The 125126-nt window shown below is 42.8% G+C and overlaps 4 protein-coding genes and 1 long non-coding RNA gene across 5 annotated transcripts in view; 4 read left to right on the top strand and 1 right to left on the bottom strand.

The window, feature by feature from the left end:
• LOC306664087 (HMG domain-containing protein 3-like) overlaps positions 1 to 4365 on the top strand; it is a 6694-nt gene extending 2329 nt beyond the window's left edge. Inside the window, exons 3-4 of the mRNA XM_079144796.1 lie at positions 1880 to 2377; positions 3709 to 4365. Of these exons, the coding sequence (XP_079000922.1) occupies positions 2033 to 2377; positions 3709 to 3837 (474 nt within the window). The 5' untranslated portion in view covers positions 1880 to 2032 and the 3' untranslated portion in view covers positions 3838 to 4365. The remainder of the gene's footprint in view (positions 1 to 1879; positions 2378 to 3708) is intronic.
• Positions 4366 to 5936: 1571 nt separating this feature from the next.
• Positions 5937 to 12374, top strand: LOC306663988 (sulfate transporter-like). Its single transcript, XM_079144678.1, is given in 5 exon segments — positions 5937 to 6717; positions 6720 to 7150; positions 9097 to 10510; positions 10513 to 10584; positions 10587 to 12374. Coding segments are annotated over 5 exon segments (2202 nt in total). The 5' UTR covers positions 5937 to 6461; the 3' UTR covers positions 10616 to 12374.
• A 16290-nt stretch (positions 12375 to 28664) lies between these two features.
• Positions 28665 to 96496, top strand: HMGXB3 (HMG-box containing 3). The gene is made up of 20 exons (XM_079144748.1): positions 28665 to 29160; positions 32119 to 32257; positions 33125 to 33299; positions 36355 to 36852; positions 38187 to 38285; positions 50530 to 50661; positions 56174 to 56592; positions 71171 to 71346; positions 71479 to 71576; positions 74280 to 74381; positions 75955 to 76104; positions 79876 to 80177; positions 80589 to 80716; positions 84711 to 84842; positions 85762 to 85946; positions 89640 to 89859; positions 91088 to 91221; positions 92104 to 92220; positions 93749 to 93958; positions 95082 to 96496. Exons 2-20 carry the CDS (start codon positions 32121 to 32123, stop codon positions 95547 to 95549), a joined length of 3882 nt encoding a protein of 1293 aa, XP_079000874.1. The 5' UTR covers positions 28665 to 29160; positions 32119 to 32120; the 3' UTR covers positions 95550 to 96496.
• Positions 61705 to 67619, top strand: LOC306664101. Its single transcript, XR_013764644.1, has 2 exons — positions 61705 to 61851; positions 67445 to 67619. It is a non-coding gene; the product is annotated as an uncharacterized lncRNA (long non-coding RNA).
• Positions 96497 to 96644: 148 nt separating the features above from the next.
• CSF1R (colony stimulating factor 1 receptor) lies at positions 96645 to 124846 on the bottom strand. Its single transcript, XM_079144756.1, has 21 exons — positions 124561 to 124846; positions 120240 to 120497; positions 119551 to 119835; positions 118312 to 118448; positions 117496 to 117655; positions 114940 to 115126; positions 112367 to 112482; positions 112092 to 112212; positions 111773 to 111963; positions 109966 to 110081; positions 104437 to 104563; positions 104204 to 104308; positions 103695 to 103805; positions 102624 to 102786; positions 100525 to 100613; positions 100334 to 100431; positions 99244 to 99366; positions 99052 to 99163; positions 98312 to 98411; positions 97648 to 97753; positions 96645 to 97552 (listed from the first exon to the last, which is right to left on the bottom strand). The coding sequence occupies exons 1-21, from the start codon at positions 124607 to 124609 to the stop codon at positions 97391 to 97393; spliced, it is 2916 nt and encodes a 971-aa protein (XP_079000882.1). The 5' UTR covers positions 124610 to 124846; the 3' UTR covers positions 96645 to 97390.
• Between the last annotated feature and the right edge of the window lie 280 nt (positions 124847 to 125126).

The raw sequence follows: 125126 nt of genomic DNA, 5'->3' as shown, positions 1-125126 counted from the left end.
ACACTGATGATGTAGATTCTTATCAAGACGGTAAAAATTTTAAGTCAGTCATCTGCAGTGATTCTTCCTTATCCATATGCTCATTTAAATTTAACCCATCTCCACCACTACCAAGATCATGAGTAGCTTAGCTCTGACACTGACTTGCTGAGTGATCCTGGAAGAATCATTTAACTTTTGTTTTGAGTCTTGGCTTAATCTGCAAAATGAAATTAGTACCTACTCATAATGTTTAAAAAAAAATGAAATCACCTATCTGAGTCTTTGGCACATTCTGACGTTTTCAGTAATTGTTACTCTTGAGTCAATTAAATGTCCAATAACCAGAAGAGTGAGGGTGATGTTTATTGAATATCTAAAATGTGCCAAGGCTGGGTGAAGCTTTATGTACTGTTTGTCCTCTCAGATTGCCTTGTGTGAGGCTGAGAGCCTCCTGCCTGCATGTCTTAGTAGCCTCTCAGAGCCTTTGGTGGCAAGGCTGCATCCTCATTAGCCCGTTAGGTCTCCTGCCAAGGGTCCAGTGTTCCAGTGTTATTCCTTCCAGTCTGTAAAACTAATGTCATCCAGATAATTCTGTTTTCTCTGTGCTTGGATTTAAGTCTAAATCATCCTGTGTATTTGTTACCATTTAGTCTTGTTCCCTTAATCTGCCAGCTTCAAAGGTTGACTAGAGAATGTTTCCTCATCACCTTTCCACTAAAGGCGCCATAAAGGAATCAGTCTGTCTGCTTTCATGTTTCATCTGAATGTGTCTTTTAACTTTTATTTCTGAGTACTTTCTTTGCTTTAAGTAGTCTTATCGACTTCTTGCTTTTAAGGATTCTTGTAATTGGTTTTAGCATCCCTTCTAAACTATGCTTCTGAAATTATTTTTTTGCTGCATTTAATTTCAGTTCTCACTGTTTACTTTGAATTTCTGTTTCCTTATTAAATGACTTTCACTTTTAAGTTGAAAAAATGAAACAAAATACCCTTTTCTTGGTGCCAGTTAACTATGCAGGGTTGTTTTTAGTCCTAGGTCGTCTTGTTCTTGATCTTAAGAGCTTGCTTAGAGTTCAGTTCTTTATTACTTAATAAATTTGTGTTTTGGAAGCTTAACCCCTTCATCCTGAGTTTCCTCATGTGTTAAATGGGAGTAATAATAGTGTCACCTAACTGGATAGTGTTTTTGAGGTAAAATTAGAGAATGGGTTTGAAAGCATTTTCTAAACCTTAAGGTACTAGGTCAGTGTTATTTTTTTTCCCCCTTATTATTTTCAGGACCTTATCATGGAGCCCCTGCTAGACATACTCTCATGATACTTTCTCAGTTGTTTGACCTGTTAATCCTCTTTTTTGTAAGTTTCGGAGAACCAGTAAGGTCAGAATCCTGACTTCTTGTGTTGAGTTCCAGCTTGGCCTGTTGGATTGTATTTTATGCTTTTAGGTTTTTTATTGAACACTATATATTCTGGTAAAGCTTATATACTACTTTGGAATCCTAAAGTGTCAAAGCTCAAAAAGAACTCATATAATGCCAGATTCTACTCCCTTATGTTATAGATGGGGAAACTGAGGCCTCAAGAGAAGAAAGTATTTGCTCAAGACCATGCCAGGCCTGGAGTTCCAGCTTATAGTTTTATATGCCAAGAATAGTGCTCTGTCCAGAGTTCAGTCTATGTTATGTGTTTCCTATGTCATTGACCAAGAAGTTACATTGATTCAAGTGAAGATGACATTACTGTCGACAGAGGCTGGCCCTATCTAATTTTATTTAAGGGAATGTAGACTTTCTAGTCCTTTTGCAGAAAAAAAGTGAACTAATAAATATGTATCTGTATGTTCTTATCTTTATCATTGTATTTGCTTGTCCCCTTCTCCCTGGCTTCCTCATCCTCAGAATTCTAAGCTGTCTGCACTGACTGCTGTGGTTCCGGACATCCCAGGTTTCCGCAAGATCCTCCCCCGCTCAGATTATATCATCATCCCCAAGAGCAGCCTGCAGGAGGACCGGAGCTGCCCTCAGCTAGAGCTATGTGTGGCTCAGAACCAGATGTCCCCAAAAGGACCTCCTCTTGTGTCTAGCACTGCCCCGGAGACAATGCCCAGCCATGCTGGCATGGCAGAGCAATGCCTGGCTATGGAGGCCCTGACTGAGGAGGTGGGAACCCTTGCTCATCCAGGTGCTGTACAAGAGATTGCCACCTCAGAAATGCTCAGCCAGGATGTACTTTTGGAGGAGGCTTCCTTAGAAGTAGGGGAGAACCACCAGCCTTACCAGACAAGCCTGGTAATTGAAGAGACCTTAGTGAATGGTTCATCAGACCTCCCCACTGGAAGCCTGGCTGTGCCCCACTCGCAGGTGGGGGAGAGTGTTTCAGTGGTGACAGTCATGAGGGTAAGTGACTTTGGTACTGATGTCTTTGGTTTATCTGGGAGTTACTAAAAAGGCACCCAGCACCATGCAGTGCAATTTTGGAGCAGTGGTTATGATAAAGTGCTTATATGGAACTTCTGGTGGGATTATTGTTCTCTTCAACATGTTTGACCTCTGTGCTTGCTCCATAGTTCTCTTCAGTTTCTCAGGCACTCCTATTAATACTTCTTTGCCCAGCTTAACCAGAATTTTCTTCACGTAATATGGTACATGAGGTTCATTAGCAGGAGAGCTGGACATGGTATTCATGAGTCAAAACCAAGACCTGTCAGGCTATTAATACCAGTCAAGATTTTGTATTCCTAAAGTACATTTCAACAAACATGGCACCTGGAACTGTATGTGAGAATTATTAAAAGGTCTTGGGTACAGATGGGTTAGGAAGAAAGATATTTTCTTCAAGGCCAGGTTGATGGGGGACTAGTAGCTGGAAAAGAAGAGGTAAGTCTCTCTGCTAGCCTGAGTGCTCATTTGAAGGGAAAAGCAGCAGTTTTACTGATTCTACAACTCGTCTCTGAAAGTCAGGAAATGGCTACCATGCTCCAGTGTATAGCTTGCCCTCTTTTGCCCTGGTTAGGATAGTGTCCTTAGACAGGTGGGAGTCCTACTAAATCTAAGAAGGCCAACTTGTTGTAGCCCTTCCATCCTGGTTAGAGGAAGGGGACCCTGCAAAGAAATCTGTGCAGGGTCTAATAATTCTTTTTATTATTTGTTGCATCAGTGCAGACCATGGACTTGGTTAAGGCAGATGAGTGGGGTGCTTTAAAGGGTGTGGTAATGCTTGACTATAATTCCAGCTACCTGGGAGGTTGAGGTGAAGCAGCATTGCAAATTCAAATCCCACCTGAGTAGTCTAGTGAGACCCTGTCTTAAAATCAAGTTTAAAAGAAAGGACTGGGGATGTAGTTTAGTGGTAGAATGCTTACCTAGCTTGTACAAGACCCTTGGTTCAATCCACAGTACTGTTAAAAAATAATTTAATATTTGATAAGATTAGAAAAATTGGATTCTATCAATGCTTATATGATGTTAAGAGTCCCAAGACTCTTGGAACTTCGCTTTTTCATAAGTAAAATGAGGATAGCAAATTTTCTGTGGTATAGTTTTTTTTTTTTCTTTGCTCCTAATTAAATGTTTAATTTGGGGGTAATGATAGATTTGTTTCTTCATGTGCATGTTGAATAAGTGCACTACTTATGAGTATTGAACTTATAGTCTTCAAGTGGTATGGGTGGCCTTGGGTGTTCTGTACCATATTTCAATGAAGCTGTCCTTCTCTCCATTGTCTGCAGGACTCCAGTGAGAGTAGCTCCTCTGCACCAGCCACACAGTACATCATGTTGCCTCTGCCTGCCTACTCAGTTATGGAGAATCCCACCTCTATCAAACTGGTCAGTATGTGGGGAGTTGATGGCATTTAGGGCTCTTCTAAAGTTTTCTAAAACATCTTTGACCTTTAGACTGGGAAATGAAATTGGCTGAATTATATTGTGTGCATGTACAAATACATAATGGTGAATCTTACTTTTGCATATAATATTATAATTATAGCATCAGAGAGAGAGAGAGAGAGAAACTTAGACTGCTAGACAACTGGAATTGGCAGAGGTCTCAGGGATTTTCTGGGCCATGTGTTCTTCAGTTGGGGGTTTTATAGAGCTTCACAGGATCCATGAATTCCCTCAAGTTTTATACAGACTGCTGGAGAGCATTTTCCTGGAACAGATTCCAGGGCTTTTATCAAGTTTTCAGAATCATGCGTGATTTCAAAAAATCAAGGAGCCACTGATGTAATTAAATATTCTTATCGTTAGATTAGGAACCAGAGAAGAAAAAGGCCACTTGATTACAAACAAGCCAGAATCAGGATTCTGGTTTCTTGATTCTTAGTTGATATTTTTTCTATCACACACTGTAGCATCTGGGCTGAGATTTGTCCCTAAGTATTTTCATGTTTTTTGATGCTTCGTAGTGATATTAAAAAAACTTTATCAATATTTGATTGTTTCCTGCTGGTATTTAGTAATACAATCGATTTTTTTTTTTAATATGGAGCTGTGTATTACAACTTAAAACTTGTTTAGTTTTGATAGCTTTTTTTGTAGATTTGATTGGATTTTCTACAGAGAAAATCATGTTGTCTATTAGTGAAGTTTTTTATCTTGCTTTCTGATCTGAATTCCTTATTTCTTTTTCTTGCTTTATTACCTTGTCTAGGTCCTCTAGTACAATGTTAAATAAAAGTGCTAAGAGCGGATAAGATCTTGGGGGAAATATTCAGTCTTTCCCCATTAAGTATGATGTTAGCTATAGGTTTTTTGTAGATGCCATTTATTAAGTTTAGGATGTTTCCTTCTATTTCTGATTTGCTAGGAGGTTTTTGTTGTTGTTGGGTTTGTTGATTGGTAGGTTGGTTGTTTGGGTTACTGGGATTGAACCTAAGGGCTTCTACCCCTGAACTACATCACCACCCTTTTTATTTTGAGATTTTTTTCTTGCAAAATTGCTGAGTCTGGTCTCAAAACTTGCAGTTATTCTGCCTCATTCTCCCAAATTGATGAGATTATAGGTGTAGGCCACTTCATCCAGCTTTCTAGATGTTTTCATTAAAATGAATGTTGGATTTTGTCAAATGCTTTTTCTGTGTCTATTGAGATGATTGTATGGATTTTCTTTCTAGTTGGTTAATGTGGTTAACTTCATTGTTTTCCAATGTTAAACCAACCCAGCATTCCTGGGATGAACCCTAGTTGGCAGTGATCTATTAGTCCTTTTATATATTGTCAGATTTGATCAGCTAAAATTTTGTTCAGAATTTTTGTATCTGTTCATGAGGGATGTTGGTCTTTAATGTTCTTGTGTAGTCTGGTTTTTGTGTGCTTACTTCATAAAATGAGTTGGGAACTATTTCTCCCCTTCTATTTTCTTAAAGAGTTCATGTTGTATTCACATTATTTCTTACAGTGTTTGATAGAATTACCAGTGAAGTCATGTGGGCCTGGAGTTTTCTTTCTGAGAAGGTTTTTAACTTCAAGTCCAACATTTTAAAATATACATGGTTTTTTTTTTTTTTTTTTTTTTTTTTTTTTTTTTTTTTTTTTTTTTGGTGGTGGGATGTTGGGAGACAGAGTCTTGCTTTTCCTTCTGGCTGGCCTTGAACTCATGATCCTCCTGCCTAAGCCTGTGGAGTAGCTGGGACTACAGTTGCACATTACCATGCCCAGCTACATAGGACTATTTAGATTACCTACTTTTGAGTGAGCTCTTTGTATATTGTCTTTCATGTTTATTTCATTTAGGTTGTCAATTATATTGACACAAAGTTCCTAATAAACATTCCCTTATTACCCTTTAAGAAAATTGTGGTAAGTACACATAATATAAAATTGACCATTTTAACCTTTTCTTCTTCAATACTGTCTATCCTATCTAAACAAAGGAGTGCTGTTCAAAGATCCAGATGCATTCTGCTCTAGTTTCTTTTTATTGCCAAAAACATTTCTTTACTCTTTTCACATACTTTTTCTTCTGTTCTCAACAATTGTTTTTACACATAAAAAGGGACATGTACATACACAGAGGGCCATCTTTTTTCAGGGACTGGTAGAGAGGAGTGAAAATTTGAGACTAGATTCTGTTTTGTAGTATACCTGGGAAGTGAAAAACCTAGGAAGCAGACCATTATTTGCATAGAGAGAGGAGGGTGCCCTAATAACTTTTCTAAAGAAGAAACTGCAGGGATAGCTAGGCAAATATGGAAAAGAATCCTTAGTGATTTATTCTTTTGGGATGTCCTGTATCACCCAATTATTTGCTTTGACTTAGCTGTTTATGATCTGGTGCTGGTCTTCTTTTTTCCTCTGTCTAAGATAAACAAGGCTTGATAAGGAAAAGAAGGCATAAGATACGTATCCCCAACTGAAGTCCTCTTAACTCCCATGTGTGACGAGTGGAACTGTTAATGTACCTGAATACTGAGAATTACTTTATTGATTAAAACTGGTATTTTCTCTGGGGTAGGAAGCTGAATCATCTATCTCCAGAAATGTCTTTGGAAAGTAAAGAGCAACATGACCTTTCACCCAGGGACTCAGCTGAAGGAAATGACAGTCTTCCATCTGGTGTCCTTCTGAAGCCTCAAAAGGAATCAAGTACTGACTTGAAGCAATTTGAGACCAATGGTCAACACAGACCTTATCCTAGGATCCACGTGGAGCCTCAGGAGAAATCACATACTAACATCAAGCAGTTTGTCATCAAAAAGCTACAGAAGAATTGCCAGTGTAGCCCAACCAAAGTTAAAAAAATGATTTTGATTTTCTTCCTGTTTTGCAGTGGCTCCCAAAATATGATCTAAAGAAAAACATTTTAGGAGATGTGATGTCTGGCTTGATTGTGGGCATTTTATTGGTGCCCCAGTCCATTGCTTATTCCCTTTTGGCTGGCCAAGAACCTATTTATGGACTGTACACATCTTTTTTTGCCAGCATCATTTATTTCATATTTGGTACCTCTCATCACATCTCTGTGGGCATTTTTGGAGTACTGTGCCTTATGATTGGTGAGGTAGTTGACCGAGAACTACACAAAGCTGGCTCTGATTTTGCTCCTTCTTTAGAAATGATTTTAAATAGGAGCACATTAGTAAACCACACATTAGACCGGACATGTGACAAAAGTTGCTATGCAATTAAAGTTGGCAGCACTGTAACCTTTATGGCTGGAGTTTATCAGGTAAGAAACAGTGGAAAAATTGGTCATTTCTGGCAAAAGTAATCACTCTACATGAAATCTCAGAACTGTAAGGGATCTTGGTGATCATAATATAATAAAGCTATTGTTTTACTAAGTGCTCAAGATATTTGAATTATAGAGCCAAAATTCAAACCCTAGATGCCACAGGTAAGATAGATCTGGTTTTCTTTCCTAGTCTCAGACTACCTCTTAACCTATGAATTTAAAAAAAAATTTTTTTTAATTTTTTGGTTCTGGAAATTGAACCCAGGGCTACTTAACCACTGAGTCAAATCCCCACCCCTTTTTTTTTATTTTAAGTCTTTAGTTTGAGGGTCTTGCTGAGTTGCTTAGGGCCTCAGTAAGTTGCTGAGGCTGGCTTAGAATTTGCAATCTTTCTGCCTCAGCCTCCCCAGTCACTAGGATTATAGGCATGTGCCACTATGCCCAGATAAACCTAAGAATTTTAGACAGCCAGATTTAATTATTTGGTTATAAAATTTACACTAGAAAGGGTTCTTAGATTACCCAGTATAGCTCCTTAATTTTCTGTCAGGAGACAACTGTTTGCTAGAGATTATATGTGGTTGGTTACTGGCAAGGTTGACATGAGCAATCAGGCAAGATGGTAACAAAATGGGGTAGGGGGAGGTACAGTACAGGATATTTTCAAATTGTAGGTTCTCCTACTTTAGAGTTGCTGCTCTGGTGAGTGGACTCTTACTAAAAACACTTGACTGGGTGTGGTGGTGCATGCTTATAATACCAATAATCCTAAGTGAGGGTGAGGCAGGAAGATTCTAAGTTTGAGACCAGCCTCAGCAATTGACCAAAACCCTCAGCAACTTAGCAAGATCTTGTCTCAAAAAATTAAAAGGGCTGGGGATATAGCTTAGTGGTAAAGTACCCCCTGGGTTCAATCCCCAGTGCCAAAGTGTGTATGTGTATATATATATATATATATATATATATATATATATATATATAATTAAAAATATAGTAGTTCTCTTGGATTATTGGGGAGGGAGAATAAATTGAGGGCCACTATTTCATAAAGCAGCCAGGAGAAAGGATTAGAAATGAAATTACTCTTGGGTCTCCTATAGAAGTCCCTAATTTGCTGTTATTATCATGCTCTGCCTGTTAGCAACCAGGAGTCAGTGCCAGGATTAAACCTGTTCTCTAGTGCAGGCATTTGGAACCAGCAGGTGAATGGGAAGATTGGCTCACTTTATTTGGTGTGTGTTTGAGATGAGGGAAAGAAAGTGATGTGCAGATGTGTAGTACTCCTTAAGAGTCCATTTTTTCTTTTTTGTTAGTATGCCTCACCAAGAATTAGAAAGGTGTGATAGAATTCTGAGGCGTTGGGAAGAGGAAGAAATAAAAAGGTGTTAATTGTGAAAATACAGGATTATTATTAATATGGGAGGCTGTGTGGAATAAGTATATACACACTGAATGTAGAACAATTTTTCAATGAGGTTAGAGTAAAGAGTTCTGTGGTAACTTTTAAGGTGTGATTCTATTTTGATGTGAGCCTTATTTTTTTCACCAGTTATAACTCTATTTTTACAGTAATGATTTATGACTTAATGAAAAATACAAAATTAGAGGAATTTTTCCAATTTTAGTTTTTATGTTTTCTTGTGGATCCTTGAGAAAGTTCTTTTGAAAAGAAGTCTGAACCTTATTCAAGTTTAAGAAACATTGTATGAGAAGGTAGATATCCTAAGTTCCTCCTTCATCTGGACTAACGAGTAACAGTGTGACCTTGGGCAAGTTCTCTCTTTGTAAAATGACAAGATTGATGTATGATTGCCTTTATTCTAGCTCTGACCTTCTGTGATGCTCTGATGGTTTGTTTCCATGCAAGAAATGCCAATGTAATAGAAAATGTAGAGGCACTTTTCCATTTCCAGTTAACACATGTATGTCCTCCCTTCCAGGTTGCAATGGGCTTTTTTCAAGTGGGCTTCGTTTCTGTCTACCTCTCAGATGCCTTGCTGAGTGGATTTGTCACTGGTGCCTCCTTCACTATTCTTACATCTCAGGCCAAATATCTTCTTGGGCTCAGCCTTCCTCGGAGTAATGGTGTGGGCTCATTTATCACTACCTGGATGCATATCTTCAGAAACATCCATAAGACCAATCTCTGTGATCTCATCACCAGCCTTTTGTGCCTTTTGGTCCTTTTGCCAACCAAAGAACTCAATGAGCGCTTCAAGTCCAAACTCAAGGCACCAATTCCTACTGAACTAATTGTTGTCGTGGCAGCCACATTAGCCTCTCATTTTGGAAAACTAAATGAGAATTACAATTCTAGTATAGCTGAACATATTCCCACTGGGTTTATGCCACCCCAAGCACCAGATTGGAACCTGATTCCTAGTGTGGCTGTAGATGCAATAGCTATTTCTATTATTGGTTTTGCTATAACTGTATCACTTTCTGAGATGTTTGCCAAGAAACATGGTTACACAGTCAAAGCGAATCAGGAAATGTATGCCATTGGCTTTTGCAATATCATCCCTTCTTTCTTCCACTGCATTACTACTAGCGCTGCTCTTGCAAAGACATTGGTTAAAGAATCAACAGGCTGCCAAACTCAGCTTTCTGCTGTGGTGACAGCCCTGGTTCTTTTGTTGGTTCTACTGATAATTGCACCTTTATTCTATTCCCTTCAGAAATGTGTCCTTGGTGTGATTACTATTGTAAATCTCCGGGGAGCCCTTTGTAAATTTAGAGATGTGCCCAAGATGTGGAGGGTTAGCAGAATGGATACAGTTATATGGTTTGTTACTATGCTGTCCTCTGCATTGATAAGCACTGAAATAGGTCTGCTTGTTGGAGTTTGTTTTTCTATGTTTTGTGTCATCCTCCGCACCCAGAAGCCGAAGATTTCATTGCTTGGCTTGGTGGAAGAGACTGAAATTTTTGAATCTATGTCTGCTTACAAGAACCTTCAGACTAAGCCAGGGATCAAGATTTTCCGCTTTGTAGCTCCACTGTACTACATAAACAAAGAATGCTTCAGATCTGCTTTATACAAAAAAACTTTAAACCCAATCTTGGTAAAGGCAGCTCAGAAGAAGGCAGCAAAGAGAAAGCTCAAAGAGGAAATGGTGACTCTCAGTGGAATCCAGGATGAAGTTTCAATGCAACTTTCCCATGATCCCTTGGAGCTGCATACTGTAGTGATTGACTGCAGTGCAATACAATTTTTAGATACAGCAGGGATCCATACACTGAAAGAAGTTCGCAGAGATTATGAAGCCATTGGTATCCAAGTTCTGCTGGCTCAATGCAATCCCTCTGTGAGGGATTCTTTGGCCAGAGGAGAATATTCCAAAAAGGAAGAAGAAAACTTCTTTTCTATAGTGTGTATGAAGCAGTGGCTTTTGCAATAGAATCTCAAAAGCAGAAAGGAATATGTGTCTTAATGGTCTGAATCTGTCCAGTGATTGAGAAAGTAGATGAAAGGAAGAATGTCTAGCCAATAAGTTAAAATTTTAAGTATGTAACATTTTCCAATAATGTCAAGTTGCACACTTGAAATTATTCTTCCTTTGAAGTTTATGGCCTTTGTATATTCTCAAATGCAGCAGAGCTTATAGTTGGGCAAAGTCGAAAAGAAAAAATGTTGCAGTTTCAAGCTTTCATGCAGATATGAAGTATTTGGGGAATGTAATAAATATCTACTGAATTAAACAGTAAAGTAGTCCCCAGACTATGACCACCTTGTTTTAGGGAGCTATACATTTGAACTTTTTCTCCAGATGATAAAGGAGTGAAGTTGGGGTTTGCATTAGAAATATAGATGCCTTTGCATGACTCTGTAGAGTGGGAGGGAAAGAAGTTGGAGAGTGTTGAGCCTGCCCTTGTACCAGCAGGGAGTGGGGCTTGTGACACATGAGGTCCTAACTAGACAAGTTTTGTTTTTGTGCTTCTCTATTCCCAGTCTTTGTTCCCCAGATAGCAGTAGGATCTCCGGATTTCTGTAGGGAAGAACCAATCCTATCCTTAAGGCAGGGAACTATAGGCACAGTTTCCTTAGGAGTCTGATGGCCAGCAGGTTTGTGACATCCTCACATTATACAGAATACTCTTTGTGATATATTTGATGTTTTAGTCATAGCTTTTTATTTAGGGTAAATAGTTCAGCAAAGAGTTCTTCAAAATCAGAAAAAGCATTGGGAATTCTTTCTGTGGTCTCTATCTGACCTCTTATCTACCATAAAACTGTTTTAGCATTAAGTTATCCTAGTGTGTTTTCCCATGGGATCTGTCCTAAACTGGCATTTCTGAGTATCATTTACAGTCATGCCAGATAAGCAAAGCTGATTCTGCATTTTCTTAAGTATTTTATTTTGTTACTAGGGATTGAACCTAGGAGTTCTTAATGATTGAGCCACATCCCCAGCTCTTTTTTTTTTGAGACAGGGTCTCTGTTGCGGAGGCTGGCCTTGAACTTGTGATCTTCCTGCCTCAGCCTCCTGAGTTACTGGAATTATAGGCATGTGCCACCATGCCTGGCCTTACAGTATTCTAAATGAATTTTAGGCAAACTGTCAGGACAGATGGCAAAAAGAAATGGCTGGCAGTTTCCCTTAAGAACTAGTTTACTTGCAGTAAATTGTATCCCCTCCCCTATATCATTTAGCAAGGGTCTGCTGGGACTAGACAGTCTTTCTTAAGTATAAGCTGCTGTTCATGGAAAAGAATGCGCATGAGGTAGAAAAGAGTACTTCCAAAAGGACATCAATAATTAATTTTGTAGATGTTTTAGTGAAAACAACGCTGGTGCTTACTGCCATAGATGGCTGTTGATACAGCTTTTCACTCTTCAAATTGCCTAAAACTATTACACAAAATAATTTACAAGCACATTTGTAAAAACCCAAATGTGGGAGTATTGTTTATGGTCACTGGCCGCAAGTTGCCAATTGAGGAATACTTTCTTTGGAAAAGTAAGAATATCTTACATTGAAAGCTTATAGTTCTATATTTGGACCTTCACAGGCAAGAAAAAGCAGGGGTTGTCCAAAGTTAGGAATAGAAGACTAATTTATGTGAGGATTTGAACATGTAACCAAGTCTTTTAAACAAAATAATACCAAAGTACAAATAATTTTTTAGCTGCTTTCTATATTCTAAACAATTTTAAATATAAGAACACAAGCCTTGTATGTAGGGCTTCTATTGAGGTGGGTTGGATGCTTTTAAATGTTTTATGCTCATATGAGACATATATGTGTATATATACATTTTTTTTCTTTTTAGCTTTTCTGTTTGCTCCATAAACGGTCAGTGTTGCTTTTCTATTGTAGAACTCTCCCATTTGTTTATATGGAAAAATACCTTTCCCATTATCCTGACAGAGCAGTTTCTGAGTACAAAATCTATATTTCTGTTTTCTAGGTGATTGATGTTATGATTAGATGTAACATCCTAAATTCTGATATCCTATTAGAATTTTTCCCCCTGATGCCCTTTCTGTCCAATCTTATGAATACTAATTGTCAAATCACAGTATCTTGGTCAATTTTTTTTTTTTTTTTTTATCCCCTCTTGTCCCTTCCCCAAGTCAGGTTTGAATTGAGATCATTATAGATTTCAAATACTCTGACAGAGTAATGAGTACATGTTTACAACTCTATAAATCCAGTACCAGCATAGCCAAAGAATTTCATTTAGCTCAGAATTTGGAAAATCCCTTAGGATGGATGACAGGGTTTGCCCTTTGCCTAAACTTTTAGTTCACATGTGGATATGAACAGTTTTGGAGCTTTAAAAAGCAGTGAGCAAATTCTCGAGTAATGTTCTGGTATGCACCTCTCCTACCAAGATAAGAGTAAACAAGAGATTCTGCTTTTTAGTAACCATTATATTTTAAGATTTCACTAGAGTTTGTTTCATCTTTTACTTGGGCTTGAGGTCTGCATATACTTGCAAATTGTTAACATTCTTGATTGCTGATATATAAAAGAATCAGATGTGGAATCAAAGGCTAATTTGCCATTGCCGCTACCACCCAAAACTAATGTGTGTGTTTATATATATACATATATTTGTGTATTTTTTTTTTTTTTTTCTCTTTGTACTGGGGATTGAACCCAGGGGAGCTCTATCACTGACCTACATCCCCAGCCCTTTTTATTGGCTATTTTTTTGATAGTTTGAAAACTGTTTCTGATACAAAATTATTTTGCTTATTCTAAATGTGAGAGTCTAAATGAAGCATTTTCTCATTACTTACTAACAGTATACAAAATCTGTATCTTAAAATGGTTATTTAATTGAACTATAGTCTATACATAATTTGATAGTTAAAGCTCTTATAACCTGATTTTTAAAATTTGTTACACCCAGAGCAGTGGAGTCTGGCAAGCACAAATAGACATACTATGCAAGGAAAACAGTGATGGGAGTAGATCACGGAAAAGACTGACCAACAAAGGGTGAAAAGGAAGGGACCCAACTGAACAGAATCCAATTCCCGGTAAACCCCACACAGTAGTAGCACACCTCTGAGAGCAGGTCAGACCTGGGTTCTGTTTTTAGAAGGGAAGAGTCAGATTCACCACAGCTGAAAGAGCCGAGAGACGCATTGTCAAGTTGTGGCAAAAGCCTAGTCTGACCTATTCTGGAGCACTGTAAACTATGTGACTCCAGTACTGTATGTGATTCTGATACAGTAATGAAATTGATATCTAATTGGTCTTTTTAAAGTAGATCCAAAAGAAAACAAGGTTTTTTGTTTTGGTACTGGCGATTGAACCTAGGAGTGCTTAACCACTGAGCCACATCCCCATCCCTTTTTTTTGTTTTGAGACAGGGTTTCTCTAAGTTGCTTAGGGCCTCGCTAAGTTGCTGAGGCTGGCTTTGAACTTGCAATCCTCCTACTTCAGGCTGCTGACTTGCTGGGATTACAGGTATGTGCCCACCAAGCCTGGTAAAGTTTTTTGATTTAGACAGTTGGCTTAGTTTTTAAGCAATAGAGATATTATCAAAATTTATTGTTAGATGTACAATATGGTAAACAGTGAACTTTAAACATGTATGGAATTGTTAGATGCATTCATTAGACTTAAATATTAATGACTACATTTTAACAAGAACAGTAATTTTCTACAGTGGTATTCTTTTAGTAATTTGTCTTGAAGAAGACATTGTCAGCTGAGTGGTGTGGCACACACTAGTAATCCCAAGTTAGGACACTGTAGCGGGAGGATCTCAAGTTTAAGGCCAGCCTTGGAAACTTAGACCCTGTCTCAAAATAAAAAGGACTGGAATATGGCTCAGTGATAAAACACACCTGGATTCAATCCCTTGTACCTAACAAAACAACCACATTGTCAGGGTTAGCCCTGATCTTAAGAAAGGGATAAAGTGCATTTCTTGGGAACTTAAATTGAGTTCTCCAAGTTACAGTGATAAACTCAAGTCCTGTGACCCTTCTTAATGAATTGTTTTCCATGTGTTGTCAGAGATGGACTGTAGGTTCTCTTTACATTAATGTAGACATTACCTCATATTTTTGAGGACCTACCTAGGAGTCAGGGACCCTTGGGCCAGTTGCTTACTATGGTACTCAATTCACTCTGGACCCTTAGGAATGTGCTTTATAGAAAGTGTTAAGTTGAGGCTTGACAGGGCTGAGCAGGAGCCAGTGATAACCTCTGGTCTATACAGAAAGATTCCACAGGAAAATGGTAAAAAATCCAGTTGATAGGACTTATATTTTGCTTAATTTTTTCTGTTCTTTAGTGGCCCCAGTGTTTTCTTACTTTAGTGATGCCTTATTTAAAACTGGGCTTCAAAACTGCAAAAAGGATGAAATGAGAACTGGAATACTTAAGCTTTGAACTAATATGCCTCCATCACTTTTAGGGGGGGTACCAGGGATTGAACCCAGGAGCACTTACAGTGAGCCATGTCCTCATCCCCTTTTTTTTATGTTTGAAACAAGCCCTTGCTAAGTTGCTTAGGGCCTCACTAAGTTGCTGAGCTGGCTGTGAACTTGGGATCTTCCTGCCTTAGCCTCCCCAGCTGTTGGGATTACAGGCATGTGCCACCATGCCCCTCCCCCACTTATGCATAAAGATTTTAGATGACTGAATTACAAAAATAAAAGTTAAATGGAATAGGACAAAATAATAAACCAGCTGGTTTGTTGTTGTTATAGCCTATATTAAAATACTATTGAAATGTTAAAAGTAAATTTTTAAGTTTTTTTTTTTTATTGTGGTACTAGGGATTGAATACAGCCCCTTGAGCATTTCAGACAGCACTCTACCACTGGAAACATCCCCAGCCCAATGTTCAAGGTTTAAAAAAAGGAAAAAAGTAACTTAGGAATGGAGAATTTAGAGTAGGAGTGAGAAAGATTTATTTTTATAAAGTAATTTTATCCTAATAATTTTTTTCTTTAAATTGGCAACTCAGTTTTAAAGGAAATATGTTAAGTACTGTTAAGAAAGTAAACATTACACTAAACATATTATTTGGTGTGTATTTTATGTTTTTGTTTTAATCTTGGTGTAAAATAGAAGAATGTATTGAATTCTGAAGACTGAATCATGAAGAAAACACCAAATGTCTTTTTAAAATTAGAGATGCTGTTTGTAAGTCTGCAAGTAAGCAGACCGGAGCCTGAATAGATTTTTAATCTGAAGCTTTAATGAACTTAATTTGTTGTGGGGGTACCTCTCTTTGCTATCCAGTACCCCATCTCTAAAATGAGATACCTGGAATCAAATAGCTCTTGCCGTTTCAATGCAAATCAGTTGGGAAATTTGAGTCCTGATATTTCCATGGCTTCTGTTTCTCAGAAATGTGCATGTGAAGATACCAAAACAGGCTACCTTTCCTTCAACTTTATATACAAATCAAGACAATATCAGTTTAACAGGTGAACGAATTCCATCTTACCTATTTACCAAAAAAGTATACTGTCTTTTTTCAAGACTGATGACTTAGGAACATGTTTGTACTACATATTTTTTAATTAAAGTGGGTGCCTTCATGTTATTCCTTGTAAGTCATTTTTTGACCACCTTATGAGACAAGGATTGGTCAATGATGTATTATAGCCTTTGGAAATGAGGGGAGTTGGTTAATAGCAGGTCCTTTCTGCTGGAAGGATATGTTTGCCCTGTTTTTTTTTTTTTTTTTTTAAATGTAAGATTATGTGTGTTGAGGTCCAGAGGTGTCATTTCTTTTGTATGCTAATAAATTGTTACTTTAATAAATATCACTCTCATTACATTTGTGTGGGATTGGGGATCTGCTAAGAACCATTTTGGCACCAGTGGATTTTAAAGTACAGTCTCTTTACATTTGAAGAATGGTTTACTAAGTAATTTTTCCCAACTATAACAATAGTATCTGTCATTATAGAAGGACATAAACCGTAAAGAAACCTAATTCTTTACCTTTGGGGACTCAATTTTTCCATCAGTGAAGGGGGAAGGACTAGGTTGCTTGAGGACCCTTTTGGGTTCTCACATTTGATGACTCCTGTACCGTGCTAGAATCAGAAAACCCATATGTGGACTCATGTTTTATTACTGTCCTTACAGAATTTGAGCAAGTGATCTTTGGGCCACATTTTTCCCTATCAGCAAACTGAAGCTAACGCATGACTTAAGCGAGAGAACCGAGAGTGGCACTCCTAACTGGAGCAGGCCGTTGTAAAGGAAGAATCTGTACCAACCACCTCTCTCTAGTACCTGCCATGAAGCCTTTCCTGGGAGATGCTCACTTTTTTTTCTTTTTTTTTTTTAATTGTAAACAAATGGGATACATGTTGTTTCTCTGTTTGTACATGGAGTAAAAGGCATACCATTTGTGTAATCATAAATTTACATAGGGTAATGTTTGATTCATTCTGTTATTTTTTCCTCCCCCCCACCCCACCCACCCCTCTTTTCCCTCTATACAGTGAGATGCTCACTTTTTAAAAAATATTTTTCTAGTTGTCGATGGATTTTTAATTTAGTTACCTGTGGTGCTGAGAATCGAACCCAGTGCTTCAGACATGCTAGCCAAGTGCTCTACCACTAAGCCACAACCCCAGCCTTCACCTCCCCCCACCCCTAAGAAATAAGATTGTGGGCACAAGGCTAAGGACAGTTTTTAGTCCTCCTTTTACAGGAGGCATACTCACCTTGACCTTATTCCTGTCTCAAAGAGTGAAGGAATTGGACTCAATAGTCTCCCCATTGTGTGTACTCTGTCTCCAGACAGCATGGGCATTCTGAGTCCTGTCAAATGCACTCGATTCTCTAGCATCTTCTTTGGCTACTCTGGAGGGCTTTGCTTCCCCATCTGTCCTTTCAATGCTTGTATCTATGGCCTCTTCATATAGAACCATTACTTAAATTTTTTCTTTTCAGATCCACTTGAGACTGATGAAAGCGTGACTTTTCTTGGAGAAATATTCACATGTGCAGGTATGCATACACAATTATAAAAAGGTTGGCTTATAGAGCTCCACATCTGTGGCTCCACTTACTTTCTGGGCTAATGGCAGCTAAAAAAAGATTTCTAGCCTGACCTTTCTAGAACCCCAACTAGCTTATCTATATATAAATCTTATTGGACAGCTCAGCTGGGATACCCAGAGATATCTCACATGCAACATGTCTTCCAAACAAACTTGTCTTCCCTTCTGTTAATCTACCTTTTTTTTCCCTCTGGTGCTGGGACCCAAACCCAGGGCCTTACACATGCTAGGTAAGTGCTCTACCACTGAGCTGCACCTGTTAACCTACCCTATCATGGCGTGACCCAGCCACTTAAGCTAGAAATCTGGGACTTTCCCTAGTACGTCTCTTCAACTCCCACCCAAATCCATCTATCTACCTTGTGTCTATGAAATCTACATCTTGTTCTCGCTCCTCAATTTTCATTATTTCTCTTCAGGATGGTATCACAGCCTAAATAACTCTCTGCTCCTCTGCCATCCACAATCTCTGTATTAAAAACAAACACCTGACCCTTGCTATTTGTCAGTGGTTCAAATTCCAGTGTTTCAGGATAAATAAAAAAGTATAGTCCTAGCTAACAAGACTTAAAAACTGCCCTTAGTTACACCTCTACCCTCTTGTCCTATCACATTCTTTGCTTAACATACCAACCACTGATCTTATGTTTCCCAAACAGGCCATTTACTGAACAACAGGCCTTTTATGCTGTTCTGCCAGGAGATGCTTCCTGGCTTCATCTGCCTACCTCCCTATACCTCCTTCTAGATACTTAACAAATATTCTTTGCTCTTGGCAACATTTCCTACAGAACTTCTATCCTCTCGTTTAGGGACTCCTTTGGACTCCCCCTCTGTATTTCTATTTAGTCTATGCTTATTCACTCAAATGCTATTTACCACTCATCTAGCTTTTGTTGTTGTTGTTTTGTAGTATCAGGGCTTAAAACCAAGGTCTCACACATGCAATGCAAGTACTCTACTGCTGAGCTACATCCTCAGGCCTTTTCCTTTTGAGACAGGGTCCTCCTAAGTTGCCAAGACCATTCTTGAAATTGAGATTTTCCTGTCTCAGCCTGCCATGTGGCTGGGATCATAGGCAAGTGCCACTGTGCACCACCTAACTGATAGTCTTGAGGGTAGGATCATGTATCCTTAGAGCGCCTATGGCCAGTGATAGCTACATTATAAGGCCCAATAAATTATTTCAAATGGATATGTTTGGTGGATAATTATTTCTCTAACACTGACTCATTTCTAGAGCACATCTAGCTGTTCAGAGAGAGTCAACATTGTCTTCATATCATAGGCTGGAAAAAGTCTCTAGTGAAGAGGTGTAATGAGGTAGATTTTTTTGGTCCCAAGCATTTTGTTCTTGGTTAGATGTTTGAACAAGTCCCACATCCTATGTCTCTTTCTCCTTTTTCTTGTCTTCCCTCTCAATCTCACATCTAAGTGGCTGGCCGTTCTTAAGGTTTCTTGTAAACTAAACTGTGTCTGTTATGTAGCCCACCTGTGCCCTCTGGTGGCCGAAACACGCTACCACATTCCAAGAAATAAGGCCTCAGCATGACAGCTTAACAGGTCTGTAACCTTGGAATTGAATTATCTGAGGCCTAGTTTATGCTTTTGTATTATGTTATTAGAAAGATGAAATAAGTGAAACAGTGCATAAATATGATAAGCAATCAATCTTAAGTTTCCTTCCTTTTGAATGAAGAGTTCTTCTTGAGTAACAAAGAAAACTCTTGGGAGTTATCATCTGCAACACTGAATCCCAAGATCTGCTAATGGAAGAATTGATAAAAAACCAGTCCCTGATTCTATGTGGTGGTTAAGTTCCAAATAGGGATAGATAGTAATGACCATAGATAGCATTCAAAGAGCAGTCTGTTCCAGACACATCTTTTAATCCTCATGACAACACAGTTGAGGTAGATACAGAATCCTTGTATTCTGGCCTATGGAGAGGGTTAATCAACCAGGGCAGAAATGGAGTTGGTGTGACCAGAGATGCAGGAAGAAGCCGCAGAGGGGCTAATGAGAACAGGCCAAAAAGGGATAATATCAACCACTTTTAATTTAAAAAACAAAGTACCAAGCCAAAAACGCTAATGCCCACTAGAATTAAAGCCTTAGCCAATGTAAACTAGACTGCAAAAGACTATGGAGTATGATTTTCATCTCTGAGATAGATATCATGATGGTTAATTAAATCAGAATGATAGATTTATTTTTTAGGAAAAAAAAGTTTAAGCACAATATGTACCAAACAACTACTCTAAGGCATGTCGATAAGGCCTTTCTAACTGAAGTTCTCCGTGTACAAATAGAGGGAAAAAAAGAAAATACTGCAGTGATTCTTTGGTGGAAGGACACAGGTTTAACTCGGTATATTAGACTTCTTCATTATCAAAGAACAGATTATACCTTGGATTGGAATCGTATTTGAGGTGATGATATTCACAGAAAAATCGTGCAAACCGTTTCATATAGACTACACTCCCTTTCACCAAGCCATTTTCTAATATAATCAATGCTGCTTAAAAAAACAGGTGGCTTTGACACATTACAAGTGTGTATCATTTATACTTCATTGTTTATTGACATGCCTAAGATGTACCCAGCACAGTGTTAGGCACAATTAGGTTACAAAAGTGAACTGGTCCCTGCTTTCATGGAACTTAGTCTAATTAAAGAGTCACAGAACATTAAAAAACATTTAAGTGTTTAACTGAGTGGTAAGAGACAATAAATCTGTACCAAGGGATGAGGGCAAAGAATGAGTAGCTGCTGGAGTCTTCCAGAAAAGAGAATTCCAGTTTATTTATTTTCCCCTGTGGCACAGCAGATTGAACCCAGGATGCTACAATCCCTAGAGCCCTTTTCAATTTTGAGACAGTCTTTGTGGTGGGCAGTTTTGGGAATTGAACTCACAGGTACTTTACCACTGAACCCACATTCCCAGCTGTTTTTATTTTTTATTTTGATATAGGGTCTCGCTAAATTGCTGAGGCTGGCTTCAAACTTGTGATACTGCCTCACGCTTCCTGGAGTCACTGAGATTACAGGCATGGACCACAATGCCTGGCTTGACCCAGGGTCTTGCTAAGTTGCTTGAGGTTGGCCTTGCACTTGGAATCCTCATTGACTCAGCTTTCTGAGTAGCTGGAACTATATCCTGCACCCACCATGTTGGGCTCAAGTTAGTTCTTGGAGAATGTGTATGGCCCTAACTTGACAGAGAGCGGGGCAAGGCATTTGGCAAAGAAACAGAAGCAGAAATGTGTATGGAATGGATGACAATGGGAGCATCACACTCACTGAATTGTGTCAGAATTGCAGTCAACTACACAGGGTACAAAACTCAGCTGAAAAATCTGGTCTTTTATTGCTGTAGGCATTTGAGAGCCAGCAAACACACTTAGGCAAAGGACATTGTTTGATGCCAACAGACCTAACAAAATGTACAGGAGGACTGCAGGAGAAAGGTGAGGGAAAGGATTACAAAATGTGTCTGTAATCATGATACAAGAAGATGATGAGGGCAATTAAAGAGCTAAGGATGAGATACAACCATAGGATTTGGCTAGAAGACATTGTTTTCCTTTTCCAAATGTTAATTTAAATATGTATAATACTTCTAAATTCTCATACTAATTTGTTGAAAGGAAAAATATCCAAATAAGCTTTTTAAAAATCTATGTAAGCATCTATTTTTTCATGTTTGTTATTTTGTTCAATGTGAAGCAATAATTTCTATGATTAATCTGCTTTATATGTTTCAATTAACTGCAGAAAGAAAAATGAATTCTTGTGTGTTTCTGAAATATCTACAAAATTTACCCAGGGTGGGGGCAGGTTGAAAAATAAAACCACTACCACATTAACAGGTACTGGATGTACCCTCTAAAAATGAAATGGTATTTATCTGATTTCTCAGGAATAGATACTAGAGTTATAAAAAATATTAAGAATGTCTTTTCTAGGGCTGGGGATGTAGCTTAGTGGTAGAGCACTTGTCTGACATGGGTGAGGCCCTAGGTTTGACCCTTTGTATTGCAAAGAAGAAAAAAAGAATGCCTTCTCCATAGGGAAAAAAACTTTGATATAAATTTGATTATAATTCATATAATCTTAAATAACTTAGAATTAACTTTGACTTCTCTGAAGAACAAGTGCAATTGGAAAAAAGGTGATTATGGAACAATCTTAGTAGAGGGAAAATGTATGTCTTCATTTTGACTATATGGTACAGATTAGATTATCTACAGGGATTGAGAAGAACAGTGAGACAAAATCAAATCAGGGTGTGATCCAAACACCCTTACAGGAGTCATTTAACAAACTTTCCTTTCACCCTGTCTGGAAAGTGAGAGCAGGCTGGGCTGTATGGTCTCCCCCGTGATGCTGATTAACAGGATTCTCTTTATTATACTTTCTGTCCTAGAGCATATCCATGTCTCTCTTATGCTTTTTACTTCCCTGTACTCCAGCTCCCTAATAATTATGTTTAAAGCACTACAAGATATTTTAGTGGGCTAGATGGCTCTTGTTAATTCCTTGGGCACAAACACATGTACATCTATTGAAAACCTGGATAATTTGGGGGGCATTCAAGAGGATAGCTAAAAAAGTTCTAGAGTTAACAAATCAGCAGAAAGGAGAAAGGAGTTAAATAGCCCTGAAGTAAGAACAGCTGATTTTTTTTTTTTAATACAGCAACAGAGAGCACTTAGAAGGCCATCTGAAGAGGGGGTACTAGAATCCAGCTATGTCAGTGGCTCTCTAAGTATGGACCCTGGACCATCAGATGAGGACTTACTAGAAACGCAAGTTCTTGGGATCCCCCGAGACCTACTGAATCCAAAATTCTGAAGGTAGAACTCAGAATTCTTGGGCTTTAACAAGTCTTCCAAATGATTCTGATGTGAGTTAAACTCTGGAAACCACTGATCTAGACTTGTTGGGAAGTAGTTGGCTCTATGTCCATAAAGTACTTGATTTTCCTGTGGTTACTTCAGAAGTTTCCAAACTTGCTGCACACTAGAATCACCTGGGGAGATTCAAAACTACTAAATGCCTATGACACATCAACAGAGACTGTGATTTAACTGATCTGGGATATGGCTTGGGCTTTGGGATTATTAGAAGATTCTCAAGTGCTCCTAATGTACAGACAGATTTGAAAACTACTGGATTAATCAAAAGGGAGCACACACATTAGCCAAATTTCATTCCCAAATTCCATTCAAGTTTCCCTGATTCTGAGTACTGGAATGTTGTCATAATAATATTGCTTTACTTAAATTAGTTCAATATCATATCTAAAGAAATCTTTATTCCTGAAAAATATTTTCTAAAGTAAAAGAGGCAGTTAATTCCTACATTACATTGCTTGGAGGAAATCTGTAATTTGGGAATCAGTAAGACTAAGTGTCACTCTTTTCATTAAATATTCATCTATTCCATTTAGCTGTCCAAAAATGGCATCAGGAACCCCTGTACAAGTGGAAAGGAACTGTCTAAGTTTCTGTACACTTGAGATGGCTTCTGTGATGGTGATTTTTGGCTGCTCTGGTAAACAAACCTCTTCCTCCTCATCTTCACTTCCAGCATCACCAATATTTTTACCAGTCACTATGTCCTGGATGATCTCTGTATCCACCAGCTCCTGGGAGATGATGAGATCATCATCTGCAGTGACAAAGTCCTGGAAATTTACTTCATTTGGGACACATGTGGCACTAGCCACTGAGTGCCACAACTTTTCAATAGCAATGTCTGGTTCTTTGGCTACTACTTCTGCACCAGAATCTGTAAATTCCATAGGGATGATGCCTGCCTTCTGCCAACATTTCACCACTGTGGACTGCTTGACTGACCACCATGCTGCAGCAATCATGTCAATGGCCTGCTTGATGTCCACTTTTTCTTGATCTTTATTACCAGTGTGCTTGAGGAGGATCTGTTTTAGAAGGTAACTCCTATATAGCATTTTCATGGTGTGAATTATTCCAAGATTCAGTGGCTGCAGGACAGCAGTACAGTTTGAGGGCAGATATCCCACCTGAATCCTTTCTAAGCGTGGAAGCATGTTGTGAGCTGAACAGTTGTCAATGAGCAGGAGGATCCGGCGTTCTGCCCTCTTCATCCTGGCATCTACTTGCATTAGCCACTCATTAAACAGGTCCTGCGTCATCCATGCCCATTGGTTGGCTCGGTAATCACAAGGCAGGGAATGGACATTCTTGAAGCAGCGTGGGCTAGGTGACCTACCAACAATCAATGGTCTCATTTTTTCAGTCCCTGAAGCATTGCAACAAAAGAGTGCTGTCAACCGCTGCTTTGCTTTCTTGCCCCCTCTACAATGGTCCCCTTTAGCAGCAAGTGTGTGCTGGGGAAGCAACTGGAAAAACACTCCTGCCTCATCAGCATTGAAGATATCATCTGGGCTGTAGTCAGCAATTAGTTTTATAATTTCCCCTGCATGCCACTCATTAACCTGATCTATTTCTAGACCATTCATTAACCTGTCACCATCCTCTCTACAGACAGCTTTCAAAGCAATTCCGTGGCGATCTCTAAATCTGTTCAACCAACCCACACTTGCTTGAAAATTGTCATAGCCAAGCATGTTGGCCAAGTTTAGTGCTTTCTTCCGAATCACAGAACCAGTCACAAGAATGTTTTTGGCATGGATTTCTTGAAACCAAGCAAAAACAGCCTTATCGATGTCGTCATAGAAAGCATTCCTCATCCTTTTCCGCTGGGGTCCAACTGATGACTTTCGCACTTTTTCTTCAAATTTGGCTCGATCCTTAAGAATGTAGATAATGTAGAAGGAGTGATACCAAATTCTTTTGCCACATCACCTTTTCTCTTGCCTGAGTCGACAGCTTCTACAACTTTCATTTTCTCCTCCAGGGAGAACTGCCGACGCTTCTTGTTCCCCTTGTTTGCCATTTCCAAGGGATGAGTGCTGGGCCACAACTAACAGGACTATCAGTGTTCCTTCTTGAAGCTTATTTTGCCACAAGTTGTGGAAAACTGAAAAAGACATAATGGGAGTATATATCAGAACCTAAAGATAACGAACTTCCCCTTTAAAGGTGGGTTCAGATTTTAAAAATCCTATGAGGAAATTATAATGTCAAAGTAAAGAGAAGATAGGATTCATGCTACTGACTTTTTGTCAGTAGTAGAATACTTCCACAGACTCATAGAATATTTGAAGCAGAAGGGATTTTACAGATAATTTGGTTTACTTAAACTTTCCAGACTCAGTAAAAATGGGAATAACAATGTCTATTTCACCTGCTATAAACAGATTAAAATAGGTGATGAAAGATCTTTGCAAATAACAATGCAGTGTAAAAATTCAAGGAATTATTTATCCAGGTTGTTTTATGGATAGAGAAACTAAGCCCTGGAGAAGGGGCTGACTCAGATTCTTGCAGCTTAGATTTCCTGACTCAGATTAGTGCTGCATCTGCCACTCCACAGTCCCGCTTAAAATTCCACCAAAATGAGCTCTTCAAAGCTCTTTCACCATTTGACTTGGAAAAATTCATTTAATGAATGTTTACAGGTGCCAAGCAGCAAGGATAAAGTGATGAACAGAGTCAAGGTCTCTGCCCCTAGGAAATAAAAAACATGATGGGAGACAAACAATAAAGTAAACAGATAAATAAAAAAAAAATAGATTGTGGTTAAGTGCTATGAAGGAAACAAACTGTGGCAGGGAATAAAGGGGGAAGATATATAAAGGGTGGTTAGGGGTGGCCTCACTGAGAAGATGGCATTTAAGCTGAGATCTCCATGAAAAATAAGGGAAAGGGGAATCCAGCAAAGAACACAGCATCATTAAAATCTCAAAATCAGGAAAGAGCTTGAGGTATTCAGGGAAATCAACAATTTGTATGATTCTAAGTCTAGACAAAGGTGGAGAACCAGACCATCCAAATATGCTATATTAAGGAGTTGATATTTTATTCAGAGTGCAATAGAAATTCACTGTATAGGGAGGAAAGGTCATGATCTGTTTTGCATTTAAAAAGGACCACTCTACTCTTTATGTAGAAAATGGATCAATGGGGCAAAGAGACCAATTAAGATACTGAGTTGCTACTACTGACAATTTGGGCAAGAGATGATAGCAGAAGTTATAATTTAGAGATGATAGCAGGTTATAATTTAAAGCCTCTCTGGGCCTCTTTTTCCATTTTAAAAATGAAGAGGTTGGACTCAATCAGGTAGGGCATATCAGAATCTGATATTCAGGCCTGACCCAGGACCTACTGAATGAGAATTTCTATGAGGAAATACAAAATTTTGAAATGCTTTAATTCTTATATGTCCCATATTTGTAAGCCATGGGACCAGATGATCCCTAAAGTTCCTTCCAAATTGAAGTACTGAACCCTAGATAGGTGCTCCAAGAAAAATGCCTTCAGAAACCAGGATGGTGACATAAGTGAGTAGAACTGGGATAGATATTTGGAGAGTTTTGTGGACTGTGTGCCCTGTCCAGAGCTCTTAACAATTTAAAACAAACACTTTCTCTGCCAAGGTTGGTCAAATAAAATATTATTCAGCAATAGCAATTTTGGTAATTGCCTGCTTAATTTTATCATGAGTCCTCAAAGGACAGGAGGGGATGCTGTGAGATTATGTAGTGACTGTCCCTTCCCAAAGACAGATTTTTACACCATCTCCACACATCTATCTTTCCAATCATGGTATCCTGTGTCAATGCCAGCCATATAGAGAGGAAGCATAGTGCTCAAAAGGAGAAGCAGGGGAAACAGGGAAGACAAGCCCCGAGTGTGAGAAATATTATAATAGAGGTTATAGAGTACTATGGGAACCCAGAAGTAGAAATAATCAACTGGGATGGTGGCATGGATGGGTAGTGCACTTCAAAGAGGAAAAAATGTGCTAGGCCTTAAGAAATAAACTGGAATTATGAGAAGGAAATATGTGTTAAGGCAATGAATTACTATAGAAAATAAAATGTTATGGTCAGGAAGGGAAAAGCAAACCAAATCACAAAGGCCTAGTTAGGATTCTAGCTTGATCCTGGGGGCAGTAAGAAGCCTTTGGATAGCTGGGCACGGTGATACACACCTGTATTTCCAGCAACTCAGGAGGCTGAGGCCACAGGATCCCAAGTTGAGGGCAGCCTCACAATTTAGTGAGACCCTGTATCAAAAATAAAAAATAAAAAGGTCTGGGGATGTAGCTCAGTAATAGAGCACTGCTTGGTTAAATCCCCAGTACCACAGACACACATATTCACACAAATAAAATAAATAAATAAATAAAGCAGCCTTCGAAGGATTTTATAAATGACACAATCGGATTTGCACTTTAGAAAGAATCTTTTTGTAGGGTGGAGAACTAATAGGTAAGGTCCATTTTCCTAAGAAGTAGTCCTAAATCTGAAGATAAAAGCAGGATAGTCTAGTGGACTGTATGCAGTTTGGATATTATTTGAGTGCAACAGGAAACTACCGTAGGATATAAAAAAAGAAAAAGTTGATTGCTGTGTGAAGAATGGAATTAAAAGGTGTTGGAGAAAAAGCAGGCATGTAGTTCAATGACAGAGTGCATAAGCAAGGCCCTGGGATCGCCCTCCAACAGAATAACGAAATTAAATTATAAAATTAAAAAAAGGAGTCCAGACAACAGATGGTGTGGTTTGGATTCAAATAGTAAGATAGGAATGGTGAGAAGTAATCAGCTGAGGGCTGGTTTTATAGGCCTTGTAAGTGGAGAGGATGTAAGGTGAAAGAGGAGTCAATGATAACTCTTAGCTTTCTGGTTTGAGCCTGAATAATCCAGGGGATTGTGATGCCATTTACTGAGATGGGAACCAAATATTGAGCATCTACTGCTTAAACAATTTGTGAAGAACTTTACATACTTAATACTGCTTACTTGTGACAGGGCTAGGATTCAAATACAGGGAGGCTCAAACAAAGTTAATGCTCTGAACACAACATAACGTTATATCGCTTGTTCTGAAAATTACTGATATTAAAATGAGGCATGGAAAGAGAATGAAGTTAGGAGTCAAACCAAAGTCTTGGTCAACCTTAGAAGTTTGGTTAATTTTTCTTCTTGGGGGATCCTCCTCCATGCTAGGCAATGGTCTAGACCACTAAGTCATACTCCCAGATCCCGAAGTTTGAATTTTACTCTAAGTGAAAGGCAAGATATTGGCGAATGTTAAGCAGCGAGCTACCTGATAAGACTTTAAGTGCAAAAAGATCAATTTGGCTGCTGTGTGTACGGACTATATAGAGACGATTGGAAGTGGAGCAGACTGTAGAGACAAGAGGGGAAGTTCAGGCAGGAGATGATGGTGGCTGGGAGGTTGATGACGGAAGAAAGCAGGTCGGAATTACATTTGAAAAACAGTGAGGGTTGTGCAGGAACATGTTCAAATATGGCACAATATGCGACATGGGCGACAATCCAGTCCAATCCCTGATTCCCGGAGCCTCTCTACACTTCAGGAACTTGGTTTGATTCACTCGAGGAACTCATTATCCTTACTGTCCATAAGACAGTGGAGATGGGCTGTGGGCAGATCACCTAAGTGAGGAGTGGGGTTTGATGTGGCACTACGTATCAACCCTCTTCTGAATGAAGAGGGGCCGACTGAGGAGAGCTGGGGTGAGTGAGGCCTTGGGCGCTGCTCCGGAGAGGGTGGTGCGGTAGGCTCCCCAGTGCCCCACGTGGCTCTGAGACGTAAGGCGGGGCTCTATTCCTTACGTGCAGCACAGCCCCGCCCCTGTTGTTACCTGAACGCCCCACAGCAGTGCCCCGGGGCTGAACGGCCGGGAAGTCCACAGCCGGCAGCCACAGCTTCCTCCTCCGCCCGGAACCTTTGGCCGGAAGCAGTCCGTCAGTCTTAACAGCCCGACTCCAAGCCTCTAAACGTTTCATTTGGGTCCGCTCCCCAGCTAGGGCTGGACTGTTGCGCTTGCGCGAGTGATTGCACGCAGTCACGCGCCGCTAGCCACTTCCGGTGCGCCGCGAGGGCCGCCGGGACGGATCTCCCTGGCGATCCGTGTGCTGTTGCTGCTGTCTCTGCTGCTGCTGCCACCTCCGGACTATTGCCACGGCGATACTTGTGTCCTTGCTCTCTTTCTCGGGCTCCCCGGGGCTTGACCCCCGGGGTTCTCGGCAGGCGTCGGTGAGAAGCCTGCAAAGTGAACTTGAGCTTCTGCACTCGCCCTTCCCGACCCCATATCGCGACTTCGAGGAGGGGAGTTAGAGGGGTGGTCGCGACTCCGCGCCGTGTGTCACCGGGCGGGGCCGCGGGGCCGGGGCTCCTCCAGTACCCGGGATGCGCGCGCGAGCCCTCGTCTCCACTTCCTTGTTGCCGCTGTCACGACTGGAGCCGCCTCTCTCCGACAGCGGGGAGCGCGAGTGCGCGGGCAAGCCTCCTCGTCTAGCCCTTGGGCCAGGCGCCTCCGGGAATGTGAGCCGCGCGGCTAGCACGCTCCTCGGGGTAAGTCTGATCCACGAGGGTTACGCTGCCCTGTCTTGGCGACCTCGAACTGGGTGCCGTCGCTCTCTTAGCTTCGGTTGTCTCTTTCACAAAGTAGGACCAGTGAGCTTTAGTTTCCTCTTCCCTCAGCCCGTACCTTTGAGACATCTGAGACCCAGGGAGGGAGCTAAAGAAGGCCAGAGTCAAACCTGGCCCATGGTTGAGCCGTCAGAAGGCCATCTTAATGATTGATTCCGAGGATCTGATGGGACAGTGAAAGTGTCTCTGTTTCAAGTGCTGCCCCTCTGTGTTTTGCAAATAAGAAAACTAAGGTTTGGAGAGGGCATATAGATCTTAAGATCTATGCCCAAGGAATCTGTGCTTGTGCTTTTAAACAATGGAAACAACATTAGTACCCAGCTCTTCTGTCCTCTAGAACTCTTGGCTTTAACCTTCATTTTATCCTGTCTCTTTTTGCACCCATGCACTGAGGCCTAGCTGTTGAAAACACACTTGGACCCAGGCTTAGAATAGGACAGTAAAACAAAAGCCCAGGGTAGTCTCTTCCTGCTCCAAAGGTGGTTGTAATGACTTTGGTTCTTAACTTGTTTTGCCCTTGTTGCTAAAATCTTACATGCCATCCTTTGTATATGTTCTCTTGGAGATACCGATCCTCTTCGCAAAGGTTTTAAGGTCAATTTTAAGGACAAAAAAAAGCACTGCCCCCACATGTCCTTGCTTTGAACTCCAACTTCCCTAACAGCCTTTTGCCTTTTGTTTACCCAGTCAAGTTGTGGACTGTATTCTCTTCCCTGATTGCATTGTAACAGATTGCAAGTTTTTGTTTTCTTGGTTTAGACCTTTTGGGGGAAAGGGGCCTAAGAGGAATCATTTAGTGATAACTATAAAAGACCTTAGGAATAATATGTTCATAATCTGGGATAAATATCTTTATTTTTTAAAATTGTAGGTGAAATACTGTATTTCTGCATTTTCTAGGGAGGGAGTTTAGCTTTCACATTTGTCAAAAGAATTCTTGACTCCCAAAAGGTTAGGAGCTACTAAGTTCATCCTCTTCAGGAGAAACTGAAATTTGGGTGTGGAATGCCCTTGTCTGAGGTCATTAGGTAAGAATTTAGAGTTGGATTCAGGTCTGCTGGCTCCATGTGTAGACCTCTTTTGCTCATTATACTTGTCAGATGCCTTATCATTTGTGGAGGGAGGTCTAAATTAGATGCAGATGGGCTTTGTACTACCCATAGTCCTGTGTTTCCTACCACAAGTCTGTTTTTCCCAGAAATCCAAATTTCCTTCTGATAGATTTTCATGAGCAACGATTATTCCTCTCAGGAAATTCAAGTGGTTTCTGGGAACCTTGCTTGTTCAAGGATTTAATTGTTAAATTTCAGCCTAGAACTTGACCACAAATAAATGAACTCTTCTGGACCTGAGTATTCAAGTTTTTTTTTTTTTTTAACCCAGAGGGACTTTACCACTGAGCCACATCCCACGTCTTTTTTTTTTTTTTTTTTTGGTACTGGGAATTGAATCCAGGGCACTTTACCACTGACCTGAGCTAGCCCTTTTTATGTTTTATTTTGAGTCAGGGTCTCATTATTTCTTAGGACTTTGCTAAGTTGCTGAGGCTGGTTTTGAACTTGTGATCCTCCTGCCTCAGCCTCCCAGGTCGCTGGCATTATATTTGTGTGCCACCATATCTGGTGTTGTTTATTTTTTATTTCTAGACAGGGTCTCACTAAGATGCTTAGGGCCTCACTAAGTTGGTGGGGCTAGTCTTGAATTTAGGATCCTCCTGTCTCAGCTTCCTGAGTTACTGGGATTACAGGTGTGCACCACTGCACCTGGCTAGGCATTCAGTTTTTTATGCCTGTTTTTTCCTAGATATAAAAGCTGTTAGTAGATTGTGCTTTGGGGCCAGCTCCAGAGAGCTAATGTTGGTCTACCAGGTAACCATTTAGATCTGTACTGTATAGTATTTTATCACTGTACTATACTGGCCATGTATGGCTACTTAAATTAATTACAGTTCAGTAAAGCAAAATTAGCCTGGTTCCTCATCTAAATAGCCATATTTCAGGTGTTTAATAGTTATATGTGACTAGTGTATACTATACTGGACAGCATAGAGTAGATCATTTCCATTGGGGTTTATTGGACAGTTCTGGTAGAGAGGGTTACCAGTAGCAATGTAGCATTATGTCAAAAGGATCAGGGAGTTGAATTTTTTAATAAAAAAATTAAAAAGGTTTGGCGGCATTGGGCAAGTTGTTAAGTATCTCAGTTACAGATAATTGTCTTTAATAATGAATGCTTTTATTTGTATTACAATTGAATGTTTTCAAATAGTGTGTGTCTGTTAGATCTTTTGAGTCTTATCACTGTAAATCTATGGGGAGGTAAGTGAGATATCTCTTTTTATATATGAGAGAAATGAACCTAAAGCAGTTAAAAGATCTGCCCCCAAATGACACAGGCTGGCAGGGTGTAAAGAAATCTTTGACATATAGGGCCTTATTGCATGTTTGAATTATTTAATGAACCACTAAAGCTGTTTGTTTAACTTGATGAAGCATAGTGAGGGAGAGGGTGAGAAGTTCTGACTCCTGGCCAGGTAGTCTTTTTACCTGTTTCTATATGGAATTCTTATAATGTGGGATTAATAAATCTTTGAGTTGAAGAATTACAGTATCCCATGAGTGAATATGAGTATCTGGTCAGAGGAATCATCTAAGATATTTGTTAAGGATACAGGTTTCCATACCTTCTAGATTCTGATTCAGAAGAAGTGGAACCTTGAAATCTGTATGTTTAACATGTACCCCATGTGCTTATCTGCTGAGTTTGGGAAATGGTTAAACCTTTAGACCCTGATAGAGTAAGGGATTATTGGATCTGCAGACTGTTGCTCCTTTTAGGGTAGATTTAAAAAACTTTGTGCTTGACTTTCCTTGCTTGTAGCCATGGATGCATCATATGATGGTACTGAGGTAACTGTCGTGATGGAGGAAATTGAGGAAGCCTACTGTTATACCTCTCCTGGGCCACCTAAGAAGAAGAAAAAGTATAAAATACATGGAGAAAAGGCCAAGAAACCCAGGTTAGCCAACATGTTTAGGTTGCTGCTGGAATTTATACACCTACTGCCTGGAGAGTTGTGTTGAAGAAGACTTTAAAATTCTTTTAAGAGTGCAACTGTTGAAGTCTTTGAATGGGCATTGGGATGTGGGGGGAGGTAACTGGAAAGGGGAAAATGGCTGGATATATGCCAACATTTGCTGTTTCTGGCCAGACTTTGCTTATGTTTTCAGGCTGTCACAAAAAAATTGCACCAGATGGTAGATGCTATGTACAAAAGAGCTACGTTATTTTCTTTTACTATGCCATTGTTTAAATATTTAAAATAAGGCATTAATAAAATCAGAATTATAAATAGTACCAGTGTCATCTGTAGAGTTTACCTAGATTGTAGCTCTAATTTCCCTCTTAAGTGTGAACATTGCATGCTTCTTGCTGAGGCTTTCTCAGCCTTCAGGAGGTAAAATGACTAGAGACCACGTAGAGGAGTAAAGAATGAGTGATAACCAGCCTGGGCAGTGAGCCCCCTGGTAACCTTGCCCTGAGTGGTATGATAGGATACCTGTATCTTTCTTTGGCTAGCTTTGATTTTAAAGCCAATCATTCCTGGAAAAAAAAAAAGGTCCCTGGAAAAGTACATCAAACGAAGCCTTGCTTCCAGGTTTCTGAAGGGAGAAAAACAACTTGTTGTCTTTACTATTCATTTTGCCCACCTCAAATACCATCTGGGTGTGTTATAAATGTTTCTTTTCTTGGTTTTCAGTTTTTATTAAATGCATTGAATTGAGATCCTGAGTTTTTATGTAAACCTCTTTACTATGAAACCTCTAATGTTATAGTACATAGTGGTTGAATAAGGGATGGTCTGAAGAAGTGGTTGCTTCCTCAGGTCTGCTTACCTTCTATACTACTATGACATCTACCTGAAAGTGCAGCAGGAGCTCCCTCACCTCCCCCAGTCTGAGATCAATAAGAAGATTAGTGAGAGTTGGAGACTTCTCAGCGTGGCTGAGAGGAGTTACTACTTGGAGAAAGCCAAACTAGAGAAAGAAGGTTTGGATCCTGTAAGTAATCTTTTTTTTCCAGATAATTTCTCCATTGGTTCAAAGGTTGGGGGGAGCCTTGGGGAGACCAACCACCTTTTTTTCTTGTTTTGTCCTCTTTGCTTGGGAAAATTTTTATCATTTTATCTTTCTTGACTCTCATATTGTCTGTTTCCATTTGATGATTCTCTGTACTCTCTTTTCCTCTTTGGTTACAAAAGCTTACATTTTCTAGGGTTTTTGCAGTGAGCCTTAGGTTCCTTTTCTGAATTTTAGTAGGACTTGGAGCCCTGTATCCTCATGGGTAGTTAGTGGTATTTTCTTTTAATATGATAGCTTACAAAGACATTCCTCTGATATGTTTTCATATTGAAAATTGAGTATGGTATAATTAGTTTGTGTTGTACTAACTACTATCAACTATAATCAAGAATTAGGTGTGCATGGTTAGAGGTAAGATACTGTTGCTTTGAGTAGGATGGGGTTCTTTTGTTACTGCTGGTGGTTATGAACTATAGGAGAAGCAAAACTGCAAGGTTAAAGCCAAAGATGATGGAGGAGACTGAGGCTTTGAATGCTTGGGTTAAAGAACTATCATGAAAGCATTTAGGTTTATGTCTGTCAGCCACTTTTTTATTTCTTGTTCACAGTGACAAAAAACATTGACAACTATTTAAACAGCTTCTTTTTTTTTTTTTTTAATTGAAGTTCCTGCAGGAAAAAAATAACCTTTCTCTTGTAAGCTGAAACCTTTAAATCTGAGCTCCTGTTAGAAACAATTGTCTCTAACTTCTTTTTTAATAATACAGAGCAGAGGTTTCTTTTGAAGTCAACAAGTATATAAAAGAACAGGCCAGGTTAAGTCCATCTGCCACAATCATTTTACTTACACTCTTGAAGATGCCACTCTACCTCTTTTAGATGATTTGTTTGTAAGCAGTGAGTCTGGGAAATAATCCCTGTGGGGCGGGGGTGGGGAGGTAGAGTCTAAGAAAAGAAAACCTATTCCCTTTGGCTTCCCTATTATAAAATTGGCAATCTTTGGAGTTGGGAGTGTAGCTCAGTGGCAAACAACATGCTCAGTATATGTGAAACCAAGGGTTCAGGCACCAGCATCCCCCCAACCAATGTAATATTTTTGACTGATGAAAATTTCATCTAATCCTGGAATGATTTGGTTTTGAAAACTAGACACTGATGATGTAGATTCTTATCAAGACGGTAAAAATTTTAAGTCAGTCATCTGCAGTGATTCTTCCTTATCCATATGCTCATTTAAATTTAACCCATCTCCACCACTACCACCAAGATCATGAGTAGCTTAGCTCTGACACTGACTTGCTGAGTGATCCTGGAAGAATCATTTAACTTTTGTTTTGAGTCTTGGCTTAATCTGCAAAATGAAATTAGTACCTACTCATAATGTTTAAAAAGAAAATGAAATCACCTATCTGAGTCTTTGGCACATTCTGACGTTTTCAGTAATTGTTACTCTTGAGTCAATTAAATGTCCAATAACCAGAAGAGTGAGGGTGATGTTTATTGAATATCTAAAATGTGCCAAGGCTGGGTGAAGCTTTATGTACTGTTTGTCCTCTCAGATTGCCTTGTGTGAGGCTGAGAGCCTCCTGCCTGCATGTCTTAGTAGCCTCTCAGAGCCTTTGGTGGCAAGGCTGCATCCTCATTAGCCCGTTAGGTCTCCTGCCAAGGGTCCAGTGTTCCAGTGTTATTCCTTCCAGTCTGTAAAACTAATGTCATCCAGATAATTCTGTTTTCTCTGTGCTTGGATTTAAGTCTAAATCATCCTGTGTATTTGTTACCATTTAGTCTTGTTCCCTTAATCTGCCAGCTTCAAAGGTTGACTAGAGAATGTTTCCTCATCACCTTTCCACTAAAGGCGCCATAAAGGAATCAGTCTGTCTGCTTTCATGTTTCATCTGAATGTGTCTTTTAACTTTTATTTCTGAGTACTTTCTTTGCTTTAAGTAGTCTTATCGACTTCTTGCTTTTAAGGATTCTTGTAATTGGTTTTAGCATCCCTTCTAAACTATGCTCCTGAAATTATTTTTTTGCTGCATTTAATTTCAGTTCTCACTGTTTACTTTGAATTTCTGTTTTCCTTATTAAATGACTTTCACTTTTAAGTTGAAAAAATGAAACAAAATACCCTTTTCTTGATGCCAGTTAACTATGCAGGGTTGTTTTTTAGTCCTAGGTCGTCTTGTTCTTGATCTTAAGAGCTTGCTTAGAGTTCAGTTCTTTATTACTTAATAAATTTGTGTTTTGGAAGCTTAACCCCTTCATCCTGAGTTTCCTCATGTGTTAAATGGGAGTAATAATAGTGTCACCTAACTGGATAGTGTTTTTGAGGTAAAATTAGAGAATGGGTTTGAAAGCATTTTCTAAACCTTAAGTTACTAGGTCAGTGTTATTTTTTTTCCCCCTTATTATTTTCAGGACCTTATCATGGAGCCCCTGCTAGACATACTCTCATGATACTTTCTCAGTTGTTTGACCTGTTAATCCTCTTTTTTGTAAGTTTCGGAGAACCAGTAAGGTCAGAATCCTGACTTCTTGTGTTGAGTTCCAGCTTGGCCTGTTGGATTGTATTTTATGCTTTTAGGTTTTTTATTGAACACTATATATTCTGGTAAAGCTTATATACTACTTTGGAATCCTAAAGTGTCAAAGCTCAAAAAGAACTCATATAATGCCAGATTCTACTCCCTTATGTTATAGATGGGGAAACTGAGGCCTCAAGAGAAGAAAGTATTTGCTCAAGACCATGCCAGGCCTGGAGTTCCAGCTTATAGTTTTATATGCCAAGAATAGTGCTCTGTCCAGAGTTCAGTCTATGTTATGTGTTTCCTATGTCATTGACCAAGAAGTTACATTGATTCAAGTGAAGATGACATTACTGTCGACAGAGGCTGGCCCTATCTAATTTTATTTAAGGGAATGTAGACTTTCTAGTCCTTTTGCAGAAAAAAAGTGAACTAATAAATATGTATCTGTATGTTCTTATCTTTATCATTGTATTTGCTTGTCCCCTTCTCCCTGGCTTCCTCATCCTCAGAATTCTAAGCTGTCTGCACTGACTGCTGTGGTTCCGGACATCCCAGGTTTCCGCAAGATCCTCCCCCGCTCAGATTATATCATCATCCCCAAGAGCAGCCTGCAGGAGGACCGGAGCTGCCCTCAGCTAGAGCTATGTGTGGCTCAGAACCAGATGTCCCCAAAAGGACCTCCTCTTGTGTCTAGCACTGCCCCGGAGACAATGCCCAGCCATGCTGGCATGGCAGAGCAATGCCTGGCTATGGAGGCCCTGACTGAGGAGGTGGGAACCCTTGCTCATCCAGGTGCTGTACAAGAGATTGCCACCTCAGAAATGCTCAGCCAGGATGTACTTTTGGAGGAGGCTTCCTTAGAAGTAGGGGAGAACCACCAGCCTTACCAGACAAGCCTGGTAATTGAAGAGACCTTAGTGAATGGTTCATCAGACCTCCCCACTGGAAGCCTGGCTGTGCCCCACTCGCAGGTGGGGGAGAGTGTTTCAGTGGTGACAGTCATGAGGGTAAGTGACTTTGGTACTGATGTCTTTGGTTTATCTGGGAGTTACTAAAAAGGCACCCAGCACCATGCAGTGCAATTTTGGAGCAGTGGTTATGATAAGAGTGCTTATATGGAACTTCTGGTGGGATTATTGTTCTCTTCAACATGTTTGACCTCTGTGCTTGCTCCATAGTTCTCTTCAGTTTCTCAGGCACTCCTATTAATACTTCTTTGCCCAGCTTAACCAGAATTTTCTTCACGTAATATGGTACATGAGGTTCATTAGCAGGAGAGCTGGACATGGTATTCATGAGTCAAAACCAAGACCTGTCAGGCTATTAATACCAGTCAAGATTTTGTATTCCTAAAGTACATTTCAACAAACATGGCACCTGGAACTGTATGTGAGAATTATTAAAAGGTCTTGGGTACAGATGGGTTAGGAAGAAAGATATTTTCTTCAAGGCCAGGTTGATGGGGGACTAGTAGCTGGAAAAGAAGAGGTAAGTCTCTCTGCTAGCCTGAGTGCTCATTTGAAGGGAAAAGCAGCAGTTTTACTGATTCTACAACTCGTCTCTGAAAGTCAGGAAATGGCTACCATGCTCCAGTGTATAGCTTGCCCTCTTTTGCCCTGGTTAGGATAGTGTCCTTAGACAGGTGGGAGTCCTACTAAATCTAAGAAGGCCAACTTGTTGTAGCCCTTCCATCCTGGTTAGAGGAAGGGGACCCTGCAAAGAAATCTGTGCAGGGTCTAATAATTCTTTTTATTATTTGTTGCATCAGTGCAGACCATGGACTTGGTTAAGGCAGATGAGTGGGGTGCTTTAAGCAGGGTGTGGTAATGCTTGACTATAATTCCAGCTACCTGGGAGGTTGAGGTGAAGCAGCATTGCAAATTCAAATCCCACCTGAGTAGTCTAGTGAGACCCTGTCTTAAAATCAAGTTTAAAAGAAAGGACTGGGGATGTAGTTTAGTGGTAGAATGCTTACCTAGCTTGTACAAGACCCTTGGTTCAATCCACAGTACTGTTAAAAAATAATTTAATATTTGATAAGATTAGAAAAATTGGATTCTATCAATGCTTATATGATGTTAAGAGTCCCAAGACTCTTGGAACTTCGCTTTTTCATAAGTAAAATGAGGATAGCAAATTTTCTGTGGTATAGTTTTTTTTTTTTCTTTGCTCCTAATTAAATGTTTAATTTGGGGGTAATGATAGATTTGTTTCTTCATGTGCATGTTGAATAAGTGCACTACTTATGAGTATTGAACTTATAGTCTTCAAGTGGTATGGGTGGCCTTGGGTGTTCTGTACCATATTTCAATGAAGCTGTCCTTCTCTCCATTGTCTGCAGGACTCCAGTGAGAGTAGCTCCTCTGCACCAGCCACACAGTACATCATGTTGCCTCTGCCTGCCTACTCAGTTATGGAGAATCCCACCTCTATCAAACTGGTCAGTATGTGGGGAGTTGATGGCATTTAGGGCTCTTCTAAAGTTTTCTAAAACATCTTTGACCTTTAGACTGGGAAATGAAATTGGCTGAATTATATTGTGTGCATGTACAAATACATAATGGTGAATCTTACTTTTGCATATAATATTATAATTATAGCATCAGAGAGAGAGAGAGAGAGAGAGAAACTTAGACTGCTAGACAACTGGAATTGGCAGAGGTCTCAGGGATTTTCTGGGCCATGTGTTCTTCAGTTGGGGGTTTTATAGAGCTTCACAGGATCCATGAATTCCCTCAAGTTTTATACAGACTGCTGGAGAGCATTTTCCTGGAACAGATTCCAGGGCTTTTATCAAGTTTTCAGAATCATGCGTGATTTCAAAAAATCAAGGAGCCACTGATGTAATTAAATATTCTTATCGTTAGATTAGGAACCAGAGAAGAAAAAGGCCACTTGATTACAAACAAGCCAGAATCAGGATTCTGGTTTCTTGATTCTTAGTTGATATTTTTTCTATCACACACTGTAGCATCTGGGCTGAGATTTGTCCCTAAGTATTTTCATGTTTTTTGATGCTTCATAGTGATATTAAAAAATACTTTATCAATATTTGATTGTTTCCTGCTGGTATTTAGTAATACAATCGATTTTTTTTTTAATATGGAGCTGTGTATTACAACTTAAAACTTGTTTAGTTTTGATAGCTTTTTTTGTAGATTTGATTGGATTTTCTACAGAGAAAATCATGTTGTCTATTAGTGAAGTTTTTTATATCTTGCTTTCTGATCTGAATTCCTTATTTCTTTTTCTTGCTTTATTACCTTGTCTAGGTCCTCTAGTACAATGTTAAATAAAAGTGCTAAGAGCGGATAAGATCTTGGGGGAAATATTCAGTCTTTCCCCATTAAGTATGATGTTAGCTATAGGTTTTTTGTAGATGCCATTTATTAAGTTTAGGATGTTTCCTTCTATTTCTGATTTGCTAGGAGGTTTTTGTTGTTGTTGGGTTTGTTGATTGGTAGGTTGGTTGTTTGGGTTACTGGGATTGAACCTAAGGGGCTTCTACCCCTGAACTACATCACCACCCTTTTTATTTTGAGATTTTTTTCTTGCAAAATTGCTGAGTCTGGTCTCAAAACTTGCAGTTATTCTGCCTCATTCTCCCAAATTGATGAGATTATAGGTGTAGGCCACTTCATCCAGCTTTCTAGATGTTTTCATTAGGAATGAATGTTGGATTTTTGTCAAATGCTTTTTCTGTGTCTATTGAGATGATTGTATGGATTTTCTTTTCTAGTTGGTTAATGTGGTTAACTTCATTGTTTTCCAATGTTAAACCAACCCAGCATTCCTGGGATGAACCCTAGTTGGCAGTGATCTATTAGTCCTTTTATATATTGTCAGATTTGATCAGCTAAAATTTTGTTCAGAATTTTTGTATCTGTTCATGAGGGATGTTGGTCTTTAATGTTCTTGTGTAGTCTGGTTTTTGTGTGCTTACTTCATAAAATGAGTTGGGAACTATTTCTCCCCTTCTATTTTCTTAAAGAGTTCATGTTGTATTCACATTATTTCTTACAGTGTTTGATAGAATTACCAGTGAAGTCATGTGGGCCTGGAGTTTTCTTTCTGAGAAGGTTTTTAACTTCAAGTCCAACATTTTAAAATATACATGGTTTTTTTTTTTTTTTTTTTTTTTTTTTTTTTTTTTTTTTTTTTTTTTTGGTGGTGGAGATGTTGGGAGACAGAGTCTTGCTTTTCCTTCTGGCTGGCCTTGAACTCATGATCCTCCTGCCTAAGACTGTGGAGTAGCTGGGACTACAGTTGCACATTACCATGCCCAGCTACATAGGACTATTTAGATTACCTACTTTTGAGTGAGCTCTTTGTATATTGTCTTTCATGTTTATTTCATTTAGGTTGTCAATTATATTGACACAAAGTTCCTAATAAACATTCCCTTATTACCCTTTAAGAAAATTGTGGTAAGTACACATAATATAAAATTGACCATTTTAACCTTTTCTTCTTTCAATACTGGGGATTGAACCCAGGGGTGTTCTGCCATCACCTGACGTTCTCATCTCTTTCTGTTATTTAAATATTGAGACGGGATCTTGCTAAGTTGCCAGTGCTGGCCTTGAGCTTGTGCTCCTCCTTCCTCAGTATCCTAAGTAGCTAGGATTACAGTTGTGCGCCACTGTACCAGGCCATTTTAACCATTTTTAAGTGTACAGTGCAGTGTCATTTAGTATATTCACAGTATTGCAGTCGTTACCAATATCCATTTCTAGTACTTTTTCCCCAATAGAAACTCTATATTCATTAAATAGTATTTTTCCATTCCTACCAATCCATTGTAACCTCTCTTCTACCTTTTGTCTAAGAATTTACATATTCTAGCTGCTTGTGGTAGGTGAAATTATACAAATATTATATAATACTTTTGCATGTGGCTTTTTCCACTTAATATGGTGTTTTCAGGGTTCATTTGTCTCAGACCATATATCAGAATTTTATGTCTAAATATTCCACTGTATGTATATACTGCATTTTGTGTATCCATTCATTTAAATTTTATTTTTTAATTTTACTTTTTTAGTTTTATTTTATTCATTTATTATCCATTCATCTTTCCATGGACATTTGGATTGTTTCTGGCTTTTGGCTATTTGTGAAAAGTGCTGCTATGAACTTTGGTGTACAAGTGTTAGTTTGAGTCCCTGTTTCCTGTTCTTTTGGATATATAGCCATAAGTGAAATTACTGGATCATGTGGTAATTCTTTATCCTTTGAATATCTGTAGAATCTGTAGTGATTTAATGTCTCTCATTTCTGTTTCTGATAATTTGGGTCTTCCTTTTTTTTCCCCTGATAAGCCTAGCTATAAGTTTATCAATTTTATTGATCTCCAAGAACCAGCTTTTGGTATGATTGATTTTCTCTATTTTTGTTTTCTATTTCACTGATTGATTGCTCTTCTTTTTCTAGTTTCTTAGGGTGGAAGTTGATGTCATTGATTTGAGACCTTTCTTTTCTGATGTAGTTGCTTAGTGCTGTAAAATTTCCTTTTAAGCACTACTTTAGTGGCATCCAACAAACTCTGATAGTATGTTTTTATTTTTAATTGGTTCAAAATACTTTCTGGATTTGTTCTTTGAGTTACATAGAGGTGTGTTACCTTTTTTCCAAATATTTAGTGATTTTGCATATATTTTTCTGTTACTGATTTGTAATTTAATTTTGTTATCATCAGAACTTTATGGTTTATAAAACCTGAGTCCTTTTAAATTTATTTGGTTTCATTTTATGGCTCAGTATATGGTCTATCTTAAATGTCCTGTGTGCATTTTAAGAGAATGTGTATTCTACTGTTGAGTGGAGTGTTGTATACATGTCAAATTAGGTCAGATTGATTGTGTTGTTCAAGGCTTTTCTATCCTTTCCTACTTGTTCTATCAGTTATTTAGAGAAAAAAATTGCAGATTTGTCTTTTCTTATAGTTCTATTTTTCTTTCATATATTTGGACTCAGCTTGTTAAGTACATAAACATAACATGTTATGTTCTTTTGATAAATTGACTCCATTATTATGGAAAGATCTTTATCTCTAGTATATTAGCTTTGTAATTGACTTTGTCTGATGTCAACCTCTTTTCTTTTTATCGTTATATTAAGGTGTATCTTTTTCTGTCTTTTCACTTTTAACCAGTTATATCTTGGTATTTAAAGTGTTTTAAAAATTTTTTTTAAGTTTTATTCTAATTAATTGCACTACAGTGGAGTGCATCCATACACCCCAATAGATCATACATAAATAGAGTGTACTATCCCATTTCTCTGATTATACACATTACAGGATCACATCGGTCATGTAGTCATATATGTACATGAGGTAGTATTGTCTGTTTCACTCTACTATCATTCCTTCCTCCATACCCCTTCCCCTTCCTTCACTCCCCTCTACCTAATATAAAGTAACTCTACTCTTTCCTATCCCCACTCCCCCCCACCCCCTTATTGTGAATTAGCTTCCGCCTATCAGAGAAAGCACTTGGCCTTTGGTTTTTTGGGTTTGGTTTATTTCACTTAGCATGGTATTCTTAACTCCATCCATATACCAGCAAGTGCCATTCTTCTTTAAAGCTGAGTAATATTCCATTGTGTGTGTGTGTGTGTGTGTGTGTGTGTGTGTGTGTGTGTGTGTGTGTATGTATGTGTCACATTTTCTTTATCCATTTATCTGTTGAAGGGCATCTGGGTTGGTTTCATAGTTTAGCTATTGTGAATTGAGCTGCTCTAAACATTGCTATGGCTGTGTCACTGTAGTATGTTGATTTTAAATCCTTTGGGTATAAACTGAGTAGTGGGATTACTGGGTCAAATGGTGGTTCCATTCCAAGTTTTCTTAGGAATCTCCATACTGCTTTCCATAATGGTTGCACCAATTTGCATTCCCACCAGCAATGTATGAGTGTACCTTTTCCCCCACATCCTCACCAACATTTATTGTTGCTTGTATTCTTGATAATTACCATTCTGATTACAGTGAGATGAAATCTAGTGTAATTTTGATTTGCATTTCCCTAATTGCTGGAGGTGTATATTTATTTTATCAATTGTATATCTTCTGTGAAGTATCTGTTCAGTTCCTTAGCCCATTTGTTGATTGGGTTATTTGTGTTAAGTTTTTTGAGTTCTTTATATATCCTAGAGATTAATGCTTTATCTGAGGTGCATGTGGTGTAAAGATTTTTTTCCCAATCTGTAGACTCTCTCTTCTTCTTCTTCTTCTTCTTATTATTATTTTGCTGAGAAGAAGCTTTTTGGTTTGAGTCCATCCCATTTTTTATTTAACTTTTTGCACTTTAGGGATCTTGTTAAGGAAATCAGGTCCTAGGATGACATGGTGAAGATTTGGGCCTACTTTTTCTTCTGGTAGTTGCAGCATCTCTGTTCTAGTACCTAAGTCTTTGATCTTCAGTGAGTTGAGTTTTGGTCAGGATGAGAGGTGAGGGTTTAATTTCATTTTATTACATGTGACTTTCCAGTTTTCCCAGCTTCATTTGTTGAATAAGCTCTCTTTTCTCCAGTGAAAATTTTTGTCACCTTTGTCTAGTATTGAGGTATCCTTTATGTGGGTTTGTCTCTGTGTCTTCTATTCTGTACTATTGGTCTACATGTCTGTTTTTATTACTATAGCTCTGTAGTATAGTTTGAGGTCTTGTATTGTGGTGCCTCCTGCTTCACTTTTCTTGCTGAGGATTGGTTTGGCTATTCTGGGTCTCAGTTCATTTTTCCTATTGAATTTCGTGATTGCCTTTTCTAGTTCTATGAAGAACATCATTGGGATTTTACTAGAAATTACAATAAATGTGTATAATAACGCTTTTGGTAGTACGGCCATTTTGACAATATGAATTCTGCCTATCCAGAAGCATGGGAGTTCTTTCCATCTTCTAAGATCTTCTTCAATTTTTTTTTTTTTTGTGTTCTGTAGTTTTCACTGTAGAAGTCTTTCACTTTTGTTAGATTGATTCCCAGGTTTTGTTTTACTTTTATTTATTTATTTATTTATTTGAGGCCATTGTGAATGGGGTAGTGTTCTTTATTTCTTTCAGTGGATTCATTACTGATGTATAGGAATGCATTTGATTTATGGGTATTGATTTTATATCCTGCTACTTTGCTGAATTCATTTATTAGTTCTGGAAGATTTTTGGTGGAATTTTTTGGATGATCCAAATATAGAATCTTATCATCAGCAAATCGTGATGGTTTGAATTATTCTTTACCTATATGTATACCTTTAATTTCTTTCTTTTAATTTTTCTGACTAGAGTTTCTTTTTTTCATCCCACTTTTTGTGGTGTTTGGAATTGAACCCACTGCCTCCTGCATGATAGGCAAATGCTGTATCATGGAGCTACGACCCCATCCCACAATCTATCATTTTTTTTTTTTTTTCTTTTCTTTTTTTGGGTACCAGGGATTGAACTCAGGGACACTCAACCACTGAGCCACATCCTCAATCCTATTTTGTATTTTATTTAGAGACATGATCTCACTGCGTTGCTTAGTGCCTTACCATTGCTGAGACTGGCTTTGAACTCAAGGTCCTCCTGTCTCAGCTTCCCAAGGCGCTAGAATTACAGGTGTGTGCCACCATACCCAGCCACAATCTATCTTAATTGGTGAGCTTAAGGTCTTTTTATTTAATGTAATTATTATCTTACTATTATTTTATCTTACCATTTGTCCCATTCAGTTTTTCTGCTTTCTTTTGATTTAATTTTTATGAATCCATTTTTTCCATTTTAATGACTTATTAGCTATTAACTTTATTTTGGTTATGTTAGTAAGTTTCTTTAGGGTTTATATATTATCTTCAACTCCTGTTGCAGATAAGCAGTATATTCTTTGAGTTTTCATCATTGTTGTTTTGAGGCCTGAGCCTCCTAAGTGACTAGGACTCTAGGCATGTGCCACCATCCCCAACTAAGCACTATATTCTTGGATGAAAAAGTTGTAGGGTCTTAAAACAGGAACAGCTGCTGCAACTTGAAGAAACTCCTTATTTCTTCTTAGTCCTGTGTTCTTGGAAATGACTATAATGTTCTAAAAAGTGTCTGCCAAACTCTTCTAGAATAGTATTTTTTGGCAATACTTGGAACTGAAACATCAGCCTTGAACACTAGCGTCTTTTCTTTTTTTTGCAGTACCTGAGATTGAATCCAGGTGTACTGTACCACAGAGCTATATCCCCAGCCCCCAACTCCTTTTTTTTTTTTTTTTTTTTTTTAAATTTTGGGACAGGGTCTTGCTAAGTTCCTGAGGCTGACATAGAACTTGGATCCTCCTGCCTCAGTCTCCTAAGATGTGATCTGTAATCACAAATCTCTGAAGTCATTTCCATAGACTACTGTTTAGGAGTATTCCGGAGATCATGTAATTCTTTTTTATTACTTTCATAACTTTATTGAGGTAAAATTGAAGTACAATAAAATGCAGTATTTGACGTATGCAATTGGATTAGTTTTGACATGCTTTGACATGTATGTATTCAATACAATCAGTATAAAAAGCATTTCCATTACTTTTTTAAAATTTGAAATCATGCAGACTGTTTCCTGAATGATTTATTACATTAGAAATCAATTACCTAATAATATGTGGAACCCCACCCCCACATCTCACCTACTTCAAAATTAAATGGCACACTTATAAATATCTCACAGGTCAAAGAAGAAAGCACAAGAAAAGTAAATAAAAAGTGCTTTGAACTAATTGATAATAAAAGCTTAAAACACCCAAATCTCTGGGATGAAACAGTACTTAGATGAACACTTATAACTTAAAGTACTTTTTTTTTTTTTTTTTTTTTTTTTTTTTTTTTGCGGTGCTGGGGATTGAACACAGGGCATTGTGCTTGCAAGGCATTGTAAGGCAAGCACTCTACCAAATGAGCTATCTCCCCTGCCCAACTTAAAGTACTTATATCAGAAAAAAACTAAATTAACAATCAAATTATTTTAAAATTAGGTAATAGGAAGGAAAAAATAAGAGTAGGAGCAAAAATATGTGAAATAGAAAAGAAATATACAATTAAAAGTTGATAAAAATCTAAAGTCTAATCAAGAAAAAAGCAAGAACACAAAAATTTCGATGGAAAGGGAGCTATCAAAACAACTCTGTAGATGCTAAAAGTATATTAAGGTACTATTACAATTGTATGCCAACATATGTGATAGCTTACATAACATGGTCTGTGTTAGAGAAGGATCTGTGTGCTGCTGAGAAGAAAGTGTACTGTCATTGATGGATGAAATATTCCATATATGTCTGTTAAGTCTAAATTATCAATTGTATTTTTTAGTTCTATAGCTTCTTTATTTAGTTTTTGTTTGGAGGATCTATCCTGTGGTGACAGAGGCATGTTAAAAGTTACCCAGTATTATTGTATTGTGATCTGTTTGATTTTTAAAATTGAAAAGGATTTGTTTGATGTCCTTAGATGCTCCATTGTTTGGCGCATAAATATTTATGATTGTTACATCTTGTTGATATATATGTAGTTCCCTTAAGCAAGATGAAATGGCCTTCTTGTCCCTTCTGATTAAATTTGGCTTAAAGTCCACTTTATCTGATATGAAGATAGAGACCCTTGTTTACATGATCCATGTGAGTGATGTTTTTTCCCATTTTTACCTTTAGTCTCTGTATGTCTTTGCCTATGAGCTGAGTCTCTTAAAGACAGCATATTGTTGGGTCTTGCTTTTTAATCCAATCTGCTAGTCTTTATCTTTTGATTGAATTTAGGCCATTAATATTCAGTGTTGTTATTGAGAAATGATTTTTATTCCCTGTCATTTTGGTTTATTTCTAGTTTTTAATTTGAATTAGTTTTTCCTTTGATTGACTATTCTTCTAATGTAGTTCCTCCCTTTACTGGTTTTTACTTTTATTTTTCATTTCATCTTCATGAAATATTTTATTGATAATGTTTTGTAGTGCAGGCTTTCTACTTGTGAATTCTTTTAACATTTATTTATCATCAATTCTGAGGTTTTTATTTTATCGTCAATTCTGAAGCTTAATTTTGCTGGGTGTAGTATTCTTATCTGGCATCCTTTTTCTTTCAGAGCTTGGTTTGTATTATTCCAAGACTTCCTAGCCTTGAGGGTCTGAGTTGAGATATCAACTATGATACAGATTGGTTTCCCTATAAATGTAACCTGTTTTTTCCTCTGGCAGCCTTTAAAATTGTATCCTCATTCTGTATGTTAGGTATTTTCATAAAAATGTGCATTGGTGTGGGTCTGTTGTAATTTTGTATATTTGGGATCCTGTAAATTTCCTGTATCTGATTTTTCTATTTCATTCTTTGGTTTGGAAAATTACCTGTTATTATTTCATTGAAAAGATTGTGCATTCCATCAGTTTATATCTTCAAGCCTTCATCTATCCCGATAAATCTTAAATTTGGTCTTTTCGGGTTATTCCATATTTCTTACATATTCTGTTCATGGTCTCTTAACATCTTTTCTCCGTGGTTAGCTTTATTTTCAAGATTATATAGTTTGTCTTCATTGCCAGAAACTCTGTCTTCCAACTGGTGTAGTCTGTTGGTGATGCTTTCAGTTGAATTTTTAATTTGATTTATTGATTCCTTCATTTTGATGATTTCTGCTTGATTTTTTTTTCAGAATCTCTTTCTTGAAGTGACCTTTTACTTCCTGTTTTTTCTCTCTAATTTCACTTCTTACATCATCCTTTAGCTCGCAGATCAGTTCAACTATATGTACCTTCTAAGCTCCTCCTCTGACATTTCTTCCACAGTGGTGTTATTGGGTTCTGTTCTTGAAGTGTCTTGTTTTGTTTGGGACTGATTTGTTCCCTTGCTTTTTCATATTATTTGTGTGTCTACCATCTAGCATTATGAATCCAAGGTAGTAGAGTTTCTACCCTGTATACTCGTAGTGTCCCTGAAGGTTTCTACTACCTCACCGTTTTGGGGGAGACAGATAATAACCAATGCAAACAATATACAGCATTAAACCAAATAGTTTATGCTATGATATCTACAATGCTAATTGTCACAATAAACAAATGATATGATCAGTTATTGCCCACAGTAAAAACAGTTAAGTTTGAAAAAGGGTTTACAATTTCAAATGGTGAAATGGTAGAGAACAGAAGTGATCTTACGATGTGATGATTATGAGGGAAGAAGTAAAAAGTAAAAAGTGTGAAAGAGAAAACAATAGAGATTGGCTATTAGCATAAGAAGAGAGAGAAGGCAAACTGATAAAAGAGAGAAAAAAATATATATGGCAAAAATTTTTAAAAAAATAAAAGAATACGAAACAAAACAAATATACTAATCAAATACCCTAACCCTGAAATATTGAAGCATGAGAAATAACTGGCTTCAAAAATGCTAGAAATGAGAAAAAAAATATGAATATGTATAAATGTCCATGAACCATTGAGGTCACAATTACAATAGAAAAAAAAGAAACCTTGATGAAAAGTTAAAGAATTGTGTCCGTTGGAGTTCAGAAGATTCTGTTTCCCTTCTCAACAGTGCTGGGTTGGGATTGCTGGGTTGAGAGTTAATCCCACAGGCCAAACTCCTAGAAGCAGGGTTTAGGCTTAGGTGGGCTCCAGGCTCTTTGTTGAATGCTAGTCTGTCTGGAGACTTTAAATCAGTGCATCTCCAGGGTCTAGCAGTTGCCATTACACACGGAAAGACTATACCCCGGGATCTCCCCTGGATTACACTCGTGTGGTGGAGGAGCCGATTCTTGGTCCACTGCATCTCCTGCAGTCCTCTCACTTCCTATTCTTGAGTTTAGTCATCAAACTCAATCTCTCCCACCCATGCCCTTCCAGGTTCCCAGCCAGGCGCCTCTCTCCCAGTTGGGTTGGAGGGGCTCGTGGACAGCTGGGTGGGTTTCCACAATCATTTGTCCCCTATGTAAACTTCTCTCCATGTTTGAATTTCTCATGGTCATTAGGCATACTCTGTGTTGTGTACTGTGAGTTTGCCATGCTGTATTTCAGGCCAAACTCAGGTTTGCCAGAAAATGGCTCCTCAACTGCTGGTCCCCTGCACTGAGGCTGCAAAATTGTTCCTTTCTCTGTCCTCTGCACACAGCCTGGAGAGATAGTGGCTTCTTTCCCGCACAAGGATATTATTCAGCATACCTTTCTGTTTTGTTGGGCACTGTCTTTGATCTCTAAACTCTCCATACCCAGACATGCCTTAGGTCTCATAAAAATGTAGGTTCCTTTAATTCCCTCATGCCTCCACTTTGCTGGCAAAGGGACTGCTCTGGTTGGTGACTCTGGCTGTGGCAGTAGCTGTGGTGCTGGGAATTTCTTCCTTATTTCCAACCTCCTGAATTCGTGATCTGCTTTGAATTAAATTCCAGTAAAGTTCCCCTCATCATCCCCGCCCCCTTTTTTTTCTTTTTTGTTCATCCACCTTACTGAGAAACTGCCTGTCTGCTTTCTTGGTTTCATGCCATGGAGCAGCCAGAAAAGTGACCTTCTCTATTTTGTCATCTTGAAATTCCCATGGTAATTCACTTATAGAACGAACTTACTTAAATTTTTATTCTGTTTCCTGGGACTATTCACTATGAAGATTATGTATCCGGTCATAGTCTGAAAAAAATCAGAGATGTTCTACATCTTGGTAATTTAATCTCTCACAAACCTATAGTATCTTGCTATTTACTAAGTGAATGTTTCCTCATTCTCTGCTTCATTTCCTCCTCAAGATACCAGTGAAATAGGAAGAGCAGGTGATTTTTACAGAGGAGAAAACCCAAGGCCCAAGAGGTATAGTGACTTACTCCTAGGCCATCCAGTTTGTTAATGGCAAAGTTGGAACCCAGAGCTTGGTCTCTTACCTGGATGCCATGCCACTTTGCACTCATCCTTTACTTCATACTGCTTCGATAATCATCTTTTCTTTAGGCTCCCTGGCGGAGGTAGCTAGTTGCAGTTTGGTATTTCCCAAGGAAGGTTTTTGCTTTTTGGCCAGGCTAAGGAAGCTGGAATTAATAGTTGAGGAAACATAAGTGACAAAACAAATCTGATAGGGAAATTTTTTTTTTCGATTTTAATCTAGAAATGAAACATTTCCATTTGTAGCTGAAATGTAATAACCATTGTAATACATTTTGCTCAAAGGTAGATTAGTAGAGATGCTGAAAGCCAATGGATGATTATATTCATATGCAAACAACTAAATTCCAATGAATGTCAAAGGACTTGATTTCTGTTCCTGCCTCTTATATTATTATTTTTTTCGTGATCAGGGTTCTATTTTTATATCTGAATTCTAGGTCCTAGTTTCTCTGATTTTTGACTAGTAACAATGAAGATGAAGCAAATTTTTTGAAGTATTAAGTCATCTAGGTGCATAAAAGGAATCTTGAACCAAGAATCAGAAACATCTAAGTTCTAGGTCCAGCTCTGCTCTTGAGTCACTGTGATTTGAGACTAAGCATTTAACTATTCTGAACCAAAGTAGTAATAATATTTACCTACTCAGTAGCATTGCTGAGTTATTAAATGAGATATTGGTAAAGCATTTAGCACTGTGTGCTACCTTGCTCGATCAATAGCAGTTACCATTGTCTGATAATTGTTATAATGGTCAGCAGAGTCTGAGAGGGGTTGGAGTTTGATCTTGAGTCTCATACTTTATTATTATTATTTTTAAACAGACCACTACATACACTCGCCGAGGCCATGGGACATGCACCAGCCCAGGTTGCTCCTTTACATACGTCACTAGGCACAAACCACCTAAGTGCCCCACTTGTGGTAACTTCCTAGGAGGAAAGTGGATCCCAAAGGTAAGGTTCATTGGCCATTGCTGCTTTGGAAATCCAACTAGAGTAAGCTTCCTGTTGCCCTTGAGAGCTATGATTTTTTAAAAATTAATACTTTTAATTTTGACTATCATTTTTATTGTAAACATAAACATTTTTATTGTAAACATTTATAAAATTGATAACAGCAAAGCAAAACTTTATGCATAATTTTTTGTGTGTGATGCTAGGGATTGAGCCCAGGGCCTCATGCATATGAAGCAAGTGTTTATCACTGAGCCACACTCTCAGCCTTTATCTGCAGTCTTTTATCATCCAAAGAAAAGCCATTATTAATTATTATTTAACATTTTGGTATGCTTTCTTTTTTCTGTTAATATGTTGTATATAGTTTTTTCATTTAACTTAACATCCATTAAATATTCTTTAACAATATTATCTTTAATTGCTTCTTAATTTCCCATGAATGACTATGCCATAGTAATTTACTCACTTCCATTAAGGCTAACTTTTTAACAATCCATCTGCCATACTCCTTGGTTATTATTCCACTGCATAGCTCATGTTTTCATTGCTTAGCTTAAAATCCTTTACTTCTTGTATAGCTCCTATTAAAAGTGGGAGTCCTGAACTTAACCTGCTATTCAAGTCTTCCGTAGTCTAACTCTAATGTATCCCCTCCTCCTTCCCACCATTTCTTCTTTTCTCTTTTTGAGTCTTTTCTCCAGTAGCCAAACAAGTTGGTTATTTTTTCTGACATAAATGTGTAATGATAGGTTATGACTCATTGTAAACCTAGGTTTCCTTAGGGAATGACTTTCTTTGTATGTAAGTAAACCTTTAACACTTTAAAGTAGCAGTTACTACCATATAACAGTGTTTCTGTTTGTGTCATTTCGTAAACTTCTTTTTGACCTTTGCATCCCCCACAGCTTTTACCCCTAGAAGATGCTCATACAAAATTTTAGTTCAGCATGTTTTGTTAACTTGTTGTACACTTGGCATGAACTGGATAAAACATACATACTTGTCATGTTTTTTATATGATACTGAATTTTTAGGGTCAGAATGAATGGAATAGTCAGGCATGGTGGCACAGTCCTATAATCCCAGAGACGGGGGAGACTGAGATAGGAGCATTACACGTACAAGGCCAGCCTTAGCAACTTAGCAGGGCCTTAAGTAACTTAGTGAAACCCTGTCTCAAAAAAAAAAAAGTTGAGGTGTGGCTTAGTGATAAAATGCCCCTGGGTTCATTCCCCAGTACCAAAAAAAAAAAAAAAAAAATTCAATTCTGAGAGGAGAGATGCTTACCAGGACTGGAATAGACAGGGAGGTTTTATAAAAGATGATGTCGAAGGATCAGTAGCACTTGCATAAGTAGAAAAGGAAAGAGAGAGGCACTTGCTTAGGCTATGATTGTAATTGTCATTTATTTAACTCAGCATGGTCCACTGAGATAATCAGCTTATAAACAGAAAAACTTTATTTTGGCCTACAGGTTTGGAGCTTTCAGCCCATGGTCCATTAACTCCATTGTTTTTGGGCCCGTAGCAAGTTGGTGGGACATCTTGGTAGGAGTGTTTGGTGGCAGAAAAATGCTTACCTCATGGCCAGAAAGTAAGCAGTAGAGAAAAGAGACAAAGAGACCATGATCTCACAGTCTCCTTCAAGGGCACTCTCCCAGTGATCTAAAACCTCTTCCTAGGTCCCACCTTCTAAAGGCCATCTCCCAGTATGCTCCAATAGTGCCATCCTGGGGAGCAAGCCTTTACCACATGGATATTTGGGGGATACCTAAGATCCAAACAATAGCAATCATTAATATAATTTTGGATTTAGCTTCCTTAGATCAAACTACCGCTTTTTGAGTTTTTAGCCATGAAACCTTAGGCAAGTTGTCATATCTGTATTCCTTGGTTAAGGTTTTTTCTCATCTGCAAATGGAGGTTAAGAATAGTAGCTACCAGTTCTAAAGTTGTGTTTTTCTTTCCAAGAAAGTGTCTGAAATTCACATGGTTTTCTCATCCACTCTTGTCACCTATCAAAATGGCGTCAGACCCTTCTGCTAAGGGAAGATCATTTTGGATGATCTACTCATAAATAATATGAGTTAGTTGAATGTGGAATTTTATGATCTCTCTTGGGTAGTTTTAGATGTGTCACATATTTCTAAGTTCATTTTCCTTTTATAGAAAAAAAAAATGAAACTGAGAAGACCTGTGTTGTAATGTTCTGGGGAGGATCTCATTGCATAAGTGTTAGAAAAACACTCTTAAGTACATGAAGTATCTTCGGTAAATATTTACTAGTTCAGTTGTTCAGCATGTAGTCCTCTTTTTCTTTAGAAGACCACCCTGATTTATGTTTCAATGTCCATCTTTTCTTCAAGTAGCTCCTTGTGCTTCTAGGGAAACTGAACCTACTGAGGGCTTCAGGCTGAAGCATGCAGCTGAAATATAATTAGCGAATCTCAAATCCCCAGTCACAGCAATAGTTCAGGGATGGAGGGATGGATGAGTGGGAATGGTCATTGATCTGGGTTGAATGAATTGAACTGAAGCCCAAGGCTTTGTACCAAACAAAAAAGGGAAAGAATTGATTTGTCATGTTGTAGGTAATTGAGGAAGCCTTTAGCTTGAGACTGAGTGGCAGACAAGGGGAAACTGCTGAAAATAGAACTCTTGTCAAAGAAGCAGGAGCAAAAAATAGACAAGAAAAAGTTGATTTGGTCCCATCCTTTAAGCTATCAGTTCAAGCCTCACCTGAAGACAGCTGTGCGTCTGCCTCCTCTTGATCTCTCTTTCTTACAACAAAGTGTTCACTTTTTAAGATTTTTTAAAGTTATGAGTTTTATTCTTGACTTTGTAAAGATAATTGTAAATGAGGAAAAATTGTAACAACTTGAAACCATGTTAATTTTGACAGAAATAAAATTGTCTCTAAGGCTCTTAGCTCTGATCTTTCTAGGTACAAGAAACATTAAATTTCTATTATCATTTTAAGGAAAAAAAGAATAGTAGCTTCCTTAAAAGGGTCACTGGAAGACCTAAATGAGATCATCCATAAGTGAATGGCACAGTTCTTCATATGTATTAAACCTCAGTAAATGTTCCCTGTTGTCAAGATTGACATTTATATAACTATTATCTATTATTGCTATGCATGTTATCACTTCTGAAGTTTTGTTGAGTTTCTTTGTGTTCATTTTCTCTGGTGTACCTCTGTGAAGCCATTAATTTATTATTACATTGTTCCCCAAGAATGCATTTCACCAGCTGCATTAGGGATGTTGAGTTGGATTGCAGTTGGAATCCTCCTTGGCCCTCCTACAACAGTGCAAAAGCAAGTCTGTGAAATGACCTTACTTTTTGTGCTTGTTCACAAAAGGTGTAAGTGATCATGGTGGACTTTTCTCTCTTTCAGGCTCTGTTTTTACTTTTTCATTTCGAGTGTGTATGTTTGTTCCCTTTGATTAAAATAACTTGAGCTGTGGTTCTTAATAAGATCAAGCTCATGGCATGAAAAGAAGTTTTTCTTAGCTACTTGCCCTCCCCCCATTTTGATTTGCTAAGTCAGAATTTTTTTTTCCCCGGCATTAGAGTGAGTTTGAAAAGAGAAAAAAGGTAACACTTCAGCATCAATGCACTTTAGAATTTTAGAGATAAACAGTGACTGGTTATCAAGTAGTTCAACTCTTTTAAGTTTTTAGCTGAGAGAAAAATTGATTAAGAAGTGACTTGCTAAGTTCTACAGTTAATTATGCCAGCACCTTTTCCACTATACACTTCTTGGACATTACTGTGTCATTTAGCTGCAGCATCTAAGATTTCTTGAGTTCTGGTGTTTGAGGCAGCAAATATAAATTGTTCCTGTAGGCTCCATATGTTTTTGTACCAGTCAGGAAATGACTCATCTTTTCTTGTTTTGTTCTAGAGTTTATACTGGCTACAGTTAGCCCAAGGAATAGGTGGTATAGTTCCTAATTAATTGGATGGGACAAAAGATAAGGGGCTGTTTAGCTCAAGGCTTCATTCATATGGGCTCTCATAGTGGTAATTGAGTTCTCTCTGAATGGACCACTGTTTGTATTTAACTTTCATCTTGAAAGAAAGCAACATCTAAAAGGGGTCAATTAAGTTAAGGAAATGTGGGGTCACCAGATAGAATTTTTGTTGAGATTGCTTATATTATCATTCCTGAAAATGATTTTTGTCTGAAATAGCCTACTTAATAAGCAGTATTTTCTTCAACAAGCACATTCAAGAAATGGGTATAGTCTGCTGTTTTTCTGCTTTCCCACTGTGTGCTAAATAAATTCTGCAGTTTACTTGGAACTTACATGTTTATTCATTCTTGGGCTAGTGTATGTTAGGATTTGAGAATACTTTACTGGAGAGCTCTAAATGTCTTTGGTTATTGGTCTGTAACCAGAAAGAGTACACCACCCAGCTGACTTTGGAAATGTGAGGGGGTTTTGGTAGTCAGTAGGTGAATTTAATAACAGCTGCAGAGGCTAAACTTCCTGAAACATGCAGTGGGGGGGGGGGGGGGGGATCCTGCACAATAAACTAGCTACCCAAAATCCTGTCTTGTTCCTGTTGACAAATACTGAGAGCCCAACCCTGTGTTACTTCATAATGGGGAAATGAGGATTCAGATGAAGCTTGCCTTAGACCATGTACCTAATTAGGAATGGAGCAGAACCTAGCTTTTATGTTTTCAGTGTGCTAGTTTCTAGTACCTTTCGTGATACACATGAAAGGAAAGACTTCCTTCTGAAACCTATCCCAGAGACAACTACTGTTTTTAAAAAATGTTTTTAAGTGTATGTATTTGTGTGTGTTTCTGTGTGTGTGTGTGTGTGTGTGTGTGTGTGTGTGTGTGTGTGTGTGTGTATAAATGCTATTGTTTTCATAGAGGTGCTTGGATAAAAGCTAAGGGACCAAGGATTTTAAAAAAGTAGATCTGAGATAGCAGCTGCAGTTTTTAATGAGTTTGAATATTTTCTAGCACAAAATTAATATGTATGAGGTAATTTGACCCAGTATGAAATAAATGGCATATGTGCAAGTCATTCTAAAGACTTGTCTGAAAGAATCTGGGACTGAAGGAAAGGTTTTCTGCCAGGAAGTGGAAACATGATGTGAAACTGACTGCAATGGTACCACTAAGGTAAATAGCTTTGGACTTAGAGGCCCAATATGACAGTCTGTGAACCTCTTCCAGAGAGGGGGCTTTGAAAATCAAAAGTCAGACTGCAAAATCGCTAACATTTTTATAAAAAGAAGTATGCCAAAAAGAAATTTGTTAGAAGGAGAATAGATTTATTCTAACTAAGGTATTTAATACTGTAGTGAAGGGACCCTAGAATCAGAAGACTTAGATTCAGGCTGTTTTGTACTTGGGACCTTAAGTTAACCCCTTCTCTGTGGACTTCAATTTTTAATACTTTATTTTTAAGAGGATCAAAGAGAGAATCTTCATGTGTGTTGTTATCACTTGTAAAATGCATACAATATATTCTTTTTCCTAGGAAAAGCCAGCCAAAGTCAAAGTAGAATTGGCTTCAGGTGTCTCTTCCAGAAGTTCTTTGGTTAAAAGAAATCAGCATCCTGTCATCACTGAGCAAAATTCCTCTAAGGAAAATGCCTCCAAACTGACTCTGGAGAACTCAGAGGCTGTAAGCCAGCTCTTAAATGTAGCTCCTCCAAGAGAAGTGAGTGAGGAGAATGAGTGGGAGGAAGTGATCATCTCCGATGCCCATTTTTTGGTCAAGGAAACTCCTGCTAGTTGTGGTACAGCTGTCACTAAGATGCCGGTTGTCAAGAGTGGTGTGCAACCTGAGGTCCTTCTGGGGACAACTGAGTGTGACATTCCTGGATCAGACATACCACTATCAGCTGAGGGGACCAGCACCTCCAGTCTGCTCCCTGCTCCTAAGAAATCTGCAGGGTAAGTCAATGTGGTTATAATTGGGACTGTATCTATAGAAGCTTTGGAAATGTCTTACATTTACTTGTCTTTACAGATTTCCGTGAGACATAGTAGAGCCATGCTAATGGTTCCTCTTTTAGAGATACAAAAACCAAGGCCTAGAGACATGTAGTGATTTGCATGTCCCCCTATGCGTGATATCCATGCTCTGATGTCAGATTTCTTGTGCACCTTTCTTATCAATTTCCTATAGCATTTGTGAGAATCTCTCTGGTACAAGCTATGGGGCAGTATTATTAACTATGAGTTATCAATCCTGGGAATCATATCTGGAAAGAAGCCTTATACCCTGTATCAAGAGTCTTAGTGCTGGCCGTATAGTCCGTCTCGTAGAGTGCCTGACTCTCATGCTGGAGGCCCGGGTTCGAGTCCGCAGCACTCTAGGATTGTGGAAATAACAAACAAACAAACCAAGAGTCTTTAACTGCTATTCAGAAAACTCATTTCTAGTGATGATCTTCCCTAGCTTATATTTGACCTTGGGCATAGTCACTTCCTCTTGCGTTCAGTTTTCTTTTCTGAAAAATCTTGAGTTGGATATTAAAAAAATCTCTTCCTCGAACTGAGGTTGTAGCTCAGTGGTGGAGGCACTGGGTTTGATCCTCAGCACCACATAAAAATAAATAAGTAGGGATCCAAGGTGGCAGACTAGAGGGTGACTGCATCTCCCGTCGCTCCAGAACCCAGGATTCAAGAAGGGGAGGCAATGAGAGACTTGGACTAACATAGAGCCACGGGGTGAGTCTCTCCCACCGGGTGAAGCTCAGCACGGGTGGCAGGCCCATACAGGGGCATCTTCTCGGAGCAGGGCAGGGCAGCTCAGCTAGAGTCTTCCCCAAGCAGCCCTGCTCCCTCCGATGGCAGGCTCCTTCCACAGCCAGCTTCTCAGAGCAGGCCACCTAGGGAGAGCCTTTCCACACAGAGCCAGCTCCAAGCCCCGGACCCAGCAGCGGGCCCCGGCCCTCAGGTGGCTTCTGGGACCAGGGCAGGACAGCCAGAGACTTCCCCAAGCAGCCCTGCTCCCTCTGACGGCAGGCTCGTTCCACAGCCAGCTTCTTGGAACAGGCCACCCAGTGAGAGCCTTTCCGCACAGAGCCAGCCCCCAGTCCTGGAACCAGTAGCGAGCTAGGGGCAGCTTTCTTTGGAAGCACTGCATTATCAAGTTCCTTCAAGACTTCAGGCTACTGAAAGCTGGGAGGTGATATACTGGAAATCTACAGGGATACTATAAGCCAAAGAGGAAATCTGCAATATCTCAAAGTCCTACTGATATCTGACCAATATGAGAAAACAAGGGAAGAAATGTCCCAAAGAAACCTAGATACTATATCAATAAAACCCAATGGCAGCACAGCAGAAGAAATGTCAGAAAGGGAATTCAGAATGTACATAATTAAAACAATCAGGGAAGCGAACGAGATGAAAGAGCAAATGCAGGCATTAAATGATTGCACCAATCAACAGTTAAAAGACCTAATACGGGAAGCAAGAGATCATTTCAATAAAGAATTAGAGATACTGAAAAAAAACCAAACAGAAATCCTTGAAATGAAGGAAATAATAAACCAAGTTAAAAACTCCATAGAAAGCATAACCAATAGGATAGAACACCTGGAAGACAGAACCTCAGACATTGAAGATAAAATATTTAATCTTGAAAACAAAGTTGACCAAAGGAGAAGATGGTAAGAAATCATGAAGAGAATCTACAAGAATTATGGGATATCATGAAAAGGCCAAATTTAAGAATTATTGGGATTGAGAAAGGCTTAGAGAAACAAACCAAAGGAATGAACAATCTATTCAATGAAATAATATCAGAAAATTTCCCAAATCTGAAGAATGAAACGGAAAACCAGATACAAGAGGCTTATAGGACTCCAAATACACAAAATTACAACAGACCCACACCAAGGCACATTATAATGAAAATACCTTACATACAAAATAAAGACAGAATTTTGAAGGCCGCGAGAGAAAAGAATCAAATTACATTCAGGGGAAACCAATGCAGATATCAGCAGATTTTTCAATCCAGACCCTAAAAGCTAGAAGGGCCTGGAACAACATTTACCAAGCCCTGAAAGAAAACGGATGCCAACCAAGAATCTTATACCCAGCAAAACTTACTTTCAAATTTGACAATGAAATAAAATCCTTCCATGATAAACAAAAGCTAAAAGAATTTACGAAAAGAAAGCCAGCATTACAGAACATTCTCAGCAAAATATTCCATGAGGAAGAGATGAAAAACGATGTAAATCAGCAACAGGAGGAACTAGCCTAAAGGAATAGCCAAATAAAGGAGAAACCAGATCATGTCAAAAAACAAAAATGAGTCAAATGTCTGGGAATACAAATCATATCACAATAAGAACCCTGAATGTTAATGACTTGAACTCATCAATCAAAAGACATAGACTGGCAGATTGGATTAAAAAGAAAGATCCAACAATATGCTACCTGCAAGAGACTCATCTCATAGAAAGAGATACCCATAGACTAAAGGTGAAAGGGTGGCAAAAAACATACCATGCACATGGACACAGCAAAAAAGCTGGAGTATCTATCCTCATATCAGATAATGTGGACTTCAAGCCAAAACTAGTCAGAAGGGATAAAGAAGGACATTTCATACTGCTTAAGGGAAGCATAAGTCAGCAAGACATAACAACCATAAATATCTATGCCCTGAACATTGGCTCATCCATGTACATCAAACAAATCCTTCTCAATTCCAGAAATCAAATAGACCACAACACAATAATACTAGGCGATTTTAACACATCTCTCTCACCACTGGATAGATCTTCCAAACAAAAATTGAATAAAGAAACCATAGATCTCAATAACACAATCAACAATTTGGACTTAACAGACATATATAGAATATACCATCCAACAAAGAACGAATACACTTTCTTCTCGTCAGCACATGGATCCTTCTCTAAAATAGACCATATTTTATGCCACAAAGCTACTGTTAGCAAATACAAGAAGATAGAGATACTACCTTGTATTCTATCAGATCATAATGGATTGAAATTAAAAATAAATGACAGAGTAAAAAACAGAAACTTCTCCAATACCCAGAGATTAAATAATATGCTATTATATGATGAATGGTTAACAGAAGGCATCAGGAGAGAAATAAAAAAATTCTTAGAAGTAAATGAGAACAAAGACACATCATATCAAATCTCTGGGACACTATGAAAGCAGTACTTAGAGGAAGATTTATTTCATGGGGCGCATTCAAAAAAAGAAGTAAAAATCAACAAATAAACGAGTTAACACTACAGCTCAAAGCCCTAGAAAAAGAAGAGCAGACCAACACCAAAAGTAGTAGAAGACAGGAAATAGTTAAAATCAGAGCCGAAATCAATGACATTGAAACAAAAGAAACAATTGGAAAAATTAACAAAATAAATAGTTGGTTCTTTGAAAAAATAAACAAAATTGATAAACCCTTAGCCACACTAACAAAGAGAAAGAGGGAGAAAACTCAAATTACTAAAATTCGGAATTGAACCAGGAAATATCACAACAGACATGAGTGAAATACAAAATATAATTAGAAGCTATTTTGAAAATCTATATTCCAACAAAACAGAAAACCTCAAAGAATCCACAAGTTTCTAAAGACATATGAATTACCTAAACTGAAGGAGGAGGACATACACAACTTAAAAGAATCAATTTCAAGCAGTGAAATAGAAGAGGTCATCAAAAGCCTACCAACAAAGAAAAGTCCGGGACCAGATGGGTTCTCAGCCGAGTTCTACAATACCTTTAAAGAAGAGCTCATTCCAATACTTCTCAAAGTATTCCATGAAATAGAAGAGGGAGGGAACCCTCCCAAACTCATTCTATGATGCCAATGTCACCGTGATACCTAAACCAGAGACACATCGAGGAAAGAAAATTTCAGACCAATATCCTTAATGAACATTGACGCAAAAATTCTCAACAAAATTTTAGCAATTCACATCCAAAAATATATTAAAAAGATAGTGCACCATGATCAAGTGGGTTTTATCCCAGGGATGCAAGGTTGGTTCAACATCCAGAAATTAATAAATTTAATTCACCATATCAACAGACTTAAGAATCACACGATTATTTCGATAGATGCAAAAAAAGCATTCGATAAAATACAGCATCCCTTCATTCTCAAAACACTAGAAAAAATAGGGATAGTGGGAACATTCCTTAACATTGTAAAGGCCATCTTTGCTAAGCCCATGGCCAATATCATTCTAAATGGTGAAAAACTGAAAGCATTCCCCCTAAAAACTGGAACAAGGCAGGCCCTCTTTCACCACTTCTATTCAATGTCATCCTTGAAACTCCAGCCAGAGCAATTAGACAAACCAAAGAAATTAAAGGGATATGAATAGGAAAAGAAGAACTCAAACTATCCCTGTTTGCTGATGACATGATTATATATTTAGAGGAACCTGGAAATTCCACCAGGAAACTTTTAGAACTCACAAGTGAATTCAGTAAAGTAGCGGGTTACAAAATCAATGCTCATAAATCCAATGCATTTTTATACATAAGTGATGAATATTCAGAAAGAGAAGTTAGGAAAACTACCCCATTCACAACAGCCTCGAAAAAAATAAAATACTTGGTGTAAGGTATAAAGCCACCTTTCTCTCCCGTTACAGGAATTTCCCACCTCCCAACCACCTGTCAATCTGTGTTCGCCCGCCTCTCCGGTTACAGGAATTTCTAGCCTCCCTATCACCTGTCAGTCTGCCTCTCACGTTACAGGAATTTCCGGCTTACGCTGCCGTAATCTTCCTGCCTCCCACCTTACGTTCTAATATGTCATTGGTCCATCAGTCAGTCTGTAAGAATTCTCCTCTGCGATTGGTTCCTCTCAGCTCGCGAAATTATTGTGTCTGAGAGAAACCTTGCGCCATGCTCTCTCTTTCTTTCTTCCCTTTTCCCTGAGTGGACGTGAATCGTCTGCATAAAATAAAAGTTCCTTTGTGAGACCTGTATCTGTGGAGCATTTTCTGGGAGCTACTGATGAACCATAACTGCACCTAACATCTAACATCTGGTGCCGAAGACTCGGGGATGGGTTTTTCCACTAACTAAGCAAAAGGAATCCCATCCGATAGCCCCGGCACCCTTGGATACAGGCTCACCTTCCATTTACCTGGATGCCCAGTTTTCTGCATACAACACCGGACTCCAGAATTGGTGAGTTCCCCTTAGGCAGGTCCTAACCACTTAAACACATCTCGGCCGCCCGCGGCTCCCCCCCCCCCCCCAATCTCAGAAGCGGCCATTCCTGCAGTTCCCCCCGCTCGCAGCTTTTGCTACCCGCCCCGCGGCTTCCACGGCTCCCTCCTGCTGCCCTGCGGCTTCCCGCCTGCAGCTCCCGCTGCCCGGCTGCCAAGGTGTCGGGGTATCTCCTTACTCCCCATAGTTGGTCCTAGTTGCTGGGTGGACTCCTGATTTTATGGTGCTGAGATTCTTTCTCAGGGTTTGAAGTTCTTTTATTTCCCGCTGCGTCTTGCTCGAAATCCTGGCCAGGTCTTCAAACTCTCTCGGCTAATGCCTGGTTAAACATTGGTTTTTTTGGTGACGACCAAACCTCTGTTCTAACCTCTCGTTGCCTGGCACCGTGGTTCTTGGGACACAAAATCACTAGCCAGGTGGGTCTCAGCTTACCACGGGATTCAGGACATCCAGCTCAGCAAACTCGCCCCTGAGATGCTTATTAAATCATCTCAAACCCCTTCACCTATTCCCTGAATCAGAGCTAAATTGTCTTTTAGATAGTAAGTCAGAATGGTCTATTTATGACACCCTAAATTCTAGCTTTGTACTAGGTATAATTATATGCCTTATTGTACTAGTTATAATTAAGTACATATGTGGGCAACCTGGTGAATGGAAAGGAATTTTTCCCTTTCATGTTTTTCCTCTCTTTCAGGCTAAACCTAATCTCTGCTCTCCTCAAAAACCTGAACCCGTTCTTTTGGCTTCTCCCCCACCTTTTAACCCTTCTTTCCCTTCCGAGTTCGTTCCAGCTGATGAGTCATCTCCTTACAGGCCTCCTCCTGAAGAAGCCCCTGTCTATTCCTCTTCTTTGCCTCATTCTGTTTCTCTTTCCGCTCCTCCATTCAGCCCACCAAGTCCCCCCACCACGCGGTCCCGTGCACATGTCTTAGCCCCTTTACGGGAGGTGGCTGGCGAGGAGGGAGTAATCAGAGTTCATGTCCCCTTTTCACTGTCGGATCTGTCTCAAATAGAGAAGCGGCTAGGTTCCTTCACCTCCAGCCCTGCAACCTTCATTAAGGAATTTCAGTACCTTACCCACTCTTATAATCTTACCTGGCATGACATTTACATAATCATTCCAACACCCTAACCCCTGAGGAACGCAGAAGAGTCTGGGAACAGGCGCGCAATTATGCAGTGCAGATGAGATTCATCAGTCAACCCCAACCCATCCCATTGGGGCTGAAGCGGTACCAAATAGGGAGCCCCTATGGAACTATAATGCTGAGGCTGGGTGTCTACAGTGAGATAGGTTTCAAACTTGCATCCTTGCAGGTCTATGAAAGGCTACTATTAAACCCATTAACTATGATAAACTTCAGGAAGTAATACAGGACAGAGATGAAAACCCGTTGGCATTTCTGAGTTGCCTTACAGAGGCCATGCTCAGGTACACTAACCAGGATCCTGAAACCCCAGAGGGATGGCAGCTACTTATGACTTATTACTTTTCCCAAAGTTACCCTGACATAAAGGTCAAATTGAGGCAGTTGGATAGGGGGCCCCTTACCCCACAGCCAGAGGTTCTAGCAGTGGCATTCAAGGTTTATAACGGAAGGGAAGGAAAAAAACAAAAGTTAAAATACCAAATGCTGGCCAAAGGCTTTTAGCCAGCTAGACCTGCCCAACTGTCCACCGCTAGGGGTGCCCAAGCTCCCAGAAGACCTCCAAGCTCATGCCTCAAGTGCAGGCAAGAGGGCCACTGGGCACGAGCCTACCCCAACCCCTGGCATCCCCCAAGTCCTTGTCCAAGATGCCACCAACTGGGACACTGGGCATGGATTGCCCTGGTGCTCAGAGAAGTGCCAGGTCATCCTTGGCCCCTCCTTCCAGCGACTTGCTGGGATTGGCAGTGGATGAATGAAGGGGCCCGGGACTTCTGCACCCGACAACTATCACAACTCAGGAGCTCCGAGTAATCCTTACGGTGACAGGCAGGCAAATCCCTTTCCTTATAGACACTGGAGCCACCTTCTCAGTGCTGCGGGCATTTTGGGGACCCACTTCCCCTGCCAAATCCTCTGTTGTCGGGGTAGAGGGAAAACCATATAACCCCTTACAAACCCCTCCAATAAGCTGTCATATAGGACAAATTGGCTTTACTCGTTACTTTTTAATAATTCCTTCATGTCCCATTCCCCTTCCGGGAAGGGACATCCTAACCAAATTGGGTGCCTCTATTTCCTTCTCTCCCACCATGCACCTTAGCCAAGACTCCTCTGCTGTTCCTCTCCTTATGACTCTACAGGAATATACAGCTCAAACAGAGTCCTCATATCCCTTTCCTCCCTCCCTGGTTGACCCCAAGGTCTGGGACACTCATACAACCTCTGTTGCTAAATGCTCACCTATACTCATTCATCTAAAGGACCCAACATCCTACCCAGCCCAGGCCCAATATCCTCTTCCCCAAAGGAGCCTAATAGGACTTCAACCAGGATTTAAGGCAGAAAGGCTTCCTGCGCCCTGCCAATTCACCTTATAACACTCCTATCCTGGCTGTTAGGAAACCTAATGGATCTTACCGTCTATTGCAAGACCTCCGCATCATTAATTCAGCAGTGGTCCCCATCTTTCCCATTGTATCCAATCCTTACACCCTGCTTTCTTCTATCCCTTCTTCCACCACATACTTTTCAGTGCTAGATTTGAAGGATGCATTTTTTACTGTCCCACTTCACCCTGATTCACAGGATCTCTTTGCTTTTACTTGTACTGACCCTTTCACTCGAGTTTCTTCTCAGCTGAACTGGACAGTTCTCCCACAGGGTTTCCGAGACAGTCCCCATCTCTTTGGCCAAACATTATCTCAGGATCTTGCCTCTCTCATTCATTTACTCCTTTCTCTTACAGTATGTTGATGATCTTCTTCTATGTAGTCCCTCTCTTGAGGACTCCCAAAGGGACACAATTAAGCTTTTAAACTTTCTGGCTGACAAGGGTTATAGGGTTTCTCCAGCAAAAGTGCAACTTTCCCAGCCTCAGGTTGTTTACTTAGGTGTCAGCCTCTCACTTGGATTTAAAGCCATCACTGTAGAGAGAAAAGCATTAATACAGGACATGCCCACTCCATCCACCAAGGAAGAAATCCTTTCCTTTTTGGGATTAGCAGGATATTTACGATCCTGGATCCCCAATTTTTCCATCCTGGCAGCTCCCCTATCTGAGGCTTCAAAGGGTACTCCCACTGAACCTCTCCTCGACACAGTGAAAGCTCCTTTCCAGATCTTAAGGAAAGCCCTTCTTCAAGCCCCAGCCCTACACCTCCCTGACTTAACCAAACTATTCTACCTGTTTGTCTCTGAGAAAAGTGGGTTCGCCCTGGGGGTCTTAGGACACATGTTTGGTCTCACTTTTGGACCAATAGCATACCTGTCAAAGGGGTTAGACCCCACTATAAGGGGCTGGGCACCATGTCTTAGAGTATTAGCAGCAGCATTTGTCTTAATTCAGAAATCAAAAAAACTCTCTTTTGGGGCTCCCACTAAAGTGCTCTCACCTCATCATCTGTCTAAGCTTCTTACTTATAAAGGTCTACAAATTCTACCACCCTGTCGGGTGTTAGCCTTACAAACTGCTCTTATCGAGGACTCTTCCATTTCCTTTAAAACATGCTCTCCTTTAAATCCAGCCACTCTCTTACCCCTACCTTCCAATATACATGCTTCTGCAACCCACAGCTGCCTTGAGACCCTGGAGGAGTTACTTCCCTACCCCTCTAACATCCAGGAAGGAGCTCTACGCAACCCTACTTTCATATGGTTTACTGATGGAAGCTCATTTCTCCATAAAGGGATCCGTCGAGCTGGATATGCCATTGTCTCTCTTAAAAAGGTAATAGAGTCCGGACCACTACCCAACAACACCACCAATCAACAAGCAGAACTAATTGCCCTTATCCGCGCATTCACCCTCACAAAGGGACAATCCCTCACAGTCTACACCGACTCCAAATATGCTTTTCACATTATCCTCTCTCATGCTGCTATCTGGAAAGAGAGAGGCCTTCTTACTACTAAAGGAAACTCCATCACCAACTCTAGTTACATTCTAAAACTCCTTGAGGCTGTTCACCTCCCAGCAACTATAGGCCTTGTACATTGCAGAGCCCATCAAACACATCAATCATTCATCTCTTCAGGTAATAACAAGGCAGATGAGGAGGCTAAAAGGGGCTGCCCTCTCGTCCAGGCCAGCCCCTATTATGGCTCTCCATGATCCTTTGCCTCCACCACCCCCCAACAGAGAAATACTTTCCTATCTCCATCGTCTGTTTCACCCCAACCTTTCTTCACTCTTACAGTTTGCTAAAACTCATCTGCAACTGTCCTCCTCTGATATCTCATTTCTGAAGGAACTCTCCTCCTCATGTGAAGTCTGCTGCGAACAAATCCTACAGCTGTCAGGCCCCCCATTTTTCCGACTCACCAAGCCCGTGGCACCATTCCAGGGATAGAATGGCAACTTGATTTCACCCACATGCCCACAGTAAGAAAATCTAAATACCTGTTGGTTATGATAGATACCTTCTCGGGATGGATTGAAGCCATCCCCACCTCCAACAAAAGGGCAATAACTGTCTCTACCTTCATCCTTCATGATTCCTCGCTTTGGAGTACCTACTTCCTTCCAGACAGATAATGGACCTGAATTCATTTCCCAAGTCACCCAACAACTTGCCAAGGCTCTCAGGGTCCCTTGGCATTTCCACATTCCTTTTCACCCAAAGTCATCAGGCAAAGTAGAAAGAGCAAACTGAACTCTTAAAAATGTTTTAACTAAACTCTCTTTAGAACTTCACCTCAACTGGGTTAACCTCCTGCCCCTTGCTCTTTTTGCGTCTTCCCTCACTCCCAGAGAAACCAACTAATATTTCCCCTTTTGAGTCAATGTACGGTCGTCCCATCCTGCCCCCTGGGATAGTGCCCCTTTCTTTCCTTCTTCCTTCTCAAATATCCATTCCTCTCCTAAATCACATTCGAGCATTTCTATGGGTTATGCTGACTCCACCCTACCCAAACCTTTATCTGGCCTCCTACCCAACCTCTTCAAATAGGAGACCAAGTTCTTATTTCTCCTCCTCAAGAAGCTACAATCCCTCTATCTCCCAAGTGGCAGGGACCCCATACAGTGATCCTGACCATGCCAACAGCTGTCAAAGTACAAAATCTACCAGGATGGCTGCACGTTTCTTGGGTTAAGCTCTATTCTCGGTCCACTAACCCATCTCCAGCTCTTAATCCACAGGCTTCTTCCAACCGATATTCAGCCACTCTTGTGGGACCCCTTCGTCTCAGACTGAAGATCATGAAGCCCTCCACCCTTCCTCCCATTTCAGAAATTGGGAGTCAGACGATTGAAATACCAGACAACCATGCCCAGCCAGGAGGACCGGATTCCTGTTTGTAATTTTCCTAACCACTGAATTTTTTCCAATAGAATGCCAGCCGAAAAGGGGAGCCCCCTGTCTTTTACTTCCATGTCAACTAATCAACTTGTAGTGCAGAAATATCAGGATCTCACAAAAAATCGGAGCCTGGCTACAGATGTGCCTCCAGAGAAACTATCAAGTCTCCAGCTCTTCCTGCCACAATGATACCAGCTCTACATCCACACCCAGCAGGAAGTAATTACAGAAGACTGACCTTCATCCATGTACCCAAAAAAAATATATATTTTTTTTTTATAAAAGAGGAAATGGGGGAATGTAAGGTATAAAGCCACCTTTCTCTCCCGTTACAGGAATTTCCCACCTCCCAACCACCTGTCAATCTGTGTTCGCCCGCCTCTGCAGTTACAGGAATTTCCGGCCTCCCCATCACCTGTCAGTCTGCCTCTCACGTTACAGGAATTTCCGGCTTACGCTGCCGTAATCTTCCTGCCTCCCACATTACGTTCTAATATGTCATTGGTCCATCAGTCAGTCTGTAAGAATTCTCCTCCGCGATTGGTTCCTCTCAGCCCGTGAAATTCCTATGTCTGAGAGAAACCTTGCGCCATGCTCTCTCTTTCTTTCTTCCCTTTTCCCCAAGCGGACGTGAATCATCTGCATAAAATAAAAGTTCCTTGTGTGAGACCTGTATCTGTGGAGCGTTTTCTGGGAGTGAGCGACGAACCATAACCGCACCTAACATCTAACACTTGGGAATCAATCTCACAAAAGAGGTGAAAGACCTCTACAATGAGAGCTACAGAACACTAAAGAAAGAAATTAAAGAAAACCTTAGAAGATGGAAAGATCTCCCATGTTCTTGGATAGGCAGAATTAATATTGTCAAAATGGCCATACTACCTAAAGTGCTATACAGATTCAATGCAATTCCAATTAAAATCCCAATGACGTACCTTACAGAAATAGAGCAAGCAATCATGAAATTCGTCTGGAAGAATAAGAAACCCAGAATAGCTAAAGAAATCCTCAGCAGAAAGAGCGAAGCAGGGGGTATCGCAATACCAGATCTTCTCTACTACAAAAGCAATAGTAACAAAAATGGCATGGTATTGGTACCAAAATAGAAAGGTAGATCAATGGTACAGAATAGAGGACATGGACATAAGCCCAAATAAATACAATTTTCTCATACTAGACAAAGGGGCCAAAAATATGCAATGGAGAAAAGATAGCCTCTTCAACAAATGATGCTGGGAAAATTGGGAAGCCATATGCAACAGAATGAAATTAAACCCCTATCTCTCACCCTGCACAAAAACTCAACTCAAAATGGATCAAGGACCTCGGAATCAGACCAGAGACCCTGCATCTTATAGAAGAAAAAGTAGGTCCAAATCTTCAACATGTCAGCTTAGGATCAGACTTCCTTAACAGGACTCCCATAGCCCAAGAAATAAAAGTAAGAATCAACAACTGGGATAGATTCAAACTAAAAAGCTTTCTCTCAGCAAAGGAAACTATCAGCAATGTGAAGAGAGAGCCTACAGAGTGAGAGAATATCTTTGCCACTCATACTTCAGATAGAGCGCTTATTTCCAGAATATGTGAAGAACTCAAAAAACTCTACACCAAGAATGCAAATAATCCAATCAACAAATGGGCTAAGGAAATGAACAGACACTTCACAGAAGATGTACAAGCAGTCAACAGATATATGAAAAAATGTTCAACATCTCTAGTAATAAGAGAAATGCAAATCAAAACTACCCTAAGATTTCATCTCACCCCAATTAGAATGGCGATTATCAAGAACACAAGCAACAGTAGGTGTTGGCGAGGATGTGGGGAAAAAGGTACACTCATACATTAGTGCAGCCACTCTGGAAAGCAGTATGGAGATTCCTCAGAAAGCTTGGAATGGAACCACCATTTGACCCAGCTATCCCACTCCTTGGCCTATACCCAAAGGACTTAAAATCAGCATACTACAGAGATACAGCCACATCAATGTTCATTGCTGCTCAATTCACCATAGCCAGATTGTGGAACCAACCTAGATGTCCTTCAGTTGATGAATGGATAAAGAAACTGTGGCATATATATATATATATATATATATATATATATATATATACAATGGAATATTACTCTGCCATAAAGAATCATAAAATTATGGCATTTGCAGGCAAATGGATGAAATTGGATAATATCATGCTAAGTGAGATAGGCCAGTCTTAAAAAACCAAAGGACGAATGATCTTGCTGATATCGGTTAATGACATGTAATGGGTGGTGGGAGGGGTTAGCTTTAGGGTTAGGGAGAGGGTCAAGAATGGAGGAAGGAAGGACTGTATAGAGGGAAAAGAGGGGTAGGTAGGGAGGGGGGGGAAAGGGGGAAAAATGGCAGAATGAATCAAACAACATTGCCCTGTGTAAATTTATGGTTACACAAATGGTATGCCTTTACTCCATGTACAGAGAATCAAAACGTATCCCATTTGTTTTATAATAAAAAAAAAGTAAAATAAAGGTATTATGTGCATCTAGAAGTAAAAAGATTAAAAAAAAAAAAAATCACCTCACCTCACAGGCTGACTGTGTAGACTGGAGAGAAGACTGTATAAAGCATGCAACCCAGTACCTTGTAAAGAGGAGGATATCAATAAATTTGGGCTTTTTTTTTTTTTTTTTTTTTTTTTTCCTTTCACCTGTTCTTTCTTTAAAGGCTTAACTGGATTCTTAATGTTGCACTGTTGCAGGCTGTTGTGTTCTTACAACTGAAGGTCTTTGTTTGTTTACATCAGTGGTTCTCAAGTGGGATCAGCTTTGCCCCAGGGACATTTTGGCAGTGTTTAAAGATATTTTTAGTTGTCACAACTGGGGAGGGGTTTTGCTTCTAGCATCTTGAGAATTTTAGAGGGATGCTAAATATCCTTCAATGTACAAAATAGCCTTCCACAACAAAGAGTGTATCTAACTCAAGGTGTTAATAATACCAAGTTTAGAAATTCTGGTTTACATTAATGGTTTTTTAAATATTTATTTTTGAATAGGAAATATATTCACGTGGTCAACACTCAAAAGGTACAAGGAATATACATTAAAAATATCTCTCTCCTGTCATCATTTAGTCATTACTTTTTAGAGACAGTCACTATTTCCAACTTTCTGATGCTTCTAGAGATAGTTTTAAGCACATACAAATATGTATATATATGTGTGTGTGTTTTCCTATGTTCTTTACAGAAATGATAGTGTAACATACTTCTACTTCTTGCTTTTTTTTTAATAGTGTACTTTAGATATGGTTTAATATCCTTTAAGAATAAAGTTGTGTGCTTTAGATCAACTTTTTTTTGAGATGTATAAATCATGTTGAGACCCTCGGTGATGCAAGCCATGTGCTCAGTATTGATGCTGCAGAGTTGAAGAAAACATGCACTTGGTTCTCTGCAGCCTCTCAGTTGTCTTTATATGGGAGGCTGGTACACTTTAAGCACTTGCTTAAATTAGAGGCAACGAAATGTCATAACTATAATACCTGTTGGCAGTATACACAGTTGGCATTGTTATATACTTTTGTATATTTTTAATGACCCCATAAAGTATAGGTAATTACTACCCCATTCTACATATTAGAAATTTAAGATTAACAGAAGAGTGAAATTCCTTGCCCAGCACCACAGATACATAATGATTGAATCTGAACTTAATCTGACTGACAGTTTAATTTCTGAACTATCTTCTAATAAAGTGCTGTTTAGAAAATGCATTTTGGTTTTCTTCCCCTTGTTCCATAATAATTTCAGGAGATTCCCCTCTTGTTTTTTTTCCCCCCAGAGTTGACCCGCTTACTACTGGACCCAGAGCCCCAGAGCTTAAAGGCAGAGCACGGGGAAAGCCCTCATTATTGGCTGCAGCAAGACCCATGAGAGCAATTTTGCCAGCCCCAGCTAATGTAGGACGAGGCAGCAGCATAGGACTGCCCAGGGCCAGGCAGGCCTTTCCCTTGAGTGGTAAGAGCTAAGACAGACCTGGGAGCTAGGGGTGTCTGATGGGAAGGAGGCAGCAATGGGGTGGAGAATGGAGAGGAAAGACTTGGGATACTGAATGCATATAAGTCACCAGTTGACTCCTGGGTCTCTCAGATAAGTCTCCTTCTGTGAGGACTTGTGGCCTGAAGCCAAGCACACTGAAGCAGCTGGGCCAGCCCATCCAGCAGCCATCTAGCACCGGTGAGGTGAAGGTAAGACCTATCCCCCATGAAGGGAGCAGTGCCCCATAAAGGGTCTGGCTGCTTATATATAATGTATCAAATCCCCTAGGCAAAAGGCACTTCTAAAACTTGTAGGCCTCTGTGAGGAGGTTAACATGAATGATTTAAGTCATGTCTTTTTATAAAATGAATACATGTTTTTAAACATTTTATTTAGAAATAATCCACAATTTAGGGAAAAATCCCCCTCCAAAAAAGTACAGAGACCATCCATATACTTATTAAAGTCACCTATCAGCATATTAGCCCATTTTACTTAATCATTCATGTTTATGCATACACTCTCCTGTGTGTCTACACATATATGTGCATATATAACATATCATAATTTAAGAGTAAGTTATGTGACTTTTTACTCCTTAATACTTTGTGTATTTCCTGAGAATAGGGATATAACATCGATGCACTATTTAAATAAATTTATTTATTTTGGTAGTGGGGATTGAACCCAGTGTTCCTTTACTACTGAGCTACATCCCCAGTCGTTTTCATTTTGAGATGGTCTCACTAAATTGCTGAAGGTCTTGTTAAGTTGCTGAGTCTTTGCTCAAAGTGCAGTTCTCCTGCGTCAGCTTCCTCAGTTGCTGGGATTGTAGGTATGCACTACCATGCCTAGCTTGATGCATAATGTAATCTCATATTGATGTTCCAGTTTTTTCAGTTTTACCAAGTTAGAGAACATTTTTCCCCTTCAGTATAGAATCCAATCTAGTATTAGACATTGACATTTAGTTTTCCTGTCTCTTTAGCCCCTCTGCCCCCCTTAAAAATGAATGCATGATTATTGTAGAAAATTTAGAAGATTCAGGTAAAGAAAGAAGAAAATAAATCCCTCTTGATCTGCCCCCTAGAACTAACCTGCTGTTACAGTTTTCAGTCTTTTCTTGAATTCATGTTTATTTTTTAATATAATTTTTTTAAACCTAAAACGTGACTCTTATTCCATGTGCTAGTTTGTAACATATCTTTTCATTCTTTTTAGTAATAATTGCTTTTAAAGATTTTCCTAAGTATCAAAATTCCATGTATCCAAGGATCTTCAAGTCAGCATTTTTCAAACTTTACCGTGACCTCAGTAACACATCTGTTTGTGTGTGTGTGTTGATTTTTATTCTGAGGATTGAGACAGGGCCTTGTACATGCTTGCTAAGCACTCTACTACTGATGCTCACCCCAAACCCAGTAAAAACACATTTTCATGCATAGCTCAGTAAATAGACACATTAAACATTTAATTAAATAGTACGTTTCATATGTGACATCACTTTGGGTTTCCTAGTCCTAGTGGCAAAATGCTGATTTCACTCTTTAAATTTATTTCATGACCTCTTGGTGGATTGTGGCCTGTGGTTTTCAAACTGTCAAGGACCAGTTTAGAATAGGATAATCAAATTTTTTTTTTTTTTTTTTTTTTTTGATACTTGGGATTGAATTTCGGGTGCTTTACTACTGAGCTATATATCCCTGGCCCTTTTTATTTTTTTATTTTGAGACAGGGGCTTGCAAAGTTGCTGGGTGCCTAAGTTGCTGAGACTGACCTCAAACATATAATCCTCCCACTTCAGCTTCCTGAATTACTGGGATTATAGGTATATACCACTGTGCTCAGCTGCTATATGCTGTTTGTAGGGTAACTTTGTTTAACAGTTCTCACTTTGCCTTAACAAGAATAGCAACTGGCTTTTACTTGGAGTATTGTTCTATTTCTTACCCAGATGTGGTGGCAGCTCTGGGTATATGTACATATTAGATTTTTGTTGACTGAGATAAAATACCTGAGAAAATCAAAAGAAAAAAGATTTATTTTAGAGGTTTTAGAGGTTTCTGTCCATGGTCACTTGGCTCTTTTGTTTCTGAGCTGTGGTAAGGCAGAACATTGTGCATTGGTGACCAAGCCATCAGCAAATGAGGCTTTGGAGAACATTCCAGATCCAAATCATAATGATGTATGATCAGGTGGTACAGATGGAAGGTAATAGTCAACTTCCAGCCTCTAGAATCCCTTCATGTGTACTCTGTCATTTGAGCAAACACCTAGCCTTATCTGTAGTCTCCTTTTTTTTTTTTTTTTTTGTAGTCTCCTTTTGACCACAACACTGGATATTTGTTAAAGAGCCACAAGCTGTTATGCTAGTCTTAAATCATTTAATAAATATATGAAATTGTGTATTCTAAAATTCAGTTTACATTTACCATTATAGAATAATTTTAATTTAGAATGCCTTTATTTTTACTTATATAAATACTCCTTAAATAGCATTTGAAAATGTTGTAGGTAATGGTAAAGGAGGAAAAAAAACCATGATTTTCCTCTTATCCTGTGATATTTTAGTGACTAGTCTTCCACACTCTTTCTATACCAACATTTGTTAATCATGTTATTTGTGTCTAGAGCTATTATGTGCTTTTATCCACCTGATAATTGTAAATCTGATTCATGGTATTTCTGGTAGACAGTGTTAGAAGCTACTTGGAGAAGTCTGGCAACCCCTGGATATGACACACTTAGCCTTTGGTGGGCTGGTGACTGCTATTTAGCAGTCCAGAGGGCTTATTTGGAGTATAGCTCTACAAATTCCCCAGCAAACCATTTCCCTAAGTTGTTTGAGGACATAGGACCTCAGGAGTTCGGGTATTTTAAAGCAGCATGAAATAACTTGTTGTGATCCACAGATACCAAGTGGCCCGAACAACAGGACGACACCTCAGGTGAAAGTTGTAGAGGTCAAGCCCGATATGTTTCCTCCGTATAAGTACAGCTGCACTGTCACACTGGTAAGTGTGTAGCCATGTGGGGGGTTGAGCTCCATTTTGCTTTTTTGGTTGAGGAAACATAGGAAACTGAGGGAGAAGGTGGTGGTAGCTTAGTGTGAGAGCAGAGTTAGATAAAAGTTGTTAATGTCAAAGATCCTGTCACCCATACAGATGGTCGTGCTAGGTAAGTGTGCTAGGCTGTCTTGGGTTTTTCTTGGTCTCTATAAAGCATAAACCAGCTGAGATTAGGATATTTTTGTTGAGAGTTGTCAGAGATGAGAATATAGTCCAGATTTAGCATTAGCAGTCTTTGAACTTTTTGGCCTAGAAAGGGTGATCCACAAATAAGTTTTAAGCATTTTTCTCCCTAAAACAGACATTCAACACTAGTATCTTAAAGGATTTGAGAAGGAATTTAATAAAGCAACTTGTTTTGGTTAGCCTAGCATTTCCCACAAGTTTCCCTTCTCCTTTTATTTTCAACCTAATACACATTAACATCTTGATAAATGATTGAGTGACTTTTTCAAGGTGAGCAGCATGGATCTGTGAAATAAACACTGTAGACAATTGGAAGACCATGTCCAAAAGTAGTTCTGGCCCTGCTCCTGGCATGCCATATGGCCTGGACAGGACTCCTTCTCTGGTCCTTAGTTTTGCCAACTATAAAATGCTGCATTGGTTTAGGTATCTTTGAGGCACCTATCACTCAACATTCTGTAGTTCTGTTGATCCTTAAGGTAACAACCAGTCAGATTCTTTTTGGTAGTCTCTCTGATTGATTTAAGTAAGTTGAACAGATTGTGAGAGCAAAACAATTCTCACTTTACAATGACAGGTTTTACAAGTGTCTTTTCTTTCATTCAAAAAGTAGTTATTTCCCAGGAGTTCTAGGCTAGTCTGGGCAACATAGCGAGACCTTCTGTCCAAAATATATATAATTATTGAGCACATGTTTGTGGCCACCTCTGTGCTGGGGATTCAACAGAAAACAAGGCATTGCAGTGTTGTGCAATGCCTGATCTGGTCTGATCCCTAGGAAGATTGTCTTTTATCATGGAGATCTGCCCATGATTTCTTTTTCTAATGACCTAATTACTACTTTTCCCATGCCTCCATATGCTCACTTGTTTTGCCTCTGGAAGCCAGTCAGTTTACTATCTGCCCAGATCTCTCTTGGGTTGATTAGACAGTATGGTCATAGGAGCCCAGATACTAAATGTATGAACTTTTTTATAGCTTTGAGTCTAGAAGTCACAGTTTGTTTATAGACAGGACTTACAATCTTAGATTTGCCGAAGTCTCTAGCTTTCCTTATTCAAGCAGACTGCTTTCCTCTGTCAACTGCCTGGACCCTGAAGGTATTTGAATTTCTTACCCTTGAGAATAAACTCACGAATTCCATAGATAGTGAAGGATAAATTATATCGACTGTATTAAAATTGAGCAACATCTTCCTTCAGGACCTTTTGGAAACTAAACTAAATCTGGCTTATAATTGCCATTTTCTCTGACAGCTAGTCATCCTGGTTTGCGTCTCTGCCCAGGTTCAACCTAACATTAGTAGAACTGAATGTTGATCTTACTTTTTTAGGATTTGGGCCTGGCTACATCGAGAGGCCGGGGAAAGTGCAAGAATCCCTCTTGTAGCTATGTCTACACCAACCGGCACAAACCTAGGATTTGTCCCAGCTGTGGTTTTAACCTTACCAAAGACCGGACTGAGAAAACTACCAAGGCCATTGTGAGTTCCTTCCCCAAATATGTCCCCTAGCCTTGTAATGGGCTCTGTTAGTAAACCTGTTTTAGGAGAAATAAAAGAATGGATAAAATAGCTAGAGCATCAGAACTAGACCCAGGTTGTAAGTTCTGTACCTGAGCAAGTGCCTTCCCCCTGGACATTATCCTCGTTGCTGAGGTTAGGGAATTGCCCAGTGTCTTGACTATTTTCTATTGCCCAACAACTACTTAAGACTGAATTAATGGTAAAGAACAGAGTTTTATTTAGTTCACAGTTCTGGAGGCTGGGAAGTTTAAGAGCAATGTATCAGTGTCTGCTTAGCATCTGGGTCATAACATGTCAGAGGACAGCACATTATGAGACAAAGCAAGGAGCCAGAGACAGAGAGAGCTCACTTTTATAACAAACCACTCCTGTAGTAACTCTTTAATCCATTAGTCTGCTACTGAATTAATTATTCCTGAAGGCAGAGCCCTCATGACCCAATCACCTCCCAAAGGTCCCATCTCAGATTTCATTAACAAATGACTTTGAGGATTTATGTTTCAACCACACAGAATTTGGCAGATACATTTGAACCATAGCACCCAGGTCCATTGATGTCTGAGTTCATTCACTGAAAAGAATGGAAACACAGACCTTAAATAAGATTTGGAAGGAAAGTGGGATGAAAGGGTTGTGTCTTCTTAGCTCTGAGACTTGGTACATGACCTGTAAGCTCTTTCATTCTGCAGTAAATTCCAACCCCAAGACTTTGTAGACTAAATTGTCATTTCTCACCAGGTTCCTTGGAAAGTTTTTGCTAATCACAAAACTCTTGTTGGGCTGGGGTTGTGGCTCAGTTGTAGAGCCTAGCATGTGTGAGGCACGGGGTTAGATTCTTAGCACCACATGTAAATAAAATAAAAATAAAGGTTCTTCAACAACTAAAAAAAACACAAAAAACCCCAAAACTTTTGCTATATAGCATTCTTAGCAAACCTGTTCTCTGAAGCTGGACCAAAGTAATATAACATTCCACGTGTCTCCTTAGGGCTATTATTTTAAATTGTTAGAACCAAGAAAAACAGGCATTTTCAGAGGTTCTTAGAATTTCCATATGTGCATTTTTTTAAAGTGAAAAAGAAGAGCACTTGAGAGGAGTAGAATGAGAGTAAGAAGAGAACTGTCCCTGATCTGTCTTGTGGGGAGGTGGGAAGGGAGGGCACAAGATCTAGTGTGGAGCCTGGCCACTCAGGGTCTAAGCTGAACCTCAAAAGATAAAAGCAGGAATTGGATAGAAGGGGAAGGCATATTCAAGGATGGGCATGAGCAGAATTAAAGAGTGTGTGATGAGTTTGGGGATGGGGAGTAAGGACATAAGACCTTAAAACACTGGGCTGTGTCATGGAAGGTCTTGAATGCCAGGCTGTAAAGTCTGTTCTTTAGTCAGTGGGCCCCAACTGAATGTCCATGAGCCAGGGAGAGGCTTAGAGGAAGGTTGTTTCAGGAGGGTTAGGGTTATGGGTTTTTGGGAGTGGACAGGACTAGAGATGGGGAGAACTGCTTCAAGCCTGAAAGTCTCTGGTGATGAACCCCCCCGACCTTTACCCACCACCACTACCACCAAGTTTCCAGTCTGTTTCTGGACTTGAGGAGGTATTCTGAGGTTATTGACCTTGTGATGAGGGGAAGTGGAACTAAAGTATATGGGTAGCAGTGACTCCATGGAAAAAGTACTGGAACTAGGAATGGAGTGACCCCAAGTTGGAAGCTTTCCTCTCTTGAGCTTTTGTTTTCCAGTCAGTAAAATGAAGCAAGTGAGCTGGATTAGGTTTGGGCATTTTACTTCAAGCCAGGAGCCCTAGAAAAGACCCGAAATAGAGCTTCAGGGGCTCTGTAAACCCCTGCAGTTGCATATAAAGTTTGTCCATAGGCTTTACCAGTTTCTCTTCTTCCCTTGAAATGCCCTCTGCTGGAGGTGAGCTTTGTTGCTGGATGCTTCCCATAGCAGTGAGCACACCTTATATCAACTTTTCTTAACTCCCTCAGAGACCATAGTCCCTTCTAGGTAGGTGTTTCTGTTTCTCCCACCTCTGACTCTAGAGCTCATATACATGTGTGGATCTGTAAATTTGGGGATGGAATTGAGTTCTGTGTAGGTAGGTGTTCTGTGCTTTCTTTTCTCTTTCCGTATATTTCCTTTTGGCTCTTTATGTGGTTTGCAGCATGGAAATAGTTGTTGCACTATAGGTCTAGGATGATGAAGTAATTTAACTTTACCAACCAAGCAGGAATTGTGTAGTTGATTTTAAATCCCTTTCTTATTTATCATTCTAATTGATTAAGTGGTAGCTGCTCATGCTCAGGATTTTCATCTTTGGAATTTCCCCCCTCATCATATTTTCCTTCATTCTTCAATCTCCTAAAGTTTGGAGAAATAAAATGTAATTATTGTTTCCTGAAAAGTAAAACTTAGGTCAGAAACCAAGGCCTTTGCATCTGTTGCCCTTTGGAGCCATCTGGTGGCCATATATTTCCATGCAGTTTGCCTTCAGCTGCTTAATTAAAACATCTCTGGGCTGGAATGACTTTCAGTTCTTCCTTTATCCTTCATCACTAGCTTGGAGTCAAAAGATAGTATTTCTTTCATGTGGTTTTCTAGTTCATGGTTCACCATGGTCATGTTTGGGAACACACAGTCTCCTACCTTGTCACTCAGCTCTTCTGAAGCCATTAATTCTTTCCTCCTTTCAACTGGCATATATCTGAATGCCTGTAGTGGGGCAGGCCTTCAGAGATGAATAGGATGTGGGCCCTTCCCTTGAGGAACTTAGAATCTAGCATGAAGAAAGATAAGTAATTGAATTATTGCAGGTAAAAGTTTTTGTAGGTATACAGTTAATTAAACTCCTTATTATTAAGCAATTAGCATTATAAAACCATGTAAGATGTGTCTGGCAATTTGTGTGACTTAGGCTTTGTGCTGGTCTTGGAAATTAGTAAGTAAGCTGGGAACTTATCCTCAGTGAAAGGAGGCAGGGGGACACATTGATTTAGCAACTATGAGATGATGAATCCTGTAGTAGAAGGATGCCCTTTGGGAACACAAAGGAGTCAATGATTCATGCTGCATTGGCAGAAGAATCAGGGAGGAGCCTCTATTGAAAAGAGACCCACTTGAGAAGACCTGTTTTTCATGAGTAATTCAGAATCTTGTTCCTAGAGCTATAGGTCTAAAATTCTCTTATACCCAAAAGCCAAAAAGAATTAAAGACAAATACTTTAAGCAGTACAGACTCTTATCTGAGTATCAGAACTACCATAATCTTCATTGCATCACAGGCACTGTGCTAAATTGTTTACTTGCACTATCTCATTTAATCCATACAATAACTCTAGATTTCTAGTATTTTTTATCCTTCATCTCACATATGAGGACACTGAGACTTGTAAAGATCAAATAAATTGCCTTCTATGTGTACAGCCTATAAGTGGTATTGCCAGAACTAAAACCCAGCTCTGTCTGCTATCCTCCTGATGAATGGGGAGCTTACAGTTAAATCCATTACCAAAAGGTGTGTATAATCTCATTTGACAGATAGAAAAATAGTCCCAGAGAGAGAGAGAGAGAGAGCACCAACCTTTAGCCACGCAATGAGTTATTTGCTGAGCTTTTCAGGAATGTAGCTAGGTTTCACACCTCAGTTATCCCTCTGCTACCTGCAGACTTTCATGCTTTTTAGCTTGAAGCTGGCTCATTTTTTCCTAATAATTGTTTCACTCTGTTCCCAGGAGGCAAGCTCACCACTGTCAGATGGGCTGAGTACCACAGAGCCCCTGAGTGCAGCACAGAGGGAGATCCAGCGCCAGTCCACACTGCAGCTCCTACGCAAAGTCCTGCAGATTCCTGAGAATGAGTCAGAGCTGGCTGAAGTCTTTGCCTTGATTCATGAACTCAATAGCTCTCGACTTATCTTGTCCAATGTGAATGAGGAAACAGTCACCATCGAACAGACCTCTTGGTCGAATTATTATGAGTCTCCATCCACGCAGTGCCTTCTCTGTAGCAGCCCATTATTCAAAGGGGGACAGAAGTAAGTACCCCTTTACTCTGCCTCTAGCTTCCAACCCACTTGACATATTGCCCCTTTCTTCAGGTAACTTTGAAGCTGTACCTCTGAAGATGTTATTCTCTGCTTTCCTTAGACTTCCAAACCTTTCCAGTTGCTAAATGTAATTAATAATTATTATTTCTATTATTATTATCACTTGAGGATTTAGATTACATCTGGACTACCCAGCATAATATGTGGGTCTGGATGTTCAACAAATTAGGAACATTCCCCCTAGAAAAACTTAGATCCCAAGCTCCAGCACCTTCCTTTTCCCACTGCAAAAGTGTTGAGAATTTTGCCACTGGTCATTGACAAGTCAGTCTTATGCCCAAGACCTGCATGAAGAGATCGATTTCCCTGTTTTTTTGTTGGTGATGTTTTTCGTATTAGCTCCCTGGCTGGGCCCCAGGAGTGCTGGCTTCTGACAGCTAACCGACTGCAGGTGGTAACTGCTCAGGTGAAGATGTGTCTGAACCCTCATTGTCTGGCCCTGCACAGCTTCATGGACATCTATACAGGTGGGTGCCAGCTTTCTTTTCTCCACAGGCATCCCAAAGCAGGCTTAAGAACTGCCTTCTGGGTCAGAGTTCTGGTCCTTTGTGCCCTGAACCTACTCAACGGGGCTTCTGAGGAAAAGGGGTCTTCCTCTTGATTGACTCAGCCCTGGGAGATGAACTTTACCTTTCAAGTGTTAGGACTCTGTTAAAGAGTTTACAACAAAGTTAGCTTAACAATAATGAATTTTGAGGGTGAATACATCATAGTAACTTATATGCATGTATGTGAACACACAGAAACCCACTATTTTGTATAATGAATATATACTCATAATAATAAATCAGAAAAAAAATAATAGATCTTAGGCATGGTGGTGGTGCCTATTATCCCATCTACTTGGGAGGTTGAGACAGGAGAATGGCAAGTTTGAGGCCAGCCTGGGCAACTTAGTGAGACCTGTTTCAGGATAAAAATTTAGAAGGGCCAGCATATAACTCAGTGGTAGAGGATCAACATATAACTCAGTGGTAGAGGGTTTGCCTAGCATATGTGAGGTGCTGGTTCAATTCCTGCTACTCCCAAAAACAAAAAAGAAAGAAACAGATTTTCATTGTGCAAAAGCTAGAAAATGTAGACAAGTAATAAGAAGAAATGGAAAATTAGTAGTAATCCTAATGCCATGAGATGAACACATGCGTTCTCTAGTCATCCACATGTGTCCCTTCATCTCTGCAAAATATTAGAAATTATGGAAAGGTTTTTAAGTTTTTCTTTGTGTAAAGGGATATTTTATTTTGAAAAATACTTTTAAAATTTATCCATATATCATGTGCCAGCAAATAAAGAAATGTCTATTTTTTATTTTGTTTTGCTGTTTGAGGTGCTAGGGATCAAACCTAGGGCCTTACACATCCCCAGACCTTCAGGTAATTTTTAAAGGGACGTGTGGAGCTCTGTTTTACAGTTCTGTTTATAATTCACTCTTTGTGTAGACCCTTAATTCTTTCTTTAGACATATTTTCACAAGTGGAATTGTGTGTTTACACCCTTGCTTTCCATTATTCATCAGTGTAATGGATTATTTGTCATGTACCAATGCCATCACACTTGTCATGTACCAGTGATTGTTGAAAGTTTGATTGAATCCTGAGTTTTATATGTGGAACTGAGTACTAATGATTCAAAAGTACTTATTTCTTCTCGGTCTTAAGAACCTTATGTTGCCTTATTTTGAATTCATGTTTTCAATTAGTCACCTATTGCCAGTTTGAGTTTGTATTATTTTATTCTCTTGCCAGCAGTTAATGAGAGTGCCCATTTCCTTGTAGTCTGTGTAGAACAATACTTGGATTATATAGTTTTTTAAATTAAAATTCTTTATAAAATTTGCATGTAGTAAAATTTGCTTTGTTGTATGGTTCTGAGAGTTCTGATATATTCAGAGTTGTGTAACTACTACCTGTCAACATATAGAACAGGTCTATCACCCCCACAAACATATTTCATTCCTTTATTGCCAAGCTCACCCACAGCCTGCTAACCTTTGACAGCTGTTTGATCTCTTTTTCACTCCTGTGGTGTTGGCCAGAATGTCATATAAATGTAGCAATAGTGTGTAACCTTTTGAGTGTGTCTTTTTTCAAGAAGCAAAATCCTGAGATTTGTTCATGTTGTGTGCATCACTGGTTTGCTCTGTTTTACTGTTGAGTAATTTTCCACTGTGTAAATATGCCATAGTACTTCTTCACCTAGAATGTTTGGGTTAGTAGAGCTGCTACGAACATTCACATACTGGCCTATGTGTGAACGTTAAGTGTTCATTTCTCTTGAGTAAGTACCAAGGAGTCGGGTTGCTGGGTCATATTGTAAGTTTATGTTTAATTTTATAAGAAATTACCATACTATTTATGAAAAATGGTTATGTACCATTTTGTATTCCCTTTGACATCCTGTGAGAATTCCATTTAGCCCTACACACTAGCATTTGGTAGTGTCTTTATTGTTGTTTTATAGCCCCACTACTATTGGTGCGTGTAGTGATACCTCATTGTTGTTTAATTTTTATTTCTCCAGTTACTAATGATGTATGTATGTATGTATGTATGTATGTCTTTGGAAAAGATCTGGGTTCACATCTTTGGTCTGCTGTATTAATGTTGAGTTTTGAGAGTTTTTGAGAATTCCTTATATATTCTGGTCAGGTTCTTTTAAAAGTTTTATAATTCTATGGTTCACATTTAGATCTATGAACCATTTCTAATTTTTATATAAAATTTGAGGTGCAGATTGGATTCAGTTTTTGTATATGTTTGTCCAGTTATACCACCATGTGTTGAAAAGACAGTTCTTTCTCCATTGACTTGCTTTTACTCCTTTATTAAAAATCAGTTGACCATATATGTCTCTTTCTGTTCTGTTGCATTGATTTATGTGTCTCTCCTTTTGCTAGTACTGCAGTGTTGATTATTGTAGCTGTATGGTGAATCTTAGGATCAGGTAGAATGAACCCTTCAGCCTTGTTCTTCCATAATTATTTTGTTAGTTTAGTCCTTTGGTGTTTTCATATAAATTTTAAAGTTGTGAATATCTACAGAATTCCACTAGAATTTTAATTGAGATGGTGTTGAATTTATAGATAGAAAAGTTGACATGCTTAAAAATATTGGGTCTTTCAGTCCACAAACATGGTCTTTCTCTCCATTTTATTAAGTTTTTGTTTTTAACTGTTAACAATTTTTATCCTTAAGAATTTCATCAGTTTTTTTAGTTTTCAACAGGTAGGTCCTATATATATTTTGTTAAATTTATACCTGAGTCTGTCCTTTTTTTAAGTAAAGGACATGATTCCATTTTTAACTGTTCATTGTTAGTATAAAGATAGGGTTGAATTTTGTCTGTTGACTTTGTATCCAGTGATCTGGGTAAACTCACTTATTAGGAACTTTTTATAGATTAGCATTGTAATGTTTTAAAGTTTGTCAATTTGATGGTTAAAAACTGGTATATCATTTATTAATTTGTTGTATTTCTTTGGTTACTGGAAGAGTATATATATGTTTTTTATGATCCTTTGTGGATTTCTTTCTGTGTTGTGAACTTGTTTTGTGAATGTTTCCATTCTTCTTTTAGGCTTTGTTTTTCTTTTTTTGGTACTGGGCATTGAGCCCAGGGGCGCTTTATTGAGCCACATCCCCGGCCCTTTGTTTTATTTTGAGACAGTGCCTCAACTAAGTTGCTTAGGGCTTTGCTATTTTGCTCAGGCTGGCCTTGAATTTGCAATCCTCCTGCCTCAGCCTCTGGAGTCACTGTGATTACAAGTGTGTGCCACCATGCCCATTTTTGTTTTGTTAAGTTCATGTATCATGATTTTGGGGACACCAAGGTTTTTTTAGTTTTTAATTTTTGGGTAACCAGAACTTTGATCTTATGGTCTCAACCCTTGCTATCATATTTGAAAGGCCTTTCCCACTCTTCTATATCCTTTTTCACTGGGAACGTATATGCCAGAATTTGCTTTTGTGCAAATTTGTGTTATGTTTCATACAAATGTAAAATAACCTTCCTTTGTCTTAAATTGACTGAGTTTAAATTCTTCTGGTTGTTTTATTCCAGGATTTGGTGTAGGGGTGATTTTATAACCTTTGTTACATCCCCTACACATCCCTGGGCTAAAGGATGCTCCTGACCCTTCCCCATGGTGCACTTGTGTGAGGTGTAGAGGAAGAGTGACACCTTTGGTCCTGAGGACTGAGCTGGGGGGTAGGGAAATACTTCTTTTTTTTATTGGAATAAAACAAAGCAATGTACTATACATATTATTTCATTACTTGCTTTTTTCATTTAACACTACATTGTAGGCAACTTCATGTCAGAGCAGATAGGTTTCCTTTATTTTGCAGGTGCATAGTTTTCTATTTTATGAATACACCTTAAGTATTCTTTTGATGGGCATTTGGCTTGTTTCCATTGTGTGTGATGTTACAGTTAACTCCTTGTTGCCTCTTTAACCTGCAGGTCTCTTTAATGTGGGAAACAAGCTGCTAGTAAGCTTGGATTTACTTTTTGCAATCCGAAACCAGATCAAGTTGGGAGAGGACCCCAGAGTATCTGTCAGTGTTGTGCTGAAGTCAGTGCAAGAGCAGACAGGTAAGGTCATCTTTCTCCCTTTCCCAAGGTTAGCCCTAAGCATCCTGGAAATTTTCTGTAATAGGCTTTGGTTGAAAAGGTTATTTCAGAGAAGAGTTTGGTATTTTGAAAAGGAGATATTCTTGACATCCTAGTACACTCTTCCTTTTGAGTTTACAAATGCCAGACTAACTTTGGAGAGCATGAGTCTTTCCATGCACCAAGGAATCTGTAGCATGGGATCATAGCTGACTTTTAGAAGCATATACTTTGGTCATAGGTAGCTGTGGCCTCACAGCATGTTGGACTCATTGTGGACACACAGCTCCTGGATGTCTGCTAATAGTTGTAAGCTCATGCTGAGACCTGAGGATGAGAACCATCGTCTTTACTATCTAGAAATTCTTGGCCCCTTCCCTCTCCTACTTCTGTTTGTACTTTCCCCATCCCATTTCTGCAGGCTCTAATCCTTCTATACTTTTTCCTGCTGTAAGGACAGATGGAGTGAAGCAAGGTGCTAAAGCCACATGGGCCTATGTTTGAGACTTAGCTCTGCCCCTTAGTAGCAGTATGAATTTTGTGTACGATATTCTATGCCTCTGTTGCTCCTATGAGAAAATGAGGATAATATTAGCTCCTGGTTTATAAAGAATTAAATTCACATGAGAATTAAATTGGGTAACATATCAAGGCTTTCAGTACAGCATCTGGTACTTAGGAGATGCCTAGTACAAGGCAACTGTCACTTCAATTGGAATTGCTCGATGGGTTGCCCCTGAGCACTGGAAAGCCAAGTGTCTACCCTCTGAATCATCAGTATGTTTGGGTATTTCTAGGGAAGAATCAGTCTTATAGGATTGCTGTTCTTAACGGCTACTGCTAAACTCTAGTGCATTCAGGGTCTTCTGTAACCTTCTCAGTGTTCTTGCTATCCTTCCAGAGAAGACTCTGACCTCAGAAGAACTGAGCCAGCTTCAGGAGCTGCTATGCAATGGTTATTGGGCTTTTGAGTGCCTCACTGTCCGAGACTACAATGATATGATCTGTGGTATCTGTGGTGTGGCCCCCAAAGTGGAAATGGCTCAGAGGAGTGAAGAGAATGTGCTGGCCTTGAAAAGTGTGGAGGTAAGTCTCTCTCAGGCACCATGAGTGACCTTCAAAACTGTCCTCCCACTTTAGCAGTCACCTTCCTGCCTGACGTCTCCAGGGATAGATGGCTGCAGTCCTGTCTCGGGAAGCCAGTGTCTTTTCCCTCCCATAGCCCAGGGTTTCATCTGAGAAAAGCCAAAGGAAGCAGGCATTTGTGAACTCATGTATTGAACCTGTATTAGAGACCCTTTTTAAACCTTTTAGTTACATATTTTTTGGTGCTGGGAATTGGACCCAGGGCCATGATCATGCACGTTAAGTACATGTTCTACCACTGAGCTACAACCCCAACCCTTAGATGCACTTTTTATACCCTTGAAAAATAGTAGTAAAAGAAACGAAGTTTCTTCTCTCCTGGAGCTCACATTCTGGTTTGGGGGAGATGGATAGGAAACTAATTTTTGTCAGATAGTGATGGGTGCTGTGGAACACAGTAAAGCAGAGTGAGGGGAAGGAAAGGGTGGAGAAGGGCATTTTTAAAAAAATAGTAGTCAGGAAGATCTCTCTGATAAGGTGACCTTTTAGTAGAGATCTGAAACCATGTCACTTTGGAAAAGAACATTCCAGACAGAGGAGCAGCAAGAACAGGCTCTGAATTGTACTCTGCTGAGCACAATTGAGGAGCAACAAGGAGGTTGGTGTGGCCAGAGTGAGTGGTAGAAGGAGTGGAAGGATGTGTGAGGTTCAGAGGCCGCCAGGAGCTGGACCCTACCTAGGGGTCTCCTTAAAGGACTTACACAGGGACATGGTTAAAGGTATTGGTGAAAAAGAACAACCTAAGCTGACATGGGTTCTGAACTGAAAATTTTCACAAAAAGATAACACCAAATTCAGATGGCATCATTGATACATTGTAACAAATATCTAAGAAATATATTATTCCAGTCATAGAAGAATGTAGCAAAAGTGGATCTGTTTCTCCAACTCTTATAAGGGTAAATAACCATTTAATTTAATAAAAAAATAAAAAGAGGGCTGGGATATAGCTCAATTGGTAGGGTGCCTGGCTTATGTGCATAAGGCCCTGGATCAATCCCCAGCACCACCAAAAGAGAGAGAGAGAGGGAGAGAAGAAATTGGGACTGATTGTACTCACAAATATAGATGACAAAGTCCTGAATAAAATAATAGCAATCAGATCTAACAATGAATCAAGTAATGCATCATGACCAAGTTTATCACCAGAAGGAAAGGTTGTTTGATCATTAGAAAATATATCAGTGTAATTCACTATTTAGCATATTAAAGCAGAAAACTAATACAGAAATAGTTGGGTATTTAAAAAAAATTTTAGTATGACTCAACACCCATTTATGAAAAACTCTTAGCAAATTAAAAATCATAAGGAAATCTTCTTTAAGCTTGTACAGAATTAAGAAAAAAAAAAATCCCATATATGATGCTTTCTCATGATCACATGGAGAGGTTAGGCTAGTAGTTGAGCTAAGGTTCAAGGTTTCCACCTCTGACCTCTATCATAGTGGACAAGAGGACTAGGAGGTTAAGTGATTTTAGGCACCAGACATGTATCTCATGTGTTTACTTCCAGGGAAGGTGCAGAAGCTCCGGAGAACAGTTTTGGTATCTTTTGGCAAAGCCAGCTAAGAGTATTAGGGATTTCATGCATTTTCCTGTCTCTTTCCTCCTAATTGGGAAAACAAAGCAGATACACTGATCACATAGTAATTTCTAAGTGAAGGATGATATGCATAACATGATATGCATGTCAAAACAAGCATCATAACTTCCTGAAGCCTATTTATTTTTATGTTGAGGATGAAAACTAGGGCCTTTTGCACGCCAGGCAACTGCTCTACCACTGAGCTACATCCCCAGCCTTCCTGTAGCCTTTTAGATGTTCCTTGTAGATAAAATGAACTAGATAAAAAATTTTATGTGAACCATTGCTTTTGTGCATGATCTCATCAAATGGCTATTTCTACTCTCATTCAAATCTGCTTTTCTAATGGTAATAATAATAATGCAGCTAAGATTTATTAAGCATTTTATTAAATATACCTCAGTCTTATTCTGTGCTAAGCACTTTACTGAATGACTTAATTCTCACAACCCTATGAGAGTTTTATAGATAGGCACTGAAGCCCAGGAGGATTAACCCAAAACCACACAGCCTGGTAGTGTGGGGCTGAGATTTGCCCTTGGATCTGGCCTGCTGACTCAAGCCAGTGCTGTTAAGCACTGTGGATTACCAAGTACCTCCTGGGTTTTGGAACTCTGGTGCTTCTCATCTCATCTGACCATCATGAGATTTTTGGTTTCCAGAATAGACAAAGGCCTTCCTTTTTGCAAAGTCTCCTAGTCCTACCTGGTGCCTCCCCTGTCCTATTCAAGGCTCCTCCATCTCAGAATGGAGTACCATTTCCTTCACTCCCAATTTGTAGCATCTCCTCCCTTTTCTAGTATCAGACACTTTTTTTCTTGAAAACCAGGACTTTATTTTGCTTCTTTTGTGTGTGAAGAGTGATGTGACTTGTGGGAGAGATGTTGTGAAGTCTATGAAATGAAACAGAAAGTACTGAAGGAAGCCTAACTATGCAGTTAATCATGAGGAGACTACTTGTCCCCTGTCTTCAGGGACTAATGATAGTAGCCTCTGCAATTTGCTACTCAGTTGGTATTTCCTCTCCTTAGCTGCTTGTGGAGAGGGTAGACTCATTCGGCTCCCCTAGCCACATATGAAATGGTGGTGGCAGAAGTTGCCCTTTATTCATAGCTTGCACTCAGTGCCCTGTAAAGTGGTGGATGAAGAGGAATAAGATGAGGGAGATGCAATCTTCAGATTTTAGCACAGAGATTTCCAGTGTGGAGGGCTTGCTGGGCCTCTCCCACAGGGTTTATGGTTCAGTAAGTCTGGAGTAGGGGCAAAGACTTGACTTCTAATGAGTTTACAGTGATGCTCATGCTGCTAGTCCAGACCACTCACCTAGGGGAATTTTTTTCAAATGCAAAAGAAGGATAGAGTTCATACATTTTAAAACCCAGGTATTAATTTGCTATATTAGGTCAGCAGTAGGGATTGAACCAACCTCACACTTGGAAGTGCTAGATGCTTGTAATAGATCATTAAATGCTGCCTGTAGAGGATTTAACTGTGCACTGACACAGGGAGCTTGGGAGGGCCTTTGAGGAAGGGGAGGAATCCACAGGGCTTTGGAAGACTGGTAGAATTTCACTAAATAGTATTCTAATTATTCTTGCCAGACAGGTATTGGGATTGAGGATTGAGATTTAGAACTAAACATATATTCACATTTTTGTTACATCCCTAGCTCTAGTATCTCACCTTGGACACCCCTTGACTCATTTATTAGGAGTTAGCTCCAAAATGTGTGGTATAATAACAGGCACTAACAGTAGCTCCCCTTCCCTTGCAAGTCTGGAAATGACATGAATAAAGGTATAAAAGCAAAGGAACTTGGAGACTGTGTCAGTGTGGGGAGTACTGTTGCATGCAAGAAGGAAAACACAGTTGGGTACTGAGTTTTCAAATTCAAATTCAGAAGTAGGCCCATAGTGCATGGCTGTCAGACCCCACTCTTTGCTGAGCCTTGGTTTCCCTTGTGTATGACAAAGGGGAGAAGTCTGTTGTGTTGCTAAAATTCTGTGGCTTCCTACAGTTTGCCTTTTTATTTTATCTTGGCCCTTTAGTTCACCTGGCCTGAATTCTTGGGTTCCAGTGAGGTAAATGTGGAGGACTTCTGGGCCACAATGGAGACAGAGATGATTGAGCAGGTGGCGTTCCCTGCCAGCATCCCTATAACCAAGTTCGATGCCTCTGTTATTGCCCCCTTCTTCCCACCACTCATGAGAGGAGCTATGGTCATCAACACTGAGAAAGACAAAAACCTGGATGCGAAACCAGTACCTGGTAAGGCTACCTGGTGACTGACAGTGGTCAGGGAATGACTCACTCAAGAGTCCCAGGACATTATCTGTGGCACGACAGCATAGTGGTAAAGAGAAGGCCAGGCCCACCTAGAGGACTCCTTCTAGAAAGATGATAGCCTGTGACAGAATCTCCTGGAGTTTAAAGTCACATTTGAGAATTTTGAAGAGTTATTTCCATATAATATGGAACAAACACAGCTCACTGTCAACCTTCTAGGGTGTACTGCACTAAGTATTGGAAATCTTGCAAAAAAAATGCTGATGATAAAGCTCCAATTCCAAAGATTTTCTTTGAAAAGTGTAGGGGAGGCCTGGGAATCTGCCTTCAAAACTAATTTTTCAGGTGTTTTTGCAGAAGGTTTGAGAAGCCCTGGATTAACTATAAAGAGCATAATTTTTGGACAAACTTGTGTTTGATTCCTTACTATCCCACTTAGGAGCTCTGTGACCTCTGGCAATTTCATGGTCTTGAACCTTTAACTGTACCTCATAGTAAGAAACATTTTACATCATGACATGGAATGATGTTCACGTAGATGCATATGTTGCATATGTAACTGAAACAAAACTTTCACAGAACAGTTCTTTTCTTTACCAAGTGCAACACACGCTTTTCTATTTTTTAAAAATTCTGGATATGGCCTGATAAGTTGATTTCACAAATACTTAAGATGCTATGATCTACTGGTTATCAAACATTGCTTCCTAACACTAAATATTGAGGCTCCACCTAATAGTTGCTGCTTTGAAGCCCAGGAATTTTTTGTAAGACTGCCACACAGTTTTCTTGATTAATCAGTTGGAGCATAGTATATAGAGAGCATTTTTAAAATGACAGTTACTATTTCTGTTGTTGCTGCAGGTGTGGTAAGCATATATCCTCTTGGTTCTGAAAAACAGAAAGCTTTGAATTAAAAGCTGGCCCATTTTAGAATTCTTTTTAATGGTTATATGCTGTGTCTCACTTAGATGTTCCAGGGCATGTTCCAAGTTCTGAGAGGCTTAAGATACCTGCAGATGTCATCCACCTGACTTGAGTCCCATTTGTACCACACTGGGAAGTGCTCAGTGCAGAGCTGGCTTGCACTGCTTACTGTTCTGCAGGCCTAACCCATCTTGATCTCATCCTCAAACATGAGGGAAGGGACTGCCCATGACCTCTGATTGCTGGTGGCAGCATCTCCCATCAGCACTGTTTTCTTTCACAGGCAATGGTAGTGCCTTGGTGAGGCTGCTCCAGGAGGGCACCTGCAAGCTTGAGGAGATTGGCTCCTACAGTGAGAAGGAGCTCCGGCATCTGCTGAGGCAATGTGACATCCCCTTTAGGGCAGAAGACTCCAGGGTGAGTTGTCTGGGGCAGTGGACATTGAGGCTTTGGGAATAGACTGGTTGGTCTGTTTCTCTAGGCAGCATAGGAACATTTGTTAGTAGGCACCTGTGTTGGGCAGAGAGTGTTTGCTGGTAGTCAGGGAACCAGATTATGACTTCATGTGAGGCACTGGCCTCCAGTTGGTTCCCACCTATTGAAAGTAGCAGGCCCAGGAATTTTTTGTAAGACTGCCACAGTTTCCTTGATTAGCCAGTTTCAGGAGCATAGTGCAGAAAGAACATTTTTAAAATGACAGCTGCTACTTCTCTTGTTGCTACAGGTATAGTAAGCATCTGTAAGTAAGTAGTAAGACTCTGGAGTCAAGAATCCTGACCTTGGATAAGCTATCTTACATTTTAAACTTCATTTTTGTCACTTACAAAATTGAAATAACTAGAATATCAGCCTCATGAGGATGTTGTAAGAAATGCATGTTACATAGCATCTGGTTTTAAAACTCTCAGAAAGTGGCTGCTATTACATACATTATGTAAATATGGGTTATATCCATATATTATTTACTTTCCTTCATATTTTTGTGCTGTTAGAAGTATTATTCTTCCTTCAAATTCAGATTCATGTGTTAGCTCCTCATTTAAGGTTTCTCTGACCTTTAAAAAGTAGAAAAACCCTAGGCCTCAGAATCTGGCAGCTTGGTCAGTCTTGCTGGCTTTGTTCATGACCCATTTTTTTTTGGCCTCCAGTTGCCTAACTGCACCTAGAGAAGGTTGGACTGGTGAGGTCTAAGGCCCACTCTGGACTGGCCATTGATCCTTTTGTTTTGGGTGTGGTGAGCATCAGGCCTAGTCCTTTTAGCATTCACTCCTGCATTTTTATTTTGTCATCCTCCTCCAGGATCAGCTCTGCTTCTCCTTATTGGCTCTCTATGAATCTGTACAGAATGGAGCCAGAGTTAGACAGCCCCCACCTCATTTCACAGGGGGTAAGATCTACAAAATGTGCCCCCATCAGGTAAGAGGATAACAAGGAGCAACTTGGGGTGAACTTGCTAATTGTAAATTGCCCACTCAGAGAATTGGATCCCACTCATTCTTTGCGGGTTGAGACTTTTAGTCACCCTGTAGCCTGTGGAGTAGCAGCCCAAGGGTCAGGTGCCATCCTGTGGGCTGGTGATGGAGCTTGGGTCATTCATCAGTGTGTGTTTATTAAGCACCCTACCATTGCTGGACTCTTGAGTCACCTGTTAAGGGTACACGAATGAACAACAGAGATGTTATTCCTTCCTAGTTGACCTCATTTTATTAGGGAAGTAAAGTCACCACAGCTGATGATGATAGCTCTGAAGGAACCAAATATGGGCCACAGAAAGTAACAGACTTCTATCTATAAAACAGCCAGAGAAGGCTGAGACCTTGAAGGATAGGGAAGAACCCCAGTGTTGAATAAGAGAAAGGAGTGTTTCCCAGCAAAGAGACCATTAGAGGCCAGATCTCACAGAGTTTCAGATCCCAGAGTAACCATTTGGATTTTTATTCTGAGACTGATGGAGGACCTTTTGGTTGGTGTTGAGTGGAAAATGGCAGTGGTGATATGGTCTGATTTTGGTTTGGGGAAGATCACTCCATGTCTTTAAGGGTGAACAGGGTAGGCCCAGAATATCTCTGGGACAGGTTGTATAACTGATGAAAGAATAGCCCTGGAGGATACCAAAACTGAAAGCCAAGTACTGAATATGGTGGTCGAGGCATGTTTCAGCAGAGTCTCAGTTCACTGAAGTGTTTGAGTGAGCAGGATGACCTAGCTATAAAAAGAGAATAAGGTTCTGATCCACTTGAACAGAAGCTATATCTGAGGGAGATACTTGTCCCTCACCCCCACCCCCACCGCAGCCTGGGGTCATCTCATGGAAAGCATCTGACAGTACAAGGACTCAAAAGCTGTCATGGGCTGAGAGGGGCAGCATATCACTTGGAAGCAACAGTTGGTGAATGTGAAAGCAGAGCTCTCCAGTATACCCAGAGTGTCCAGCAGTGGAATGGTGGGGTGGAGGTATTCACTAGACTCCACCAGGGCTTCCTGCCTGGGTGGCACATTGGGTCTTGGGGGTAGGAGGTCTTGCTCAAAATACAGATGCTTTGAACCCAGAGATGCTGATTTCTTAGATTTGGGCTGGAGCCCAGGAATCTCCATCTTTACTACTCTTAGCTGTGGGTGCTGTGTAGCTAGTATTGGTAACCACTAGATGATGCTTGATTAGGTGATGTGGAAGGATTGGGGTTTCGTGGAAATATCCTGAGGCACCTTTCAGCCTAAATGGAGGACAGAGTGTCTATTTTCTCAAGAGAGGATGAGCTAGTGACTTCATTTAGGGATGGAAATAGGAGGGAAGCAGAATGTCATGGGTTCTGGAAGAATGACTCTGAGACTTTTGTCATGAAACTGATGGTTCATCTTCTTGGGAAGAGGTGAGTGAGGACCCTACTCAGGCTACCTGCAAATTGGTTTCTTAACCCTGCCTGGGCCCTCCATCTTCCCCCAGGTGGTCTGCGGCTCCAAGTATCTTGTTCGAGGCGAGAGTGCCCGTGACCACGTGGATCTGCTTGCCTCTTCCCGCCACTGGCCCCCTATCTATGTGGTAGATATGGCCACACCAGTGGCCCTGTGTGCTGATCTTTGCTACCCAGAGCTGACCAGCCAGATGTGGGGGAAGAACCAGGGCTGTTTCTCCAGCCCCACAGAGCCGCCGGTGGTGAGTTACATCCCAAGGAACTAGAAAAATTCTTCAGGCTAACATTGTCCTAGCCCCCTGTTCTTCAGGGATCCCGTCTAGGAACCATTTCTGTTACCATTTTTCTTCACAAATGTCTCCCATCCTCTGTGTGTAAGGCCATGGCATGTCATTTAGTGCATCTGCAGTATCCCATACAGGGCTCTCTTGTGTTAAAAGAGGTTGCCTTCTGCATAGGATAGAGAATTGCTGTCTTTGAGAGTGCACACCGACCAGCCCTGGAGCATGTTGTTTCACTCCTATAGCTTAGATTTGATGGCAAGTATGCTACATAGCATGCTTGTTGTTACATACAGACATAGTGGTTTTAAGAAAATATTGGTCTTGCCTGCAGAACAATGAGCTAGATAAACCACTATTCTTTATAATTTAAAAAATGAGGAGGAATGGGATTTAGCCCTAGTAGGGCCTTGGATTCAGTCCCCAGTACCAATCTGGCCTGACCCTCTCCTTTTAAAAGGGGATATTAAGACCTAGAGGAGAAGATGGACTTAACCAGGACCACATAATAGATCCGTGGCAGAGTACTTGTCTCTGTGCGTTGGTGTATCATACCGGGCAATAGTTCTTACCAGAGGCACACTCTCCAAGACTCCCCTTTGACCTTTGCTGAAAGAGGTATCGGACTGATATCAGGAAGAAGAAAAAATTAGAGAAGTAAGCATTCCTGCCAGGGTGCAATATGGGAGGCAAAGGCCTCTGACTTTGCCTTGGAGTTGACATTGTCATCACTTCCTGGGGCTCCTAAGCTTCGAGAACTTGTACAGGGGACTCCAGAAAGGTATTTTAGTCTCCCTCAGAGCCAGTTTCTCCAACTCCCTATAGCCTGAATTTACTAGGTACAGTGAAAAGAGAAGCTCAAGCATTGCAGCATCTGCTGCAGAGTGTCCTGTACCCATTCTCACCTGAGGAAATGGAGGCACAGAGGCAGAGGACAGGGGCCTGGCCCAGGAGATTGAGTAAGCAGTGATGGTAGGATTTAAGCAGGACTGGCCACCCCCACAGCTCTTCTCTCACCCATGACACAGATTCTACCTTAGTCATTCCATTCCCTCACATCAAATTGACTTCTTGTCTCTTCTAGAGTGTGTCCTGCCCTGAGCTCTTGGACCAGCATTATTCTGTGGATATGACAGAGACTGAGCACTCCGTCCAGCACCCAGTCACTAAGACTGCCACACGGCGCATCGTCCATGCAGGCACACAGCCCAATCCTGGTGACCCCAGCTCTGGGCACCACTCCTTGTCCCTGTGCCCTGAGTTGGCACCATACGCAACCATCATGGCCTCCATTGTGAACAGCAAACCAAACAGTGTCCGCCAGCGGCCCATTGCCTTTGACAATGCCACCCACTATTACCTCTACAACCGCCTCATGGACTTCCTCACCAGCCGTGACATTGTCAACCGGCAGATCCACGACATTGTGCAGAGCTGCCAGCCTGGCGAGGTGGTCATTCGAGACAACCTCTACCGCCTTGGGGTTGCTCAAATCAAGACAGAGACAGAAGAGGAAGGTGAGGAAGAAGAGGTTGCCACAGTGGCAGAATAAGCCAGGCTGTTGTACAGGGATTGCACCATCTCTCTCAAGCCATAGTATGGCCCTTGCCCAAGGCAGATCTCTCCAGGGGACCTGCAGAAGCAGTCACCTGTGGGAAGGGCCTCTTGACTGCTGGGACTGACCAAAGAGCTTCCATTTTCTGAGCATGGTGGGGCCCCCGGTTCTTGCTTCTTAATCCTTGGGGGCTGAGGGGAGTTGCCAAGAAACCCCTCATGGGCCCTGAGAGAGTGCTTGGGGGACATAGTGTGTTTATGGTAGAGGAGAGAGGCTGAGGGAAAGGCTGGTAGCGGTTCCCTGGGGCCTGCTGCAGGTTGGGGTGGAAGCCTGGGTGGGCTGAGGCAGGAGCCCTTGCACTAGGTGGGGCAGCTGCTGAGGTGTATCTCCCTCTCTCCCCTGGGATGAGCCCTGTGGCCACATGAGCTCCTTAGCCTATTGCCTTGACTAGGGGCCTTGGTGTCCTCATTCATGCTAGGGGTCCTTTTGGGTTCTTGATTCTCCTCAAAGGAGGGATGCATTTTTCTCCGACTCTTCCTGTACCCACATCTGGGGGAAGCTGAGGAGGGAGGAACAGTCAGCCACAGCTCTCTTCCAGGACTGTTCTCTGCCCTGAGCTTTGGGGAAGAGAATCCCCTTCCTCCTTTCCCTGGCCACTGCTGCTGCACCCTACATCCTGTCTGGGCCCTGGGACCCTCACCACAGAGGGGATGTGGCCCATGGTTGTGACATAACCTGGCAGCAGTAGGAAAACTCCCTTCTGTGAAGGGGAAGCAGACTGGGCCATATGGAAACAGCAGGACTGGCTCAAGTGCCCACAGTTTGCTTAGGGCCCGGGAATTGGCCAAGTATTTAATTTATTGAGAGGAATGGAGTAGGTGGCTTTTCCCCCCTCTCTTCCCCCAACAAGAATAAAGTTTATTAAATTATCTGGTTTTGATGAAGCAAGAGACAGTCCTATGCTCATTGTATGGGGTACATTGTGATGGAGCTCATGAGGTGCTAAGCTTGTCACTTCACATGAACAAGGAATGGAAGGAGGTCTTGGGGAATTTGCAGACACTTGGGTGGCGCAAAGAACCAGAGGTCAGCTGCGTTAATGCTGTTAGTTTAATGTTGACAGGGACGTCCACAGTGTGACTGTTAGTTATGGTGAGTCAGCTTGGGGAGTGCAGTGCTTCTTGCTTGGTGCGGCCTGCCACACGCGAAGGTCCCCTGCCTTCCAGCCCACGATGGGCAGAACACCCCTCCCATAGCTGCCACTTGGCTCATTATAGCAGTACCAGATCCAGGGTGGGGTGGGGCTGTGGAGTGAGGAAGGCTGTAGGAACTAGAAGGTCCCGTTAACTGTGGTCTGTGAGCACCCGTCCACTCCTGCTGTTCCACTCAGTCAGAGCCATCCTGCCACTTGCTGGGGTGCTCAGTTCTGAGGAGCTTTGTTTCCTCAATATCAGGGTAACTCCTGGGAACTTCATAGACATAAAATCAGTCCATTTCGGTAGAGCCGAGGGGATCAGGGAAGGGAGGGGCTCTTAGAAATGGGAACAAGGTTAAGACGGGGAGCTGGGGTTCTCCCAGTTGGCATAGCAAATGTGAGGCCAACAATGTGAGAACAGTTGAGGGTGGGCAAGGGAAGGGGGCTCAGCCCCCAGCCCCTTCCTGGCAGTGGTGGCCCAGGCTCTGGCATGGGGTCCTCTCAGACCTCCCCAGGATCTCTCACGTCCCCAAGTTTCAGAGCTGGGCCGAGCTGTTGAGTGAAGTGACCACGGGTAGAGTTTGTAGGTTCTCCCTACATCATCCTGTCCTGTAGGAGGGCAGGCAGGACTCAGTCAGCCGCCTCAGCAGAACTGGTAGTTGTTGGGCTGCAGCAGAGGCTGGGCACTCTCCCCTGGCTCACAGCAGGCCAGGTGCTCACTAGAACTCTCTTCCTCTGGCTCGCTGTTGCTGCTGCTGCTGCTGCCACCACCACTGCTGCTGCTGCTTGGCAGATTGGCATAATCCTGAGAGTGGAGAAGCCAGGGACTGTCAGTGTGGCTTCATCAGGCCTAGTGTGCCCTGGTCTTCCCACCACCACCCTGATCACTGCCCCACTCACCTCTCTCCTGTCTACTTGGGCCTGCTCCTGGAGGAGGGAGCAGATCTGCTGGAAGGTGGGTCTGCGGGTGGGCTCCAGGTCCCAGCAGGCCTGCATGATGCTGTATCTGGAGACAGAACAGGTTGTCTACATGAAGCTCCCCAGTCACTCTGGGGATCATTATATACCCAGAAGTTTCCAAAACTAGCTTGGGAAACTAGTCAAAAGTAAGTTAGGGACTGAGGTATAGCTTTCTTTTGCAGTACTAGGGAAGCCCTGGATTCAGTTCCCAACTCTGCAAGAGAAAGTTTAGTATAAAAACTGTTAAAGCATTCTTTGCACGCTTTATCTCTTAATCCTCATGGTAACCCTTGAAGAAGGGTTTCATCATACCCATTTTGACAGATGAGGCCATTTGGGATTCTTAGGGTCAAGGTAATAACAGTCTGAGTTAAAAGCCCACCATCTGAGATTAGGACCAGCCCCAGTTCGAAGCCTTCCCTTGGTAACAGCCCCATGCTAACAGGAGACCCGGAATTCCATAAAAAGGGCTTCTCTCAGGGTCTACTGTGGAGGAGATAAAGCCTGGTCCTGGAACATTCTGGATGGAGACCAGGGCTACAGGCCTTCCGTCCGCTTCTAACTAAACCTAGGTGTCCTCCCTCCCTGGGACCCCTTCACATACATGTTCTTTGGGGCAAATGCAGGTTGGGCCATCTGGTATCCATCCTTCACCAGCTTGTAGAACTTGCTGTTCACCAGGATGCCTGGGTAGGGGTTCAGCCCTACAAAGACCAGTGTCATGTCAGAGGCCACACTCATTGCTTGCTTTCCTCTTGCCCCACCAACATTCATCTCAGGCAGAATGTGTGGTCCCACCTGAACTGTGGCCCTAAAGCAGCAGCTGCTCCTACCCAGGACTGTGCCATGCACTGGGCAGCTGTCATACACTTGGGAGGTGAGAGCCTCTGCCAGGCCTTTCTGCACCACGTAGAGAATTCTAGCACAGGTTTTGGAATTGGGTGGACAGGTTGGATTTCAGTAAAGTGAGGTCAATCCCAGGTGCTTGTTGGTTTGGTAGAACACTATATTTGAGGACAGCACAAGTGCCTGTGGCTAGTCCTCAGGAGGTGGGAGCTAGTAGATAATGCTGCATCTTCTAGGTTTTGCACAAAGGTTTGCAGCTGTGGTAGCCCCAACTGCACAAGCAGAGACAAATGAAGGAAGAGGCCAGAGGGTGTGGGTGTCAGGTGGAGGGTCTGCCAAGCCCACACAGGGGCTCCAGGCTGGGTTTCAGAGTCCTTGCCCAGCTCTTGCTCTGCCCCAGGCATCAGGCATCCTTGACTAGATTCCTTGAAGTACAAGACACTGGTGGGTAACAGGAGTGAGTCCCCGCCCAGGCCCGCAGTGGGCCTAGTGACTCACCAAGTGAGAAGATCTCCCACAGGAGGATGCCATAGGACCAGACGTCGCTCTGAACTGTGTAGACACAGTCGAAGATGCTCTCGGGGGCCATCCACTTAACAGGCAGGCGGGCCTGGCATGACAGTTCCTGTCACTCAGGGCTCTAGCTCTCCATCCCCTCTCCAGCCTGGCCCACCTTCCCCCAGCACTCACGTTGCCCTTGACAATGTAGTTGGAGTCATTCATGATGTCTCTGGCCAGCCCAAAGTCCCCAATCTTGGCCACGTGCCCATTGGTCAGCAGCACGTTTCGAGCTGCCACATCCCGGTGGATGCACTGAGGGAAAGCGCTGCTGAGTTAATATCGCCTCACCCCCACCACCCAGCCCAAGGTGAGGAGGGACAGAGAGCTCCACAAGGCCTTATCCCTGTGGGAGGAAGTGGACCTGTTTTGGTCCTGTACCCTGAACACTGTTCAAACCTACCAGGGCCCAGGGTTGGAAAAAATGTAATGTGGTAAGACAATGTTGAGAAACTGCTGTCACCTGCTTCCTTGTCCCTCTAGCTCTTGTCTCTGAGCCATAGGAGCTGCCTTCAAGCTCGGTTTTTGGCCCGGGCCCAGAAGTAGTGAGCCACACATTACAGCAAGAGCAGCTGCTATCTTCTGGGCCTGACTTCCAAGCCCTCCCTGAGCATTCACACAAAATCCTATTTCACCCTCAAATGGTTCTGGGATTATGTCCATTTTTATAGGTCTAGACACTGAAGTTCAGAGAATTTCATTAGTTGCTCAAAGTCACACAGCAAATTAAACTGTTAGGGCTGCCCATTAAACCATTGACTACCAGTCCTGTCCTAAGGACAATGGCACAAGCTTGGTCCCTGGGCACTGTTCCTGGTTGAAGTGTCTTCTACATGTCATCTCATCCTCTTAACTGAGGAAGGTTCTGTTTTCTTCCCTGAGATCATGTGCTTTGTGAGGGAAGATAACTGTTGTGTCCTTCACACTAGTAAGTAAAAATGAGTGAATGAAGCAGCTCTTGGAACTAGACCCTTCCTGGCCACACTGGGGAAATAGCCTGCCCAGGCTGGGGACTGCATCCTCGCTGAAGCACAGCTCCCCACCACTCACTCCTGAGGCCCTTTGGGGCCACTGCCCTTGCTCTCCTGGACTCCTGCTCCTCCTTTGCCCCTCATAGTCTCCTTTCCTCCCCACTTATCCTCATTAATTCAACCCTCAGGGGTTCTGCACCCACCCCCAAAAGGGACCTGGGCCACTACAAGCCCAACTGGTTCTGACTCACATTCTTAGAAGCAAGGAAGGCCATGCCCTGTGCCACTTGACTGGAGAAGTGGAGCAGATCCCGGAGCTCCAGAGGCCGGCCAGCCTCCTTATTCAAGTCTGAGGTGGGAAGAGACGTCAGGGGAGCCTCACCACAGCCTTACCCCATCCCCAAACCTCTTCCTTTGTCCCCTGGCCCTGTTACCTCCTCACCTTGCTCAGAGAAGGAGTCACTGGAAGAAGTGGAGACAGGCCTCATCTCCACATAGGTGTCCACACCCTGACTGGAGAAGCCACTGTCCCTACATAAGGGAGAGGGTTGAAGGCTGGTCAGTTCCTGTCACTGCATTTCCTAGCTCAGACTTGGCCTCCAGCCATTTCTTGACCATTCCTGGCCACTCAGCAGGGAAGGGAAGGAATTTCAAAGTCAATTTGAGCATCCCTTTCTGATAAGCCCACCTTCCACATTCTGTCCACATAGATCACTGAGCTCTGCCTGGCCATCCCCAGCGCCAAGAGCTACAGCCCATTCTATCTTTAGAATAGATATGGCTTTGCCTTAGAAAGTTCTTCACTGCACCTAATGCCAAATGCCCCTTGGATTTTCCTTTTTGAATCTTGCTCTATGCTCAAGGGACACCAAAGATTTGGGGCACTATTCCCCACAACAACCCTGCTGAAATTTGAGCATATTCTGTGACCATTTCTTTGAATCCTTTCTTCTCTAGATAATACCCTCATCCTTGGCTTCACCTTAAAATCACCTGGGAAACTTTTAACACTCTGCAGGCCCAGACCACCCTCAGAAACTCTAGGGACAAAGACATTCACAGCTTTCAGTTTCTCTAAGTAGAGGAGAGTGCCTTAAACTTAATTCATGCAGATAAACCACCTGAGGAAGCTCTTTAAAATGAAAATTCTGACCCAGCAGACGTGGGCAGGTGGACCTGAGATGTGCATTTCTAACAATCCCATAGCAGAGAGGCCTGAGTTTGAGAAGTTCTGTTCTAGACTGGCCAGCCACTACTGCTTCACAGTTCAACCAGATATGATCTCTGAACACCTTGCATTCTGTCCTGCATTGGAGATGTGCAACTTGACCCTGCCCACACTCCAGCGTTCCCAGAAAGAGAACTTAGTGTTTTATTAATGACCTGATTATGGCAACACCACACTCTCCCTTGTTTTAGAACTCTGCTTCTCTACTAACATAGCCTGGAATCCCATTGGCAGGATTGGTCATGTGCCATTTGCCCTTGAAATTTCTCCACTCTGGGAATACTTCCTCTCTCTGCAGATTTGAAGATTAAAGTCAATACTTTTCTTTGGCACTCCTTTTGATTTGATCTGGCTGGTGTGTGCCACCCGCTCAGAGGGGTGTCAGGGAATCAGAAGAGGAAGCAGACCATGTCAGCCTCCCATTTCTGAGAAGGCTGGACAAAGAAAGATGATCTCTTTCTTTTGCTTCCCTGTGCTTGGCAGCAGCCAGTACCTAAAATAAGGGCACAGCACATGCCCTTCTTGTTCTACTCTTCTTCTGGCCCCAGCAGTCTGACTCTGGGGCCCCACTGAGCCCCAAGACAGACCTGCAGAAGAGCCGTGTGGCTCAGGTGTACACTGGACCCAGATCCAGAAGAGCAGAATTCTAGCCCAGGTTTCACCTCAGCCCACTTGTGTGGATGAAGCTCTCCACTTCCTCTCTCAGGTTCCCCATGTGACTGTCCATCTGCCTCTGAGTGGCCTCTAGAAATCACAGCATCACAGAAAAACAGAGCAAGAAAGACCCCAAAAGGCTCAACACTCTGATGACTAACCTGGGGAAACTGAGGCCCAAGTGAACCAGGGACCTGGCCACAGTCATGCTGCTGTGGCCTCCTCTCTCCCAATAACTAACAGACTCTGCCCCCACTTGTCAGTAGTGATATGGGAACTAAGGTCAATTATTCCTGAGTGAAATGAGCCAGGGTGATGGGAGAAACAGGCAATGATTCCCCAAGTCTTCCCATCTCTGGCCATGGCTCTAGGCATGGGCCTTGGTTGGTGCTTTCCAAACACTCAAGGCAATGACTTCATTAACACTTGTCTCCACCATCCTTGGTGACCTCATATCTTTTCACTTCACACTCCCAGAATGTGGTGGGGGTGCAAATATTTGCTTAATGATGAGAATACATGGCAGAAAAGCAGAGTTGCCCTAAAATTTGGCACAGATGGGAATGTACAGGAATCCCAAAGCAGAGCTGGCTCTGCACACAGACCCAGGTCCCACCTCCCTATCCTGAACTCCTTCCTGTCCTTTGCCAGGGTACTACCTGCGGACATATTTCTTCTCCAGGTGGATGTTCTTGTAGCCAGTGTCTCCCTCAGGGTCCTGACCTGAATCCAGGATGGGTCCCAGCATGGCCTCAGCCTTCCTTCGCAGGAAGTTCAGCAGGTCACCATAGCAGCAGTACTCAGTGATGACCAGAACAGGGCCTGCAACAGCCAAGGGTGCAGGGTGAGAGATTTGCTTCTTAGCCCTGCTCCCCAGAGTGAATAGCAGCATGGGGCTGGGAGCCATAGTACTCCTGGCCTGGGACCTCACACCCCTGAGTTCTAATCCTGGCTTTGTGGTCTATTTTTTTTCTGTGCCACTGGTAACCCTGGCATCTAAAGTGGAGGAATTCAGAAAGAACTTCAGCTCAAGAATTTTTTCTTCAAAGGAAATCTGTGGCATTCAATATAGGGCAGAACTGTCATTGTTGAAGACAGTGGAAGTAGCTTGGAGTCCTGGGGCACCTCTGTGGTACCTGGGGTGAGTGTCCAAGTATCTTTGGGTGGGGGCTTTTGATCTTTTGTGTATGCGCATGTGTGGTGCTGGGAATGGAACCCAGGGATGCTCTACCACTGAGCTACATCTCCAGCCCTTAAATTTTATTTTGAGACAGGATATTGCTAAATTCCCCAGGCTGGTCTCAAACTTCAGATCCTCCTATCTTACCGTCCCAAGTCTCTGGGATTATAGATGTGTGCCACCATGCCTGACTGGGTAGGAACTCTTAAAAGGTAGATTTGGGGACTTAACTACAGACTTATAAAATCAGACACCCTTGAAGTAGAGTCTAAAAATCTGAACTTTCATCTTCTCCCCCAGTGCTCTGTTGCTCAAGGAAGTCCAAGAGCCACAGAGCAGCAGTCCACAGACTGACCTGGCTGTGTCGCCCTAAGTAACTCTTGCCTAGCCTAGGACTCTGGCCTAGCAGTTTCAGGGAGGCTGAGGTAGGGATCCTACTGGCACTTGGAGCAGATGAGAAGGGGAAGATGGAGCTAGGTGGCCCAGGGACCCTCAGGTGCCCCCAAAGTTCCCAAGACCATGGGCCCCCATTCCTGCAAGAGCCCCTCACCTCCATGGGTGCAGGCCCCCAGAAGGTTCACTATGTTCTCATGCTGGCCCAGGTGACTCATGATCTTCAGTTCCGACATGAGGGCCTCCTTTTCGTCTGCATGAGCCGTGGCTGGAAGATGGGCCACAGGTCAGAGCAAGCAGGGGTTACTCCAAGACCCAGACACATCAGAGACCAAAGAGGGAGAAAGAAATGCAGAGAGAGGAGGGATGAACTTGTCACCCAGCTGGTCTTGGAGGAGTTGGAATATAAGCTGTGACCAGGCCATGACCCTACATGTCCCTATGCATCCCAGTCTCTCTGGGGCTCAGGCAGAAGCCTCACCTACCCAAAGATTGACCAAGAGCTCCTTGGAGACAGGAGTCATAGTCTGGAGCTCCCATGGAAAGCCAAGTTCTCAATCCCCGATTCTGGGCTCTATCCCCCGGGCTCCAACAGGCTGAAAATGTGGGTGATGCTGGTGTGACCATAGGGCCAGCCCAGTCCCCAACTCCCCTCTTCTCACTCACACTTCAGCATCTTCACAGCCACCTTCAGGACAGCGTCTTCCTTGCCCAGACCAAAGGCTGTGGCCTCTACCACCTTCCCAAAGGCTCCAGCTCCAAGGGTTTTACCTGTTACACACATAGTCTCCTTAGGTCCCTTGATCCAGAAGAGCCTTCCTCGCAGGGCCCAGAGGCTCCTGCAGCCCCCTCCCCGGTTTCCACGATGGAAGGCATGGGGTGCCGAGACCACGTCTCACCAAACTGCAGGTTGTTTCTTGGGAACTCCCACTTCTCATTGTAGGGCAGCTGGGTGGGGTCGATGAAGGTGTAGCTGTTGCCTTCGTAGCTCTCGATGATCTTCCAGCGCACCTGGTATTTGGGCTTCTGCAAGAGAAGAAGGAGGCATAGGGTAACTGGGGCTGGCGGGGCAGACCTCCAGCTTACCTCCCAGGAGCAGGGGGTACAGGCGGTCCCAGAGCACTCTGCTGGACAAGTCAGTGTGAGGCCCACCATGTGAGGGGGTCATGGCATCTCGTGGCCAGTCCCTGCTCAACCCTGCCCTACCTGGCCTTCTCCAAGCCCCAGTTTCCCTTTCTGCATATTAAAGGACTTGGACAAGATAACCTCTGAGGACCCTGATATCTCTGATAGTTTGTTAATTCCTGGGTCAGGAGAGAGGGTAGAACTCAAGATCTATCCATGTTCATCCACCCACCTGCCTGGCCTCTCACCCAATTTTTTTTTTTTTTTTAGTTGGTGCTAAGAGTCGACCCCAGAGCCTCTTGCATGCTAAATGGGCACTCCTCCACTGAGAACTTACCAACCCTGTTTTATTTTTAATTACAGTAAAATACACATTACATCAAATTCACCATTGCAACCATTTTTAAGTGTGCAGTTCAGTGGTATTAAGTACATTCACATTGTTGTGCAACCAATTTCCAGAACTCTTTCCATCTTGCAAAACTGAAACTCTGCACCTATTGAAGAACCACTCTCCTGCCCTCCTGCCTCTCACCATTGGCAACCATGATCCTACTTTCTGTCCATATGAGTTTTACTGTCCTCGGTTCTTCATATAAGTGGGATCATACAGTATTTTTCTTCTGTGGCTGGCTTATTTCACCCAGTATAATGTCCTCAAGGTCCATCCATATCGTAGCGTGCGTCAGAACTTCTCTCCTTTTGAAGGCTGAATTATAGTCCCATCCAAATATTTTACTGAGCATCTACTCATGTCAGCATGATCAGCAGCATACAATAACACTCTGGCTCCCTCCACCCATATTTGCATTTTAGTGGCTCAGAGAGGTATTTAATTCAAATAAATGTGTATGTAGGGAATTCTGAAAATAGTGTTAGTGCTGGGAAGGAAATGAACAGGGTCACGGGATAGAGAGCAGTGTCAGGGAGGACCCTTTTTCAGGGTTTCCAGGTAAGGTGCACACAAATGCTGTAACCTTGAGATGGGAAAGACCCTGGCAAACAAGAGGGACGGGAAGGCGGCCGGTGTGGAGGGAAGGTGAGGAGGAGGTCCAAGAGGCAGGAAAGTCTTGAGGGTTGTGACAGGTGGTGGCTAAGTCTCCTAACCACAGTGAGAAGCCCAAAGGGTCTGGCGGGTGGGGGGCCATCTAACTTCACACTGTTGAGACAGACAAAGGGGGTTCCCTGTGTGAACTTCTGACCCACATAGCTGGGTGTGGGGTCTGGAGAGCAGAAGTAGCTGCCTCTCCCTTCCCTGTCCCCGGCAGCTGCAAGGGGCATCGTGCCAACGACTGCCCAGGAGAAGTGCTGAGGAGGCCTGGGGCAGTGGAGGACACTGAGGCCTTGGGTCAGCAGAACAACACTCTTTCCCAGCAGGCCTTGGGGATGGGGATCAACTTGGCTGTGCTTAGTAGCTAGGATCCTTTCCTGGATACCTCAGCTGAGTGTGTGAACAGGTGTTGGCGGCAAGTCTTGCCAGGTTAAAAGATTCTAGACAGCCATAGAGAGCAACTTCCAGTGGGTAACTTGGAGAAAAACTCTGCAGTTAGACTAAGGAAGAACTTTCAGGCTCTGATTCAGGAGGGTAGGCTTCGGGGGATCTTAGGAACGCCCATGTTATTGCTTGGAAGGAGAGTCTGAAATGGGACCTAGAAGCTTCCTGAGTCTCTGAGGATGAAAACCCTGCGTGTAGGGGCCTTCCTAACCCAAGAGACAGAGACCAGGAGTGGGGAGGGGACTCTGGCCTCTCCCACCACTTCCATCTCCAGGAGCCCCTGTGGCCACGGCTGTTTTTTTCTCCTTGCCACTTCTCCTTCCTCTGTCCTCCTGCAGCTGGGCTGAGTCAGCCCCTCCCTGCCCCCCATGGGCAGGGGTTAGTTCTGAGATGGGGGAGGGGGTCGAGGGAGAAGGGGTGGAAAGCCATCTCTGAATTCTGACTCCAGTGCTGACTGCCTCAGGAATCCCCACTGTCCTCCCAACTCAGCATGAACCCTTCCTAAGGCACGTGCCATTCCTGGGAGGGCCTGTCCTCGGAGGCAGCCCTGGAATGGATTCCTGCATAGCTCCGGCTGCCTGGAGGAGCCTCTCACCATCAGTGAGGTCAGCGCGTTGCCTCGCCCAGATCTCCTATAAGAGGACTGTAATGGGGCAGTGGGTGCTTCCTGAGACTCTCCTGTGAGCTGGCCCTGGGTAGACACTGTGCACAGCTCATCTGCTCCCTGCCCTGGGCCTGTGCCCCCTGCTGCCACTTGCTGCCCTTCTGGGATCCAAGTGGGCATGGAGACTTCCAGGAGCCATCCAGGCCTACAGGTCCTGTGGGTAGGTGTCCTGCCTCAGCAAGGTGGAGGCCTGAGAAATTCCCACAGGAAGCTCAGGGGGGCCTCCTGGCCCCAGAATCCTATTCTCTCCAGTGGTCTCCCCATGCTGTTCCCCTTTGTCTCCCTCCCTTGTCCCCTTCTTGCTGCCTGCTGACTCCGGCCCTTCCCTCTTTCCCCGCAACTCCTGCCCCTGTCTCTCTGGGGCACAGAAGGGCGATGACTCAGCCCTGAGGCAGAAACAGCCCTTCTATAGCCAGTCCGCTTCTCAGGCCTGGCTCAGACTGAATTCCTAGCAAAGGAGCAAGGTAGAGGAAGACTGGGTGACAGACCCTGAGGCAGGGGAATGACTGACTTGATTCCTCTAAGTCTTGTCCCATGGGGCACCTCAGCTTGGGGGAGTTTAAGGGTGTATGAGTGGGTGTGGGGAGGAGGACCTTCTGAGGTTGCAGGTCTTCTCTTGACCTTGGGTGGCCCCAGGGGACAGTTCGAGTTCTGGATGGGAGCAAGGAGGTAACTGTGAGTACATGTTCCAAAAACTGTGCCTTTGAGAAAGATTAAGGTGTCCCTAAACCACAGCCAATGGAGGCTGGTCAGTCCAGGCAGGCAGAAGGGCTGGGGTACTGGTTCCTTCTCAGGAATCTCCACAAGGCTGACCTGGGTGAGGTGGCAGCTCTGTGGGGCATTGGGAAGGACTTTTCAGTTCCACATAAGGAAGAACTTTGCACCAGTCAGAGCTGCTGGGAGAGGGAATCGTCTGCCATGAGAGTGCGTGAGGTCTAGTCTGGAGGTGGCAATAGGGCCCAACAACCAGTTTGGGTGTGTAACCAAGGAGAGGCCCCAGCCGCAGAACCCCTCGAATCCCAAGATGCATGAGCTAGCGTGGGTTCCTCAGCTGACTTCCTCCTGGGCCACGGCTTCTGCCCTTCAGCACTGTCTACACCTCATACTCTGCCCAGTCCTCTGTGTGTGGTAGGTGTAGATTGGGAAACCTTTGAGACAGCTTGCCACTGTAACCCTACTTCACAGATGGAGAAACAGAAGCTTAGAGACACTGACTTCCCATGTCTGACCTGCAGAGTCAGGATTTAGAATGCCCCTGACTCTTAAAACAGAACCACAGAAGGACTTTTTTTTTTTTTTTTTTTGGTACTGGGGATTGAATTCAGGGGCACTTAACCACTGAGCCACATCCACAGCCCTTTTTTTAAAAATTTTATTAGAGACAGGGTCTTGCTGAGTTGTTTAGGGTCTCGCTAAGTTGTTGAGGCTGGCTCTGAACTCATGATCCTCCTGCCTCAGCCTCCTGAACCACTGGGATTACAGGCATGTGCTATAGTGCCCAGCCCAGAAGGATCTTAATGTTGGAGAAGGGGCTGGTAAAGGTCACAGATCCCTTAACACAGGAGGGGAAACTGAGGTCAGAGATGATAGTGGGTCAGCCAAGGTCACCTGGCAAAACAACTTCAGAGCTGGGCCTAGACTCCTGGAGTGCTAACCTTGGACCCTGTTTCCTCAGGGCTGCATTTAGAGCAGCGTCTCCTGCTGTATGCTGGCATGGGCCTAGGGAGCTCGACCCAAAACGCCTCCACACCTCCCATCCTGTCCACTCCAGGTACTCTTCTCACAAGACCCAAGAAGGGATGGCATGAAGAGGCAGCCATGGGGTCATTCACCCCCTAATCACTCCCTTGTTCAAACCCATCCATTGCCCTGCACCTACAGGATGGGGTCCAGCCAACCCTGCAGGCCCCCAACCCCAGCCTCCTCTTCCAGGCCTCATTCCAGAATTCAGCTTGGTCTTCCCTTCACACACTGTCCTCTTGCCCAGAGTGCCTCTTCCCTGAGCCTCGTCTCTCCTTCTCTCCTTTTGCATCCCTGCCTCCAAGCCTGTTCCATCAAAGCCAAGCCACTCCCCCAAGCAGCCTCCAGGGCCCACTTTTAGAGAGGACCTCCACCTCTGACCTCCACAGCCCTCTGGCCTGGTCCCTTCAACAACTGGTCATGCTGGACAACATCTTTAGTGTGAGGAGGAGGCCAGGTCAGGTGGCAGAGGCCATGGGCTCTGGTAGATGCCCCTGGGTTCCTATATGACCAGCCCTTCATTCTGTTAGCAAGTTCTTCTGCCTTGCTGAGCCCAGTGTCCTAACGGGCAAAGTGCTGACTTGTACCCCACTCTGCACCTCCAGGTGGTTGTAAAGGTAGCATAATGTTTCACATGATGGCTAAAAACACGGCTTTGGAGTCAGTCCTGTCTGGGTTAAGAACCAGAGTCTGCCATCGATTGATCATAGAGCAGGGTAACCATCTCTACCTCTCAAGACCTTAGCTTCCAACTCTGTACAATGGGCTCAGTGGCAGTGCCCACATCCATGGCTGTGGAGGTGCTCACTGAGGTGACATCTGTAGCGCACTTCATAAAAAGCCCCTAAAATCGCCACTGGTAGGCAAGCAGTCAGCCAGATGGCATACTAAATGTGCAGTAGTAACAGGTGGCCGCTCTGATCCATGCTGATATTAAACATGGAGGAGAAGGACAAAACCTAGAGGTCTCCATCCACTATGAATCCACATGCTACAAAGGCGAGACTCAGGCCTGCCCAGGGAGGCCTTCTCTGTGTCCATCTTGTATGCGGGTGTGGGGCCTGGAAGCCCTAGCCTGGGACAGGATTCCATGCTATGCTCTCCTGGGATCTCATTGCTGGCCTAATAATGCCTTTGGCTCCATAAGACACACCTTCACTTCTGCGGCTGTTTGATTAGTGGCCATCCCCCGCCCTGTGGAGTAAGGCCTTCAGGGCTGAGCGTCAGGAGCCTCCCAGGACCTAAGCCATGTTGGGAACCATCAGGCACATGCTAAGGAGCTGCTAGCTGCATGACTGACTGACAGAGGGGTGAGTGGGGGCTGCAGGGCGGACCTGCAGGGTGGCACCGGCTCCATTCGGCTCCCCAGGTCGGGGCTGCCCAGCTCCCACTGCTTCAGCTTACCTGCTTGTACTTGTATAGGAGCACTAGCAGCAGCAGCAGCAGCAAGGCCATGACAGACATGCAGGCCACCACCACCGGTGTAAAGAGGAACTCATCCAGGTGCTGCCTGTGGGCTTCTGAGGGGGCAGGGCAGAGGAGTGAGCAGCTGCAGGACCTCTGTGCCCCCTCTCCCCACAAGACCCCCAGCGCACTGCCATAAATGCAGTAGTGCTTGTTGACTGAATGAAGTGTCCCCATGCTGAGACACTCTCAAAGCCTCAGTGAGCCTCTCCTGCAGAACCCCCGCAGGGAGGACCTCCTCTCCAGCTGTCATGCACTGCCCAAACCCTGTCCAGAATCCCCGCCTTCTGTGGCTAGGGAACAGGGGAGTGGGAGAGGGCTCTGGAGTCATTTAGTCTCACCCCCTGCCAGCCCAAGAAACCCTCAGCCCAGGGCCCAGCAACTGCTCGCAAGTACCACCACCTCCAGCCCTGGCAGTGATGGGGGATTCACTAACTCCACCTCTGGGCAGCTGGAATAGGGCTGGGGTGTCTCTCAGTGGCACAGCACTAGCCTAGCATGCCTGGGGCACTGGGTTCAGTCCCCGAGGCTCCAAAAAATGAACAAACAAGCAAAATAAGCCTGGAGGTCACACTGAATCTGCCTCCCCAGCCTTTCCCCTGTGCCCTCTCCATGTGTCCTTTGGAACTCAACAGCTCCTGGAGGGTATGCAGGCCAGGCTTATGGGGTCTGGTGTCTTTCCTTCCCTGGATCTAGAACGCTCATTCTCTTGACACAGTTTGAAGGACATAATTTCATTCCTTTTTGGAGCAGGAATGAGGTCAAATCCCACCTCTGCCACCTGAGATGGGTGACCCTGAACCTATGACCTCAATCTCAGGTTTACCATGCCCCCAACAGGAAGAAAGATGGGCCTTCCCTCCTTAAGGTTAGGAGAACTAATTGAGGTTACACCTGCGAAGAGCTCAACACAATGTCTGGCACAGCGCAAGTGACACCATGTCAAGTTCATTACTTAAAATATATAGCCACAGGCAACAGTGCTCAGGGAGGCCCTGAGAGCCATTGCTCCAGGCCAGTAGCCTGGGTCGCATGAGGATCCCTGAGCCAGGCAGAGGCCAGGGACCTACTCTTTTCCCTCTGGACCCAGAGAACCTCACCAGCATTTGGCCACAGTAGGTGCTGAAGCCTGGTTGGTAAGGGCCTGAGGGTGCTGAGGACCTCTGAGGACCAGAGACCTAGCCCGTGGAGCATTTGTGCAGAACAGAGAAAGGCCACCTACACCAGTGCACAGGCCCGGCAGCAGCTTTGAGCAGCTCTTGCACAGTGGCCCTAAATGGATAGGACCACGTCTCAGGATAGGTGAGGAGTCAGGAAGAGATGGAGAAGGCTGTCCTGGCTGTCCCAAGGCTCAGGTGGGCTGTGTTTCCAGACTCTGATATCCATGGGAGCACTGGTCCCTTGCACCAAGTGAGTGTGTGGCACACCATGTGTGTTTGCATGAACAAATGAGTCACAGTACAGGGACTGAGCAGAGGGGCTGGATCAGGTGCCAGCTTTCTTCAGGCTGCATTCTTTCTGGATCTCATCCTGCTCCTCCTGCCCTTTCCCCTCAGGTTCTATCTCTCAGGGGTTGAGATGTCCCCATCTCCCTGCCTTGGGAGCCCTGTGGTTCAGGAGGAGCCCAGGATTGACCCAGAGACATGGAACTGAGTATTGCTGGGATCTGCTCCAAATAGCCCTGGCTTCTCAGGGATGCCGTTTCCAGGACAACCTCAGTCAGAATGGGGTAAGGAGGAAGACTCACCTGCGGAGATAGCCCTGAAGGACTGGGAGCTGTTCCCCACGCTGTTGTGGGCCCTGCACTCATAGGTGGTGTTGTGCTCCAACGTCCCGATGATCAGCCGGCTCTGGACGGTCACTTTGTGGAAGGGCTCCTGGCTCAGGACTTCAGGCTGGGAGTCTACCCAGACCTTCAGCACCTGGGCCTCATCACATCTGGGAAGAGCAGAATGTATCTGAGGGTTTGAAGGTCCCCAGCATGGGCATGTCCCTTCCACTCATGGGGGACCAGCCCCTGCCCCGCTCCTTGGCTCAGGTGAGGGAGATGGTAGGAATTCACTTACCTATCAATGTGGCCCCTGCACTGTAACCATGTCACGTTGGGCTGGGGGTACCCAGAAATATCACAGAACAGGGTGTCAGAGCCATTGATGGGGGTCCATGTGACACTGACCTCGGGGGCATCTGAGGAGGAAAGAAGTGGTGGAAGAGGGAGAGATCAGCCCCAGACCTGCTCTCCTGGCCACCCTGCACTGAGTCTGCCCTTCCTGACCCTTCTCACACACCCCCAACCCCCAGCAGCCCAGGAAGCAACACCTCAATCTTGCCCATCACTCACATCGCAAGGTGAGTTCAAAGGTCAGTGCACTCCAGCCTCCTGCGTTCCGGGCCAGGAAGGAGTAGCGGCCAGCCTCTGCGGGCTTCAGGCGTGGCAGGGAGAGGCTGGAGGTGTACCTGCAGGAGAGGGGCAGGAGTCCATGAGGCCAGGACAGTGGGGCTCAGGCAACGTTCTTAAAGAGTTTTGTTTTCTTTTTGTCAAAGTGTCCAGAGCACAAAGTCTGGCTGAAAAAGGCACTTGAGCAGGGTGTCATTCAGAAAACCAGATAGGGGAAAACCAGTCACGCTATTTCCTTTACTGATCTTCTCATTAAAAAAAAAAAAAAAAAAAATGTTTTTTTGAGGTTTAGTAGAGGTGATGTCTGCAGGTGCTGGGAGTCACATCCCAGGCCCCTGCTTTTACCACTGTGTCTGGACTAATTTTCGCATTCATGGCAATCCTTGCTGAAAATCCCTAAAGTGACAGCCTGCCAAGAGTGACTGTGGGCAGGACAAGAGGCAGGATGTAGGGCTCTTGTTCTGAGCTGGTTTGCTACTGACTGGGGGTCAAGTCCTGGCGCTGGCATTTCTTGGCTGTGTGATACTGATGGCCTGAAGATTAAAGTGACTTGTATTTGGGGTGCTTGACCCAGATGGCACTCATTTAGACATTGCATTTAGTGGTACCCTTTATTATAGAAAAATTCTGGAACCAAACACTAATGACAAAAGTCATCCTAGGCTGATTCCAGGTAATTTTTTGTGTTATTTTCTTAATCTCTATTTTAAAATTTGTCTATAATGAATGCATTTTTTAGGTAATAAATACATTTGTTCAAAATAAATAACAGTAGGCCTGGGGGTGTAGCTCAGTGGTAGAGTGCCTGCCTAGCAAGTGCAAGGTCTGGGGTTGCTCCCCAGGACCAGAAGAAAAATAACAATACTACAAAAATTTTGAAAACTATATCACATTACCAATTCTTGCTTGGAACATGTCTGTAGTCACAACTAGACTAAAATCCATGATATTCAAAAGGCATTCTCATTCTGCCAGATCTTTGTCGTGAGGAACCTTCTACACAAGTCAGTGGTTTTTTTTTTTTTTTTTTTTTTTTTTTTTTGACATGGAACATTTCATGAATTCTCATGTCATCCTTGGGCAGCGGCCTTGCTGATCTCTGTATCATTCCACTTTTCATATACTGGCCGTGGAAGTGAGCCCACAAGTCAGTTCTTGAGGTAACTAACATCTACCTCTTCAGCTGGAAAGAACTTTTTTGGGTGACTTAAAAGCATCATTATGAACACACCCTCACAAGAGCTAAAATTCAGTGGTTGTTTTGTGTGCCGCCTTGTCTGACCTGTATCGAATGATCCCAAACCACTGAGTCTTAGGTGATCTCATGGTTTCTTTTCATAATGTCCCTGTTGCTTATAAGGAATCTCAAAACCTACCCATGGACCAACCTCAGACCAGAGTTTTACAGACTCCAGCTCCAGAACTTCTGCTTTAGGCCAGAGAGATAGAAAACCAGGTCAGAAGGACCAGAGAGGAACTGAGAGGAGGAAGATGAAGACAAGGGGAATCTTGTTGCTTCTGCCAATTGACAAGCAAAGTTCTAGGAGTCAGTGAAGTTGGGACTTCAGGGAATAGAATGAGCTCCCCAGAATTTTGCAGGTGGAAGGTAGCTAAGAGATTATTTGAACTAGGGATGGCAGATGGTTTTCTCTCATGCACCAACTGTGCTGGAAACCGTGCATGGGGACTGTGTCCAGGACTCTGAGGCTGCATCTAAACTCTGCAGGAATGAGTAGCAGAAAAAGTTCAGGGGCATCTGTCATGAATGTGAGAGGGAAGTGTGGCAAGCATACCACATATCGGCTGCCCTTGATCAAGCTGCACTATCTCATCCTGATAGAACAGGTAAGAAACTTATTTTAATACCCAGCACTGGTATCCACTTGGGGAGGTAGCTTTCTTGTTTAGAATCATCTTGGTTAGGCCATTTTGGATGGGAAGGAAAGATCCTGACATAGGCTAAGGAGACAGGAAAAGAGATGTCTAAGATGCTGGACATGTGGAGAGCACAGAATTCTGGGAGTGGAAACATGGCAGAAAAGAAGACAAGGAGTGAGAGTATGCTCGGAGGTGAGTCCCGAGCCTGTGGAGAAGGGCAGCCAGGGAGAAATTCTTGTGTGTGTGTTTGTGTGTGTGTGTGTGTGTGTGTGTGTGTGTGTGTGTACCATAGGCCCTTTCAAGAACTTCTAATGCATCTGTGATTGTATGACACTGAGTCCCTCTCACCCTAAACCTGTGTGTGGTAGAGACTGTGCATTCAATATTGGAATGTGTCTTTGGGTGACAATCATAGGAATAGAGGTTGTTTTCTACATCTGCATTGGTCGTGGAAGAGGAGAAGGAATGCTGCCTAATACTGAAGTTCCATAGGCAGGGAAATTGAGCCAAAGAAAGAGAAGGGGACTCTCTCAAGGTCACACAGCAAGGTTGGGATGTGACCCAAGCATGCCGATTCCTAGCTAAAGCATCCTCTATCTGGCCGAGGGACTATGCAAGCAAGAACTGACAGGTGGTACCTGTAGGTGTCCTTGTTGGTAACAAAATTGAGCTTGGGATGGTAGTCAAAGAAGGGTCCCAAATATGTCCAGTTGAAACCTTGTAGGCCAGGGTAGGCCTCCACCTTGACTGTGAGGTCAAGGTTCTCACCCACAGTCACCTCCTGGAGGAGTTTCTGCTCAGAGGTCAAATTCAAATAGGCACTCTCTGGAAAGCAGAACACATAGATCTGATGTTAATGGGAGGATGCCCTGGCTTATTTGTTCATTCAGTCATTCACCCCTTCATCCAAACCCTGAACCCCTACTATGTGTTGGGCTCACAGTGTCTACCCCATCCAAGACCTCCCTCTGACATCTTCTGACCATCCATTCATCTATCCATCCCAACCAACCAACCATCCATCCATCCATCCTTCCATCCATCTATCCATCCTTCCATCCATCTCTCCATCCCTCATCCACCCATCCAAACTCCCACCACTTCCCACTACCTCCATTATCACCCTAGTCAAACCACCATCACCTCTGACTCAAACCACCGAGGTAGCCTCTTAACTCATTACATTGGTTCAAGCCTTGTCTCCCTACAGACCATCCTCAACAAAGCAACAGAAAGCCCTGTTAAATCTTGTCATATCCAAATCCATTCATGTCCCTCTCTACTTGAACCTTCCAACCACTCACCATCTCTTTTAAAAGAAAAAGCCCAAGTCCTTACATTGGCCCACAGGGTCCCAGGAATCTGCCACCTCCCCGCTTTACCTCTCTGACTCCACCTTTTATCCACTTCCCCTTGCTCACTCCACCCTGGCCAATTTATTCCTCCAACATGGCAAGCACAGTCTGTCCCCCTGCCTGGAATTCTCTTCTCCAGAATTTGTGTTTTCCTCCTTTGCCAACTTTGAGTCTTTGCTCAGATGTCAGCTTGCCAGAGAGAACTTCTGTGTTAAACTGCAAATGCGGCTCAACTTATGTGTTTTTAAAATTCCACTTATTGCTTTTCTTCTCCCATCTAGAACACAAGCTGCATGTGGGCAAACATTTTCTTGTTTCACTTGCAGCTATATCTTTGGCATCCAGAGCAATGTCTGGTGGACAGTGTAAAGGAATCCAAGCAGTTATTGAATGATGACTGTATGCCTGTGCTAGAAAACAGATGGAATTAGATGCTATAAGTGGGGGGACAATTCTACATGCTTTTGCCCTTCTTCCCCTGTAAAGTTCCCAGCACAGAATGGGGCTACAGCAAGGCCCATATTCCATGTAAGTCTAGTGCATTGCATGGGCTCCAGAGTGATGATTCAAACTTCCTCCCCCCGCCACCAAACACTGACAAAAAATTCATGGCCATGGTCAGATCAAGATGACTCAGCCTGTTCCCACCCCAAAGAACTCCTGCTTTGCTTTGGGTTCCCAGTTCAGTGACTACCACTGTCCCCCCAAGCCCATTACTGGGGCAGAGTGGGGGAGGTCATCCTCTCCTGCATCCATTCACCTCAGGAGCCAGCAGCTCTTTCTGGTAATCTCTTCTACGTCCTTCTGGATAAGGTGGTCTAGTACCCTAGGCTGGCACCCCTAGCCTGAAACTCTGCAGCCACTGCCCTGACTGTCCCCAGCCTCCACCCTCCATTCCATCCACCCAGCACCAGACTGTACCTACCCAGATAACATCCCCTTGAGCACACTTAGCATGTACTGTGTGCCAGCATATTTTTTAGAAATATGATCATTTAGTTCTCCCACCATGTCTGTGAAGTTGTTATCATTACAATCCCCATTTTGCATCTAGGGAAACTGATGCACAGGGAAGTCAAGCAACCTGCTGCTGGTTGGCAGAGTCAGGTCAGAATGCTGTCCAGAAGTGTGTGCTCCTGACCAACACAAGAGTGTCCCCTCTGCAATCTGAGCCCCTCATCCTCCCCTTTAAACCCAGAAGTGACTCTCAATAGGGTAAGATGCAACTCATTCACCTATCGCCTGGCTTCTGCTCCTGCCTCCACTCCTCTATGGCCACTGTTCCACCACTCCTCAGCCCTGCTGTTGCCACCTTCTCTCCCTCGGTGTCTTATGTATTCCATGCTCTCTTTGCTCTTCAAATATGCTGTTCTCTCTGCCAGAAGGACTGTACCCTTCCTCTCTTATCCCTTGGTCCATCAACCCACTTCATTCCTCTGGTCCCAGCTTGGCAGCCATTTTCTCCAACCTGAGTCAGAGGAACCCTTGGGTACCCCAAGCTTCCTGCATGATCACACCAGGGGATCACTGTCTATTCCTGTGTCCCTGTGACATGAATGTCCCAGGTTTGGAGGAATGAAGGAATGGGCAGGTAAACAGACGCAGCTTGATAGGGAGGTACTGGGCTCCAATCCCCAAACCAGAAAGTATGGTGCTAACTCCAAATATGGCAGGAGCTCCAAGGAGAAAGAGCGGGTCCCGGGGGAGGATCTGGGACAGCAGATATAGCTGCCCAGCCAGGCTCAGGATAAAGGCAGTGACCTCTCTGCCATTAGCCTTTTCCTTCTCAAAACCTGCTGCCCCTCCCCCAGGATTCCTGCCCCCCGCCTTGATGCTCACCTACCACCCGGAAAATCATGGAAGCAGAGTGGGTGCCCTGGGCATTGGTGGCCACACAGGAGTAGTTGCCAGCATCTTGGAAGGCTACATCATCCAGGTTGAGGGTCAGAACTTTGTGGTAATGGTTATCACGGAAGTCAGATTGTTGAGCGATTTTGAGCTGTAGCCAGAAGGAATGGGAATGATATACTGAGGTTGCTAAGGGATTAGAAAGTTCTGAGTTCAAATCCTCAGCCTTTAAGAGTGCTATTTGCCTGTCCTTGGCAAGGGACCAAACCCTAAGTCTCAGTTTCTTCATCTATAAAATGGGACTAATACCAACCCCAGCTTCTAGAGCTATAGTAAGTGGTGAAGGAGATTTGCATGCAGAGGGCTTAGGGTTGTGCCTGGCCCACTGTATGCAGTGGGGGAGGGAAGGGGGCTGTTAAAAGCAGCCTCCTGTCCTTTCCTCCTGGGAATACTCCTTCCATCTCCCTCTCTCACAGAATCTGAAATAGCCTTTCTATCCCTGGGCTTTGAAGGTAGCCTAGGAATGCCTTGCTAGTGAGCTCATATCTGACTCTGCAGCAAAGGTCTTGGGTCAAGGGATCAGCAAGGGACCAGAGCACATCCTCCCTGACAGCAGCAAGAGCCCGAGTCCTGGTTCTGGATCAGCTACACACGGTAAGGTCTTGGTGAGTCCCCTCCTTCTCGGGCCTGGACTGTGTCCTCAGCCCAGAGAGCTAGTTTGGGGTGAGGCTGGAGGCTCTGCCCTGCAGGGCTGGATGTGCTGAAAGGATGGGCAGACTTCCCCTCACAAACCCCCCAGGGGCTGACCTTGGTGTCTCCATGTTTGAGGAAGATGTCAAAGTCCACGTCGACGTTGCTGGATGAGCATACAATCTGGGCAGCCTCCCCTCGAATCCGCACCAGCTCTGCAGGCTCCAGTGTCAAGGTTGGGGGCCCTGGGAGGACTGAACCAGAGACAAGACCCCTGAATACCAAGGGCCAAGCTGTCACCCTGCTCCATGCTATGGACTAGGCTACTGGCCAAGGTCCCCACCATTCTTCTGTCCTGAATCCTAGAAGGCAGTCTCTATGCCTCAGTTTCTCCCAAAGTAAGTCCTGTCTCCCAAAGAGACCTTGGGAAGTCCCCTCTGTCCATCACCACTGTCCACCACTCATCCCAGTCCCACTACCATTGCATGCTCCGGACTTTTGCAACAACTCTCTTAAAGGCCTCCCTGCCACCCCACTGCCCCTCTATAGCTGAGGGTCCTCCTGGCAGCCAAAGTGACCTCTGAAAAACAAACCGAATGGTGCTTCTCTTCTGAGTAAACGTTCAGTGGCTTCCCATCACTCTGAGAATAAAAGCCAATGTGCATCACACACCCTGACCTGTGTCCCTGCACCATGGCCGCCGGGGGCCTTCTTCTTCCGGAGGACCGGGCACTCACCACTCCCTCCTGGAATCCCGTCCCTCCCATGTGGTGAAGGGTGGCTGTTCTCATCCTTCAGATCCCTGTTTGGTTAGGACCTTCCTCCAGAGGCCTCCCAGGACCAGCGTAGAGAAATTAGGCTCTCCTCTATGCCTGCCCCGACCTCCCCGGGTGCTTCTCTTGGTTTGTCGTTGATCACAATTTCTATCTACTGTTTCTCTTGCCTGACTCTCCAGGACAATGTCCCATCCATGCAGGGGGCATCCCTGCAGCCAGCATAGCGCCTGGCACACATCAGGCATGGAATCAATTCTTGTGCCGGTGACTGTGGTTGAAAGTTGCTCTGGGCCGGTTTCCCAAGGTCCAGAGACACTCAGGATGCAGGGAGAACTCCTTCTCTGCGAGGCTCCTCCACCCACCATGCTTTCTCTGAGCTGCCTATTTGGTGTTTGTCTAGCAACTCACGGTGGGAGATGATCCTGCCCTTTGTTAGTTACTCGCAGTGGTTCTAATGCCACCCAAAACACCTTGCCCCCATGGATGACTGTGGACCGGCAGGAAGGAAGACGTGGCAGAAGGGAGAAGTCTGTTACCTACCCGCCCTACACGCCTGGCCAGCCCCTCCCGCCCCACTCACCTTTTTGCACGTTGAGCCGGATGCCAATTGTCGTCACCATCTTGCCATCCACCAAGGCACCGCACTGGTAGTCCCAGCCATCAATGAACCTGGCCTTGTGAATGGTGAAGCCGTACCAGGGTGAGAAGGAGTAGTTGGTTTGGCGTGAGACTGGCCGGCCACGCACACGCATCAGTGAGACACCCGCCTTCAGTGAGGGATCGGTGAGCAGGCAGGGCAGTAAGGCATCCTGACCCTCGGACACTGTCACCTCTTCTGCCAACAGGTTCCAGGGATGGACAGGGTCTGGGATAGAGGGGGACGTAGGTTACAACTATCCTCTCTACCTGGACATTGGTGACAGAGAGGCTCAAAAGGCTGACTAGTTGCCTGAGGTTACACCAGAGCAGGGTCATGACGCTTCAGCGTGGGCTTCTGGAGTCAGATGCGCTGGGTACTTGATGCTGTGTGACTTGGGCAAATGACTCAATTCCTCTGAGTCTCTGAAAAATGGTCATAAATATTGAGCCCACCTCACTGGGTAATTGTGAGGACCATAATAAATCAGAGACATGCCACAAGTCCTTGTTCACAGTGTTCACTCAGTAACATGGAGTTGGTTTATTACGAACATTAATGGGGCAGACCTCCTGGTCATTACCATGAGGCCTGCTGGGCCAGGCTTCTTGAAGAGGGCTCAGAGTGCTCACCTTTGACGAAGAGGTGGATGGTGGCACTGCCCCCCAGGGCGTCTCCAGGCTCAGTGCAGCGATAGGTCCCCGTGTTTTTGAAGGTGGCATTGTTTGTGGTCAGGATGCTGCTGGGGGCATTGGGGTCCAGGTTCCAGTAGGGGGAGATGGGGCCGTCCCATTCCACACTGCCATTGCCCACACACCGCAGGGTCACCGTTGTTCCGGGTTCCACCACCAGCTCAGGGCCGCTGGGCTCAATTACTGGGGCCCCCTGACCTGCCGGGGGTTGTGGATAGAAGTGAGGCCTGTGAGCACACCCGGGGCCGTCCCCCCAACTCTAAGGTCAGCGGTCCTTTGGTGGGTTCAGTGCTGAGCTGGGGTCACCTTGAACAAGTCTGTGCCCCTCTGGCCATTCACTCAGCTCCCAAACCCAATCCTACCTAGGAATAGACTGACATTTTAGTGTCCAGGAGGCCTGTCCTTTGAGAAAGGAGGCTAGCCGATGGCTTGGCTTCTGTCCCACCATGTCCCCAGCCTCTCGCTCAATCTTCCCCGTGTGATGGCAACATTTGTGTCCCCAGAGTGAACTCCTTCACCCTTCACAAAGTGGCCACACCTCCAGTGCTGAGCCGAGGGCCCCGCTCAAGGCAGGGCTTAAAGAAGCAAATGAAGAAATAAAGTAGTGGAATGTTCATGGTCAAGTCCTCTGACTTAATTCACACAGGGAAGAAGGAAAGGGAAGCAGACTCTCTCGGCCCAGCAGTGAGAGAGGTTCTGGGTCTCCTGCTATACTCACTCCCAACACCGCACATCTAGTTTGTAGCACAGTGGGAGGGCTCAGAAGTGCCAGGCCTCAGTTTCCCCACTTATAAGATGGGGGTCAATAATCTTACCTACTCAGTGGCATGTTAGGTGGTTTAAATGTGTACAAGTCTTGGTATATCACCTGTCTCCATAAATACTCAGCACGCTTAGTCACTATGTCTGTGACGTAGACCAGGCCCAGCTCCCGCCTCCCCGCACTGCTGTGTTTACTAGGGAACCAATCTCTTTTAAGGAAAATTTTCTTGAAGGAGAAAAGAGAACTTGAAACTCCTATCAAGCCTTCGGGGAAGAAGGTCCGTTGCCTCTGCAGTGTCAGCATTTTTCCAGGGCCTAAAATAGGGGTGAAGGAGGGAAGTGAGAGCTGATTCACAACCTGCAAGGGGCTGCCAGGCGTCCTGGTCTGCGTGGGCGGAAACACATGGCTGGCGTCCCACTGGCCCGGCTTCCGCTCAGCCTGCAGCCCTTCTACCAGGGATGCTCTCACTTCTGCTTCCTGGCCACTGCCCCCGCTCCAGGCAGCGAGACCCCAGGAGAGGCAGGGCCATCTGTTGGGCCTCAGGACACCCTGGGCTGTGAGGCTGGCTCTGCCGCTGTCCCCTGGCCAGTCTAACCTTCCAGTTGTAGCCCTTTCTGCTAGTGATGGGCCTAGTGACAAGCCAGCGGGGGAGAGGGGGGTCCTCAGGGCTTCAGAGGAGTTCAGGGTTCTTCCTTGCTTTCTACTAATACTCCTTACATGGGTGTCCCCCCCTTGAAGAGCCCCAAATTGGAAAGGTATCCTCTCTCAAATGATTTCAGGATGGTTTAATTTATGTTCTGATTCCAAGTCTGTCAGAAATGCACAGTCTCCCTACCTGAGCAGCTGTTTCTACTTTTTTGGTGGGGGTTAGGGGGGCAACTCAGGGGCACTCAACCACTGAGCCACATTCCCCAGTCCTATTTTGTATTTTATTTAGAGACAGAATCTCATTGAATTGCTTAGTGCCTCACTGTTGCTGAGGCTGGCTTTGAACTCACGATCCTCCTGCCTCAGCCTCCTAAACCGCTGGGATTACAGGCGTGCGCCATTGAGTCTGGTCCCCTGTCTGAGTTTCTAATCAGCAAAAAGGATTGAGTAAACTGTGCATACTGCCAAGACCGATGGACAGTTGGGGTTGTGGCTGCCAGCAAGAAGGACAAATGTCATTTCTTGCAGCTTTGCGGAAAATCTCAGCGGGGCCAGTACTGCCCTGTCACCTACTCCCTGACCCTCCAGGGCCCCAGCCTGGGCTTTGTTGCAGTAAACAGCATGCAGAGTGAGTTCTCACCTGAGCAGTTTCAGAACCTGCTTCTCCCCTTGCCTGTTGGGGAGGTTGCTTTCCTTGAGAGATTCAGGTGCTCTTCTGTCTGCTGGGAACAATCCCAGGTCCCACCCCAGAGCTCTGCTGAGGAGGAGATGACAGGCAGCTGCCAGCTCCCTCACTCCCCGCAGTGCTCCTGCCTGGGCTGCTGCTTCAATTGCTACATTTCCAAGGTTCCTTCTGGGCTGGATACTCTGCTATTTAAAGGTGTCAGCCTCTCAAAGCTGTGGTGGGAACCTGCCCTCGTCCTGGGTTCTGTGACTTGGATTGTGCTCTTTTCTGCCCCTGTCTCTTCTCACAGGCGCTTGCTTCTCCCTTCCCCTCCCGGCCTATTCCTCTGGCCCTGCATTGGTCTCCTGAAAATGTGGTCAGGGAAAGGCGTCTGTCTTGTTTTGTCCTGTCCTGTTGTCCCGGATATTCACGCAGGACAGGGCTGACACCCTCGGCTTCCGCCCCCAACTTCCCCTTGCTGGCTTGGCTGGCGGGAAGGACAGCCTGCTCAGCGCCGCCCCCCCCAAAAACCCCATCACTCCGGGCTGAGGGGCTTGAATACTGACCACGGTCTCTCTTGCACCCGTCCGTTCTTCCCCTTTCTAGTCTCAGCTCCCAAATTGTCCCCACGTCCCAAACCTTGCCAGCTTGCCTGACAGACACTGCCACGTCCACTCCCCGGAGGCACTGTAGTCACTCCTCCTGCACCCTGAGCCCAGCCCCTCCTCACCTGACGGGGAGCAGCAAGCCGCTCCCATCGCTAGGTGCTCCTACACCACCCTAATCCCACGGCAGCCCCACGACACCGCTTACCACTAGTTTCCAGCCCCTTGTCCCCCATCTTCTTTCCCTTATGGCTGGACATTAGACAGAGCACACCACCCCTAAACACACACACACACTCTGCCCCACAGTTGGATCCCTGGGATGAGGACAAGGCAGTGAAATCAAACTCATGGAACTTTCTGGAGTAAGAGGAATAGCCTCTATGTTAATTGAGACACGCAGGTATGTAAAGCATGTATTTGACACGCTGCACTGAATTGTACATTAAAAAAATCTGTGCTTTCTAATGCATGTAAGTTGTATCCCAATTAAAAAAAAAAAAAAAAAAAGAACAAGCATGCTAGCCATTGATATTGGCTGAGCCAGCAAAAGGCCCTGGGCGTGCCATCTCCCCAACAGGGAAGAGACACCACCTCCCCAGAGACCCCTGTGGGGAGCCAGAGTGAGGCTGCCCTTCCTCCCCAAGCCCTACTGTCCCCAAGACCCCTCTAAATAAGCAGACAATACAATAGGAAACATGCTTGTTGGGCCAATTGTGACCCAAATGTGCTTACTGGGCCAACAAGTCCAGCACTCCAGCCCCTACACGCTAGTTAGGCATCGTCCTTGATGGAAATTCTCAATAGCTGCTGCTGCCTGGAGGTTGGAGGTGGGTGGGGTCCCCCTGCCGCTTTCCCTCCTAAGACCCGGCAGCCTATGTCTGGGAGGATTCTAACTGGGGAGACCCTCATTGGTCTTCCTCAGGTCCCCCGCCAGCCCCATACCTCTTTCTCACCAAATCCCCCATTCTTGAGCCCTGGGTCAGAGAGGCCATCCTCTTGTCTCTCCCGCTTAGCCCTAACCCAAGCCCACTGCCCCTTTGGGCCCTTCTGAGTTGAGTCCTGCCTGGAACCATGGAGTCCTGGGCTGTCAGAGCAAGCAGAACCATCGGAGGCTCTCTAGGACCTCTCTGCTCAGTGCAGGGCTGCTCAGCAGCCTGGACATCTCCTAAGAGCTTGTCAGAAATGCAAAATAGTAGTTCATGTCTGAGACCTACAGAGTCAGAGTCTGCCTTATAACAAGATCCTCAGGCAATTTCCCCTACACACAGGAAAGTTCCAAAAGCACTGCACTAATCTAGCCCAGCACCACACCCGCACCTGCCACCGAGTCAACGAAGTCCTGAGAGTATCAGGGTCTTGCTCAAGACACTTGGTGCATTGATGGCCTAAGCTGGGACAGATCCCAACTGGGCTGGTTCTGCCCAAGCCACACTCTTTCCCCCTCTACTGTTTTTCCAATGTAGTCCAGTGCTGGGGAGATGGAAGGAGAGAGTGGTGACACCCAGGGACTGGGCTCCCAGAGCCCTTTCACAGGCAGTCTCTGTCATACCCCCATCAAGCCCCCAGTTCTGTTCTTACCATGCCAAGCTGTGGTCGCCAACAAGACCAGCATAGTCCCTGGGCCCATGGCCTCCAGGGAACGGTGGCAGGCTGAGGCAGGACTGGAGAATAGCAGGGCACCAGGCTTCCACTCCCAGCTCTGCAGGGATGGGGACCTCTGGGCATACGCTCCTCTCCACTGCGCTGGCTGTTTGTCTTGTTTTCCTCTTCCTCCTCCTTGGGCTGATCCTCTCCTTCCCCTTTTAGCTAGGCAAGGCAACCACAGAGTTTGGAAATCTTGGGTCTCTAAAAGAAAACAAGCTGTGACCCCCACGGGGAGGGAGTAGAGTCTGGGGCAGGGCCAGACTGATTCTGGGGGGAGCTGGCTAAATTTGGGGACCCTCTGAAGCCACCTCCAAAGAGCCCCTGGAAAGACGATGCCTAAGAGCAAAGCAGTTAGTTAAAAGCATGAATGGGGGGTCTCCTGAGCAATCGGGGGCCACTGTTTGAGCCAAAAGAGAAGTTGGGTTGGTCTGGGAGAGCCTGATAATAATGGCATGAGGTTTCCACGCACACTTACCAACCTTGACGTTCACACTCACTGT

Source organism: Sciurus vulgaris (assembly GCF_902686455.1).
Source record: "Sciurus vulgaris genome assembly, chromosome: 6".
NCBI classification, from domain to species: domain Eukaryota; kingdom Metazoa; phylum Chordata; class Mammalia; order Rodentia; family Sciuridae; genus Sciurus; species Sciurus vulgaris.
Note: the sequence above shows the minus strand (reverse complement) of the source record. Positions and strands in the feature narration are given on the sequence as shown.

Coding starts and splice junctions, on each gene's coding strand:
- HMGXB3 (XM_079144748.1), top strand. CDS start 32,121: ATGGATGCATCATATGATGGTACTGAGGTAACTGTCGTGATGGAGGAA. Junction 32,258..33,124: donor GAAAAGGCCAAGAAACCCAG/GTTAGCCAACAT, acceptor TTGCTTCCTCAG/GTCTGCTTACCTTCTATACT. Junction 93,959..95,081: donor GCCCCACAGAGCCGCCGGTG/GTGAGTTACATC, acceptor TGTCTCTTCTAG/AGTGTGTCCTGCCCTGAGCT.
- CSF1R (XM_079144756.1), bottom strand. CDS start 124,609: ATGGGCCCAGGGACTATGCTGGTCTTGTTGGCGACCACAGCTTGGCAT. Junction 103,806..104,203: donor GGCTGTGAAGATGCTGAAGT/GTGAGTGAGAAG, acceptor CCCATCTTCCAG/CCACGGCTCATGCAGACGAA. Junction 99,367..100,333: donor CCTTCCTTGCTTCTAAGAAT/GTGAGTCAGAAC, acceptor GCTTTCCCTCAG/TGCATCCACCGGGATGTGGC.